This window comes from Prinia subflava, chromosome 9, assembly GCF_021018805.1.
Source record: "Prinia subflava isolate CZ2003 ecotype Zambia chromosome 9, Cam_Psub_1.2, whole genome shotgun sequence".
Classification (NCBI taxonomy): domain Eukaryota; kingdom Metazoa; phylum Chordata; class Aves; order Passeriformes; family Cisticolidae; genus Prinia; species Prinia subflava.
In genome coordinates, this window is record NC_086255.1 from 7914127 (window position 1) to 8056402 (window position 142276).

General features: G+C 44.5%; 4 protein-coding genes across 14 annotated transcripts; 1 reads left to right on the forward strand and 3 right to left on the reverse strand.

Annotated features, from left to right (window-relative positions):
- Window positions 1-3490: 3490 nt before the first annotated feature.
- Window positions 3491-30982, reverse strand: VWA2 (von Willebrand factor A domain containing 2). 8 transcript variants are annotated; one of them, XM_063405256.1, is made up of 16 exons: window positions 30694-30982; window positions 29205-29303; window positions 26135-26211; window positions 25994-26052; window positions 25352-25426; window positions 23302-23435; window positions 21852-21961; window positions 13320-13514; window positions 12376-12506; window positions 11582-11714; window positions 10826-10881; window positions 9791-9898; window positions 8429-9007; window positions 7555-8106; window positions 4517-4639; window positions 3491-3827 (listed from the first exon to the last, which is right to left on the reverse strand). In XM_063405256.1, exons 2-16 carry the CDS (start codon window positions 29220-29222, stop codon window positions 3694-3696), a joined length of 2484 nt encoding a protein of 827 aa, XP_063261326.1. In that variant the 5' UTR covers window positions 29223-29303; window positions 30694-30982; the 3' UTR covers window positions 3491-3693. The 8 variants fall into 8 exon arrangements, with proteins under 8 accessions (XP_063261326.1, XP_063261325.1, XP_063261330.1 ...); XM_063405255.1 differs by having other exon boundaries at window positions 8429-9010; window positions 30694-30981; XM_063405260.1 differs by lacking the exon at window positions 25352-25426 and having other exon boundaries at window positions 8429-9010.
- A 1254-nt stretch (window positions 30983-32236) lies between these two features.
- On the reverse strand, window positions 32237-47589 carry TDRD1 (tudor domain containing 1). Its single transcript, XM_063406451.1, has 23 exons — window positions 47444-47589; window positions 46839-46936; window positions 46227-46346; window positions 45026-45090; window positions 44682-44829; window positions 44163-44268; window positions 43804-43843; window positions 42839-42887; window positions 41290-41370; window positions 40791-40967; window positions 40184-40291; window positions 39531-39701; window positions 39016-39264; window positions 38537-38659; window positions 37568-37678; window positions 37221-37391; window positions 36095-36340; window positions 35456-35572; window positions 35149-35259; window positions 34725-34892; window positions 34175-34396; window positions 33957-34003; window positions 32237-33358 (listed from the first exon to the last, which is right to left on the reverse strand). The coding sequence occupies exons 3-23, from the start codon at window positions 46294-46296 to the stop codon at window positions 33266-33268; spliced, it is 2673 nt and encodes an 890-aa protein (XP_063262521.1). The 5' UTR covers window positions 46297-46346; window positions 46839-46936; window positions 47444-47589; the 3' UTR covers window positions 32237-33265.
- A 6499-nt stretch (window positions 47590-54088) lies between these two features.
- On the forward strand, window positions 54089-88749 carry CCDC186 (coiled-coil domain containing 186). 2 transcript variants are annotated; one of them, XM_063405265.1, is made up of 16 exons: window positions 54089-54231; window positions 66996-67683; window positions 69990-70116; window positions 72098-72226; window positions 73146-73358; window positions 74215-74334; window positions 74890-74994; window positions 75325-75423; window positions 76174-76260; window positions 76969-77111; window positions 79519-79774; window positions 80360-80549; window positions 81591-81671; window positions 82714-82924; window positions 83960-84179; window positions 84870-88749. In XM_063405265.1, exons 2-16 carry the CDS (start codon window positions 67034-67036, stop codon window positions 84951-84953), a joined length of 2715 nt encoding a protein of 904 aa, XP_063261335.1. In that variant the 5' UTR covers window positions 54089-54231; window positions 66996-67033; the 3' UTR covers window positions 84954-88749. The 2 variants fall into 2 exon arrangements, with proteins under 2 accessions (XP_063261335.1, XP_063261334.1); XM_063405264.1 differs by lacking the exon at window positions 54089-54231 and adding an exon at window positions 66556-66574.
- Window positions 88750-98704: 9955 nt separating this feature from the next.
- ADRB1 (adrenoceptor beta 1) lies at window positions 98705-118530 on the reverse strand. 3 transcript variants are annotated; one of them, XM_063405268.1, is made up of 6 exons: window positions 117033-118530; window positions 110001-114083; window positions 107025-107079; window positions 104938-105178; window positions 100735-104120; window positions 98708-99616 (listed from the first exon to the last, which is right to left on the reverse strand). In XM_063405268.1, the coding sequence occupies exons 1-2, from the start codon at window positions 118401-118403 to the stop codon at window positions 114072-114074; spliced, it is 1383 nt and encodes a 460-aa protein (XP_063261338.1). In that variant the 5' UTR covers window positions 118404-118530; the 3' UTR covers window positions 98708-99616; window positions 100735-104120; window positions 104938-105178; window positions 107025-107079; window positions 110001-114071. The 3 variants fall into 3 exon arrangements, with proteins under 3 accessions (XP_063261336.1, XP_063261338.1, XP_063261339.1); XM_063405266.1 differs by having other exon boundaries at window positions 98705-104120; XM_063405269.1 differs by lacking the exons at window positions 98708-99616; window positions 100735-104120 and having other exon boundaries at window positions 104288-105178.
- Window positions 118531-142276: the final 23746 nt, after the last annotated feature.

Sequence of the window (142276 nt, forward strand, 5' to 3'; positions counted from 1 at the left end):
ACACCAGAACAGACATATCTGTGAAATATCTCCTGGTGGCTCCACTCCCACAGAAAGCTTGGGCAGACACTGTAGCTACAGCACAAATTTCTGGGCAAGGTCCCATGCCCTGGCCTCTCCTAGCTCACCCCTTGACACAAACCTGGCAGTGAGCTCCTGAGTGTCCTGTCAGCCTCTGAACCCAGAATCCCCAAATAACTCGATTTGGGGGGCTGCTTTTGTGCCCTGAATGGACAGCAGCAGCAGCTGCTTTTGTCCTTCCACAGTATCACTGCCCCATTGCCTGCAGCTGCTTTAGAACACCCCAGTATCAGCTACAGTTGATAAAGTTACTGTTTTGTTTGTCACTCCATAGCAATCCTCCCCTGTGCACACTGCAGCCAGGCCAGCATGGGGCCTGAAGTGTCCCAAGCAGAATTCCATATTCATCTGGAGGGAAATTTCCCGCTACAAACCATTTTCCTTAGTGAGTTTCTCACTTAGGTACCTCCACATTTCCTGCTTTGGATACACAGAATAGCTCCACAAAAGCTCCTGGGTGTTCCTGACGAGCACACCAAGGTTGCTGGTGGGCATGTTGATTTTCCAGTAATACAGAAGTGACAAAATTTAAAGGAAAAAAAAAAAATACCTCGTATCAGTAGAGAAGTTGGCCTGATTGTTTATGTAAGATGTCTTGGGTATGAATCACATTAATTTACTTCTGCTGCAGAGTGAGGTTGCAGGGGGTTTGTAGCTGAAGAAGCCAGCTGGCTTTACAGGGAGCATCAGCAGAGCTCTGGCAGGCTGGCCTTGGCTTTTGGTATGCAGGGAGAACGGCACAGTGGGATCAACCCCTGCTGCAGCCTTTACAGCACAGGTGCCATCCAACACTTACTTACCACAAACAGGCATGGTTTTGCTTGCTGAGGGAATGTAAGACTAAAGGGAGTGAAAATCGTGGCACTTAATTAAACCCCATTTTTTAAAGGAGAAACAGGCTCTCTCCTGGAGTCAGCACATGGCCCAGGAGCAGCCAAAGCTCCCCCAGCAGTTCTCCAGACTGAGAGTAATTCACAGCTCCATTAGTCACAGCAGCCCAGACACTAATGACAGCCTGGCACAGGCAGCATCCTCTGAGCTCCTCTGATGCCAGACAGGATTAGTGCTGGCTTTGCAGGGACCCCACCTCCCCAGTGCCTGTGCCAGCCTCAAATATTGACACAGCCTTAAGGGAATGAGCTCCCATCAGGTAAAGTCTCATTAAATATTTCTGACTGAATCAAGGCAAGGCTTTGAGAGTGAATTTAATAAGGGATCATGTCAGAGACCCAAGCCACTTACCTCCTTTACTCTGTTTTAATTAAAATTTACAAGAGAAAGGGCCTAGAAATCAGTCAGGAGCTTCAAATGAAATGTTTAAAAAGAAAAAAATCTCCAAAAGCTGTTCAGCAGTGTCCTGTTTGTCTGTGGGATCAGCAGGTCTCTCCAAGACCATCCCATATATCCTAATTATCAGGCTGGCTTTCCTCATCTCCCATGCCCCATGACCTTCTTACCTTGCAAAGTGCTTTGTCTCATGCAAAAAGAGAGCTGCCAGGTGCTGCTGCTGCTGCCAGAGAATGTCTGAGCATCTATCCAAGGCTTCAGGAATCACCTGCTTTCAGGAGGAAGGTCAGGAGGAAGGTCACAGTAGCAGCACATGTAGATCCCTGGGGCACTCTGGGCACTGAGACCTCAGCCAGGTGTACTCAGAGCCCAAAAACTGGGTTTAGAAACCAGCTTTCCTGAACTACTTGGTGAGTTTTCAATCTCTCACATCCTCTCTACTTCACAAACTGATGCACAGAGGTAGATAAATCCTGTCCAGCATTAAAATGTTGTCTCCAGCACGAGATTTTGCAGTCTGTGCTTCCTGTATCACACAGAGAGGTTTGTGTAGTGCTTACAGCCAGCAGGATGGTAAAATGCAGGGTTTCCCCAGCTCAGGACCCAGGCAAGCCCCCTTTGTACCTCCTACAGCCCATGCACGCTAAAAACATATTAAATACCTGTGCATTAAACTAAAGAACTCACAAACAGGTTACACCACATCACATTAGCCCAAGATAAAGTGCTCAGCAGCAGCACTGTACATCCTGCAAACAGCCCAGGAAAAGGCTTTAAGCATTGTAGAAGGGCAGGAAGGCATGTCCCAGCTTCAGAGCTGTGTCCCAGACAGTGTAAACACCCTGTAAATACCCAATGAAAATACCCTGCAGTTCGAGAGGGCAGGCTGATCCCACAGAGGACAAACGCCTGTGAGAGTGAGCTAATGATGCTGTCAGGCAAATGATGACAGAGAAACCCCCAGGGAGCTGCAAACCCACCAGGGCAGCAGGGTGAGAAGAGGGCTCCCTCACACAAACGAGGATGCACAAAGAGGTCAGGGAGACTTTTGAGAGCAGTCTGGCTGGAATCCAGGCAGCTCCACAGGCACTTCTGCCCCGTACCATGAGCCACGTCTTTGGTGTGAGTCTGATCAAGCCCGTTCTCCCCACATGGAGAGAAGACTGACAGCTTAACAGCAGAGGCAATGCTGAGCTACAGCCATGCCTAAGTAACATTAATAGATTCATTTCCCTTTGTATCCCAAATGTCAGCCCTTCAACTAAGCCTCTATTCTGCTGTGCCTTAGGACACAGACAATCTACCAAAGTGACAGTGAAAGGAAAGCAGACTTTCCTCTTTCTCCCAGCCTGGCTTCTCCCACAAGGCATGACAGTGCTTCTCCTGTCTCAGTGCCAGCTTTCATCCCTGAGAGTGCTTTCAGACCATTCTTCTTTTGACAACAAACCTGCTGAGCAATTTGTGTCTCTCTTTGTCCATCTAATGTTACTATTCAAACACGGGGCCAGGGCATCTGGGTGAAGGGATTTTTCTTCTGCTGGGAACAATAGACACTATTCTCATGAGCACTGGCAGTCACAGTTAGTATCTCTGCCTTGGCTCTCTGCAGACCTGGCTGTGCTCTCCTGAGGTGACAGACACCATGGGAAAGTCAGCAGGCAACAAGTAACACATGGTTCCCAACACTGGGAGCCATGGGCTTTGGGGGAGCAGTTCTGTAAATTTGACAGGTTTGTGTGCAAATTGACCCAGAGATGAGGTGAGGCTGATGCTCCAAAGGACGCAGGCATGAGGCCAAACTGTCTTTGGAGACATGAACCATCACAGTCCAATCAATTCAGAGAAGAAAACAGCATGAACACCACATGAAACAGAATAAAGACTGGTAATCAGTTCCCCTTCCTCTTCCTCTGTCTTCCTGCATGTACTGAGCCTTTCACTGCAGCCCCTGGCTACCAGGGCATCATCTCTGTTATATCCTTTCAGCAGGAGCTCCAGAATTGCCCATATTTCTACGTATTTTTAGACTAACTCACAGATCTCTCAAAATCTGCTAAAAAAACCCCCAAGACAATCACAACCTAAAGATATGGATGAGGAAATGCAAAATGCCAGAAAGAAATACTTCAACACAAGTATTTACTTCAGTTATAAAAGGAAGAGAGTACTGGGAAGCCCAGTTTGTGCAGTGCAGGAATTGGGTATGGCCTTAACACAGTCCCTGTGCTGGAGCAACTCCTTCACTGCCAAGGGCAGTGCTGATGGTGCCTGTGAGTGGCAGAAGGTGTTCCTGGATGGAGAACTGGAGCACTTGGCACAGCTCTGTCAGTGCCTCTGATCCATTTGCCTTTTGCTGTGCTGGAGGGCTCTGGAGAAGGGCTGCAAGCCCCTCGGACTCCACTGCACGTGGGAACGTGGAGGAAGGGCTGGAGATCTTGGAGAATCACCCCGGACAACTCCTGTGGCAGAAGAGAGGCACAGATGTGGGATGAAGGCTTCCAAGGAATAAGGTCACACTCAGTCCACAACAACCAAACAAGCATTCCCTTAGCCTTAGCTGACAGATGTTAGAGGCCACAGAAGTCAGAATTCCTGGGTTCAGTTAAAAGTCAAAATATTGGGCAAGGGAAAAATCTGCTTAAATTGAGAACTTCAAGTTATGGGCACAGAGCCACCTCTAGGCAGCCAGACTCCCCACCTCCTGGCCATTGCTCCCCTGCTGAAGAGAAGGAAGGCAGTGGGGAGGTTTTACACCATTGAAAGGAATAGTGAGGGGGTCTGCCCCAACAGAAACAGCTCCCTTCCATGAAAAGAGTCAAATCTTTCCACCTGGGGAACTTAGGAAAGATTGCTGCTTCTAGCAGGGCAGAGGAAAAGGGGAACAGAACAGAGTGGAAGATTACCAAAATTATTAGACCTTCTTGGTCCCCCCTCAGAGTCAACTCAGTGAAGGTATAAAAATGCACAGCTTCTTGAGAGAAGCCCTTGCACCCCTCAGCAGCCCAAACCTCTCCACTTCCCATAAGACAGAGACCACATCAGCACCAAGATCTGGCCACCAAAGAGCTGTCCAAGAGTTCCAGCCACTTCTCTGCCTCAGGGGGAGGTGGAGATGTGGGATCAGCTTGCAGGGGCTGCTGATCCTTACTGGTCTCACAGTGGGGTCCTTCCCAGCCGTGGCACTGGCAGCGGTAGCTCCCCGGCCCGAGGATGCACACGCCCTGGTTCATGCAGGGGCTGGGCTTGCACAGGTTCACAGGGGTTCTTGCTTCTGCAACACACACAAGCAGGAGAGCAGGCTCAAGCACACCTGCATTATCCCTAGCTAAGACCCACATCCATCAGGAATACTGCAGAAATTGTCATCAAGGGCTAATGGGACTGGAAAAACAAACACAGAAGAGGTGGCAAGCCACAACCCTGTCTTGACACTTTAACCTAGAGAACAGAATGGCTTTTCTAGGTGTCCTAGTCTGGAGGAGAATATTCCTAGTAAAGCTTAAAAGAGTAACTTAATGTTAGACTGTGTATCACAGAAAAGCAAAACAGCATCCACAGAATTGTGAGCATCCCCAAACTCCCCACATCCAGACACGGGCACCACAGAGCAAGACACAATGCCCTGCTCTAACAAATTCACAATCCCAAATGCCACTGAAGTCCAAACCTCACTTTGCCCCAGAGAGGACAAAAGTTTCCACTAGAAAGGAATAAGGAGAAGCTGCCAGCTGGGAAGCGAGGATGGCATGAATGGAAAACAACACAGGGAAAATTTCTGGGCTTCCTTTCCAGGGGTTTGAGAGAAGCCTGCAAGCACAGCCTAAGTTATTAGCCCTGTTGTTATGAAGTATGTGACAGCTTTCCCAGCCCTCTCAACACAACAGAGCCCAGCTGTCAGCAGGGCTGGCAGTGTTCCACGCTGCCTTGCTGCCAATGCATTGGGTTAAGTAGCAGCATCCCAGAGGAATTTACTTCCAGTCTGCTGGCAACACCACCTCGGTGTTGGTGAGGGTGTGAAATTCCTCTGCTCAACAACTACATGGTGTAGAGCTGCTTGCATTAGTCTTTGCTCCAGGGTAGAAAACTCACAGAGAAAATAGAAAAAGGGGAAGAAGAAAGAATACAAATACTATGCCCTATCTGTCAGGGAGCTTTCTACAGTTTAACAGACATTGTGCTCATTCTCCCTCTGCACATCAACTCTCAACCTACACCTAACACTGGCAAAATTATAACTGGGTTTTTGTTTGGTTTTTTTTTTAATAGTCCTAGACCTGAGACATATCAGTCTTTAGCTGCAGTTGATTTTATGGGGAACCAAGTTGGGTTCAAAAACATCTTTGTCATCATGGGATTTCTGAAATGGGGTCCTGGCTGATAGTGTATTCCCTAGATAGAAATGGACACTTCCACTTTCATTGGGCTGGAAGAGCTATTGGCAATGAAAGCTGGATCTCCTGGACACACCACTCATTTTCCAGGTGCTGCTGTTCCCCAGGGAGCTGTTCCATGGTGCTCTGCTCTACAGGTCATGTGTCCACCTCATCCCTTCAGGGATGCTCCACAACATAAGATTCTTGCACTTTGATGATCCAAATAACTTGTATTTCCATTAATCTGATTCATATATATTTCATGCTTGGGAACTTTTCTCCTAAACTCTGGGTCCTTTTTTTCTGCACTCTTTTCAGATGAGCCTCAGAACTAATACCATATTCCAGGTATACAGAGGCAGGGTCTGTCTCTCAAATACTTTTATAATGAATCATAATTTTTTTAAGTCCTTTCATACACAATGATCCAGTTATTAAGCCTTGGACTTGGGAGTAGAAGACTGAGGGAAGGGCTTATCTTTACATCGCCCTTGGTCCCAGCCTATCGAGTACAAACTGTGATTTACCTGCACATGAAATGAAAGCAGCAATTCAGGCTCAGGAAATGATATGTTATTACCCTGACTCACTGAACCTTGCTGTTTCTTCCCCTCCACCCCTGGCGTTTTAGCTAATTTCAAGGTACAGCACATTGTTTTTGCAATAACACAGCTGAAAGTACCACTGCAACAGAAACACACTGAAAAGCTCTGGGTAGAAACCACCTGCAGAGCCTGCCAGGAGAGCAGCTCCTCACCCCAGAGAGATGAGGCTGTAGCTCTTTCTAAGCCTGAAGGAGACACGGGCGTGTCCAGAGATGAAAAGGACCTCAGTGCTGAAGCTCAAACGTGCTTCTTTTGATCTTATAAACATGTTGAAACGTAACAAAAGCAAACAGGTAGATGTTAAACTTGGGCTATTTTGAATGAGAAAACAAGGCATGGTATTTTAACTAGGAGTACTTTCATCACCACTGTCTGGAAACTCAGGCTGCTGTCCTTTCTGAAAAGCTGATTTCTAGACAATATGCAAGTGTTTTAAACTAAATATTAAAGCCATTTCTCAGCCGAGGACTGTTGCTCATGATTTTGAAGAAACTTCACCACTTTTTTCAACCTCCAAACATGAGTATTTACACAAATATTTGAAAATTCTTCCCTTCCTCTTTGAAGAAGAGGATTTAGTCCTACAAATAAGATTAATCACAATTTGTCTGAAGGCCTAGTTTAACAATCTGAATGCTTCAAAATGGACAGCTTCTGATTTTAAGATTAAATACAGTGCAACACAAAATCTTGAAAGCCTACATGATAATTTCAGCAGTGGGATATTAAGGATGAACAGGAGTGATGAGGTTGCAGACTCACCACTTTACAAACATGTGGTGACAAACCTGAGAACAAGAGAGCAGAGACCTTGCTCAGGGACCAGCACCAAAAAGGGCCCATTAAGCCCCTCACCCAAGCAACACTGAAGGGGTACAGTTACACACAGCAAATTCTACAGATTTAAAGCAATATCAGAAAATGAGCAAGCTTCTTTTTCTTTCAGAAAAAGTAAAACTAGATCTAGCAGGGCTGGAAAGGGCCAGTCAGGCTATGCCCACTCTCACCCACTGGACTGAATCTTAGGAAAGTTGGTTACTGACTCCTCCAGGACTGCTCTGGGCAGCCAGCAGATCTCTGTGTCATAGTTTCCCCATCCATAAAATACAAAAGATAGTATCCAGTTCAGTCAGCAAAACATCCAAAAACCTACAATAGCAGCAGCTGGTGGCACTGACACAGGGAGTGATGACTGGAGGCTCTCCTACCTTCACAGATCCTTTCGATGATAAGGCCTTGATAATACTGCAGGTCCTCATAAGAGGAGATGTGCACCAGGTAGGTGGGAGACCCAGCCACTCTCAGCAGAGTGTCCCTCTCCGTGTCCCCAATGATGACCACGAACACCAAGATGCCATTGTGCCTCAGCTGCTGGGCTGGGGCAGCTGCATCCTGCATGCCAGCCCCGTTGGTGAGCAGCACCAGCACCTTGTTGACACCAGGCCTTGCTCCCTTCTGCACAGTCATGACATCGCTGTAGACGTGCAGCAAGGCACTGCCAGCAGAGGCTGAGTCCCCAAGGAAAGGCGCCTGGTCGATGGCCTGGAGAACAGCAGAGCTGCTTGTGTGGGTGTCCAAGGCAAACACGGTGTGAGCTCTGCTGCCATAGATCACCAGGGCAATCTGGGTGACATCCCGGTTGATGACAAAGTGCAAACAGCTGCTCCTGACAAAGTGCCTCAGATGCAGAAAGTTCTCCAGGCCAACTCCAGAGGAGGCATCCACAGCAAATGCCAAATCAAGAGACTGGGCCTGGCAGCCTGTGGAGAGGAGCACAAACATGGTATCCCTCAGAATACAAATCTACTCCTTTCTGACTGAAAAACAGCAGTGACAGGGAATGGTGGGCAAAATTCAACTCTGCTGATCACCAGTTGTGAAGGATGATCTATGTCTCTTTCACACCCATAGGTAGAGACTCATCACAAAAACCACTCATGGGAGGTTAGTCCCTGGATCTGTGATTGATAAACAAAATCAAGGACATTCGTCCTTCTGTCCTTCCCTTCTCCCTGCTGGAATTCAGGACTCCTCTGCATGGTTTGGCCAACCTGCCCCACAATGCCCATACCACAGTCTTACCTTCAGGACTGCCCACACTGCAGATTTTTCTCTGCAGTTCTGGCATCCTGTTGAACAGGTCCTGAGGGTCCGAGTACGCAATGGTCTGCTGTGGATTTCCAGTCACCATGGTCAGCTCTGCTCTCATGAAGCTGCTGCCTATGCCAATCAAGAGGAGATTTTGGTCCTTCACATACTTAGCGGCTTCTGCCACCGAATCCTGGGACTTGGAGTCAGTGAGCAGGACAACCACACGTGGGAGATCATCCTGCACGTCTGCAAAGACTGGGGTACTCCTAAAACCGTGCTGTGCGATGTACTGCAGGGCTCTGCCTGTCAGGGTTCTTCCTCCACTGAAATTCAAGGCGTCAATGCTCTTCATGAGACTGAACACATCCTTGTGTTGGCCCACTTCAATGGCTATCACGACACTGTCGTCGTACTGGGCCACCCCCACACTCAGGGGCGAGTCCTGGCCTACCATGGCCTGCAGGAATCTCTTGAGGAAGGCCTTGAAGCGCAGGAACCCTTCCAGAGTGACCCCTGCTGAGCTGTCCAGCAGGAAAAGGAGATCCACGCTGCACTCGAGGCTCAGCTTTGCTGCTGGAGAGGGAGAAGGCAATTACAACCCCAGCAGGGGCCTGCTGAAAGCCTTGTGGAAAGGGGACATTGTGTTCAGTAACACAAACATTCTGCCATTCATATCATGAGCTGGAGGACAAAGGAGCCAGGAGCAGGCTTTGTTTTGGTTGGATACCATATAAGCCTTTAGAGACAAGAAGTATCTATTGAAATTCATGAACTTTTGGATGGCAGACTTCAAATCAGAAATTACAACTCCACTCTCTTAGTGCTGTAGGCAAAACACTGTGAATGACACAACCACACACTGGAGAAAGGAGAGAGTCCAAGCACCAGACCCTCATCTATGACACCCTGAGACACTTTGAAGTCAGAACTTGGTTCTGGGGATAGTAAATACAAGGTGTTTTCTAATGATCAGGAAGTTTTGATTTTTTACATTGAAACCCAAACCCAGGAGCTCCTGCTGCAGCCATGTGTGCAGAGAGGGAACCAACAGACACATCCATGTCTCTTGGGGTGACTCTGTTCTCCTGATCCCATGGCATCTGCATTTAGACACAAAGGCAACCATGCCAGAGTGAGACTGTCAATACTGGTGCTCTTCACACCCACACAGCAGGGCCCAGTCACAGGGCCTGTCACAGTTGTGATCATCATCAGAGTAATCTCAGCCTGCCTTCTGGAGAAAAACCCAAAGCCTGTGGCCCTACCCCAGCTGTCCCCAGGGTGGCACAAAGGGCAGCACAAAGGCAGGACTCAGCCCAGAGGGGAGGAGACAGAGCACAGGTTCACACCTACCACAGTGGGCATCTCCTCCGTACCCCAGCAGGCAGAGGCAGTGGTATCTGTCCAGTCCCTCTGGGACACAGGTGCCACCATTCTGGCATGGCTGGGAGTCACACGGGTCTAAACAGGACAGGGAGGAGAAAAACAGGGAGTCAGCAGGGAGCCTGCCCCTCCCCATCCTCTGCCAGCAGGAGCATCATCATTAGTGGAAAAAGGGTCACAGCTCTGCCCTCTTGCCACAGAGTTTGACCTAACACAGGGCCATGTGTACCCTCACCTCCCTGGCAATTTCCATTTGGGACGGCTCTCCAGCGGGCTGTGACAAGAAAGCAAACCAGACTCTGACTTCATTTGATTTGGAACAATGCCAGTGACACCATATTTGTATAAACAGGGAATTGCTAAAGGTCCTGCAGCCCTGACAGACTTTCAGGAGCAATGAAGGAGTCAGGGTCTGTCCTGTTGCTTGGACAGTGTTGTACAGATAAAATAAAGCCGAACTTGCTTTAAATAAACAATATTTAAATATTTAAATAAATATTTTAAATAAATAAATAAATAAACAAATAAATAAATAAACAAATAAAACCTGAACTTGCAAGAAGGACTGAAGGTCTACAACTATTTCAACAGCCATAGACATAGGCTGGTGATCAGCACGTGCCAGGCTCCCTGCTCATGCTGCTTATGGTACCAGGTGTATGACTGGAGGCATCACTGCATGCTCCCCTGGCTGGAGAACAGTGACTCCCTGCAGGCACTGGGAACCAGTGCAAGACTCTGCCCCCAGGACAGGATAAGGGTTCATGGAGCTTCATGGAGCTCACCTGGCTCCTCACGTGGAGGAGAAATTACTGGGAGACATTTTAATCCAAAAGAACTCTAGTCATAGATACCCATGAGAAACAAAAAATGGATTAAATATCTACTGATCACAGTCTCTCACTCAGAACAAATGAGAAGTGAAAGCAAGCCTCTGTCTTTTTGATTTTTAGTTATTACCTTTTCTGCTTCATAAATTAAAGTTTTGGAAAAGCAAAATCCCACCTGAACACACAGTTCGGAAGCATCTGGATGGGTGTTTGATCAAGACTCGCTTCCATCTGAAACGGGAAGAATGAGACCTGTCATGAATTTAAATATTAACAAGGTGCCTTCAAGGTGGACCTTACTGTGTTTTCAATGGAACAAATTTTCCTTTGAAAACACAGGTTTACAAAACAAGTATTTACAAATAATCACAGAATCACTGGGTTGGAAGAAACCTTCAAGATCATAGAGTCGAACCCATGCCCTAACACCTCAACTAAAACATGTAACTGAGTGGCACATCCAGTCTTTTTTCAAACACATCCAGGGATAGTAACTCAGGTTACTACTACTATCCCCAGGTAGACCATTCCAATACTTTATCACCCTTTTAATAAAAAACTCTTTCCTAATATCCAACCTGTCTTTCCCCTGGTGCAGCTTGAGACTGTGTCCTCTAGTTGACCAGTCTAAATGAGATGGCAAAAGGAAAAGCGTGATTTCATCAAACCTGCCCTTCTGTTTTTGAATTCAACTGTAATTTTTACATTTTAAGATTATGGATATATTTTTAAGACTCAAAAAATGATTTTGTTTGCTTGCTTCTCAGCCAATGATCAGAGCAGAAACTCTTCCTAGGACTAGAGACCGTTTGCATCAGTCTTCTGAGGGATCTTCATCTCAGTAAAGAGTCAAGGTCAGATAAAAACCTCATTACTGTATGTGTTATCTCTCAGCCCCACTCATATTTAGAGATGTGGGTGCCCAGCTCACCTGATGAAAGGGCACAGTGAAGCCTGCACTGCATTGGGCTGCTTTGAGCCTTTCCAACACACATAGTTGCCAGCCAGCTCTTTCACAGTCTCCAGGGTCCTGCGTTCACAAGGGTGGGACTCAACTTTGCAGCCTGTAGCAAAGCAAAAGGCAAACTAGCATCAATTGTCTGAAAATACAAAGGCTGTAAGAGCAGACAACCGTTCTCAACTACCTGACAACAGACTGGGCAGAGGTTTCAAGAGCCTCTGTGAGACCCCAGAGGAGAAATTTCCTGTTGAAAAGATCACCAGCCTACCCCACTTTCTGGAGATCTCAATATTCAGCCTCCTTTGTTTTGCTATAAGCCTCACACTGCTGAGGTCATGGTTCAATGAAAGCTTTTCGGCCCTTTGGTGCCTTTATCATTCATGTGTTTGATTTTCTGCTACCTCTGGACCACTCTAGTTCTATCCTTTCCAATTCCTGCAAGCCCCAGGTGCCTCCCCTTAACACACAGCCAAGTCCATTAGAAAATTTAACACAACTGCGTTTATCCCTCTATCCCCTGTCACACGAGCAAAAGCCAATAATCCCATTTTCAGAGGTGAACCAGGATGCAGAAAGATTTAGGATTCTGCAGCTTGAAGGTATTTGGAGAGCACGCCATCCAATTTGGGCACCAGAAGCAGGTTACCTCGAAGTGCAACACCTGCCAATTCCCCTGTTTGCTTCCTGACACTGCCTTATCCTCCTCACTCAGTGCCGTGCCCAAGCTAAAAGCGTGGGCATGGAGATGGGGCCAGCAGGGTCACCTGGAGCAGTGGCAGTGCAGACAGGGTCACCCAGGGTGCTGTACAGGCCGTTGGCAGCATCCTCAGCATCTCCAGCAAAGAGCAGGTGCCGCTCTGGGGGCTCGCTGGCCAGCACGTGCAGCTCCTCCCACCTGCCGAGCAAGGCACTGGTCAGCTGCTCATGGTCCCCCAAAAGAATTAAGAGTCAAAACCAACCCCGTGCAACAAACAGAGTGTTGATGCAAAACCATGACACTCTTCAGTTTTCAAAATCTTGGTGTGTTTAGTCTCAGCCAGCAGCACAGCTCTGCTAAGTGGAAAAGTTTCCTTCATCAACTCTGGTGCTCCTTCTACATCAGCCACCAAGTCAATGTTTCCCCCATGCCTGCACTACCCTGCAAATTCCTTTTGGTCATGGTTTAAGTATGGTATTTCCCAATTTAGTGCTCTCACTGAAACCAGGTTCACACTTGCTCCAGTTCTCACCTCCAGCTGGAAACAAAAAAGGCAAAGATCATGGACTGAGATAAGAACAATTTACTGAGAACAGAAATGAGATGAGAAATCAAGCAGCAACAGCAACAATAAAAATATTAACAATAAAAGATATAAGACAAAGTCAATTTACTTGGAAAGTTCATCTCAATACTGACTGTTTTTTCCACCATACTTTCTCCCCTCCTTGGAAGGAAGGAAGGAAGGAAGGAATGCCCTTCCTCTCTGAAACAAGAGAGTCCCATTCCCCCATCCCTGGCAATGATAAAATGGTATGGATTATCTCCTAGATACACCCACAGCTACACCCCTTCAGGTACAGAAAAAAAAATATCAACCCTCCCCTGGCAAAACCTAGGACATCTTTTCTCTTTCCAAAACTCATATCTCACCTGAGATGACCTCTCACTCACCAGGACTGGCCATTTGGCTAGCTGCTTATCTGCTGCCCACTCTGGAGAGTTTCCTACCTTGGAAACTTGATTCCCACTGCAAAAACGGTGATGTGTCTCTCCTTCACCTGCATTGCAGGCATGGCAGTGCTGCCCTGGGACTTTCCATCTGAAATGATGATCAGGACTTCAGGGACACTTGAGTTTCTGCCACCAGGGAAACCCTTGTGGAGGATGTACTTCAGAGCCTGACCTGTCTCTGTGCTTCCACCTCTAGAAAGCAGGGAGACATAATCAAAAAAGAAGAAATAAAAATTCCTCCCCTGCTACTGAATTTACCATTTGGGTTTCAAATTTTTACCCTCTGGTAATGGGAAAGGTAGCCTACTACTGTGTGTTGCCACACAACATATCCATGGGGATGTCTAATCCTGTAATTTTTCTTATTTTCCTACCCACTGGTCCCATCTATTCACCCTTATGTCCCTTCTCTCCAACTCAGAGGGGTCTCCAAGAGACTTCTAACATGTAGCAGAGTGTTTCTGCAATTGGTGCAGTAACCAGAACTCTTGGATATTTGAATTTTATTTCCATCTTTGACAAATGTCTACAGCTTCTGTTTTTCCATCTGAAAACTGTAATTTTCAGCTGTTGAAGGGGTGCCAAGTGTGGCCCTTTGTGACACGGGGGCTCTGTGTTGGGGCCCTGGGTGATGCGTGCCCAGGGGCCCCTGTGACGTGGCAGAGCCTTGCCCTGCCCTGCCAGGGTATCCAAGGAGCACAGAGCCCTGGGGAGCTCAGTCCTGTGAGGGCTGCCCTCTCAGGGGGAAGCAGCTCCTGGGATTCCTGTGCACCAGAGAACGTCGGACATGGAGGGGGACCAGGTGAACCCCAACTCCCAGCCCCCCTAGCCCCTCACCCTGGCTGGCAGGGACAGGCCAGGCCCTCAGCAGGCAGCGGATGGGGGCACTCAGGGCTGGCTCAGACCTGCCCCTGTGGGGACACTGAGGAGGAGGGGCCTTTGCCCTCATGGACAAAGTCTGGGAATACAACGCAGATCAAGAGCTTTCCCAATGGGGAGGTATTACCAGCCAAGAGCTTTGCCTTTGGGAAGAAGTGACAATCCAAGAGTTTTACCAACGACAAGAAGAGGTGATGATCCAGGAGGTTTCCCTGTGGGGAGTGGTGAGACACCGAGAGCTGCATCAGAGGGAGGTAAGTGTGAGAGTGCAGTGGGGGGATGGCACACAGCAAGAGCTGTACCACTGGGAAGAAAGTGCGACAGTCAAGGAGTCATACCAATCACACAAAGAGGATGAGGCACACCAAGAGCTGTCCCAGTGGGAAGAAGATCTGACACACCAAGAGCTGTCCCAGTGGGAAAGGGAGGCATTCCAGGAACTGTCTCCTTTGGAAGAAAAAGTGAAAGGCCAACTGCACATGTTCCAGCAGGAAGGAGAAAAGAGAGAACCAGAGTTGTCCCAAGTGGACAAGGAGCTATTGGAAGTAAAAGACTACAAGGTCCAGGAGCTGCCCCAATGGAGTGGAAGGAGTGACCAAAAGCTGCCCCAGCGGGAAAGAAGTGTCAGCAGCCAGGGGCTGTCCCACTGTGCAGAAGGTATCAGTCACAAGGACAAATCCTTGCACACTGAGAAGGATGAGGATGCCCAGACTTGTGCCCAAGAGGGGCCTGGCTCCCCAGGCAGTGTGGGCACCAGGGTGGCAGGAGAGGCAGCCCGTGAGCTGCCCAGCACCTCTCCTGCCCTGGGGAGTCCCAAGGAGGGAGAGCTGGCAGCCGCTGCTGCTGCAGAGAGATCTGCCGAGGAGCAGGGGCTCCCCGAGCCTCTGCCTGCTGAGGTGGAAAAGGCACCAGGTCCATCTGCCCTCAGCGAGGAGGTGCCATCGGCAGCCACAGAGAGCCCTGCTCCACGCAGCCCACCAGGCTGCAGCCAGGCTCTGTTGGACTTAGCAGGGCACATCAGCTGTGAGATCGTGTGTGAGGCTGTGCTTGTGATCCAGAGATCTGGCCAGCAGCCAGAGGAACAGGGGGACCTGGAGCAAAGGACAGCTGCTGAACTAGAAGCAGCAGCTGCAGGAGGAAGAAGGGAAGAGAGCCCGATCTCAGTCCTGCACATCCCCTTCTGTCCCCCCAGCCCCTCGTCCAGCCCACTGGGGGCCCAAGTCCCCAGTGAGGAGCAGGAGGAGGCAGAGAAGGGATCAGTCCTGGAAGAGCAAGAGACTGAGGAGGTGGCAGCGGCTGGGGAGTTTGCGCATTCCCAGTGTGAAGATGAGGAACACAAAGAGATGTCCCAGAGAGAAATCAACAAATACCAGGAAGGATCCTATGGGGAAGCCTCAACTGAGAAGGAGCAGTCCCAAGAGGAAGCTGGTAGGCATCAGGAAGGATCCCAAGGGAAAGCCAGCTCTGAGAAGGAGCTGTCCCTAGAAGAAGTTGGCAGGTTCCAGGAAGGATCCCAAGGAGAAGCCTACAGTGAGCAAGAGGCATCCCCAGCAGAAATCAGTAACTACAAGGAAGGGTCTGAAGGCAAAACCAGCGTTGAGCAGGGGCAGTCCATAGAAGAAGTCGGTAGGTTCCATGAAGGATCCCAAGGGGAAGCCAGCATTGAGCAGGAGCTGTCCTTGGAAAAAGCTGGAAGCCACCATGAGCTCTCCAGCTGGGATGAATGCATGCTGGAAGCGCTGTCCCAAGCTGATGTCAGCAGCCACCAAGAAGTTTCGGACTGGGAAGAAGGCCTGGAGCAAGGCCTTTCCAAAGGACAAGTTGGCAGGTCCCACAATCTCTCTGACTGGGAAGAACAAAGCAAGCATGAGCTGCCCCACAGAGATGTCGATAGTTACCAAGGAGAGTCTGATTGGGAAAATGAGAGTGACCAAGACCTTTCTCAGTACATCTGGGAAGAGAATATTACTCCCTCACTCTTGCTGCGGGAGGAGGACGACTGGGACGAAGGCAGTGTCCTTGAGTTCTGTGAAGAAGTTGTGCCTGTCTCTCTTGAGGATTGGGTTGAGTGTGGGGCACCTCAGCCGTGGCCCCGAGGACATGTGGACACTCCATTCCCCAGAGGACAGGCAACTTCTCCCACCTTTGAGGAGCAGGTGACAGTGACAGGGACACAAAGCCCAGAGCCTGCCCCGTGCAGCTTCCCCATCCCCTCAGCTCCTCAGGCCCTCAGCCAGCAGCACGACCCCTGCCAGGAGCGTCCCTCCCTCCTGAGGCAGGAACTGCTGGCACAGCAGAGGCTATCCTGCTGGTCCTGCCTGGCACCACGGCCCCTGTCCCAAGAAGAAATCAACCAATACCAGGAAGAGTCCAAAGGGGAAGCCAGCATTGAGCAGGAGCTGTCCCTAGATGAAGTTGGTAGGTTCCATGAAGGATCCCAAGGGGAAGCCAGTATCGAGCAGGAGCTGTCCTTGACAAAATACAGAAAAAGCCACCATGAGCTCTCCAGCTGGGATGAATGCATGCTGGAAGAGCTGTCCCATGCCGATGTCAGTAGCTACCAAGAAGTTTCGGACTGGGAAGAAGGGACAGAGCAAGGCCTTTCCAAAGGACAAGTTGGCAGCTCCCACAGTCTCTCTGACTGGGAAGAACAAGGAAAGCATGAGCTGCCTCACAGAGATGTTGATAGTTACCAAGAAGAGTCTGATTGGGAAAATGAGAGTGACCAAGAACTTGCTCAGCATGGTGGGGAACACAGCATAACTGCCTCACTCTTGCTGATGGAGGAGGACGACTGGAACAAAGGCAGTGTCCTTGAGTTCTGTGAAGAAGTTGTGCCTGTCCCTCATGAGGATTGGGTTGAGTGTGGGGCACCTGAGCCATTGCCCCGAGGGTCACTCTGTGCCTCGCCTCGGCATGTGGACACCCCATTCCCCAGAGGACACGCAGCTTCTCCCTCCTTTGAGAAGCAGGTGACAGTGGCAGGGACACAGAGCCTGGAGCCTGCCCCGTGCAGCTTCCCCATCCCCTCAGCTCCCCAGGCAGGAGCCCAGGCCCTCAGCCAGCAGCATGACCCCTGCCAGGAGCGTCCCTCCCTCCTGCGGCGGGCGCTGCGGGCTCTGCAGAGGCTGCTCTGCTGGCCCTGCCTGGCACCACAGCCCGAGGATTAGTTCCTGCTGCCAGCACCAGCCCAGGCCCTGCAGATGGTGGCTGCCACATAGCCTGCCCCAGGTCTGGGGCAGCCACACAGGATGCCTTTGCCTGGACATGGCCCTGAAGCCCAAGCCATTCCCAGCTGCTGTGGAGCAGCCTAACCTGGTCCCCCAAAAGCAAATATTACCCATGTGGCTAGCCCCAAATCTGCACCCGTGGGGGACACTTGGTGCCAGGTGACTCAGTGGTGAAGGCCAGAGACTCATCAGGGTGGGAAGAGACCTTGAAAGTCATCAAGTACTTAGCATCACCCTGGCACCACCTTCATCACCTCAAAACCTTGTTCCCTGGTGCCACATCCAGCCAGCGCTTGAATACTTCCAAAGATAGAGACTCCACCACCTCCCTAAGGAACTTCTTGCAATGCCTGACCACTCTGTCAGGGAAAAACTGTTTCAAGTATTTCATCAGAACCTCCTCTGGCTGGATCCAAGGACATTTCCTCTCATCCTGAAAGGATTACATGCTGATCCTTTGGGATTTTATCTATGAGGAACGGGCACAGACAGGAGGTGTTACTCTCAGGACTCCACTACACACTGCATGACTTTGCCAAACACAATTTGTCCAAAGCAGTGGGAAGCTGGGTTTTAGAAACAGTAGCAGTAGTAAAACCAACCAACCAACCAACCAACCAACAAGCTAACACAAAAAACAACAACAACAAAAAAAACACAAAGAGAAAAATAATAGGATAGGACTAATACGAAGAAGATTAAGAAGATAAAGAAATAGTAGAAGTAAATAAGAAAAGAATTAAGCATAAGAATAAGAACAAGAAAAAAAGAGTAAGAATAAAAATAAGAATGAGAATAAGAACAAGAAAAAAAGAATAAGAACAAGAATAGGTACAATAAAAAGATTGAGAATAAGAAAAAGGGAATAAGAATGAGAAAAATAATACAAATGGGAAAAGGAATAAGAATGAGAAAAAGAAAAAAAAGAGTAAGAATGAGAATAGTAAAAGGAATAAGAGAATAAGAAAAGGAGTAGGAAACGGAGTAGGAAACGGAGTAGGAAACGGAGTAAGGACAAGAATAAGTTGATGAAGAAGAAAACGTAGAAGTGAAGAAGAAGGAGGAGGAGGAGAAGGAGGAGATGATAAAGATGACGACGACGAAAACGACAACAAAGAAGAAGATGACAATGAAGAAGAAAAAGAAGATGATGAAGATGAAGAAGGATGAGAAGGAGAAGGAGGAGGAGACAACGAAGATGATGACAATGAAGAGAACGAAGAAGACAACAATGAAGAAGAAGATGAAGACAAAGAAGAAGACAATGAAGGTGACGAAAAAGAAGATGACAAAGAAGGAGGAGGAGAAGAATAGGGATAATAATAAGATGATGAAGATGAAATAGTAGTAGTAGCAAATTATTTTTATTATTATAACAGTAATATCAAGTTTAAATACACATCCACACGTCCTCTAGCATCACAGAATGGTTTAATTTGGGAAGGACCTCAAAGATCATCTAGTTCCAACAGATTCTCTACTGCTCTCTTTCTCTCTATGAGACCTCTTTCCTATTCCTAGCTCTCTCCTTCCTTTCATTTCTTGTAAATAAAATCCATGTTAAATAAAATCTGTATGTTGTCCTCATATGGTCTCACTCTTGCCTTTATTCAGGCAGAGGCATCTCTCCCTAAAACACATTCTCTGCCCAGCCTGTCTTCAAAGCAGAGGTTCTCCAGCCCTCTGAGGATCTCAGCTGCTCTCCTCTGAACTCATTCTAACAGGCCCACATCCTTCTCATGCTGGGGCCCCCAGACACAGATGCAGTGCTCCAGGTGGGGTCTCAAACAAAGGACTGAGAGCCACTATCACCTGCCTTGACCTGCTGCTCCTCCCTCCTTTCCACGCAGCCCAGCCCACGGGTGGCTTTCTGGACTGGCAGCACAGACTGCCAGCTCATGCTGAGCTTCTCCTCAGCCCCTGCCCGGCCCAGTTTCTCCCCACACGTGCCAAACATGCCACAGACCTGGTGATAATACAGCCACTTGAGCAGAGTGAACACTTCCAGCTGTCTTCTAATTTGTCCCAGGAGCTGTGTTATAAATTATTTCCTGTAATTGCCCTTTAGGACTGCTTTTATTGCTGTCCAGAGCAATCCAGGGGAACCAAAACACAAGTGTCACTCCTTCCTTGGGGGATTCACAGTCTTTGTCTGTATTGTCACAAACACACCTCATTTGCTTTCTGATCACCTATCCTTTGCCTTAGCACCTGATTCCTGATTTGTTTGTTCTAGAAAAGCATTTTGTCATGCCCAAGTGTGGAATCCTCCCGTTTCTAAGAGGCTGAAATCTGATCTTACTCTCCTTGTGTTAATCCCTCCTTTGACCCAAACCCTAAAACTCTGCCCCTATAAAACCCCACGACTCGGCCCCTGTCTCTCTCTCAGTCTTCTTCTTTGCCTTATTCTCCCTCCCTGGTCCTGAGGGAATTAAAATGGCTCCTCAAGCTTAACATACAGAGGCCTGTCTTGTCTGTTTCCCTGCTCGCCCCTGGACACAATGATCACTGTTGACACATGATACAACACCCAAGTTCACCATTTTTCCATCTCCCCTCTGGTTTTCACAGAAACTTTTTTCACTCTGTACTTGCCAGGCCTCTTTGCTTTGAACTTCTTCCTCCTCTGGACTCCATCATTTCCAAGCATACTCAGTGACCATGTGTTCACAGCAAGTCCAGATTTGCTTTTTTCTTACCAGATGTCTGTGAGATGTTTCAGTGAAAAGTGCTTTGGACAAGGAAAAATACACTGTACATAGTCAGTGTGGTGACTAAATCTTGATGAACCCAGTACACTGTGCCCGTCTGAGCCCTGAGGATTGGAAAAAGTTAATAAAGAGCTCATTAAATTCAATTGCTTATTAATTTGCATTTGGAGCTTCACTGGGTTTTGGCACAGTGAAAGTGTGTTTGAGGCATTACTTCAATAAAGATTTTCTGAAGTACTAAAGGATCTGGACTTTACCTGATGTCTTTCTTCAGGGACAGCACTAAGAAGGTTTCTCTCCTGGAACCAGCTGCTGACTCATATGAAAGAAACTCATATGAAATTTAGCTTGAGATTACCACAGAGCGTGGCTGGAACTGGCCAGTGAGTTCCAAAGCTATTTGGACAGTATTCACAGAGAGAGACTGGCAGTCTCCAAATAAATCACAAAAGCTTCACTTTAGTCTTGTTCTGCCTCCTTCCAAGTGCTGTCAGCTCCAGGCTGAAGTCAGGAAATGCCTCACTGGCCAAAGGTTCATCAGAAGCACATCAAGGAACCTCTCAACCAGGATGCCAAACACCCTTTTTTTTTCAGAAGCCAACTGGAATCCATCCATAACTATTTTATCAACTTCAAAATGTCATTTAAACTAGATGAAATAGCCAGGCAAGAAGTCATTATTTCTGTTTGATCTGTCAGCATCCCTCTGTTGTCATCAAGGAAATGCAGTGCCAGACAGCAAAAGCTGCATCATTTTCTCTGCTCTCACAGACTTTCAACAACAACCAGAGAGGGGGAATGTATCTTGTTCTCTGTAAGCTTTTCGTGTAAGAGTACACAAGAGGTTTTCTTGATTTGTTAAACTCATCAAAAGAAATACAACAAAATCCAGCCAACTGGATTGAAAAACTTGCTTGAAAAATGCAAAACTGATCACATTTGCTTGCAATATGTACAACATCCTGAGAGCAGCAGATATCCATGGGAAATGTTGATCTAACCCTTAGCCCTCATGCAGATCAGCTAAAAGAGTGGACATTCACAGACCTTACCAATAACTCATCTATCACCAAAACAAGTGTTATTTTGAGGTGATTGTAGTAGATGCAAATGTATTTCTCCGAGGTGGAAAGTTTGGATTTGAGAGGGTCCAAGGACAGCTCTTCTTTGGACTTCTGGCTCCATTTCCTGGGGTCATGGGAAGACATCCAAGTCTTAACACTCAGGAGGAAAAAAGGTTTCCATCTGAAAACCTGATCCCCTTGAACTCAGCAAGCACACATAGATATTTACAGACCAGCATTTTGTCATGAACTCACAGGACAAAGGAAATTGTAACCACCAAAAAATGAAGCAGCACACTGTGCTGCCCTAGCACGGCCATGAGGGAACAACATGCTTGCTTTTCCATGGAGGATGTAACCCACTGCCTGGCTCAAATAGACAGAAAGACCTGGAAAACTCTATTTACCATGTTATAACAGGACACTGAAAACTTTGTCCCCTGTCAGCTTTCACTAAGACAGACCAGGTTTCACACTTTTAGTGGATTGTGCATCATGGGCCACAGTGTTCATTCACCTCCCTCTCTGGAGACATCACACCGTTGTAAGCACAGCAGAAGCAGAGATTTTTAAACCTCAAGAACCCTCTCAATCTAGAGATTATTCATAGCCCAGAAAAAGAAAAGAGCTGTAAAATGAGCTGACCTGAACACAGTCCTCTTGATTCTGTCTTTCACTTCTTGTTTGGTTAGATAAGAATCCAGTGAGAATTCAAGGTGGGGAGTTGAGCTAAACTGTATCATTCCCACACGGACCTAAAAGAAAAGGTTAGGAAAGGTTAGAAAAGGTGTCTGTGCAAGGTTTACTCTTTTCATCGATTTACAAACTTGAGAAGACTAAATTGCATAGAGGCAAAATGTGTTTTTGCTGTTGAGCCACAGGCACTCTAAACAAACTTAAAAATAGAGCAGAAACTCCAGTATTATCTCTACAGACTATAAACAAGACAAAAAAAGCTTATCTAGAAACAATGGGAGGCTCTGCTGCAGTTAGAGGCAGCTCAGGGCCTCTATTTATCCCCTCAGAGCAGTTTGCAGCCTCGGGGGCAGTAAGTTTATAAATAACACCCTCTACACCAACACATTAATACACTGTGCAGGCAATCTTTCCCTCACTGAGAGCAGCTCCCGCTGGCACTGAGCACAGCAGGCAACATAAACCAATACTTTTTCTAATAGTTCCTCTAAAACCATTTTCTCTAGTTGAAAACACAAATAGTCGACTAAGTGGTCTGTACTGGGCAATACAGACCACTTAGTCTATCTGAAATACTTCACTGAGGTCTTACAAGAAGTATTATGGAAGGTGATAATTTCAAAGGTGAAAAGACAACTAATTTTCAGTCCAGTCTATGTGAGGATTAAGACTAGCTGAAAGATGGTATTCAAAAATGAAACAAAACACACCACCAAATCTGCAAATATTAAATATTTGCTGACACAACCCTCCCAAAGACCTGACATTTATTTGGAAAGGCTTTGGCATGGAATCAAGTCCAGCAATGGTCCCAGCCTGCCCCAAGGCCCTCAGCTGAGGCAGTGTTGTGGGACTGATGCACACCTGGAACTGCAGCCAGTCTGGCTTGAAATCCCCTCAGAAGAGCCCCAGGATTCAGGCCCAGAGGTGCCTCAAGACTGACTCCAGGTCTTGGGAGCAAGACCTGAGACTACAGCAGCACAGCACCCATCTCCTTCTGGAGGAAGCAGAGCAAGCAGACTATGTCATTTACATCCATACAGAAAGGTGGTTAACTTCCCAGAGATTAATTCTGCAGCTTTCCAAGGAAAAGCAAGAGAAAGATCCAACTAATCTATGAGCTTCCAAACCAAAATAAAATCAGTAAAAAACCCCCAAATCATAATCTTTAACCTGAAGGATTATGTCTTTTCTCAAGTTCAAAAGGAGCTGCTTAAAATCTGAAGAATCAAGAAGCATCCTCCAATCCCACTGCTCCACAAAGTGCATCTTTCTGAATACTCTGCCCCCATGGCACCTGGTAGTTTGAATTTTGCAGTTTCACTCAGCACATTACCACTGGCCTTTAGACACACTGCCAAGCTGTTTGAAAATTAGAGGAGATATTCCTGACACTCACCCTGTCTGGATGGATGTCCAAGGCATCACAGAGCTTGCCTGCAAAGTGCTTGGACCTTTCAAAGCCTCCTTTGCCAATGCTGTAGGAGCCATCCAGGAGGAAAAGGACATCTAATGAGGCAGAGCACTGCATCACTAGGAGAAAATATATATACACTGTGAAACTGTGCTTTGTTAGCCCCACTCTCTGGAAGCAGGCAGCCAAGAACTGAAAATCCAGATAAATTGCAGAGGATGCACTGGGGCAGGCCAGTGTTCACAGCCCAAAGCCCACAGGCACCCCTGCTCTGGCCTGCAGCAGCTGCAGCTCAGCTCTCAGTCTGCCAGACTCACCTCGGACTCAGAGCCCCAGCCTGGTGTCAGTGCCAGCACAGAACAGTCAATGCAGTGGAGCATCACCAAACACAGGCAGAGATGCTCAGAGAGGACACAGAGGGAGGGGGGCAGCAGGGAAAGGGGGCCCTGCCCAGTGGGACCTGCAGGATCCCCCAGCCCAAGGCACACACGTAAATCCAGGAGGCATTTGCAAAGTCTACCAAGTCCCACAGAGCCCAGTGTGTTTCATCTGCAGCACATTTTCAAAACGGGCTTTTATTTTCCTAAACACAAATTTGCTGAACAGCTCCCAGACGCTGACAGAAACACTTTTCATGAAAATCTGCCTTTATCTCCTCTTCAGAGATGTCTTTGTACCACCCCTGCCTGCATAAAGATGGCTGCTCCCAAGTACGAGTTTCTGAGATGTTTTTGCTGCTGTGGAAACCCACAATTCCACTGACATTAATAAATAAATGGCAGATTGCAGAATATGAAGAGTCATTTTCAAAGATTTAAATGGAAATTTTAAAGTCACCTCTGCAGCATTTGCCAGAATGACCTTCAAGGGAAAAAGAATCCAGAAGTTCAATAGAGATCAAGCACACCGACCCCCTTAAGAGCAGTTTTGGCCAGTGATGTTACTCTACCCCCATTATCATAATCTTTTTATTATCCCCACTTTTTCCAAATCATTCCTGCTAGCCAACACCTGAATTTATAATTAGGGCTTTCTAGTACCAGATTACAGGGATTGAAAGCTGTGAGGCATTCCCTTCTGGGTCACTGTTCTCCCAGTGGGGCACTTAGCCTTGCCCTGGGGCGCTGTGTTGAGGACAAGCTGCAGCACAGCCTCCCTGCCAGCACTGCCCTGGCTTGTCAGCCTTGTCCTCGGAGCTGGGCTCAGCCTGGAGCTGCAACAGGGCTGTTATCTCTGCCTAAGCAAGCACAGAGAAAACTGCAGAGCCCCCAGACTGGGCTCAGCATGGGCAAACACCCCTCAGGTGTGTCTGCAGCTGAGGGGTGCCATGCAGCTCCTCTGCAGGGACTCCAAGCAGGATGTCTGTGGCCCACCAAGGGACTCTTGGGGACGTGCAGCAGGGACAAGCACCCAGACACCATCCTCGGGATGGAAAGTCTGAGCTGGACACGTGGTGCTACAGGATAGAACTAGAGGGCATGCCTGGCATTGGAATAAATGCAATCTATCCCTTGACAGACAGTCAAAAATATGGCCATCAGGAGAGAATTCACAACCCAGATCAGCAGTAACTGATTGCAAGTCCAACAAGGGAGCTGCAGGTGAGCCCATCTCCCCTGCTGCCAGCAACCTGACCGTGCTGGCTCTACAGCCTGAAAAAACACCCACGTGGGAGGTCTGATTAAGGCTGTAATTAAACACAGCTCTTTAAACCAGGATTGCTTGGAGCAGGCTCTGAAGGAACTGACAGAAACACCATCCAGTTGGCAAATAGCCAATCTCAGAAAAACAGAGTAGATCATGTCCCAGGAGAGCTGACACCAACGAGGAAGGAAGCCAGGCTAGGGTAGAGGCAGCCACAGTTCTGTGACTGCCAGAGCATTGCTGGGGACTTTATAAACTGAAGAAGGGCTAATAAATGTAAATAACTACAGGAACACAAAACTTAAAAAACTCCAAAACAAACCACACCAAAACAACCAAAGACAGTGTGAATTCAGAAGCAGAAAAGACTTGCTTTATAAAATAAACTTACACTGGCCAGCAGCTGAGATCTTGCCAATCATCTCCTGGCCAACGTGGATTTGTTGCATACCTAACACCAGCAAAGCTGTGGGTTCAAACAGGTAATCATCCATGAACAAGACATACAGGATTTAACCTACAACTGCAAAAATGCTGGTTTGCTGTATAGGTTTCACAGTTGCAAAAAATAATTTGGTGATGCAGCAGTGTATCTATGTCAGGAAATTCCTTCTAGCAGGGACACAGAGATCATGAAAAATGACATGACTCCAGCACACAGGACACTGTCTCTGCTCATTGCATGCAGGGACACAGTGCAGGAATGAGAGCTAAGCCAGTCTTAGGCTTCTGAGATTACAGCCATGAACACTGGATAGATTTATGTACTTTTAATATCATAACATCAGCTTTTCCCACATCAGCTAGACGCTTTACATACAGATCAGTCACATGTTCAAATTCTCAGAAAAGCTGTTTCTCCACCTATTATTTTTTCCCCTTTTGTGTGAAACTGTGTTTCAGAAGTTTATCCCTAAACCTGCTGGAGAGGCACTGGCTTGGCTCTCATTCCTGGGAGTGAGGAACTCCAGCTGGAGATAGGGAAGCACCGGAGACAAAAACCACAGATGAAAAATGGCAGCTTGAAACATACCTTGGGAAAGCAGGAAAATGCAGATGGACTCAAATGACAAGAGGTTCATGGTGACAAATCTGGAAGGAAAAAAGAAAAACAACAAAAAGAAACAAAAGAGGAGAGGAATAGAAATCCAACTCCTAACGCCACTTTCTTTACCTGCAGCTGATCATTTTCTTCCCAGGTGTCTTGAGTAATGAGTTCATTTTGTCTGAGGGGCAGAAGTAACTCCTGCCCTGGAGAGAAGGGTGGGGAACAGATAGAGAAAAACCGTGAAAATGAGGGAATGATAGAAAAGGAAATCTCTCAGCATACTCCTCTCCTTTCCCATCACATCCGGAGATAGCAGCCCTGGTGGGGAGGGAGGGACAGCCAGAGCTGCTTCCCCTCCTCTCCATCACGGGTCTCCAACAACACTCTACCCCAGGCTCTTTCATGCTCTATGTTTTACAAGAATTGGCTTTCTGGGGAGATGTTTTTATACATAACTGTCCAGCAAACTCAATTTTCTGCTCATTTTTCCTTTGAAATCAGTGAGGCTGACATCACATCATAGGTAGATTTCACTGACACTTTCAAGCGTGCCCAGATTTAGACCAAATGTATCTGTTAGAGCTCTTGGCTTTCTATTTCAAACATGTATATTTATTTTTTTCTCCAGATTAAAAGCACTCACTAGACCAGATTCCTGATGAGTCTCTACCCCTGTCATTGCAAAAGCAGATTTTCTTCACGTAGTTAAAGACAAGTAAGTGTATTTCTTGATATCCAACTCTATTCATTGTTTTTCCAGAAAAGAGGAGGAGGATTTTTCTCAGGAAAGACTTGTCTATGCAACAAATGATATACCCCTCACATCAGACAAGGCAAAATGCCTAAAGCAAGCTGTGCTCAGTTACCTGCATGGTAAATCATGGGTACAAAATGAAGAAGGGATTAAGAAATCCCCTCTGGGATCACCCCATGAGGGATTACAGACACAATGACACTGTCTTGCAGTGCCAGGTGCATTAAGCATCACACCCCCTCCAGACTGCCCCCACCAAATGAACAGACCCCAGGCGTGGCTCAGTAAAGGGACATAACACAAAACATGACTTCATTTGGGAAGCCCCAGTGTGTGTCCCTCAGGAGCTTCAAGCCCTGCAAATGCCACAGAGGAAAGGTCATTGTTGTGCCATGCCTCAAGGACACTCTTCCTAGCAGCTATTTCCAGAGTGCACATCACCCACAGCTGGGCAGGCCTCTGCTCGCAGTCAGACGTGACAGGTGCTGAGGGATTTCACCTTGTTTTCATACAAAACATCAACAGGTCAAGAGGTTTCTACAACTTGCTTTTATCTTGTGTTTAAATCAACTAATCTGCAGGATGAATTCTTTGTCTTTTAGCCCAGCCAGACTCTCAGCAATAGGAATTGAAAGCTTCATCATCACCTGCTGCTCATCAGCATTAGCCCAGGATTAGCAGCAGCAACCTTAGCAGCTTTGCTGGGGGGTAGGGTGGTGAGTGAAGGATATTTTCATTTTGTCTTCTCAGCCATTAAGATAGGGAATTTTAATTATGTCTATCTCAACAATGAGTCAAAAATATGTTTTTTAAACCACACTAAGTCAAAACTCCTATTTTTGTACCCAGATTCTCACTTGGACACATGACTGTGATGGCAACTTAAAGTAAGAGTTGTAACTATGTGTACTGTGTTTGGAGGAGTGAGAGATGGGAGAGAGAGGCAAAGGGGGAAAAGCTCGTCTTGCCAAGTACCTTCCCTACATGTCTTTCAACATTGCAAAATATCACTCATTTTAATAGGAGAGAAAGCAGGAAAGATTACACTGCATATTTGTTAAAACATATCCTTAACAAGCCAAGCAACCTCCTGTCACTGCTGAGGAATGGCCCCAGCTTGCTGAGGGGAGCTCACTGCTACGTGCCCCTTTGATGTTGAGATGTAGGGAGGGAAAGAGGAGACCAATCCTCCTGTCTCCTTTTTCAGTCTCTCTCAGCTTGTTTCCCATAAGTAAATTTTACTTTTTCCTTCTTGCCAAGGTTTGGAGGCAGTGGGCAACTCCTGTTAGGAGCCCCACGCATCCCCTCTGCCCAGCCACAGGCATTGCTTGGGGGCAACTCACAGAGGGATCTGAAACTGGAGGGGAGAGAAGGAAGACAGCACGGAAATGTTTAACTTCTCCTTAAGACAAACATCACAAATTTCAGTCTAAAAGTTTTGACAATGTTTTTGTCCAAGGGATAAACAGGATTAAACGTCCAGAAGATGCTGTGCAAAACTGGTTTGTTTATTCTCCCCCACACAGTTCTGCAGTGAGGGAGTTTTGGGAGGCTCTTTTCCCCCGTGCAATAAAGGCTTCTGTACATAAAGAGACCTTGATCTTGCAGCACTGCTCACATGGGGTAATGTCAAAATCAACATGCTGCAGATCAGATCCAGTAGGACCTGTGATTTACAGAATAAAAGACACTTTTCTGACCTGAGAGTTTTTGCTACACTTACAGTGTAGTTTGTTCTGACAGAAGTTCTTATGCTACTGACTTTGCCTGTGGCTAGAGCAGCAGGAGTGTCTCCGTGAATGTGTCACTTTTTAAATCTTTGGCCACATAGAAAGCCACCCAATGGAGCCAGAGCCTGCCTCAGCATCACAAGCACTGGATGCTTGCTGCTGTGGGCAGCCAGTGTGGATGCTGGGGAGAAAAGTTTTATGAAATAGCTGAGAAAAGGGGAACAGGGATCTGCAGGAATTTGGTGTCTTAGGATAAACAATAGCATAAGAAAATAAACAAGCAAACAATATAATTGTATTGAGGTTCTAAAAGCATACATGAACTCTGTCACACAGCCTGCTGAGAACTCATTCAAGGCTATGGGTTCTGGAGCAATTACTGCAATTGGTTTTGTCACCCCTCACCTGAGCTGTGCAAATCTGGGCAGGGAATCTCCAGCTGGGTGTCTGGCCTGACCTGCTCTGCTTTGAACGAGCCACAAACATCCACACCTGAGGTGGATCTACCTACGGCAGGGACAGGTGTGAATGGTTCCCAAAGAACGGAGTGGGAGAGCAGTCAGCTTCAGTGATTCCCTACAGCACAGGCTGAAGGATGAGAGGAAAAATCCCTTTTTAACGTCTCTGGCATTCAATGTAGCTCTCACAATATGATACGTGCTGAGATCTCCTCATACCTACCCCCTATTACAAAACTAACCCCAGTGCTCACCTTATCTTCCTGCTGCATCTCTGTGAGCCCCAAAGGAGAAGCCACAGCCTGGGAATCCTCTCCATGGTGTCACTCCAACAAACAGGTACAAGCTGTTACCTGCATGCATTTTCAGGACAGTGGTCTGTGCACCCTTCCTGAAGGAGACTTCATAAAGGCCCTACTTTGGAAAGCAGGGATCTTCCCCAGTAGGTGGGGAGAAAGTTGTTTTGGGATGTTTTTTTAAGAGCTGTTATAGGGTCAAGAGAGATCTACTTTCAAAGCCATTCCACCTACTTATTCCTCTTAGAATCTTCCTGGAAGACCCAGACAACTTTAAGAGCACACACTGAAGATGACATGGTTCACAGCCCAACACATGGAAGATGAGAAGTGGGTCAGAACACACACTGCCTGTCCAGTGCAGCCCTTGCTGAATAAAGTGGGAAAATCTGATTGTGTGGGCAATTTATCTCACAGTGATGCCTCATCTTTAACATGCAAAATAAACAAAAATGCTACTCCCCTTTCTTTCATGAAGTATCTGGACACATTACAAGTATAATCCCAGGCCTTTCAGTTCTTCCTTGATTATCAAGTCTTGATCAAGTTGTTATTCTGTCTTTTGCACAAAGATTTCTATTACAGACATGAGACACAACCTGTTGGAAAGCCTGCCCTAGCAGGCTCAGCACTTTCCCCTGGCCGCACCCGAAAAGTGCTAGAAACAAAGTAATTATAGCACTGGAGCACGGGCTGAGTCTGCTTTCCTGGGGTGTATTTTTATTATTGTTATTTATTTATTTATTTTTATTTTTAATTTTAATTTTACTAACGCAGCTCGGCACTATTTATTTATTGAAGTGAAGAGATTCACGCCGTGTTCCGGCCAAGCTGCGGCAATCCCCGCACTCATCTCAGGATTCCCTGCGGGGAGACCAGAGGCACAGCGGGGCTCCTCCGGACCCGCTCCAGCCTTTGGGTGCCCCCTGCCCCCTCCTCCCTGTCTCGGGATGCACAGGGGCTCCGAGCCGGCTGCCGCATCCCCGGCGGGACCGTCCGCCCCTCGGGGAACCAGCCCCAGCCTCCCCGGGCAGGCTCTGCCGGGCTCCGTCCCCGCCCCGGGAAGGCTCTGCCGGGCTCCGTCCCCGCCCCGGGAAGGCTCTGCCGGGCTCCGTCCCCGCCTCGGGAAGGCTCTGCCGGGCTCCGTCCCCTCCCCGGGAAGGCTCTGCCGGGCTCCGTCCCCGCCTCGGGAAGGCTCTGCCGGGCTCCGTCCCCGCCCCGGGAAGGCTCTGCCGGGCTCCGTCCCCTCCCCGGGCTGTTCCCCGCCGGGCTGGGGAGGCAGCAGCCGGAGGAGCCGGGCGGGGGCTGCCCTCGAAGCTCGCTGCACACCCGGCTCTTCTGAGCCAGCGAACTCCAAGCACCTCTGAGCCCCTACGCTCGCAGCCGGAGGTTTAAGATGTTCTCAACTAAAAAGGGTGCGAAAAAAGCTCTCCGAGCCTCACTTTACCTTTTCTCGGCGGGCTCTGCGCGGTGCACCTGCGGGGGTTACGAGCAGCCTTCTCCCCGCTCGGATTTACACCGTGTTCGGCTGGGACAGCCTCCCCTGCACACCCACTGCAGCCTGAACCTGAAACTACCAACCGCGGGCTGGGGAAACAACCCCGGGAACACCCACACGGCCGCAGGCTACACTGAGGAGGAACATTGGTGTATCCACTCCTCCAAGACTCCGTACAGCCAAAAATGCCAGCAGCCTGGAGCACAGCCAGCACGCCTGGCAGCAGCACCGGGCAGCAGAGCCTCACGCTCACTGCCTCACAGCAGCCCCGAAACAGCTTCATACAGGATTCAGGGCTTTTTTACAATGCTTCTTCCTAATGCTTGTTTTTCCACAGAAAACTATTCTTGACCTGTGAGTAGACGTATCATATTCACACCGACTACACGTGGAGGAATGATTGATGGAAGGGGCCTGTTTTAAAAATTGTATTTGGTTGTTATGCTATATTATTATTATTATTATTATTATTATTATTATTATTATTATTCTGTGCCAGTACTAGTAGGTACAGAGAACTGAGCTCTTTTAGTCACAGAAGAGCTTGCACACGTCTTCCCACACAAAACCTGAACACAGATCAATAATTTCTGAATTGTACAGGCAAAACACACCTTTGTGTTTACCTCACAGTACGTAGTTAGGAATGGAACACACCAAGTCCTAAACAATAAATAATTTCAGTCAAATCCAGTAAACAAAGTATACTCAAGTTACTCCAACAGTGCTTCATAAATTAAAATTATCCTGTAAGGATAAAAAATGCCTTGTTGTTTTGCAGTGCTAGGTAATTTTTATTAATTTCATACTACTTCTCTTTCAAAAGTGCTGTTATTCTAGACTTCCAGTTCACTTTCTTCTTGTTCAGAAGGGAACAAAGAAATTTTACTTGCAATAGCATGCATTCTACTGCCTAAGTCTAGATAAATATGATCCATAGGTGACGGTTCATCACTTCAAGAAAAGATTTCAAGTAGAGATTAAAACTGGCAGAGAGAGAACAATGTCAGAGAAACTCAAGAGTACATGAGGAACTCCACTGGCTTTCCACACTTTTTGCTTGATTTCCTACATCAGTGCTCCCAGGAGTTTATCTGGAAAGAAGGGGTGAACTAAGTACCTGAACCACATGAAGTCTTTTACTTCTCCAGTTACTGCCACGTGCCCTTGTGAAACACCAACCACTGCTTTCCAGTTTTGTTTTTTTACCCAAGTAGAACAAGCAAAGATTCTCTTTTCCTTCGTCCTGCTTATGAAATGCTTTTGGCTACTACAATCAAACTCATCTGAAATGCAGTAAGTGCTAGGAGAAGGAGGATGTGGACCAGTGAACAAGACGTGTGGGAATACTGAAACACCAGTGAGGTGCTCTGCATGGGGGCAGATGCTTGTGCAAGTCACTCTGGTCCCAGGGATTCAAAGGACAAAGTCACAATCTCATTTTAGAATGAGGGGCAAGAACAGAACTCCAGAAACTGAAGTGCAAGCATTCATCTAATTATTATTTACTGCAAAAATATGGATGCAACAAAGAGGCAGGGAAAAAATCTGAGGCAATTTGAGTGTAACAAAACATCAAGTCAAAGGAAAATATTTTGCAACAATTTTAATCTCAAGATTCTTCCAACCTGCAAAAGCCCAAACTTGAAGTATGTGTTTTAAGTTGACAAAAAGGCTGACCCTGCAGTTTCAATCAGCAAACGTCTACTGTGTTCCACAAACAATAATCTGACATTCCTGAATTAGTCAGAAATGACAACTAGGTATTCAACTGAAGAAATACTGAAAATCTCTTAATAATTTGATTCAGTATTTTTGTCATAGCCCAGAATGGGTCTTTTTTATTATGATGTGAAAACTTGATGGGGTAAAAATCCTGATGATGTAGCTACACACAAAACAGCTTCAATACAATTCAAAATGACATTCACAGATGCATATTGTATACAGCATTGATGCCTTAAGTGTAAAGAATTGTGCATATTGAAGTATTTACTGATTTTAGAGAGAACTCCCTGTATGCAGTCCAAGACAACACTCAACCTTTAATGATACTGAAATCAAATTCACGAAGAACAAATCTCAGTCTAACTCCAGACCAGAAATTAGGTTGAAAGATAAGTAATCAATAAAAGATACAGTTTTGCAAGTAATATAAATGGTACCAAAGTTAAGTGAGCCTTACAAAAATTTCAAATGCAAGTCTGCAAAACAGACTCGCAGTGTAAAGGCCATTCCAGAAACTTCTGTGCATTCAACAAGAAAATACAAGCAAAAAGTTTAGTAGCACATGGTGGCATAAAACAAGAACAGAACAGAAATTCTAGCTGGCAGCTTTGCAATGCTCTAAGTCACATACTTGTGTCACAGTAACGATCCAAGCACACAGGATAAATGCAGGTACTTAACCAGCACAGTTTCTACAAAGTGACCCTCATTTTTTAATGATGCTCTTGATCTTCTAAAAAAGGAACTGCAGCAACTTGGTGGACATGCAAATGAAATGGTGCACGTCAGCGACTTAGCTCTCCAACAGATTTTTCATATCAGCGAATCCATCTGGATTCCCAAACTTGTTTAAAAGGAAGAGTAGAACTTGTTTATGCTTTTCAAGCTGTGGAAAAAGCAGAAAGAGTTAGAAGTATACAATTCTGGGGGTTTTTTAATTGCTGATTTCAGATCAGGGTAGATCTTAATACAACAAACTCAGCTAAGCACCATATTAATTCAATAAATATATTTAGTTCCTTTCTGTTGTAAAATCTTCTGGAGAGGGAAAAGGCCAACAGAATTGTAACTGACTTCTTGTCCATGTATGTATCCCTCCCCTCCTTTTTTTTTCCTGAAGCAGCTTCCTCAAACCAAATTGATTAAATACTCAAATTCAGATTGAGATCAGCCTCTTAAATTAGACAACAGAATAAAGTACTACTCCTGAGACTTCAGTCTCTAAAAATGAAGTAAGAGCTGTTTGTGGGGCAAAGTACAGACTAATGAAGTCTGTGTGCTCTAAACACCCTCCTCCCTCAGCTTCAGGGTGCTCTGATTACTACTGTATATAAAAAACCTGAGAAAAAGTGTCAGGATACATTTCACGAAACTTCCACATTTCAGTAGCTATTATTCCTCCTACTCCCATTTTCTTCCTACATAGGGTTTCTTTTTAATTCTGGAAACATAAAAAAGAAAGTATTGCTTGGAGTGAATCTTACTTGTACTTTTAATTCCGTGCAGCAACAGTTGGTCTCACCTCCATTACCTACAAAAACCACAGTGAATGAGCAAAATACACATGTACATTCCTTCCCAAATTTAAGAGCTGACACGTGGCATTGTCCAGGATTTTCAGAAGGAAAATCATTTAGCCACCCCCTGTGCTTACAAGCTCTTCAGAATAAGTAAACTGAAGTGACTAAGCTAAAGTATGTACCTTGATGTTCAGGATGGGAGTTTTCAGCACTGCAGGACGTGACCAAACCCTCGTTTAGCAGTTTGTCAGCTACATTCACATAACCATTGTCAAAATGTTTCTCCACTGTTACTAAGTTAACATTTCCATTAATCCCTTTCACTGTGATTGTGACGTTTTGCTTCAATAATAGTTTTTTCAACTTGTCAAGCACTAATGGAGACCACTCAGCTTTCTCTATTCCTGCAAAAAAAAGGCAAATCAAGTTTGTTATATAAATAATTCCCTTAAGCTATAACTTGAATTGTACATACATGTTTTGGAAAATATGATGCTAAGTTTTCCTAATATAAATAGCTTAAATTCTATAGATAATGAACTAAAAATAGGTTTTCTAAGCCAGCTTTTACCATGTTTACAATATATTATTTCAGAAGATCATCATGTTGTTTACCAGCATTAAGTAATGAACACTACCATGAGAACCAGTACAAATCTATAATGCTCAAGAAAACTAGTCAGGGGGTTCTGGGGTGTCATTTTTTTGCTTATTTTGGGGAGGCTTTTTTACCTGCAAGCGAACATGTGATTGTCTGAAAAGGCAGCTTTAAATAGGAATCTGTGATTGGCAGCACCTTTGAAAGGGGTAAAGTTTCTGTGTTGCCATAGTCGCCATACAGTACTTTCACTGCAGACTGGGAAGCTTCCAGAACAACAGCTCTGTACCAATTGCCATTGCCTGAAAAGATTGGGACAAGAATGGTCACAGGTGAAGAATCATCTTATAAACACAGTTTATTCCAAGAGCAAGAAACTGTAGAGTTTTCCAGGAATTTTTAAATAATGAGGTGGATATATAAAAGGCCAATTGACAAGAAGCACAATCAAAAAATCCATAAGCAGTTTCAAGTTGGTGTTTTTCCTTTGTCTAAAGCAAAAACGAAAGCTGTGTTTTACACTGGCCAAGGAAATGGAAGGACAAACGACTGTCTCACCTGAAAACTGAGCACAACAGGCTTCACCCAGTTTTGGTTGGAAGGGCTGTTTGTTACAAGATCTGCAATAGTCTTCCAGTGAAATCAGCTCCTTAAGGAGATTCTTTTGACCTACAGAAAAAACCCACATTCACTAACCACATCTGGGTACAATGAAAAGCACACTTAATCCCCCCCTGCTCCCACCTTTGACATTTTTTATGTTTTCCTACTGTCCAAGATACATTTCTACACACATTCATTGTATTAACCAGCTTGCAACAGTGACTTCTTACTGGTATTAGGACCAATGAACACTTTTTCTTACCTTTATTTGGAACTGGAATAGCATAGAACAAGTCTGGGCTTACAACTTCTGTCACCCAGACAGACATGGTTTCATCTACAGCCAGTTCAATTGACTTCCAGTGCCCAAGTGAGGTCACTAACAGAAACAGTAAGAAAATACAGTGTTATCACTGTCCACCAAGCAGACATATATTTTAAGGAACTGCTATTTTATTAGATATTTATAATCTTTTTTTTTAATTTCAGACACAACTACACGTCTTCCCTTCAGGAAGACAAATCTAAACCAAGATAAATGATGCTTACTTTGCTGTTCATAAACTGTTGGCATATAAAAGTAGCTAAAGCAAAAAAACACTCAGAAAAAAGAAGATCTTGAAAAGCAAACATGAGAAAAGTTTCAGTCAAAGGAAACTTCTAATCCTCTGATTCCCACAGAGTCAAACAACATTCACTTAAGACAAACACAGCTTATTTTTACCTTCCTCTTTTTGTCTGTAATGCCACCTGCAGGGCAGCTGGTGTTCAACTGTAAAAACTGACAATATAACCAAAACTATGCATTGATATGAACTGTAGTTAAACAAGAAAATAACAGTTAAAGGCTGGAATCCTGAAAATTCTTGTTAAATCTAGAAGTTAACATTCCTTTAATTACCTTTTTGGTCAACAGACTTGTCTGGAAACTTATTTTTATCCTGTAGAACTTCTTTTACAACCAGTTTTTCTGAAGTTAGTATCTCATTGATAATTTTTGGACAATCTGTGGAATTGTCAGTGAGCACTACACCTGCCCCATCTTCAGAAAGTGAAATTACTGTGGCTTGAAGCTCCAAGCCTGAAGTGTACATATGAAATCTTTTTGTAGCTTCTGGATTCCATTTGCTATTTTCAGGCTTTATACCTAGGAAGTAAAATAACTGTTAAAATATCTCCATTCATTAATATTAAATTTTCACAATATTATAATTTCCTTTAAAAAAATTTTCTTTAGAGCATACCCTGAAATACTGAGGCTACTTTCACTATCCTAGGGCAACACATTGTCCTTCATCCTGTTAACTGCTCTCCCTCTTCCTTCTTTTTTCTAAATGCCTACATTTCCTCAGGACTCCCAAGTTTCATCTTCTAAATTTTATGATTCAACCAAGTAAATCCTTTGCCTTAGCACAAACAACACTACTAAGACTGTTTTTGAATCAGTATAATCAGGTCTTTTTATCAAAGGACCAGACAAAACCTAAGCGATTTAAGGGTGAGTGGGTGGGGGAACAGCAAAGACAGTTGAATGAAATGAGATTTTGAGCTTTTTCCTGTTTCCACATTTTCCATTTTTAAACCAAGCAGACTACATCAGGAAGAAAGAAAAATTCTGCAGAATTTTGAATGGTGTGGAAAAAGAATTTGCAGAGCATTGAGACACAAATGAAAGAGAACTAAAAGGCCAGCTTTCTTCATTAAAACAGATTAGCTCCCTTGCCTGCAAAAATTTTGAGAAATAAAGTTGCACAAAAGCACATTTACTCCTAGCAAGGAAACAACCAAAAACCAGTAAGCACTACAGATGAAGCAGAACTAAACAAGCTCCCTTTAACCAGTGAAGCAGTAAGCAGAGTCCATGCAGATCACTCCAGAGAACTGGCAGGAGCTCAGAGAAAGCAAACAAACCAAAAACTACAGAATTATAGAGTTCTGCACAGTATTCCCTGTCATCACCTCCCTCCCCCAAAGCAGCAAGTCCCTAAATGCAAGAGGTCTTGTAAGAGAAAATCCCTAAGATTCACCTGAGAGCCAGCATTTAATGGCTTGAAATGGAAGTTTTAGGAAAGAGGATGAGATCTGTCGGATTTTATCCAGTGGTACGTCCTCCACATTTCCATAGTCCACAAAGCTCACTCGAACTCTTCCATCTGAAGTGACATTTTGCACCACACCACGGTACCAGTTACCATCCTCTAATTTTAAAGAAGATTGAAAAAAGTAATAATTACTTCACACATTTGCTAAGTCTGCCAGCTTTCATTTATTAGTAAATAAATATAATTCTTCGCTGTCCTCTGCCAATGTAAACTATCAGCTAAGTTTTTATGTTCACCCTACAAAAACAAAACCACTTTAGTCTGTTACTTGCCAGAGTAGAAAGCACAGCAAGGGTCTCCATTCGCAGGCTCAAAAACATCTGGTGGTGTCTTCTGACAGTATTGAGACAATGATTTGTTAAGTAAGTTTAGAGCAAGTAATTCTGAAAATTAGAAAGAAAAAATCAAAAGATGAGAGCAATGAAATGAGCTGACTTAAACTTTATCAATGCTGTTCACTCTACAGTTCACTTGTAAACTTTCAAATGCATTCCTTGACTATGCAAGTCAAGGAACAAACATCCCTCACTTTTTAAGAGCTGCCCCGTATTTTTTGTTTGAATGCCTTTAGCTCCCTCTTCAGCCACTGAATTTTGTCACTTTCTTTTTCTAGTACTTAAAAAGCCAGTGGCAATCAGAAGTCTTCATACAGACTTCTGGTAGAGAAACAAGATTACTTTTTAACTAATCCAATAGGAAGTCACATCTCAATGGCTGCATTTTCATTATTGCATCTCTAAGTTTTTATAAATCTCAAGAGCGTACTAGAAGAGAGTTCCAGTAAATATTGTCTTGGCACAGGGAACGTCTCTTATTTGCTTTTATTAACAGAATCAGTAAATCATGAAAGGTGGTAAAGATCTTCAAGATCATTTAATCCAACCATCAACCCAGCACCACCATAATCACCCCTAAGTACCACATCCAGATGCCTCTCACACACTTCCAGAGACAAGGACTCTCCCACCCTCCTGGACAACTTATTCCAATGCCTGGCCACTCTTCCAGGGGAAAAAAAAATAAGATATCCTTTGGCTAGGTTATGGTAACTCTTTCACTTTCCTCTACTGCTTATCTTCAACATTTTCAGATTACCATAATCCAATTTCTTTGTCACTGCACTTGTACTCTTAGATAAAACCTCAGAAATAAGCCTTCATGCTGTAAGCTGACTTTACATAGCAGTTCATTAGAACTATAATAAACGACAAATCAGAAAGAATTAAGCTGAATAAACTTACCATGGCTGTTTGAAATCTGACAGTAGAATTCTCCAGGATTGTACACTGTACATACTATGACACTGAGTGTTTGGTTAAGAGTTAATTCAATCCACTTGCACATCCTTTTGTTCATTGTGTCCTCTAAAGAGGACAGAAAAAAGCACAGAATGAAAAGAAATTTATGTAACTTTTACAGGGAAAAAAGCCATCCCGAATACTCCTTCATATCCTCAATTTTTTTGTTATAAACTGTCCAACAGGGTAAGTACCAACTTCCAAAAGCAGGCAATGACAACTTCGTTAAGGGTGCACACCTGGACACACACATACAGACACAATTTCTTTATGGCTAAATTGCCATGGCTAAACTTTGGGCTTGTGAAGGCTAGGCTTGATGAGCCAGACTGAAAAGCTCTCACCAGGTAAGAGCTTGCATTGTCTGTAGCCACTCTAGCAGGTTAAACAATGCCAGTGCAGCAAGATGTGTTCATACTCACCCCTGGCTTGCTCAGCATCACTCTCTCTGGCTGCTGGCAAGGCCATGCTCAGTTTCTCAGCTGCACAGCCCTCCTCGATGAGCAGGCTCGATATATTTACTGCTGGAGTACCTGATGCATCTGCAAGCTCCACCACAGATCTAGAAATCTCTTTATCCACTACTTTTACTGTCAACACTTTGTCTTTCACCAGTTCTTTCATGTAAGAAATACCTTCTGAGGTCCATGTTCCTAATGGTGGCTTTACACCTAAAAAGTCACATAGTATGGAAAGGTTCTGAGGTCAGTGCAACCCTCAGCAATGTGTGGACAGGTACAACAACTGCAAGTACATTCTGAAATATTTGTCACACTTTGTAGATATGCCATGACAGTTAAGAATTCTGGAAATAATACCTACCATTACCTCCATCCCTCCCCATGTTTCAAAGTGAGCTACTACAGGTGTAATAACTATGTAATACCACTTGTTTTCCCCAAATCTAGTTTGAAACTGCTTATCATCTACTTCATACCTGCCAGGCTGCATCGTATGGCTTGAGCTGGCAAGTCCACTAAGCTTGGAATTATAGGACGAAGGCTGGCCAGTGGAAGAGAGTCAGAATTACCATAATCCATATAGTTCACTAAAACAGTGTCTTCAGAAGCATAAGCGTTAACAGCAGCACGATACCAAAGGTTGTCTTCTAGAAAGGAAGATACAGATGTAATGTCTGAAAACAGAATTATTTTTTGACAGACCAATATAAAAATACATCCATCTCAGTACAGATCAGGTGTTGGCTAAGCAGCATTTTAAGAAACAGTATATCAGAGCAGCATCATTACATATAATCCCATTTCTTCTGTGCTTCTTTTGGGGACTGAAATGTCAAAGATATACTTATTTCCAACTCTGGGGAAACAGTACTTAGCAACATTAAAAAACCCAAATTTTCCATGATCTCTCAAAAAGCTATTCTAAATAATCTGAATACAGTATTAAGAATTTGCTCAATGAAGAGACATTTTACAGATATCAGTTTTAAATCACTACCAAGCATTATCCACAGCTAAAAACCAGATATAAATAAACTCCATATGAAACATTTCTAAACATAATTACAAAATGCATCACTTTGGTAATAAATTTAAGTGACATAACTTATTATTTCCATTCCATTTTTACCTGTGAACTGGGCACAGCACACACTGCCAGCAGCAGGACGGAAAGATGGACTAGCAGGAAGTTTGTCACAGTATTCATTAAGAGATGCTTCAAGCTCAGCAAGTTGACCTGATGTTAAAATACACAGGTTTTGGAACATAGTCTGTCTTGCAATTATTACAAAATAATTAAGCTCAAAGCCTGGAGTACATCTTGTAGTCTAATGGAGATTATTTCAAATGTTTAACATGGATCAGACTAGGGCTCTTCAATCATTAACATCCAAGAAAGTCCTCCTGTGTGTCTGAGGAATCACAGCAGCGAACAGACAGCGAAAACCAGTGGTGGATATTTTTCAGTAAAGTGACAAAGTTAAAGTCAGTGCAAATTGAAAGCAAGCTAGTGGAGGCATGCCAAGAAGAAACCAAGGAAGACAGCTCTTCCAGCAAGAGGCAGATGATGAGGCAGGCCACTTCTTCCCAAAGGACACAATTCACTACTGATTACCCAGAATTAAAAGGCTGCACATGGACGCAGATGAAAAATTCACCTTCCTCCAGCCACTCTCCACCAAAGAGAAAAATGCCATACTAGGGATTCTACATCCCACTTCCAACCCATCACTTACGGGCATTTTGCATCTGCTGACAAAAAAAGGTGTCTGGATCTTGAATGTGGGAAACCACACCAGAAAATTCATCTCCAATACTCAAAGAGATAAACTTGGCAACTGAATTAGCACAGTGTGGAGAGTCTTCAACCTCAAGTAATTCTTTTTCACTTTCCTTTGAATGGCTTTCTGACACTGCACATAAAAAAGAAAAAAAGGTTGCCAATCAAAAACTAGCTGACTTTGAAAATATAAACATACTGAAATAGTTTATTCTTTTTATTGATGCTTTGGATTTTAATGACTCCTGTCATATTATGAAATTAATGCTCAAATAATAACCACTATAGAAATGTTTTATACTATTAACATATATGAGCTAATGTCAGTAGTGACCTGTAAGAAGCTCCATTAGCCAACGTCTTTAAGTCTGAAGTGATGCTAGTGAACAGCTAGAATATCATGCAACACAGGAGGACTTAAAATTCCCCAAGTTTAGTTTGATTTGCTTGCTTACCTCCTGGAGAGTCTCCTTTGGCACAACATCCTGAAGTTAAATAAGACTTCATTTCTAAGGGAACTTTATTTAGGCAGTCTTCTAAAATATAGATGCAAGAATAAATGATTTATCATACAAAATAGCCATCAGCTACTTTCACTTCAGAACCATCCCCTGAGCCAGATCTATATCCCTATCACAAGGTGAGCATGCTCTACTTATTTATTCAGCACTTAATGTTTAAAATGCAAAACAAAGGTTATTTCAGAGTAGCTCAACTACTTGAGTTCTCTGAGCACATTCACAGCTTCAAGACTGTCTGACTTCATAAAATGAGCAAATCAACATTTACCTGCAGTCCCTAAAGAGTGTGAGCTGAAAAACTGATTACAGCTTTTCAGACACAAGGATTCATAACTTACCTCATTATTTACAACACTGAGTATGTGATGATTTAGTCAGGATGTCTGTGTAAAGCTAGGTTTCTCAGCTATTACCTACTCCATATCTGATGCCTGAAGCAGCAGTCCAAACTTTCAGTATCAGTATTTTCAAATGAAAACCTCAATAGAGGTGTTTCAGTTGCTTATAAAGTCTGGAGTGAACACATGGAACATTTCAAGAATGCAGTGATATTTATGTGATCCAAAAGGTTGGCAGGTTACATATCCCTTTGCCACCAGCGTGCTGTGAAGCAACTAAATGTGAAATATGCCCAGCACAATCCTTAATCAACCGAATTTACATGGGACTAAAGTGAACCATCCTTTGATAGTCTGTATAGTATTACATGGAGATAAGCTTCCTGCACATGAGCAAGTTTAGCAAGCTAAGAGGATCAACCACCACATCCCTGAACGTTTCTGTGGGCTGCAGATCAGTGAGATGAACATGGTCTTGGCACTTCATTCTTCCTGCTCTGCAGCCAGAGGAAAATCTAAACAATAAATCTTCCACATGACAAAAAGTACACCTTGCATGTGTTGATCTGCTTTGACAACCAAACCCAGCTGCAAATCTGAATTCTGACTCCTCAAAGGTCTGCTGCTGGGCTTGTCTCTCACTGAAGCTTGCTAAGTTAGAAATATAAACATGCTTTATAAAATTCTCCAACTGGATACAGCAATATCCAATGATTGTTCTTGCTTTGGGATACTCAGTGAACATGTATGAAATACAACAAAAGCTGCTAAAATCCTATGTGGAACTAGAAATTGACACTGTAATTTTTAAAGAGTTAAAAATGTATGAAAAAGAAACAAAATGGTACCAAATTTTCATGCATCTATTAAAACAGAAAATAAACAAGAAAATCCAGAACACATTGAAGTTAATACAATTCCATTGGAAAAGTAACCTTACAAAAATTTAAGGTTATTGAGATTAGCAGAGTATTTCAAGTGAAATAAAGTAGAATTGAAAAAAAAAGTCAGCAGAGTGGTTGGGAGAGTGACAAGAGGGAGGAGGGCAAAAGAAAAAACACTCATCTTTTACAGGTTGGGGAAGGGTGTGAACATAAAAGCCTTAATTGTGGTGGGGTTTGTCACCCACACAACCAAGCACTTACGAGAATCTGGAAGAACAACATCTACAGCAAAACTCAACCTCACTTCCTCCTGTAACATATCAACACCAGTTAGTGAACAGTGCTTTCCCATGAGCTGAGGAAAAAAAGCTGGCAGTGCCTTCATTCCATCCTTCTCCTTTTGGAACATAATGGGAAAAGAAACACTTAATGGTATAAAGTGTTTCTTTTGGTATAAAGGGCCCCAGTCACAAGTACACACACAACAGGAACTAACAGGATGAGCTGACAGAAGTCTCATGACATGAAGCCTCCTTTCTAAATTCCTTGAAAAAGTTAAAACAGATGAATAAGCTACTTCAAGAAGTACATGACAAAGAAGTTCTACAAGCTGATTTGAGGTATGCAAACTTATTCACCTTCAGAGATCCCAAGAAAACACAAAGACAGAAAAATCAACTCCTGCAGAAGAGTTCATAGGAAGACTGGAAGAAATGTTTGGCTCAAAGTAAGATCAAGAGAGATATTACAAGGAGAACTGTGTCATCTACTTCCTTCTACAGCAAAGGAACAACAGCTTATCTGCACCTGTTACTGTACAATACTACACTAAATGTATTTCTCTAATAAAGTTCCAAGGCTCTAAGAGTCAGCTCATGATTTTTGCACAGAAACAAGACACCAGAAGTTTTCTGAAGTGGACACACTACATCTGTTCCCTTCCCACAGTATTTCTCTTGAAATGATTTAGCAATATCATACATGTCGTGATTTTTAACTTTTTCCCAAAAGTTTTTTGTTCTTTTTTTAATCAGGGTTGACTGATAAAGCTTTTAAGAGCTCTAGAAGTAACAATTTTCTGCATGCTCCCCCCAGTAACTTTTCATTTGAAGCACTGATCTTTCTAAAAGGAGAAGCTTGTTCCTTTCCCATACAGTTAAATGAAGCACACTGCCACTCACTCACAGCAGATCCATTCAAGACATAGTCAAAATCGTATTCCATACCTTAAGATAAACTCCTGTCTTGGTTTTGCTATCACTTAAACTGTAATCAAAGAAAAATATGTCAATTTGAAGAACCAAAGACTGACAAGTAGCATTAATGATACAATCTACTTGCAAACAGATAAAAAGCTGTGTTCGTAGTCTGTGATTTTTGCCAACCCTTATTCCTCATCCACTAAAATGCAGAATTATAAATATGGCAATATGTAATAATGACAAGCATAAGATAATGCAGTACTAGCCTAAGAATAAGCAACATATTTTACTGTAACAGTGCCTTCCCATGGTCATTTATGTTGTAGTGGGAAGGACGTCGTCTTTCTGTGAAGATTATTTGGCAGAACTTCCAGCAAACTTACTTCTGTTTAATGGGATCACAAACTACTCTGTGTGCTGGCCAATCTTTCTTCTGACAATGTGCAGAGCAGTAGTATGTTTGCAGACACTGTGAACATCTGAGCTTTCCTAAAACAAACAAAAAAGACCAGAAGTCTGAGCAAAACACATACTGCAAGGAACAACTACTGTTTAAATAACTGCTTTACAAAACAGCTCCCCTGCAATTCTAAGCAAATAAAAATAGGTATGTGTATTCACATACAGCTATCAGACATTGCTGCCCGAATGTCCCAAATTCCTTCTACTTTTTTAAAGGAAAAAACCCCATCACTTTTGATAAAGAAACGCTGTCTTCTGCTTGTCAGTTCTGTTGAACTCCAACTATGTTCCAAACAGTTTGTATTTTTGTCTGAGTGTTAAAAATATACATCCATTTAAAGATGTATATATTTTTATGTATGTATAAAGATTCTATTTCTGAGCAAACCTGATCTGGTTTCACTGAAAATGTCACAGACTACAGGACAGCAGGCACTTACCAAACAAACCACAACGATGGCAAGTGCCCCCTTTAGGGGGTGGGACTAACAAACTCAAGAAACTCTTATCACAGCAAATAGAAAAGGCACTCTTAGAGGAACATTGCAATTTCTTTGGCTTCCCATTAATCCAATTAGACTGTGATACCTGTGGAAGAAAAACCTGAAGTCATTCTTACTGGAAAACAGCTGTCCACTATAGTAGAAATAGTCTAATATACAAAAATATGACAACAAAAGGAGACAAAACTTTAAAGTTCTAGAAAGAGAAATACACATTGATAATTCCTGCTATCTAGAAATGCTCAGAATACTTGGGGCAACTATAAAGTGAAATAACTCACAGTATTTTCTTTATCAGCTGCAGCTATGCAGTTCTCTCTACCAGTTTTGTCTTCCAGAGAACTTCCTAGAAGCAGAAGTATTTGCAAAGGGATCTGATTAACAACACTAACACATGCCTATGTCATGGAATATTTGCAGGAAGAAACAAGGTCCTTGGCTACTCCTACTGTTCTGCCAGCCCATTTGAGCAAATGGAGGTGCTTGGACCATGACACACTCTGAAAATCACTTGTTTTCATTCTGATACCACATTTGTTCAATAATGCAATCAATGGTATTATTAAAACAACAGTTGCACTTTCTGTGCTTATTACTGAGTACTGAGAAACAAAACACTCTGAAACAAGAGATTCTGATTTTCCAGTGAGTGCCTTATAAACCTTGTGGTCCTTCCTGTGACTTTTTCTTTACCAAACAACCCTTAGAAGACATTCAGCTAAGCCTGCATTTCAATATAGTAGGAACTCTGTTTTTATAAGTCGGCAGCTCATCCAGCTACAAAGAATTTGTTTCTGTTCTAGGTACATATGCCATTTAATCTTGTTCCAGTCTGGCAGGCCTGTCCAAGGTCTCCACTGAGACAACATAAAGCTTACATGGCCTTTTTTTCCCACCTGGAAGCAAGTTAACCTTGTAAACTCTGCCAGAACTAAAATTCTTGCCTAACTTAAAATCAAATTTCACGAAGTCTCCAGACCCAAGGTATTTTTACATAATGCCAGTTCAGATCTCCCAGAATGAAGCCTTTCCCTCTCCCCAGCTTGGAGTAAGAGAACACAGATCAGACAGTGCTGAGGCACTCAAGAGGCAAGAGACATTGCTGCAGGAACTCCAACTCCCACACGTCAGTCCAAAGCCCCTACCACTTCAATTATACTGGTGAGATTTTTAGTTTCTGAGGCATTTCAGCAGGCACAAGTTTGGATAATTACGAGTTGCATTTACAAGCCATACTCATACTATTGATGTACATCAATAATAAAGCATATACACAATCACAGAAGAATAAAGTCAAGATACCTCTGTCAAGCTTAGAGCAAAGTCTCTCTTTTTGCACTTGTGCTGCTGTTAAAACTTTCTGTACTGTTTCTACATTTGCAAAAATACCCTCTACTGTTTGCTTACAAAATATTGGATTTTGTTTAGGTATTTCAGAAACTCAGCCTCAAAACTAAAGACTTTTTAACAGTAAGTTGGTACCTGTGACCGTGTTGCTTAAATCTACATCTGCAAGTTCTTCATGTTGAAGATTAAGAGGTTCTGCCATCATGTAAAGGTTGCCATTAAGAGTATGCCCAAAGGTGGCTGTGGGCCAGGTAACTGCAAAAGCATGGATTTAAAGATTAATTCAGGTAGGCACACAAAGTATTTTCGGGTCATATTCTGAAGATATATTTAAGCATTCATTTTGGAAGGCTAATTCTTTACCATCTATTTCTTTTGTTTGCACAGCAAAACACTTCCTGCATTAAAGAACTCAACACTGAATACTGCAGATTAAATGATGAAAATTCTTTTAGGAGAGGATCACATTGACAAATAGGAGTGGCCACCAAGACCTGCAGGTGAAGCTCAGTGTCTGGAGGAGACACCTCACTGATCTTTTCTTTAAAAAGTTTGTAGTAATAAAAAGCACAGGCTGCACTCCTGGGTTCCTCACGCCCGGGAGCCTGAGGGGAACCACTGCCCGAACAGCGGCTGCCCGAGGGGAAGCAATGCCCTGGGCTCTGCCCAAACACATTCAGCACCTGCTTTCCAGATGCTAAGACACAATATAATTGTTTTAAATTAAAAGTATAGAAGAAAACAAACCAAAATGAAGCTGCTAATAAAGCAGAGTAGTCTTCGAAGTGACACTGCAAACCAACTCCACCAGAAACGCGCTTTCAACAACGGCAATTAAACAGGTGCTATTAAAATTAAGTAATTTTAAGTAACTCAGAATAAAATTCAGACAGCCCCGCCCCACGCAGCCAACCCCGCCACCTCCGGCCCTCTGTCCCCTCAGAGCAGCGCTCACCCCTGGGCCGCCCCCGGCTCCTTTCCCGGGGAAAGGGAAGCGAACACCCCCTGCCCGTCTCTCCCCTGAGATCAGCGCTCAACGCGGGCCGCCCCCAGCCCCTCTCTCCCCTGAGATCGGCCCTCACCCCGGGCCGCCCCCCGCCCCTCTCTCCCCTGAGATCGGCCCTCACCCCGGGCCGCCCCCCGCCCCTCTCTCCCCTGAGATCGGCCCTCACCCCGGGCCGCCCCCCGCCCCTCTCTCCCCTGAGATCGGCCCTCACCCCGGGCCGCCCCCCGCCCCTCTCTCCCCTGAGATCGGCCCTCACCCCGGGCCGCCCCCCGCCCCTCTCTCCCCTGAGATCGGCCCTCACCCCGGGCCGCCCCCTGCCCCTCTCTCCCCTGAGATCGGCCCTCACCCCGGCCGCCTCCCCGCCGCCCGCGCTGCCCACGCGGTAAGCGGGGCCGGCCGCTCACTCGAGGGCCGTCGGCGGGAACAGGGCGAGCAGCGCCCCCGCAGGCCCGGCACGCCCGCAGCCGGTCCCGGCGGGTCCGTGCCGCTCGTTCCGCCCCGCCCAGGCGGGACCCCGGTCCCCAGGGGCGGAGCGGGGCATGTGCTGCCCGGCCGCTCGCAGCCCGCGGTGTGGCCAGCGCAGCCGGGGAGGCGCGGCCGGAGGAGCCTTGTGCTAGTCCAGATTCCTTCAAGCTCCATTCACCCTGGCCTTGGACACTTCCAGGGATGGGGCATCCACAACTTCTCTCAGCAACCTGTGCGAGCTCCTCGCTACCCTCACAGCAAAGGATTTCTTCCCAATATCTAATCTAAACCCGTCCTCTCTCAATTTGAAGCCATTCCCCCATGTCCGATCACTACATGCCCCTGTAAAAAGTCCCTCTTCTGCTGTCTTGTATCTTTAGGTACTGGAAGGGGCTCTGAGGTCTCCCCGGAGACTTTCCCAGGATAAACAGCCCCAGCTCCCAGCCTGACCTCACAGCAGAGGTGCTCCAGGCCTCTGAGCATCTTTGTGGACATCATTACCCATGGCTGAACAAGTAACCCAAATTTATTTCATACAAATTCAGAAAATGGCTGTAAAAGCTATGCAAAAAGCTGAAATTTGATACATAAAATGGATGCATCTGTATTTTAAAGTATTTGAATTTTGCCCTGCAGCTGAGAACATCTATCACTTTATCTCCCATTTCCAACCTATTCTCATTTTCCTTTGTCCTTGTTCTCTTCGATGCAAGGTGGTTTCCTGTTTTCTTCAACTTTTGTTTCCCACCTCCATGTCTCTGTCTTCCTGGGAAAATACACTTCATCCTCAAGACTACTGCAGTTTTATGCTGCTACTCAGACATGATCTCAGGTGTTCCCAGTGCTGTGCAATTAAGCTTTCACCAAAAACTAAATTAATCTGATCTATTTTAGTGCCTACACTGTTGTACTTATTATTAAAGTGTATAAAATCAGTGATGGATTTTATTGTTACATGTTCTGTACAGCAGGGAATAATTATCTCTGTTCACAGAGAAGAAGCTGAAGCATAGCTATTTTGCCTTAAGTCATTTGGCATCTGGCTGTGACAGCACTTCAGTCTAAATCATCTGTATTTAAGTCTAGGATCCTGTCTGCCAAACTAAGCATTCTCAAAGGTGAACAACACGCCTGAGGACTGCTGAGTTTTCTCTCAGTGGTTTAGAGTCCACCTACTAAAGTCAGAGGAAAGACTCCTCCTGGCTCACATGAACCTCCAGCCCCCAGCTCTAGACTGAGCAGAAGCTGAGTGGATCAGAGATTGCTCTTACAATAAGAAGGAAAATTAGGTGGAATTTGGTGGGATGTGATGGGATTTCAAGAAATCCATGTGCCAAAGAGCTCAGCATTGCATATCAGAGTAGGCACAGTTGTATGTGGGAGATTGCGGGGAGACAGGGCGAACATGATCATACAGCCTTCACCATCCTGCCCCTTGTTCCTCTGTCCCTAAGATTAGCCCAGTAACCCTCATGCCTAGGAAGAACTAATACCAGTAAGGCACTAAGAAATACTTCTCTGTCATTCAAACCTCTCTCAAAAGAAATTAGGCTTTCTTTCCAGCTTAAAATATCTAGACAAGATGACCCAGCACTCAGTCCAGCTGAATTTTAAAATTGTCCAATGCTGGGGAATCCACCACTTCCCTGGGGAGATTAGTCCGATGGCTGATATTTCTTATTGTGAAACATTTTATTCCTGTGTCTAATTGGACAGAAGTGATTTGAATCCATTACTCTTTGCCTTTCCCATGGGAGTCCATGTAAAAAAAACGAATTTCCATCTTCTTTGTAGCCACCCTTTAAATATTGAAATGTGGTGATAAAGCCTCCCCTGAGCCTTCTCTTCTGACAGCCGAGCAAGCCCATTTCTCTCAGCTGTTCTTTCTGTGTCAAGCTTCTCAAACCTTGATGTTCTTTGTGGCTCTTCTCTGGTCCCTCTCCAGCCTGTCCAAGTGTAGTAGGGACAAAAAGTGAACACAGCATTTCAGGTGTAGCCTGGCAAGCACTGAGTGGGACAAATACTTCTTTATCTGTGCTGGTGATGTCCTCGTTGATGCAGCCCAGCATCCTGTTGGCTTTCCTTGCTGCAGCAGCATCCTGTTCACTCACGGGGAGCTGCCTGTCCACCAGGAACCCCAGGTCTGTTTACACAAAGCTGCTCTCAGATGGGTAGATGCCAGCCTGTGCTGCATTTTGGGATTACGTTTTTCCAAGTGCAAGACATTACATGTGACCTTGTTGAACCTAATAAGGTTCTTGTTAGCTGACTCTTCCAGCCTATCCAGGTCTCCCTGCAGGGTAGCTGAGTGTCAGAGGTAACTGAGGAGAGTTCTCTTAGCATGGAGGCTGATCAGGAGCAACATCCCAGGAGCTGCACCAGGCTGGTGTGACTTGCCTGCAATTGTTAGGAAGAGCTTGGGCTTACTTATGTGTAGGTTCTGTAATAACTGTACCAGTGTGTGACTAGCTCTAGGATCTAAATGCCTAGGAACCAGCTGAGACACCACCATGAGCTACATGCTGAAAAAAACCAGTCCAAGCACCATGAAATGAAAATAATTTTTTCTAATTGTAACTTACTCAGAGCACTTGACTGATCATAGTCACACTTGGGATCTATACACTTTACCATGTATAGATCAGACGTGATGATGGTGGCAAGCAGCTTCAGCAGAGATGCTGTCCTTACCTGACACATGGAGGGAAGATGGGGCTTTGTGAATGGGGCTCCCTGAAGACCTGTGGCAAACTGTGCTTGCTCAGAATAAAATAGTTACACAATGAAAGCGATTCCCAATGAAGAAAAGAATAACTCTTTATAATTTTGTAATTTTGCCACTATGTGAAATGCAGGAATTAATTCAGCCCGCAGTAATTACATTACAACAGACCAGTCCTCTGACAAATACAGAAGATGGGATTTGGGCAAGCTGGACTCTGCTGCCAGCTCCTCCTTGGCAGTGCCAGACACAGCCCTTTGATACCAGTGGTCTCAGAGGAATGTGGGGTATTGCTCAGCATATCTGCTGTTTGAGCCACCTCATTGTTCTCCTTTGCAGTGTAGTTGCTAACACATCTTTACCTGAAGGAGAAAACGTAGGTTTGTAAGCCCTTTCAGTGGGCAAAACTGTAGAAATACTCTGGATAATTAACAAATGTCATTTGGAAACTGAGCAATTAGATGAGCACTTCCTTTCCTTTTTCTTACATAACAAAGCAGGAGTCAAAAGCCAGAATTACAACCTTTTGAATATGTGGGCCAAATTTTGCTTCTGCCTCTGCAATGCAGAGCTTGTCTGCAGCAAAGTCTGTTGTGTAGGACTGTCTGTCTTTCAGATGGTAAGTTCTCTCACTCAGGAATTGTTTCCTCAGCATTTGTACATGCCAAACAAGAGCTATGGCTGGCTAATTAAGAGGTACAGTAATTCATTCTGATTTAACAAGCATGCAAGTGGTTTGGGGAAGGACTCTCTCTGTGACCTGTCATTAACACTCCCTAAGTATCTGTGGCTGCCTCCTAGGGATAAGATATTCTTCAGATGAAAATTTAGCTTAAGCACAGGTATTATAAGAGTCAGAACTGTCAGCATCTGTTCTGGGACTAGAGCTGTGGGGAGTCCAGCTAAGTACAAAAAAATCCTTGTCTTCTGCCTTTAAGGAAGAACTCCACTATCCAGGCTCTATTTTCTTAACCTGATTTTAATCCTTCTCTAAAAAACTGTCCAGAATAAAAGGCAAAAATCAGATGAAATTCTGCCAGGTCTGTTGGAAGACACTAAACCACATACAGGTAACATCAGTGGGACTGCAGACAAAGTGTACAACAAGGTAAAAGCATAAATCTTAAAAAGACCGGGGCCAGAGTATACTGATGTCTCTGCAGTTAATAACTAGTAGACCAAAGAAGAAGAATTTGGGCACTGAAGTGACTGTGTTACAGAGCAGCAGTGTGAACTTTGCAGCTCAGCTGCAGAACAGCAGCAGTAGTGGCAAAGAACCCGTTCTGAAAGCAAAGCTTAGACTTGTGCTGCATGGCAATTAGCAACTGAGTGTTGCATGGCACTAGTTTCTGAAAAGACACAATATTTACTTATCTCTGTTCCTCACCTGATTTTTTATGTATTTTTAGCACAATGGAATGCACAGTATAATTTGATCAAAGCAAGGGCTAGACACTTGCCTTTCAAGTGTTATTTGGAGGTTAAAGATGAGGGCACAAGTGTTCTCTGCAACCTACTTCCATTTGTACTTTCAACTTAATGTTTTTAAAGACATGTGCCTTCATATGACTGACTCCTTTGCTGCTTTAGAGGTGATGGCTAGGACATTGCTTAGTTACCTGAAGCAGTATTATCTTTCCCATAATGATGGACACTGAAAGATTTATAGTTACAATGGCATCTGAAAGGTTTACAAATTGATTTTCTTCAAGATCCTGCTGTTGTTTTTAAGGTTCAGTTAAAACATTTTGTCCTGGTTTTGCCTGGGATAGAGTTAATTTTCTTCCTAGTACTGGTACAGAGCTGTGCTTTGAATTTAGGATGGGAACAGTGTTGATAACACACTAATGTTTTTAGTTGTTTCTAAATAGTGTTTACACTATTGTCAAGGACATTTCAGCTTCTCATACCTTGCCAGAAAGATGCTGAGGTGGGTGGCGAAATGCAACTGGGACAGCTGATCCCAGCTGGCCAAAGATTATTCCGTAGCAAATGGCATCACCCACAGTAATGAACTGAGGAAAAGCTGATCAGGGGCCACTGTTTGGGAACTGTCTGGGCATCAGTCCGTATGCATCGAAAAACTGCATTGTACATCACTGGGTTTGTATGTATTATCATGATTATTTTATTTTCTGTCACATTAAACTGTCTTTATCTCGATCCACAAGTTTGAGTCTTCCAGTTTTCTCTCCTGCCCTGCTGGAGAGGGAAGTGAACAGCTTTGTGGGGCCCAGTTGCTGCCTGGGGTTAAACAACAGGGTTCAAGGAGCATTTTCTAGGACCCCCAAATTTCCAGTTGTGGGTCTGAAATTCCAAATACCTAGAAAGAACATGGAGAAAAAGAACTTGCTGTGAAATAACTCTCTCAATTAATGTTTGTAAGTGAAGTTATGCAGCATATTCTACTTTGAAGGTCATCCACGATACAAGCTGAAGAAATCATCACTGGGTAGGTGATGATTTCATACATGTAGATATGCGTATGCTTTTATACGTATATAAAAATAAATTAGCCAAAATAAAGCAACAATCTGATCTAACATCAAAGTTAGCCTTGCTATGAGTAGGGGATTGGACTAAATAATTTATTGAGGTCCCTTCCAACCTGAATTATTCAATAATTCTAACTTGCTTTTCTATTTTTTGTTGTTATTTAGCTGAGCTGTTATAGCAAATAGAACTGCTTTCACTTAACAGCTTGTCTGCTAAAGTATTTTTTCAATTAATCTTTTATTAAATAAAATGACATTTATGCCATGCTTTGGATTCCAAAAACCTTTGTGTTCTGCTGAAAAACTGCTGATCCCAGCACTGAAATGTAGTCCAGATTTTTGATGGCCTGCAAAATTTCCAGGTTTTTTTTTTTTTTTTTTTTTTTTTTTTTTTTTTTTTTTTTTTAATCCAATCAGAATAAGGAATGAAGTCCCAGCAGGTGCTAAGTGAAGTTCTTTATTAACATTGCTGGACTGACTCTTGCATGGCATGTGAGTGGAGAGGGTTTTGACATAATGTGCAGGGGTTGGCTATAGAGAATGAGATGCTGTTTACTTAAGGGAGAAGAGTCTATTTGTCATTAGTTGTGCACTAGATCTTGCAAAAAGAGGAGGCATCTTTGTAACCACGTCTCTGAAAACTGCTGGGGTGAAGAATCCCTCCTGTAAGGCAGATGCTCAGGGCTGTGTTTTAGATAATGCCATGGAATGTCTGACACGAAATCCCTTGTTAATATATGTTTAAATAAGAAGAGAAAAAAATCGATCCAGTTTTTAGACACATGCTTGAAATTATCTTGTGTATAATCACAGAATCAATTAGGTTGGAAAACACCTCTAAGATCACCGAATCCAACCTACGAGCCAACACCACCTGGTTGAAGCAGAGCAGGGCACTGAGGGCCACGTCCAGGCTTCCTTAGAACACCCCCAGGGACGGGGACTCCACCACTCCCTGGGCCGTCTGTTCCAGTGTCTAAGTCACCCTTTCTGTGAAGAAATTCTTCCTAATGCCCACCCTAAATGTCCTGTGGCGCAGAGTGCACTAATACCACAGCGTTATGTCCTATATGCAGCCGCTCGCAGCTTTTAGCGCCGTCAGCGGATCGCGGGCTTTCGGCGGCGCGGGTGCGAACGCGGCAGGGCGAGAGAAGGCGGCGAGATGGGTCCCGCGTCACCTGCTGGTCCCGGTGGCTCCCCCGGCCCGTCCCGAGGCGCAGGGACGCCAGGCTCCGGAGGAACGGCGAGCCCCGCGGGGCCGGGCCGGCGCCGCCGCCCGGGGCTGCTCCGATCCCGCTCCCGATCCCGCCCCCGCCGCGCCCCGCCCGCCGCCGCCATCTTTGTTGATGTGTCAGCGCGCCGGGCCGGGCCGGGCGGCCGGCGGGGAGCGGGTCCGCGCTGTGCCCGCCATGGCCGCGCTGCCGCCGCTCCTGCCGCCCGAGTAGCGACCGGGTGAGGGCCCGCGCCGCAGCAGGGGCGGGTACGGCGGGCGGGTGGGTGCTCGGAGCCGGCGCCGGCGTCCCCCAGCCGGACGGGCACTGCCGGGCTCCTGGAGGGGCCGGCGCGGGGCGGCCGAGGGCGCCGGCGCTCGACGGGACGGGACGGGACGGGACGGGACGGGACGGGCGCTGCCCGGCGGGAGCGGCCGCAGCGCCGCTGGATCCCCTTCAGTGTCAGCGGGCGATCCACCCGGGGGGACGCCGCGGCGGGGGCGGGGGAAGGACGGGAGGGGGGCAGAATTCCCCCGGGTGGCGAGGGAATCTCCCTGTGCAGGTGGGGGCACTGGGCTGGCAGAGGTCGCGCCAGGGCCGTGGGCGAGGGGCAGGAGGAAGGAGCGAGGTGGCAGCGAGGTCCTGCCATAGCAACACCTTCCCGGCCAGGACCTCCGAGCGGGGAGCGCAGGCTCCTGTGTTGGCTCGCAGTCTCTTTGTTTCTGTACAGCTTTCTTCTCCGCGGTATTAATTAGGTTGCGCTGTTTCGTTGGCTTTGCGTGTTGATTTTGCTGTATAGGTAAATAATTGGATAACAAAGCCCAGCAACTGTTCTGAAGGTTATTTTTTAGAGCCGGCTGCGGTGTTGCGGTACGGTACGTGTCCTTGTTGTTGCAGATAGTATTTTTTAAAGCTGCTTGCCCTTCTAGGTGTGAAAGAAGGACTTCAGCAAAATGATTATGATGTAGGCATGTAGATTTTGGCTCTTGTCCCGGAAAATAGTCTGCACAGGTGAGTCTGATACATGTGTACTTCCAGCGAGACTCTCTGCAGACCAAAAGAGGATTTCTTAGGGAATTGAAATCTTTGTGTAAGATGAGAAGTATGGCATTCCGGCTTTAGTGCTGGTTTGCTTTATCTTCTTGTAGAACTGCTTTTCAGAAGTTAAAATGTTGCAAGCAGAATACACTAAAAATCCATGTATGGTCACTGTCCCAATATGTTTTGTTGTATGAAGAAATAGTTGAAACTGTGAGCCAGAGCTGTATTTCTTTATGGGCAAGGAAATGTAATCACTGTCTGCTGTGAATGCTTATGTTGCCATTGACTTTAGGGAGGAGATGGTTAAGCTCTGGAGAGATGAGAAACTGAAAGTATGAGGATGTTTCAGGAGGCTGTTAAATGACATGTGAAATGTCATTCATTTTATATAAAAAAACCCTAGTTCTATATTGTCTTTGAGCTCTTCTTTTTCTGTAAATCTTCAGTTATCTGTTCTTGCTTTAACAGGTTTTAAAACAGTATTTTTCTGTCATTTTATAAGCCTCGATTTGAAGTTGATGACATGTTTGTTGGCATTGTGAGGTTCACTGTTTCAAACTGTTGAGAAAAGGACTGAAGAACCAAATACAGAGAATTGTTAATTTGGTCCTAATTAGCAGCTCTGTTGCTTAATACTGCCTGAAGCTAATATTGAATTTCCTGATGCTGGCTTTTAAAAAAGCTATGAAAAATAGGAAGGCATTGTTTTTCTGGATTTAATAGTGTCATTAGGCATGTTAAATTAGTAGATGTGGGCTCCAGGAAGCAATATCCTGTACTTAGTTCTGGGCTGACTTGTTCTGAACTTACTTTCCAATTGCCAAAGACATTATTGGGTAGCCTCATGGATAATGCTTACCTTCAAGTCATAGTCCAAGACCCTACTGCCTCAAATTGAGGGTGAAAAAAAAATCTCATCAGAAATAAATCAGTGTCAGAGTAGAGGGGAAAATCATGACCCTAATTTCAAGAAGTACATGGAATACTGATACTGTAATAATATTGTCTCTAATACTACCTGTTAGATTAATTAACAGAAGTCAGTCTTCTGTCAAGCCCACAGTTGACTTTTTCACATCCTTGAAGGATCAAAGTGGTTTTTTATTTGTTTTCAGGGATACCACAGAAACTCTAGGAAAGTCAGGTTTGAAACCAGAACTCTACTATCCCCCCAAATGGTGTTTTTCAGTTTGTAGTGACCATACAGACAGTAATTTAAAGCCTTTTGCGTGTGCTGGAAACAGCATTTGAAAAGAGCCATTGAAAGCAAACGTGCTGCAATCTCCAGTGCCAGATATGCCAAGATCCATATCTTACCAATGCCATGACACTACAGGTTTGTAAGAAGGTCTGCCAGAGCTCTGCCTTCTGTAGTGTGAACAAGAGTTATGGCTCTGTTACAGGTGTAGAAGACCTGTCATAGAATGTGTGCTTTGTCCAGGTTGTGTACTCAGTCATAAATTTGGTTCCTTCCACTCCCTTAAGACATTCTTCTTTACACAGGTGATGTTATCAGTGTCAGAAGGTGAATGCAGACAGGGTTCTGGTGAGGACAGAGCTGCTCCTGGCCTTGTAAGCAGAGCTAAAGGCAGGGTGCTAAAACCTGCAAGGTGACAGCAGTGCTATTGCTGGCATTGCATTCTTTGGATGCTGAAGTAGAGACTCATTTTATTGACGTGGAAGAGTAAGAGTTGTTCTGTGCTGAAGACACACAGAAGATTGCAAGTCTGGGTGTAAACCGTGGACAATCCAAGCCTCGTGTCTTCACAGAAACAGGATGCTCTTGCTAAAGTGTTGTTTTCCCCTGACACGTGAGCTTCCAGTGTGGGGGCTCCTATGACAAAAAATAACACTCTCAAGGTGTACCCCTTGACTTGTGATGGGAGCAAATCCCGCCTCACTTGTTAAACCTTAACTGATGAACTTTATTTTGGAGTTGTGCTGTTGACTCCAGACACGGAGTTAATATGACCATAATATTAACCATGGGCACGAGTTAGATAGAACACTTGGTGCTGCCTTGGAGGAATTGTATATTTCTGTTCATCACTAGTACTTGAGCTTCCCTGTTTTGCAGTGTTACCTGGTGATGTAATGCTTAGTCTGAGAAAGTAATTTGTGACAGAGTTCTTGTGAAAGATACTGTGCAAATCACAGGTAAGCTGGGTATTAAGTGGAAACAATAGGAAAGTGTGTTTTGCTGATCACTGTGTTGACTAGTAGACAGTAGCAATGGAAAAAGTAGCCTTAGGGAAAAGAAACCAAAAACTTTGCCCACCAAGTGAAGTATAAAGGTGTGATTAGTCTGTCCAGATTAGTTTAGGTAAAAGTATTATTAGGATTACAGTGAGCTAAAACAAACTGTAAAATTTCTCTTTGATTTTGTTTTTAGTATTGTCATGTAAAATTCTTACCAAGAGTTCTAATGCAATGACAGGTTGGCACTGACTTGGAAAAGCAATTTAGTTTGCTTAAGTAATGATTATTGTGTAATAAAGATGTGAAAAGTTCTTGAAGAGAGGCATTTTGGGTTTTGCAATGAACAACACAACTGCAAGAATCTAGAAATATTTTCATACCCCAAAATTATTCGTTAGCAATCTTGTTGGGTTGTTTATGTGGTAACACATAGATTGTCTAACAGGTTCATCTCTTACCTGAGTGTGATAGGTTGGAAATTGAATTAAAATGGCAACCGATTCTAACAGTTGTCTGGCTGTGAATGGTTACTTTAATATCTCTGGCTTAGGATAATGTCTTCAAAGATAATAGAAAGTACTTTATTTTTCTGTTGTGATTCATCTAATACTGTGCTTTTTAATGGAATATTTTATAGCATGATAGCTAAAGGAGATGAACAGACCCTTGTGGAACAAACTGTTCAGGCAAGTTTTGTTCGTTCTAATAAATTCTGGGGCATTTGTAGAGCTTTTTTGCATTGGGTTGCTTCATGTATGTGTGGCTTGTCAAGAAAACTCTACAAATCATTATTATTCTCCTCAATATTCTTCAACCAATAAATCCTAATTAAGTCTTTGAAATACAAAGTCCATCTCCGGTGTTATACTGGATTATACTGCATCTCACATTAACTCTTGAATTTGCAATTGAACTGGCTAAAGCACTTGTACTCTGCCTTTTAGTTGCTCAGGAACCCGTGAGAGGGAAATTGCTCTGTAACTGAGCTGTTCAAATGATGCTCATGTGCAGCTTTTACTTTTAGTGGGGTCTTCTGATGAGCATCAGAGCTTTATCATGAAAGTCTTTTGGCTGTTGACATTTCAGTCACTTCATTTCATATATGGCATGAGTGAAAATGTAAGGCAGTAAAAAAAAAATCTCTTTAGCAGAGCCTTTAGTCTGTACTGAGTGATTGGGAAAAGAACCAACCTATTATTGCACTATAAATGATAAATGTGCTTTTGGTAAAGTTATGTATTTATCTTTGCTTCATGAGCTTCAGTAGCTGCTTATATGAAGAGAAGTGCTTCCAGAATTGGATTCTGCTTGAGTGTAATGAACCATGATAAAAATCAATCTGTGGATTGGAATTTAATATTATATATTCTTTAGTGTGAATGAATAGGAGGCAGAGTAGTTTAAATGGTGGAGTATATATTGATTCTGAGTTGGGATATGCACTAGCCTTCTTTTTAAAATCATAATTATTGTTGAATAACAACTTCCAAGGGTTAAATGTAAAACTGCTGTCTCAGGACAGATTTAAGACAGATTTATAAAGATGGCTGATCTTTATAAGAATTTTTGAAAATCATGTCAGAAAAAAGATACAAAACTGTGTTTCAAAACAGCTGTTTTGAAACACAGCTCAGTTTTAGTGAGTAAAGGACAGTCCTTGCTTGCGTGTGAAGTAAATGTTAGATTCAATTCCAGCAGAAAGAGCTGAAGTCTCAGCTCACCTCCAAGTTGTTGCTAAGATGAGGAACTATTTGTGCTCAGTGCTTTTACAGGTCAAGACACAGAACACTGCAAGACATGGTGTATGTTTGATTTGTAGCTGAGTGCAGTCCACAGGTGTGTCTGGGCAGGTTGCTGAGAGCTTTAAGTCTGGTTGGAGGGATGGAGTAATGGGAGAGTGACTTACAATGTGACTTGAGGTGTGTGAATCTTCAAAATAGCTGTAAAATGTATGTAACTTCCTCTTGCAGATTCACACGATGGCATTTTAATTTCCTATTGAGTAATACAGAAAAAAAAAAGTCGATTTTTTTTGCTGTTAAAATTTTGAGGATAATGCTTTTCATTGTAAAAAAAAAAAAAAAAAAAAAAAAAAAAAAAAAAAAAAAAAAAAAATCTGTCTTCCAGACCTCCCAGTTTTAGATTTAGCTGGTAGTTTGGAGTTTTTTAGTAGCCTTTTACTGTGTGTATCTTGGCTTTTTAACGTTTAATATTTTACTGTTGGATAATCTTTGAAAGATTGTACAGCTAAGTTAAAAGTCTTTCTTTTTTCAGGTATAACACATATCAATGAACAGGCCTCGTGATTGGAGGGCTGTTAGAAAGCCAGAGTAATAATAGTGAGCAGTTCCTGGTATCTCTTTAGACCAGCTACAGTTTCAGGTGCTTTGGTGCTCTACTTTGGTTTTTGAAGTATTGCAGGTGAACAAACAGGGCAGTCATTGTTGAAAGCATTACATTTCTACCTGCTTTAGCTGGGGTGTAGAATTTTCTGTTCATCTAGTACTGGACTATGCAGAGAGAAACCCCACAACTTTCTATATATGTAGGCAATATATATATATATATATATATATACATGTCTGCTTTCCTAAATTCAGTTTTGCCAAAACTGAGTGATTCACAGATGTCTGCATCCAGCACCTTCAGTATTAAAATGCAGCTATTTTTAATCTTCTTGCTCCACAACATTGGGATGAGCTAGCAAACAAAAATCTCTCTTAACCCATAAACAGATATTTTTGGTTGAGTTGGAGAGAAGGACGTTTGTAAAATCAGTTTGAGTGTGTTACAGAGAGCAGAGCCTGGGACAGCTGGGTATTTGAGCTATGTGTTTCTGCCCAGTCTTTTGGTTTGGTGCTAGGGAAAAAAAGTCATTATTTGCTCTCACTAGGGAGTCTGAGAATGTGAAGAGTAAACCCTTTTCTAGCTGTCTCTGTAAGAAACTCTCTAAAGGACAAACATCCCTTCTCCTGGTTGCTGACACCGGACTTCAGGTTGCTAGACCTGAACTTCAGAGTTCAGAAACCAGAACCAATATGGAAAGATAGTGAGTGTTACAGAGCATTTGAAGAGACTACTGTTTAAGGATGTTTGCTTGGCTTTTTATAATGAATATCCAGTGGAGCTTCTCTTCAGAATGTGCCATCTTGGAAAGCAAAGTAACAGCAGCAATTTTGTGAGTTATCATCCAGTTCTTGACAAAGAGCCAGGAAGTACAGATCACAAATTAGAGCATGCAGAAGATTGCTCTGAAGGAATTTCAAGGCCTTTTTTCTGGATAGGTTTTTCCTGTAAATATGTGGACTTGGTTTAGAGGTGTGCAATCATTCCCTAGCAAGTTTACAGCACACACTGCAGTGACAAAGCAACTCTGAGTCCTGAGGTGACATCAGTATAAGAGCAGTAGGGACTTCTGGGAACTTGGGCTGCTTGTCTTGGTGTCACCAGTTTTTTCTGTCACTGAGCTTCTCTCCAGGCCGTGTCATGGTACTCAGGACACTGCTGAGTGTTGGAGTCATCTGCCTGTGACTGATGGAGCAGTGCATCACTCCTTTCCTTGTTCTCCACCTGCTCTCTGAAATGCATCACAACTCTAAGGCAGCTTTGAGTAGTTTTGAGACTTTAGTCTATTACTAAAGGAAATTTGAGTATTCTGCTGTGACCGATATGAAAAGGAAAGAGGAAAACTCTCTTGTACTTCTATTTAAAAATGAGCTTGTTTCATATCCTGTAAAACCAGTCCGGATGCTTTTTGACATATCCAGAGATCATGTATGATCTGATGTGAGAACTGCATTTTCACGATTTTGTGGATTGCATGTGTACATTTTTGTAGAGTAGATGATTCCCTCTTCATCAGTGACTGTGCTGCAAGGCCTCTCTCAGGAGCACAGCCAGGAGTGGAAAACATCTGCCCAAAGATGATGCAAAACCCCTTCTTGTTGAAAGGAGCTAAAATAATTGACTGCTACTGGCCATTATATTATGTAATATGTAGTTGAATGTGTCTGGTGTCCAGTAAACTGCATTTACTGTATTAAGTTCTTATTACTCCCCTTTCAGAAGGTTTTGTGCCTCAGAGTCACTTAGCTCAATGCTCTTCACTTCCATTTCAAGCCTGGGTTGAACAAGGTTTTGTATATGCACACACCCGTGAAGCATTATTCCTTTCTGCCCTTTTTTGCCCCTCTCTCTGCAGTATATTTAGGCATTGAGATGTAAATATATATTTTTTTTCTCTTAAAGCTGTAATTTTTGTTTCTCAGGACCTTGACCTTAAGTTTGCTTACAGAACTGCCCCAGGCACACACTTCTGTCATTCTTTAATCTGTTTGTTGTAAAGAGCCCCATTGTGGTAGTTACTAGGTGACAAGGCACACTTTCTTTTTTCCCTTGTTAGTGAAGTCTTCTAGACAGCCACACCTCAGTGAAAGTTTCCTATAGTTATAATTTAATGTGTTTCTTTAGCTGTCATCTAACATGTATTTTGACATTGGCTGAAACAAAGTAATTTCCTCCATCTCGAATATTTACAACATAAATGTTGAGAGTTTGGGTCAAATTCTATCTATTTTATGAAATTAAATGCTAGCATTAGTAGTGCATCTGCTTAGGAAAGGCCTTTGTAGTCAGGGATTTAAAAGAGTCACGTTTGCATTCCACAGAAGATTGGAAAGACAGGCAGTTTGAAATGGCATAATATTGAATTAAAACATACCAGAGCCGTGGCATGTGCCTGTATTCATTGTATGGCAGGCTAGAGCTGGGAATGGTGGTGTTCCTAATTAGAATTAGCAGTACTGCCATGGTGGGAAGGGTTTTCAACCAGTGCAGTGGATGAACAGCCAAGGGATGAGGGTGCCAACAGCTTCCTTTAAAAAGTTAGGAGTATTCGTGCAGAGGAAAGAGAAGGACTGAGTGTTACAGAAACTGCTTTTCTCTGTGCCACTGGATGGACTCTGAAGTGAGAATTTGCTGTTACAGCATAAGCTTCTGTGGTCTGCTGCTGAAGGTAGCTACAGGATTTTTTTTTATTCCTTTTGTTGGCATGTTACAGGAGTGAGTATTGAGATTTTTGATGTTCTCCCAGGATAATCAATACTTACACTGTGTCAGATACTTCCTTGAAGAGCTTAAATAACTCATTGTTGTATTTGTTCTTATTTTTATCATTTGCTTAGCAGTTAATAGAAGATGTTTCTGGTGTGTAACAGAAAGTGAATTAATAAATTGCTATTTCCTGAGTCTTTGCGTTCCCTGCCATACCTGGGAGACATTTGTATTCAAAAGCTGGCGTGCTGTTCATGCATTCCAGTGGCAGGCTGTCTGCTCCCTTCCTCTGATTCCTGTCAGTTGTGCTATTAGCAATTTAGCAGATAAGCACATCTTAGTTTAAGTAGTGTGGTAAATGATTGTTACCAGTACCAGCCTTCAGTGTTGTGTGTCCTTAACTACTTACTCATTTTAGATGTTATACTGGAACTTGGAGATTATATGTGCTGATGCAGATTTAAGCTTAGTTTTGTGAATAATGATGAAAAGTATGTATGCTCTTTGCATTTTTGAAGAACATCTCTGATGAGAAGAAACAGTATCTGTTTAAAACAAAGGCAGTAGTGGTTTTGAGGGGTACATTTGCGTGTATTCTTGTGTACAGGGAGATGTTTTGTAAACGTGGCTGAGCTGTGCTCCTGTTCCTCATTCCTGCTACTCTCATCACCAGGATCTGAATTGATGTATCTCCACTTGGATGCCTTTGTGTCACTGCACTGGGGGAAAACACAGGCAGCTGCCTCCTCTGCTGTGGAACAGGAGCATGGGGAGGGTGTGCTCGAGTGTCAGACTAATTCTGAGCTGTAACCAGGGGAGGACGACTGGTCAGACCAGTTGCATGAGTCCTGTCACAGCTGCAGAAAGTGTCACAAGGCAGTGACAGAGCTTTTCACACGCTGCCCTAGATGGATGGCACTCACTCATGGCATGTGGGCAAGCAGGCTTGGGCTGGGCCACTCTCACAGTGCTGCTTTGAGAAGTTCCCGTGGCACTGGCAGCAGAAGGGACTGACACTTTGGGGTGGGACAAACATCACACTTTTGTCCTATTGTCAATGTGATCATCAGGCTGAAGGAAGGAACAGAGCAGGTGCTTGAAGGTAGAAGCTTTGCAAAGCAGTGCAAGAACCCAGCACTTTGCTGTCACTCAGCACACTGTGTGCTTGGTTCATGTTCAAGCATATCATTACATAAGCCTGTTCACTTGCTTCAGTCAAGATTTGTCTTTTTTGATGGTTTTTGATGCCTTCTGAAGATATCATAAGAGGCACTAAACTATTTTGTTTCCTTAATGGAGTATACATAACCTTAGTATACATCTCTGATTTTGAAAAAGTAATTTGTAGGGATGAGTAGGGTAATACAAGATGGATACTAAACCTGGAAAGGCGTGGAGCTCCTATCAGGTGGTGTCCAAATATTACGTGGAGCTTGATGGATTTGTATGTTTGATGTGAGATAGTCAAATATTAGCATGTTTCATCCCAACTGCTAGACTGGCAACATTGATTCTTTCATCACAAAAAAAATGAGCCTTTTCTTTTGTGACATCACTGCAGTTTTCTGTCTCTGGCATTATATAGGAAGTCTCTGTTACATTCATTTGCGTGAGGTAGGCAGAACAAACTTTGAATATTCAAGAGACATTTGAATATCAGTATGAATTTGCATTGACAGCTGCTCCACATGAGTTCTTTGTCTGCACGTTTCTGGTGTGAAAATAAACTGTGATCCTGTGATCAGTTAATTTCTGTTTAAGAGTTAGTAATTAGAACGTAAAAGCTAATATTACTCAGTGACAGTAGGGGGAAAAATCTATGTACGTCATGAACAGGTGCAGATGGATTTGGGCAGATAAGGCTAAATCCAGTGCTCTGGAATCATAAAGACTGTAAACTTACTGTGGTAAATTATATTTTAGGTGCCACTGAAAATTAAAGTACAACTGCAGGGAACACTGAATCATCATAATTTACTTTTCACGCTTTAACTGATTTGTATAATCATTACTCAAATTCCTCATGTGTTTGATATAAAACCCACCCTTTATTTATGATTAATAAGAACTAAGTTGTTATGGATATGGAGTCAGTGGCTTTTTTTCCCCCTCTGTGACTGAGTTGTGCAAATAATTGCATTTCTGCTTCCATGTAGATTAGTCTTTGTAATACTAATTTACAATGTGGTTTACAGAAGGAAGTAACACAATAAAAAGAAAACTTAGTGACCTTCCTTATGTACTCTCTTTAACAGGGCTGTATTTTTCACTTGTTGCTTCCATATGGAGATAAATTCCCTCCAGTTTGCTGACTGGACTGGAAATTTTACGTGTAACAACCAACATGGAAGTTCATGTGTCTGATTTTACCACTCCCTTTGTTGAGGTAAAGGTGAACTGCAGCAGCTGGGCAGTCACAAGCAGGTTTGAGGCCGTAGCACATCAATCAAACAACTGCACATTTTGGGAGGTTCTGTAACACTTCAGAAGGTACTTTTAAAAAGGCTTAAAATGAGGTAAAAAAACCCCTCTGATCATTCCAGAGAAAGCATCATCAAGAACTTGGACTGGAGTAACTACTGGAGAAAAAACCAGTTCCTCAGCTTCATGCTAATACCGTATCTTTCACAGCTCAATGTGTAGATTATAAACTGCTTTTGACAAGAGAACAGATACTAGAAGGTGAATTTTTCTTCCATCTTAACTACATCGTTTGCAAATCATCTTACGGTTATTGATTGTTTAAAGTGCACTAGTCTGAAAGCATTGATTTTTAACAGCATTTTAATTAAGTGGGAACCAATGTGTTCTGCTACTATCAAACTGAATAGTTTTTCTTGCAGTTATGTTCACTTTTACCTTCACATTGAGACTGTCAGTTGGGTTTATTTTGTTTGAGAATTTCATTACTAGCAGAAGTTATCAAAGGGTAGATGGGTTCCAAAAGAGCATTTGTTTGCACTGCACAAACCAAGCTGTGGGATTTGCTGGTCCCAGTGTTGACCTAAACATAAATCTTTTGAAGCAAAGGGTAATCAGGGATTTTATTAATACCACAGAAGATCTGTTGTGGAATGGGGAACCCTGTCACATTGTGTAGACTCTATCCTTCCCCATCTCTGTGCTCATTTGTACCTCTCCCTTACCACTTGTGTTCTGGGTCCTACTGATTGTACTGGGTTAGAGGCTGTGTAGCACTGAGGATTTTTTTTTTTTGCTTGGAAACCAAAACAGGAAAAGGTGTCTGCTTGTTACTTAAAAAAATGTGGGATTCTCATTTGCTGATTTGTGACTCTCATCCAGTTGTGATATGTTCCCTTCTGTACTCTCAGCTGAATGCTCAGTTTTCCGTGTGCTTCCCTCTTGGTGATTAAATGCCAGCTGCAGATTTCAGATACTTGTGGGATGGTGTTTCCTGGTAGAAAGAGCTGCTTTTTGTGCCTAACAGTGAAGGGTGACAGTGGTAGCAATTGGTGACAGGCCTAATGGGACTCATAAACCTCTGTTTTAACGATGTGAGCCTCAGTAGGAAGTGTTGGTTAATAAGGCAGCACTCTTGGGGAGTGAAGGCAAACAGCATGAAAAGGGTTTTCTTTCAGGCTGAGGCAAAGAGAGGAGCATGGAGCAAGTACCTGAGTGGCTCAGATGGTGTGGCTGTGTAAGGGAGAGCTGAACAAGTCAGAAAGCAAGGATGGAAACAAGTTTGATGTGTTTTCCTTTGAGATGGCTCTTGGATTAGCAGAGTTGAATTTATAAATGAAAAGTTTGCCTTGTTTATAAATTAGCCTAAAGTATCCACTGTAGTAGGATAGGGTTGTGTATAAAAGTTAGGACTGCTGGAATGAATTTCTCCTAATGGAAATAAGGGCTTCCTGTGCTTGCTAAAAATGCCAGTAAGTCTTTTCAGATACAGAACCATCTGGGCTTCCTGAAAAAGAAGATACAGTATTATACCCAGGCTCTTCCATAGTCATTCTGACTATTTGGATCACAGTAGGATGTCCTTCTAGTGCTTCTAGAGAGCTTCTACTGAGCTTTTCAAGTTCTTGCTCTGCAAGCTACTGTTTGAGAGAGCAGATCTGCCACAGACCATCTGTGCTCTTCCACGGGGGATTTTGGTTGCTTGAAAACAGATGGGAAAAGAGAATCTCACCCCCATCCTCCCCCAGTCCCTTCCCTTAGTTTCCTGGGTACAGATGCATTTTGCTGTATGGATGCTCAGTGAGGACATGACAGTAAAGAAATTGGATATTCTGGCTGGACCAGGGAATCACCCTATGTTGTAGAAATGAGTAAGTCAAGACATACTGTTGCTCTCAAATCATGCATAGGGAAGTGAAAGATGTAAGACCCTGGGTGCTTAACTTTTTGGGGTGATTTTTTGTCATGAAGTATTTTTTAGAAGTGATTACTTGGAATTTTTGTGGGTTTAAATGGTAGAATTATTAATTTGAGAAAGTTCTGCTTTTTTATTGTCTTGGCATTTACTGTCTCTCTGCTTCCTCTTCACTATCCCTGATTTGTCATCTTCTTGTAGAAAGACTTGTATTGAAGCATTTACATAAAACTTGGACTGAAAGATCAACAAACTCTATATAACATATCTACATATTTTTGCACTTTGAATTTTACTTTCTAGTAGCCTTTATTTCCCCTATCTCAATCTCTTTTGCTATTATATATAACATGTTGTAATATAAATTCTCCATCTAGATTTCCAAAGGAAGATTGTGGAGGAATATTTACCAGAAATGCAGAGCACACTGGAGCCAGTCATTGTGCCAGATGATGCCTCTTTGAAGTCCCCAGATAATGAGAAGGCTGATAAAACCCCTGGAATGGAGGAGTGCCCAAGCATCAGTTGCACTGGAGGTGATGGTGGTGTCTTGGAAAGGGAATTGAGTTCGCTGCCCTCGGATCAGGATGCAGCAGCTGTTGGCAGCAGCAGCAGCAATGGGGCTCCAGCAGAAGGACAGCAGCAGTGTGGAGGGACAGACCCCTCTGCCTGCTGTGAAAAAAAGGCAGAAGGCTCCACAAAACCAGAACATCTCCCTAGCGAAGAACTTGAACGACATGATCCAAAAACTAACCAGACAGAACAGTCATTAATGGAAATATTACAGGATCTAAGGGAGGAATCTGACTTTGTGAAAAAATCAAGTGATAAAATCTATTCAGAAAGCCCTTACGACACAGACTGTACAAAGAAGCTTATTTCCACAATACATCAGACTTCCTCACAGGAGGATTTGCTAAAGGAAATAGAGTCTGAACTCTTATCCACAGATTTCTCAAAGGAACCAAAGCTCCCCAATGGTGTGCAGAAGGGTGAACATGCCTTGGCTGTGTTTGAAAAATGTGTACAAGATAAATACCTGCAGCAAGAACAAACTATTACAAAGTGAGTATTTGAGTATGTGCATCATAGTTGGAGGTGTGTGCTGAACAATTGTGGCTGCATGTTGTGTGCACCTGCTTACAACATTTTGGTATGAAGCAAGTTGTCTCAAGTTGGTATGAGGATAGTTAATGAGCTCTTTAAAATTGTTCTTTAAGCGAAGAATCATTTTTACTTGTGGTGTGTACTTGTAAATAAAAGTGTGTGCTTAGATGTCTGAATTCTTGCAGGATTTGGCAGGAACTGAATAGCCAACTGTGTCATTGAATAGCTTGCCAATGTCTAGAATTACTTAAATACTGCAGCAGTAATGGTGATTTAAAAATAGTCCAGGATTCATTCAGTCCATATGTGTCTGTGGAGAAATGAATCTTTGAAAGTACTAACTCCCACAATGGGCATTTTATTTGTGTTTAAAATTGCTTGTTTCTTTTTCAAGTAGTATTTGATCTCCTGTTATCATCCAGCAAAGTTGTTAATCAGATGAGAGTGTTATTTGAGTTGGAAGTGTCATACATCGATTGACTACACTTTGCACATTTTATAGAAGGATTTCTGAAATGCCTGGCTTAGAAATGTTGCTATGATGAACTGGGCTTAATAGTTCTACTATTAATACTTAATAGTATTCAACATGATTATTTCTGTTCATCAAAAGCCAGTTCATTGCTTGATTTCATGATTCTTTACCTGTGTTTAATACTTCGTTGCCTCTTCAGAAATGCTTTTTTGCTAACAAAATGTAGCCTCTAACTTAATATTTATTCCTTTTTGCAGAGCTGGAAATGAGTGTCCTACTTTTCATATAAAGTTCTCCAATACCATGATCTAGGAGGACATCAAAAGAAGGGAAACCAGATAGAGGGAAAGTGTCCCAGTAGGGAAAGTATTCTCTTGCACTTCACCAGTTAACTTCTGACAGGAACCATCCATGTGAGGAAAGTCAGCTGATGGCAGGAAAGCTGGAGAGTGCACAGTTAGACATTCAGAAGTTACAGAGGAGGAGTGGCAATCTGAAGTGTGGGTGTGTAGAGAGGGGTAATTCCAGGAGATCATAACATAAGGAGTTTTACTTATTCATGGTAAACTCAGAGGCAGGCCAGTGTTTTCAGCCATGGATCAATTACTTCCTTAGAGACAAGTGTTTTTATTTCTGTGTGTGTTATATATACATACAGAAGGCTTTATGTAAAAACATGTCTCTTCTTTTTGGCCAGCTGCAACCATGTGACACTTGGGAACTCACCTCAAGAGTGTGAAGCTGCTGTGGAACATTTTGTGTTTGGTCCAAAGAGCACTCTGGGTTGTGTTTGTTTTGTCCCTTACTTTATGATCAGCAGAATTTCTTGTAACACCATTCTGGAAATAGCCCAGTTGTCTCCAGTGATCTCAATAAATATGTGAGCAGCTGTGGTGTGAATTAAGAATTTGTAATACTGGAATAATCATTAATAGATTAAAAAGCAGCTCACAAGTGCTAAGCTCTCTGTAACTGATGGTTTTGAATTCTTTATAATTTAGGAGACTAGTTTGTTCAGAGATTTTTTTTTTTCAACAAAGAGGCAGGAATAAAGGGATATTTAAGTATCTTTTGCAGGTAAATGCATGACTCACAAATTCATGCAATTAGTGGCCTAAAATACTCACCATGTAATAATATCTGCAAACATGTAAATATATTTGAGACTGTTTATTCAGCAAGTTCTGATAATGTAACTTCTGAGTTTTATGCTAGAATGTCAAACAAGGTCTGATTTCGCTTCAAACAGCTGAACTGGAACTATTGCTAATAATTGAACTTCATAAAGAGCACAGGCATGGATACTTCTTACCTACTTAGGACTTATAAAATCGAGATTCTTTCTTACCAGGTTGTGAACTTCCATGGGTACTCTGAGAAATCCATGAAATTAATAAAATCTCAGTGTTTTCAGACAAATGACTGGTGAGACTGTCTGGAAGTTACTGTCTTACATTACTTTAAAATTACTAACATCTACAGTTTTGTAGTTTCATAGGGTTACCAAATGTCCCATGTCATTATGGACCACAACAACCCTAAAATGCTGGAAACAAGCAGTTTCCTCACCAGGAGGTTGCTGCTTGATGTTTTGGAGTTAAGTTCCACATGCACATTGTTCTTTTTTTTCCTTGTTGGGCTTTCATGGATTTTTTTTTTTGGTTTCTGGCTTCCAATAGAACTTGCTGGTTGAAGAGTAAACCCCATTTACCTCAAGATTGAAAATAAGCAACCAAAAAACCCCAGTACTGATGTACCTTGTTTTTAATTTTTGTTTGTTTGTTTACAGATTGATTAAAGAAAATAAAAAGCATCAGGAACTGATTTTGGAAATTTGCTCAGAAAAGGACAACTTAAAAGATGAATTGAAAAAACGATCAGAAACAGAAAAGCAGCACCTCAGCATTATTAAACAGGTACAGATAACAAACCAGAAGTGCTGGTTAGTAGTTCACCTGTGTATAATTCACAGTTGCCACTGTTGAGCAGGACATCACCCCTGGTAGCACAGTGAAGGTGGGGATGCCCAGGCTTATTATCTTAAGCTTTCTGAGAGGATAAATCTGCTCTTGTATTCCAAGAAATTGTCTAAAAGCCTTCAGTGAATTTGGATAAACCGATTTTCTGGATTCACATCCCTTAAGCGTTCTGTATCTGGAAGTCTCTGCTGTGGTAGTGGCAGGTACTAAATACAGGCCTTTGCTTAGAGGCTTGTTAGAGCCACAGCAGGCAAAGGAGAACCGTGGTGTGGGCTGGCTTTAGTGTGGGAGGAAAAGGTTTCACACCAGGTGTCACTGCTGGTCTGTTATCAGCTCTCTGCTGATGTCCCTGCAGCTGGCTGGCCAGCTTTATAAACTGATTACAGGTTATGTCTTGGAAATCTTACAAGAGAAACATGTGAAATACCAATTCCTGTTTGTCCAAGTGCTGCTGACTGTCCTGGTTGTCAGGTTTTGTTGTCTGCATCACGCACAAATCTGTTCTCAGAGCAGGGTGTCAGGCTTGAAGTGTTCTAGAGGAATATATTCCTGTAATATATTCATATATTCATGGTTGATTTCAGAGAATATTTGAAAATCCATGACGTGATTGAAAATTGAATTGAAAAGTGTTATTTTTAGGCTACAAATTGGAATTGCTTGTGCCTGAATAAACCAGTATGAGCAGCTGCCTCTTTTTTTCTTGTCTGTATTTCCATGGTAGCTCTGTCATGAGTCATATATGATTTCATGAAGCTCTATCGTGCAGCAATTGCTTTATTCCATTCTGAAAAGAAGTACTTCTGAGGGTGTTTGTCATACTACATGCCTACAAGTGATTTCAGAAGATGTTCTTCTGGACTGTAATAGTTTTATATGGCTGTTGATAGCACTTGGAGCTGTAAGAGACATTGCAGTGAAACCCTTGCATTCTTTCATTTGTGATGGCAGTGTTTTATTGCTGGAATTTCTGTATTAGTGCTTTATGGTAACTTTGATGTAAATGAAAGCTTGGCTGTACTCACAGCTCTAAACAAACTGTACCTGCCTGCTTGTACATGTGAAGCTTTTTCTCTGGCAAGTGATGCATTTGCAGAGCTGAACAGAGTGTGGTCAAGTCATGATGTGGTAGCAGAAGCAAATTAGGCAGTTCTTGGCTCTTACACAGCAGCTGGGGATTGCACAGAATTTACAGCACCAATGCTGAGATCCTGCCCCTTCTCCCCCAGCCCCCTAACCTGGGTGAGCTGGCACAAGAGGAGGGTCATGAGGCACAATCTGAACAACGTTTGGGCAGTGTCACAGCCTCTGCAGCCACCACGCTGCTCCTGCTGGACTTGCCTGGCTTGGCAGGGAGCACGCTCTGGGAAGTGTTCCAGTTAGCACTGGGAATTGTTCTTCAGCTGGATCAGGTCTCTGACTCAGTTCACTAGGTGGCTAAAAAGAGTTCCAGCATGATGACTAAGCTCATCTTTATTTGCTGAGTGATTTTTCAATGAATTAATTCTCAGTCTAATTTAGTGTGGATGCATGGCTGCTTTGCTGGCGTGGTGAAGGATATGGCACAGGGGTAGGAACAAAAGGGTGGAAGGTGAAGCACCCTCAGATAGCAGCCAGCTCTGCTCTGGCAGCTCAGCACTTGCTGTCAATCTGGTTTTTTGTGTAGTAAATTACTGTGCCTTGTGTTTTACGTGATTTGAAGCATCTTCACTCTCACTGAAGATGAAAATTGACATCTTTCATGCTTTTACTGGTCATGCAAAGCTAGATGTTGATATGGGTGGTTGCAACTTGACAAGTGTAAAATACAGGTAAATATCTGTTGAAACATCTAATTTTGTGTGAAATATGCCTGCCTGTATAAAACCCGATCAAAGAGTTATTTTTCCTATAATTATATCATGATGTTGCATTTTAGCTGGAAGCAAGAATAGAAGAGCTTAATAAAGAAGTGAAAGCTAGCAAAGACAGACTGGTAACTCAAGATGCAGCAGCCAAAAATACCATTCAGCAGTTGCACAAAGAGATGGCCTTTCGAATGGAACAGGTAATATGGAAAAACTTAAAGTATTGAACATCTACATTATTGAGCAAACTTGGTTCTTGTAGGAAGCATATTGGATCGCTACGTAAGACAGAATTTTCCAAAATTGGAACTCCTGGTGTGCAGTTATATAGGCATTTTTGATAACTCAAAATTCACTGTCAGCAGTGAATTTCCAAATAGCTGTTAACACTTCAGTGTGCCTGATAACTCTTTTAAAAAAATCCCTATTTTTTATGTACTAAATTCAGCCCTCAAGGAAATCTCATTTTCTTTACCTGTAAGCTGAACTTGATTCAAAAGGAGCCAAAAGCTGGCAATAGCTTTTTACAGACAGACTGTCAGAAAATTAATATTTTTCTCAATTCCAGCACAAAGCTGTTATTTTGTCTTCATGTATTACTGAAATCTGGGATTTTCTTTTTCCTTTTTAGTATCATATTATGCCAGGTATTTTCTCTGTTGCATGTATTCTAAAGCTTGATGTCTGATTTTACTTTTTCTTTTCTAATTTGAAGCAGAACTTCTTAGTGCTGGGATGGGGGGAATCTTTAAAAGTAAGCCACTGAAAGGGAGCCAGCTGAAAAATAAGCCACTGAATAATAATTGTGCAGTTGGCATGTGGATGAAGGAAGACAGAGTACCAGGACGGAGTATTTGCAAAATAATTTTGTTCCTGAACTTTATACTTTTTCCTTCTAAACAATAAATTACTGATGTATTGATAACTCATTTAAGATGTTCAGCTGTGAAGATGCAGCTGCTTAGATACATAATTAGTGCTTAAGAGGGAATGAATGTTAGTCTTTGTCAAACTGGAGCTTTTGAGTCCTGCCTTGTTGTGCTACTCTACTGCAATACTAAAAATATCCAGTTAACTATGAAATACGATATTTGATCCATTGTTTTGATATTTTTCAAGGCAAACAAGAAATGTGAGGAAGCTCGCCACGAGAAGGAGACGATGGTGATGAAATATGTGCGAGGGGAGAAGGAGGCGCTTGACCTCCGAAAGGAAAAGGAGGTCCTTGAGAGGAGACTGAGAGATGCCAACAAAGAAATAGAAAAGCTTACAAATAAAATCAAACAACTTTCTCAGGAAAAAGGAAGATTGCACCAGCTCTATGAAACTAAGGTACTCTAAGTACTGCTGTGTGACTTGATTAAAAGCTCTCTCACAACAACATCATCACTTGTTTGCTGTCGTACTTGGTAAAAGAAGCCTATTCTTTAGATTTTGCTGCACAGCTGTGGAAATGCCTTTCTTCCAAGGGAAGGGAAAAAGTTACTCAGTTCTCATTGCAATCTTTTTGAAGTTCTTTTTAATATTTCCCTGAATACTAGTTTGTGAAACATCAGGGGTTTTTTGTTTTTTTTTTTACAAAATTGTGAAGACAGCTTGTTGCAGGTGTCTAGATTCTGAAGCAATGTCTAACTTCAGGTTTTTTTTAAAAGGCTGCAAAGGCATTAAATTATTGCAGTGGTTTTTTGTTGTTTCTCTGTTTTCACTCTGTATTTCCTCTTTTGTATTACTAAAAATTGATAATAAAGCAATAGAAATTTTCATCCAAAATTTTGCCACTCATTTTGAGAAAGCAGTAAGAGATTGAGTAAACTATCCAAGTCTCTTTGTATTGTCCTTCACAGCTGTGCTTTACAATTCTATTTCATGTGGAAGATCCAAAAAGTAATAAATTTCTAGAAACTATGCTTCTGAAACAAAAATCACCTCTGTGGTGCTTTGTCTTTTCACAGATATATGAAATTACCATATACTATCAGTAATGCAACCTTACCTTGCTATTCAAACCACAACACTAATGGGGATTTTTTGTCAGTGCATTAAAGCCTTATTGGGCATTCTGAAATGTGTGCATGATTTTACAAAACCCAGACATTAAGGAAAAAAACAACTTGATAACTGGACAGGAGTTTTGTTGTAGAGACACTGAATCATTTAATTCTATAAAAAATCTATGAAATCTTCTCAGGATGGTGAAGCCACTCGACTCAACAGAGAAATTGAAAAATTGAAAGAAGAAATCAATTCTCATATTATCAAAGTTAAATGGGCTCAGAACAAATTGAAAACAGAAATGGATTCACACAAGGTGAGTGAAGTGGTGCTGATATCATTACATGAAAATACAGTTAATGTAGTTGTTATAGCATTTACTTTTCATATACTATTTCTAATGTGTTTCTGTTTAATTTGAATAGTTGCAGCAGAAGTCAGAATAGTGCTCTCAAATAGTGATGCTGAAATGGAAATGTTGGAAGGATGTGAAGGGAGGATGTACTGGGGGATTCTCTTTAATTTGGCCATCAAACTTTAATTTGTTGTTGAGTTTGTTTTGGGGGGTTATTTGTTTCAAATAACTGTTTTCTTAGTTCTTAAGTGATAGAATTAAATCTGCTGTTTGAAAATGTGCATGGCACATAAGGAAGAGATCCTTTTGTTGTGCCTTCAGTGTTGGGTCAAATGGAATTACATAAATTTACAGTTCAATGGAAGCAAGGGGAAATATAGTGTTGGACTCTTTGTTTTGTTAATTCTTGTTAAGACTGAAAAGCAAGTTTTATTGGGAAAAATGTGCTTTTCAGATGAAGTTAAGTAAGTGGGTTTTACTAGGTTTAACCCATTCTTTTAATTACTGTTTTTGTAGGACACCAAAGATCGCCTCAAAGATGCAATGACAAAATTAACTGAAGCAAAAGAAGAAGGAGATCAGATAAGGAAAAACTGTCAAGAAATGATAAAATCCTATCAAGTAGGCACATTTTCTCAAGAGGTCAAATTATTGTTTAGTGCCTGAGTTGTCTTTTTCACTTCTATCTTAAGCTGTAGCAGGGAAGAATTATCCTCTGCAAGCTCCAAAGCTGAGATGAATAGTGACTGGTTTTTTACTTTAGTGCAAAGTTGTTAAATAAAAGGGAAAATACTTATCTTGATTGACATGCAGCATGGGGATCTTTCTTGGCATGGTCAGGATTATCAGAGGTGCACTTACAGGAAAGACTCAGTGGTGTGAAAAGCTGTCTGTACACTCATAGAATAGAAAGGAAACATAAAACTACTTACATTTCTTCAATCCCTTTAGGAGACAGAAGAAATCAAATCAAATGAATTGGATGCAAAATTCCAAATAACTAGAGGAGAACTAGAGAAACAAATTCAGGAGAAGTCTGATCACCTGGAGGTAAATATGTTGGTGTATGGAGTCCACTTTGTGGTTAAAAATTCTGTGAGATTATAATTTTACAGTTATGTGAGATTCTTTGGGTTTTGTGGTCTAATACTAAATCCCAGGTGTCTGCCCTCCAGCATTGTTTTTTTGGAAGATGTTTTCAGGTACTACCTTGGATTCACTTTTTAAAAACAAAGTTAGGGCGAAAATATGATATAGTGAAGGTGAAATAACTTCTCTTTCATTTATAAGCATGAATGTTGCTGTAACTAAAAGCACAAATTCAGTTGAATCAGGCCAGTATTCTGATTCAGTTGAATCAGGTCAGTTTCTCTGACCAGTATTTTGCCAAGTTATATGGGAAGGAGAGACAAGGACCAGCCTATATTCTTTGCAGAGATTTACTAGCCCCAAATTTAAATTCTCTGATGATACTGTATCTGCTCATAGCTCATCTGTGCCCTCTTCAGAGGTGACCAGGTGCCAGTTTGCTTGGAGCTTTCCTAGGACCTGTTGTGCTCTAGATTTGTGTACCTAAAACCAGAGTGTGCAGTCTTGCTTTTCTCCTCAGTTCTCCTGAGAATAAAGAAGCCTTGAGGTTTTGCTTTCCTTTTTGAAGACGTAAACCAAGCCTTTGGGGTACCTGTTCTGCCTCAGGCCCTCTCAGCTGTTGTGGTGGCCTGTATTAGCCTAGATTTTTTTTTTTTTTGAGGTGCCACTGTACATTTCGTTTTCTCAATGAGCTTTCTACCCTCTAAAAAGGTGCATCATGCAAAAATAAAAGAACTGGAAGACTTGAAGAGAACATTTAAGGAAGGCATGGATGAGCTTCGAACACTGAGAACAAAGGTAAAGTGTGTTGATTGGAGTGGGGCTGAATGCACAGTGCTGGGGTTTTGGAACAAGAGTACATTCCATTCCTAATTGTGCTTTTACTTCTTTGGGAATAAACAGTGTGGTTAGAGATTGGCTGGCATGAGACTAGAAAGGATACCTAATTGTTTAATGTTTTCCTTCATGGTGTGCGCCTCATTTAGCTGAAAAGTTGAAACATTTTAAATTTGTAATCCTGCAAATATTTTCAATTTTCTAAATTTTGTATAAGTAGAATACTTTTATGATTCTCCTACCTGTGGAATGAGTTTTGGGCTCTGGTAAAGAGGTTATGCTGTCCATAATTTGTGGACATTCTATAGAATAGCATGCCAGTCCCTCTGCAGAGCAGCTCAATAGCACTGGAAAAAGGGAGGAAGATATAGTAGGGAGTTGCCTTAGTAACTGGGGAAACATCATATCTGTGGACCCTGATCCATTAGGCTGATAAGTTTGAGCCTTTGGACAAAACTAGTGCTAAGCACACTTGTTGAAATTCTTGTTTGTTTTTCTGACTCTTTATTTGATCTGAAATACTTTGGGATATTGCTCTAAGTTGCTTGGAACCACCAAAAAATTAACACATGTGCTTTGTACAATAGTCTAGACATATGGTCAGAATAATTTAACTCTGAAGTTTGTGAAACTAAATAGTTTCTGGTTTTATTTTTTTTCCCCATTTAGGTAAAGTGTCTAGAGGATGAGCGCTTAAGAACAGAAGATGAGTTATCCAAGTATAAAGAAATAATAAATAGACAGAAAAGTGAAATTCAGAATTTGCTGGACAGAGTCAAAACTGTAGATCAGCTGCAGGATCAACATCAGAGGTACAGCTGTGCACTTTGAGTAATGATTTAAAAGATTATCTGAGATGTAGAAGAGTTTGTTTTATTGAATTTATTGATGCTTTAAATGTATTGTAATTTGAAGAATGCCTGTCCTGATTTAAATCAGTGTTTTTAATATTGAAGATAACCTTGGTGGCCTCTTACAAAACAAGGGGATTGAGACTAATAAATCTAATTTAGTGTCCCTCATTATTAGAATAACAAATGCCTGATTTCCAGCATAGTCTACAGGAGATTGTCTTCTAGGTGTCTGCTCAGTGATTGTTTTATTGAAAAATGGAGGGGAGCAATTAAACTGGAAAGATAAATTGCTTTAAAATGGTAATGGATGAATGGAAGTACATAATGAAAAGAATTTTACTTACTTGACAGATGCTGTATTCAGACAGTATGGAGCACTTTTCTTTCTAATGGACTGGAATTCATTCTGCAGTGTCAAAGTTTGCTCATTTAAGAATATGAGGGGAAATAGTCTCAGGGGAGGGTGGGGCCCATGCCCCATTCTGGAGTGTCTGAGCATGGTCCCGTGTGTGTGTGGTACATTTGGACTGGGATCTACAAATGCTGGTCACTCTGCTCGTTCAGTGGTGATGCATAACTGGAGATAGACAAATGTCAGATAGGCAGAACCACCCATGTGTCTGTCTCATCCTGGTAAACAGGTCTTATTTGTCACTCAAAAGTATTTCTGTAATTACAGGCCTTCTTCAGGGTTTAGCAAATCAATCACTTTCCATTTGCTCTGTGCTGGACACCTGTATTGGTGTGGTCAACCTTTCCAGGGAAACTGCTAGAAACTACTGGAGCCTACACCTGGATCAGTAACAGTCACTTTTCACTTGGAATCTTGCCAAATGAATTAAAGTGACTGTGATCAAAGTGTGAAACTACAAATGTGTCTTTCCACTTATCTTTTCCTGTCAGTAATTGAGACATGCTTAAATATGTCTCTCATTCCTATTCAATTTTGATTTTTTTTCAGTATCCTTCCCATACATTTATTATCCCTGCATCAAATTTCATACTGTCTTTTATTTCAATTTCAAGGCAGACATCCTGAAATGTGTAAAGGCTATATTATAAAGTGAACGTTCAGCTATCTTTCTTCACTAGAGGAATATGATTTTAGGTTGAATGCTGGGAGGAACTTCATGGCTGATCTGGATATTGATCACCTCCAGTGTTCCTTAGTCTCCTTAATTTGCAAATTTTTAAGGATAAGCTGGACATCTCTTTTAGAATGGTCTAAACCTTTAATTTTGTCTGATCCAGCCCTGACTGCTAGGCAGAGATTTCTGTAATGAAACAACATATTTGAAAATGTAAAATACAAGCATAGCCTTCTGGCACAGGTTTTTAAATGGGAGCTGCAGGAGAGACACTCTGCAGCAAAAATTACTGGGTCTTGGCTCTTCTTGGAGAAACAAATCATTACAGGACTGTTGGTTTAAAGTGAATTGATCCTTCTTATAATTACCCTGTCAGGAAATTAGATGTGTGCACTTACTTTGTGTAATTTTAATTTTATTTTTAAATTTGAATATACATACTTTCTGCAAGAAAAGTGAGTATTTTTCTGCTGATGTTAGAAAGTAAAGTTTTAGAAGAGGTGTATAAAATCCTATAAGTCAAGAATTAATGAACTAATATTGCAAGAGCAAATAAGAGGGATGTTTTTAGTCTGTAACATTTTTAACAGCTATTAAATTTTGGAATTAATTTCAAATACTTTCTGTATAATGTTGATGATAACTGAAGATGCAGCATTTTTCACTCAGATGGATTGGATGTGAAATATCAAAAGTCTCCTAATGGTAGTCTTTCAGTAGAAATAAAAACTTGTTTTGTAGAGGGGAAGGACTTATTTGTAGGAGGAGGAGTAGTGGAGTAAGGCCCTTTGATTCAGAGCTACAGGGCTTGGATAATGATGTGTCAGAAATCACCATACTGCTGTCCTAGAGAAATCCAAACTGGAGTATTTCCCTGGTTTTTAAAGATAAGGCCTCTTACAGATTTGCCTCTTACCCCACCTTTGTTGGATTTGCAAACACTCCTCTTACCTACCAGGTCTGGTTTTGAGGGTTTGGTTTGTACCCTGACCTGAAGGTGATATGGAGAAGTTGGATATGGAGAGGGGACTTTCCTTGAGGAGCTGATGCCTGAGTCCTCTGTGGGATGCAGGAATCTGTCATTTAACACTGCAATGGGTCGTGAAACAAAGTGAAAACTCCCTTGACATTTAAAATGATCCAGTGACTAACAGATACCCCAGGGTCATTAATTGTTCCCCTGCCTTATTTAGACTTGACCTGAATGGTTTGATGGCCATAAAGCTTCATGTCTTTAAGCTCAGGTTATCTCTAATGAGATACAATTGTTTTGACAGAGATGAACAAGAAATCAATGCTTTAAAGGAAGAAATAGATGGTTTGAATTCTCTGGTTGCTGATCTTCAGAAGGACATTGAAGGTAGTCGGAAAAGAGAATCTGAGCTTTTGATATTCACTGAGAAATTAACCAGTAAGAATGCACAGCTTCAGTCTGAAAACAATTCCTTACAGAGCCAGGTGGATAAGCTTTCTTACAGTGAAAGAGAGCTGCAGAGTCAGCTGGAGTGTGTTCAACAGACTAAAGATGATCTGGTGAGTACAGTGGGCAGCTTGTTTTTGCTCTCGTAAGATGTCTGATGCAGATAAAGATGTAGCATATGAATAGCACCTTGTATCTTCACTTACCTGACTGCAATTTCTCCTTGAATTTGCCATTGGTAGCAGTGGGATATGAACACCTTATATTCCCAAGCTGAAAGAAATCCTGAGGCCCACTGCACTGGAATGAGGAGGTGTCACTGTGTTGCTCTTTCTTGTTTTTGGGGAGCAGAGAGTTGTTCCCTGTGCAGCTGTAATTGAAACAGACAAAAGGTTCTAATTTGCCTGTGAAATTTATTACTGTAAACTGTTCCTGAGGTCCTGTTTGTACTGTGAGATAAATGTCATTTTTAATAAACTTAGTGTGTCATGGAAGGTAATGAGACTTTGTACTGTATCATGGAGAAGTTCTGGAGGTAGTTGAGGAATCTTACTGTTCATGTGAAGTACGAGTGTTCAGCCTAAATAATAAATGTAAAGTGTGAATGATTCCCAGGTGAAAAGTGCATTTAGGGATGTTGAGCTATGGCTAGGCTAGAATTCTTTTGTGTTTGACTGAAAATCAAATCCCAATTTCAGGCCATCAGGTTACAGAAGGAGGAGGATCAGCGGAGGTCAGAGGTTGAGACGCTGCAGGCTCAGCTGGCCTCAGAGCAGGAGGAGGTGTCAGCACTGAAGACCCGTGTGGATGAACTCAAGGATGACCTGGCTACCCAGAAGCGCAAGCACGCAGCAAACCTGAAAGACCTCACAAAACAACTTCAGCTAGGTGCAGATTCTTTTCTTATGAGTCAGCCCCATCTATGACCCCTCAGTGTCTGCTAGAGACCCAGGTCCTGTCTGTGAGTGCACAGTGCTTGAGTTTCACCCTCCAAGCTCTCCTGTCCCTAAAGACAATGAGAGTGAGCAAGTTAGACCTTGTGGAAACTGAAGTTACAGGCCTTCGTGTTGATTTTCAGTCTAAAATAAAACTTTTGAAGTGGGCTTAGACATAAAATGAAATATTTATTTCAAAAGAGCTTAGTCTTTGTTATGATGTATCTGACTAGTGAAATGTCACTGTAGGTATATATATAGATCCTGGTCTGTGTGGGAGTATATTCAAAGGTTGCCAGAAGTTTCCTAGTTGCTGACTGTATCAGGAATTGCTGGTGACTGTTATTTTTTTTAGTACATTAAACAGAACATTTCAGTTTTTAAAGCTGGATATGGAGACACTGTTGACTAATTTTGTGTACAAATAGAAGTCATCAAATATCCAACAATGCATATGCTCTGAATGCAAATAGATTGGAAGATAATGTGTTTGAAATAAGAGATCCTGTTGGCACTATGCAAGACAAATTCCATGTCCCTTTTTGTGCATTTAAGAACAGCTGTGTGCTTTCCCTCTCGATCCCCAGTGAGTGAGTGGTGCTTCTGGCGCAGGTACTGCTGTAGTGATACAGTTATGAGATGTAAAGGAGTTGCCAGCATTGATAGTAGTTTACATGGCAGACCTAATCAAAAGTAAGATCAAATTGAAGTCTTACTGGTCCCAGTTAATCCTATAAATGACATTACCCCTTCAACTGGCAGCTACAGCAATGTGTAGAGATCATGGTGGGTGTTACATCCAGGCACTCCATGGCTGGGGCCAGAGAGAGATAGGAAACTGTTTGGATTTTATTTTCAGTTGCTGCCATTGTCTTTTAATTGTCACGTCATATTAAATTAGTGCAGATGATTAAAGGTTCTGTATGTTGGGTAACACTGTCATTTTTAGTTCTTACTCTGCTGTTGGTAATCACCATTTTGTTCATACTTTTAGCACGGAGGAAATTGGATCAGATGGAAAATGGTAATTATGACAAAGAAGTCAGCAGCATGGGGAGCCGTTCCAGCTCGTCAGGTAATGGAGCACATAGCAGGGCTGCCAAACAGCCCTTCAGTCTTAACAAGGGTGCCACAGTGTTCTTGCCATTTATGTGGTTTGTGCATATGCAGTGTGTAGGCAGCCTCCCATTAAAACTGACAAAATAGCCTCTGAGCACCAAAATGCACTTGACTGACTGCCAGTTGTAGGTGCCTATTATGCAATTAAAGTGTAATGTTTATGATGTTTATGTATTTTGGTTCTTTTTAAATACCTGCCTTTTTTATTTGGTTGCTTTGATATTTGGAAGAAACTCAAGAGGACTCCAGTTTATAGAGGACCCTTTTACATGCTGCCTGAGGCAAAATAAAAATGAGCAGTGGCTTCCAACACTGTTTAATTTGCCCTATTGACAGTTGCAACTGTGTAAATGAGAAATCAATTAGCATCATTAGGGACATCAATGGGTTTATGTAATATTCATTACTTTCTATCCAGCTAGAGCTAGAGCAGTGATCTTTAGTACTGAAAACAGCATGTTTCCTTCCTCAATATCTTTGGGTTTTAAGTTGGCTTAGTTCTGTCCAGATGTCCTATAATCTCACTGTGAGAGAGAGACAAATGCTCAGAAAGAACAGCAGAAAGTAAATAAAAGACTGCAAGCCCTGAGTGATCAGTGCTGCAGGGTATTGGTGTGTAGGGCTTTTGTGAGTCTGTACAGTTTACATAGTATTGTAAATTTAGTTTACTCCAGAGCACACATTTAAAATCAGCTCAGTCTTGTGCAAAGTAAATGAACATGAAGGTGTTTAAGTGAGAATAAGCATTCCTGAAGGGAGCACACTTACAGAAGTCAGTGCACCCCCAGGAGGGGACTGCACTGCTGTCCCAGCGTGTTGCATATAAACACTGTAAGGATCCTCTAGAGAAAACCCCACTAAACACAAAGGGAAGCTGGCATCCTGGGGAAAGTATCTTCAGCTCCTGACAGGTAGTGAGTGCATGCACTCCTCTGCTGGGGGCACTTCACCTAATGTGAGATCTGAGGGAGTTTTTACAGAACCTGATGTGTTGGCAGGGTCCCTGAACGCGCGGAGCAGCACCGAGGATCGCTCTCCTGAGAACACTGGCTCTGCAGTGGCTGTGGACAGCTTCCCAGAGGTGGACAAGGCTGTACTGGTTGAAAGAATACTGAGGCTGCAGAAGGCACACGCTCGAAAAAATGAGAAGATGGAGTTCATGGAGGATCACATTAAACAGCTGGTGGAGGAAATCAGGAAAAAAACCAAGTATGTTCTGTGTTCTGTTCATGCAGGTTTTCAGTGTTGGGCTGATGCACCAGACAAGTATTCTGGATTTTATGTAAGAAAAGCAAATGTGTAAATGAAAATGTTTAAAACAGTAAAAATATTGCAGTGACAGTAGATCTTGAAGATGGAATTAGTTTTTGAGGTCTTTTCCTATCAGTTATAGTAATTGCCAAGTTTTACTTGTAATTACCAAAGTATTACTATTTTTTTCAGAAGGAATAAACTTGCACAAGTGGGTTTCTGGTCTCAAAATGGTCAGCAGGTGGCTGATTTGAGGTGGACTGCAGCCACTGACTAACAGAAGAGTCTATTTCTTTCATGTGCTTAAAAGGGTGGTGATGTGGTTTTTTTGGAAGGAGAATCTGCATTATTCCAGATGGTACTCTGGTATACACATCAAACAAATGATGTATCTGAGCCAAAGATGGTCAGTGGTTAATGTGTGAGACAAAGTTCCACTTAAATGAAAATCTCATCTTACAAGATAATGTCTGGAATTTCAGTGAGGAGGGTAAGGAGTGCTGGCAGAAAGCTGCTTCTGGAAGGTGCAGTTGCCTGTTAAGAACAGCCCTTGCTTAATGAGTCCATGCCTTTATGCCCAGCTGGTGCCATTTCACAGAACATGATCACAGCTTGGGAAAACGCATGAGAAGTGTCTTTGTAATTTTTTTCTCATGTGTAGAAAGCTTTAGATTCCATGTCTGGAGTCTTTCAGCCAAGAAGTCTTTTTACAATAAAAACCTTTCTTGTCCCAGTGGCTTTTCAGAATACTTTTTTAAAAAGTAAACCCTGCACGTTGTAGTCTCTTGGCTTACCAGCATTTCCTATATCACTATTGGTATCCCAGGTTTTTGTCTGATATAAATTGCAGGAGTAAACTTTTACTGCTTTTTTGGTAATACAGTACTGCTTGAAAATACAATTACTCCTGTCAGGAATCAGAAGTTACTTCAGCATCTGGCTCTTCTCTGCCTTGTAATGCTATGATGTCTTTTTATTTTTTTATCCCCCCAGAATTATTCAGAGCTATATTTTGCGGGAAGAAGCTGGAACACTCTCATCAGAGGCCTCTGACTTCAACAAAGTACACTTGAGCAGGCGTGGTGGGATTATGGCCTCTCTGTATACATCTCACCCTGCAGACAGTGGGCTCACCTTGGAACTCTCCTTAGAGATAAACAGGAAGCTTCAGGCTGTGTTAGAAGATACATTACTGAAGAATATTACATTGAAAGTGAGTAGCTGTGCCAGTTCTTCTGCACATTCTTGTGGTTCTCAAATGCTCCCTTCACTCTGTGCTGTTAAGGCTTTTCAGAAGTCAGCTGATTGTGATTTGGTGCCCCTGACAGCATTGAGGTTAACCAGGGAGTTATGATGCCATGTACCTCCAGTTTAGGACCCTCAGAGAATGCTGCACTAATGGGCTGCTGCTTGCAATAAGTTCTGCAGTGCCTGTGCCTTCAGCAGGGCAGGGTCTCTGTGTGCTCTCCTCTGGGCATGTGGAGCCAGGAGTGCAGCTCTGCCTGCCTGGTGCTCTTGAGGTGCTGGGGCAGCACATCTGCTGCCAGGAGAGGTGGCAGGCTGGAAAATGGTGTGCAGGCTGCCAGCTGAGCAGCAGGGTTCTGCACAAGCTGGAGATCTCTTCCTGTCATCATCATTCCCTTTGAATGTAGGGGAACTAGAATTTTCCTTCTAGGCATCCTGTAGAATACTGGTAACTGCAAAAAAGGACTTGCCGAGAGCTTTGACTTTTTTATTGAAATGAGTTTGATTTTTTTCTGACTCTTAATAATTTGCATTTGTTCTGGATACTTGAAAGTATCAACCTGCTGACATAAACAGTAATTTTGACTTATTAGTACATTTTGTGCTGATGGACTCATTTCCCTGTATGACTTACCTTATCATTTTTCCCCCCATAAAGGAAAACCTGCAAACTCTAGGAACAGAAATAGAACGGCTTATTAAACACAAGCATGAACTGGAACAGAGAATAAAGCAGACATAACTAAAACTTCTGGGGACTAACCAACGTGAAGATGCAGAAAAGGCAGGTGCTACAGACCCCTGTGTTTTACATTCTGCCTGCCAGCACAAGCATCTGGGTTTTTGCAAAGGAAGCCTTTGGCCACACACTCTCACTCGTGTGAGAGATCAGCAGGGTTTGGCATCCGTATGCTTCTGTCTACCCAGAGCCTGAGGCACTGCTGAAATTCACTGCACACTACATTTATCTGAAACTTCTGTTTGAAATGCAGATGCTTTGCAGTGCAGACTGTGTGGAGTGAGTTGCCATGAGATTTTAGTTTCTGCACTGTGTAATTAATCATTCTCTTAATGACAGAGCTTGAAAAAAAATAAAGCCAATTATGTCTTAGTTGCTGTTGAACATATCCAGTGTTACTGAGCTTTAAGGGCTTTCAGATGTTTATTTCCTTTATTGCATATTATTTCTGATCTTTGGGTTGATTAAGCATTTTTGACATATGCATGGAATAATGCTTTGTTACAAAATTTTGGGTTTTAAGTGGTGGCCATGATATTGCATACTATTTGCTTTAGATTAACATTCAGCTGGTCAATTCCTTTATTCCAGAGGAGTGAAACAACAGTAAAACTAAGGAATTAGAAAGTGTTTTGATTCAGTTCTTGACTTTGTGTAGTTGAAACCAATGTCAGTTCAGCAAATCTTGTAAACCCTTGATCCTTAGACATGTGGATCAGAAGTCTGATATAAGATAATTGGTTAATAAAGTTCTCTAGGCTTCTGCATAACTAGCAGCATTTAAGCAGTTTAAACTGCCCATTATAAATCTGTGTAAGTACATGGAGACATGGTGATTGCATTTGTTTTCAAAGACAAATGGAAGCTAATGAAATTTTCTCATTAGCTGTGGCTAGACCAACTAGTGACAATAACGGTAAGAAATAAGAAATAGATTTAAATGGGATTCTTATCTATTGTTGGACTGTGAAAGTGGCACAGAAGTCTGTGCAACTCCTTGATTTTACTGCTGTGAAGAATTAGTTGGTCAAAATAACTGAAAACTGTTACTTAGTCCTTCAGTAGCTGAGAGGATGGTGAAGGAAGAGTATCAAGGTGACAAGATTTGGTTTAGTCACAACATCATGTTCACATTTTAATTCCAGGGTAAGTAATATACAGGATCTGAAATATTTTTATTGCAGCAGTAAATGTGTAGTTTCTGTATCTATCACCTTTTGACCAAAATCAATTGATCAGATCACCATGTAAATACATACTTCAGGTTTTTATTAAATACTTGAACTTGCTATTGCCATGAGAAAAAGAGTCAATGTACATGTCCAATAGCAATGCTTCAGCTACTTTAATCAAAAAGGGTGGTGTGGGGAGAATCTGTCTTAGTGCAGGTATTGTTTGCATCATACACAAAACAAGGGACCTGAATTTGGCAGCACAGAGGAGGGTACTTGATCAGACGTCTGGGTGTCGTAGGGGTGTGAACTCCATTTTCAGATGCCACTGAGTTGTCCGAGCTTTGTAATAAAACAAATGGAGCAAAAGAGCCTAATTTGGTTTGAATAGTTTGGTTCAAGAGAGTGGGACTTCCTTGTTAGTCTAAAGATTGGCATCTCTGAAAGTCCTTGTGGGATCAAGACCTGGTTTGTGGTCCAGAGAGCTTCAAAAGTCTGGGATGACAGGTCCCTTCAGTGTCACAGGATGAAGTATTCCTTTGGAAGGGGAGAATGGGAGCAAATAGTTTAAAACCTGAGCAAGCATTGTATAGAAACTGCAAGCCTTTAATCTGGGTGGGTTTTTATACATCTATTTTTCTAATTCCTGAGAGCAATGGTTATCTGAAATGTTAGGAAGTTTGGGCCAGTCCAGTCATGGGACTACTTCTGCTTTACTGTTGTTTAAGTGATGTGAAGAGGAAAATACCTGGCTCTGCTGAAACAGATTTGTCACAGCTTCCAGGAAGCAAACAGATAGTTGCTCATGACTGAGCTTAGATCATCTGCTGAAAGAAAGTACTTTAGAACAACTTGCATGCTAAAACATAGCTTAGCTCTTGTATGTTTGTGCTTTCATGCTTTAACATACCAAATCTCTGGATGTTTTCAGGCATTCAGCTCAATGACTCCAGTATTTTAGATACCATGTTAATATTGTAATCTTTTAATGTATCCAGGTGTACAGTGTGAATGAAGGAGGGGTGTGGTGCAGATGGAATCAGTGCAATGGCTTTGTGGAAATTATTATTTCTTTTTTGGCATGGTTTTTTCTCCTTTTAAGTTGAGAAACCTAGTTAGCTATCCTCCTGCCCTGCTGGAAATGCTGCTTGCTCTTTGTAGCACTAATAACTTCTCAGATTTTTTTTTTTCCTTGGTTATGGAGACACTCAAAGCAGCCAAAATACCACGTTGTTTATTGTGCACAGTGTTTTCATGGACCAAAGCTGTCATCCACTGGTGTTATTTTAAACATATCTGTTAGAGATGGAAAAGTCTGGCTTGCACATTGGCGAGTGACTCTGCAGTCACCCTGGGCTGTGATGAGTACCTGATGGGGTCAGCCAGCAACTTGGCACAAGGATGTTCCTCCTTTTTGAGGGGCAGTGATGTATCAGCCACAAAATGTTGCTGGCCCTGTTTCCATGGGGTGGCTTGTCAGGAGTGTGATGCTGCTGTACTGAGAACACTTTCTGTGGAAGGGGTTTCTGTGGGGTGGTTCACACAGGTGAGCACCAGCTGGAGCAGGGTGGGTGCAAGGCTTGTGTAGTGATCTCATCCCACTTATCCTTGTTTCTGAAATTGTATTATGAACCTGAAACTGAAAACTGTCCTCAGATAAACTGAATTTTAGAGACAAACTGGTAAATTGATAAACTAATCATGAAGGCAGCCTGGAGCATGTAGCTGTCACTGAAATTCAGTGTCCATTAGATGTGTAGTTGCCACAGGCTGCTTTTGAAAATTCCAAGCTTGTGGCTGGTTGTGTCTTACAAGCTTAAACATCTGTTTCTTAAATACTCAGGGTGCTCTTCTAATTCAAACATCGCACAGACAGATGTTGTTAGAGGCCCTACAAGAAAGCTGCCTATGCTTTTCCACCCTCTGTAAAATCCAGCACTGTCATTGTCAGAAGCCAGACCCTCTGACGTGAAGAATACCATTTTATTCTATAGAAATCACTGGCTTGCTGCCATACAGACTTGTGCAATATTTTTAATTATAGTGTCCAGAAAACTGGAGATTGATTTCTTCCTTGAACACTTTCTCATTATCTTCACTTGTTGCTGGCAACACCTATAGTCTGTCTCTTAAAATATTTTTAATTGCAATGTCTTGGTTCATAACTAAAAAAGAAAAAATTAAAAACTGTATTGATGCTTCCAGTGCATCAAGTGTAAAGCTGAGTATCCACATGCTGCAGAGACCTGAATCTAGGGAGGGGTCCAGAGGGCAAGGGCTGTCCCAGGGGACCCTCACCCTTCCTGTGCCACTCACTGATGGTGAACACCAGCAGTAGGTGGCACAGGAATCAGGTGCACCCTGGCTCACCTGTCCAGGGACAGGTGCCTGTGTTGCAGAGGGAGCTGGGTGGTATTTAGAGCTTTTCCAAGATGGATGGCTGTTTCCTCCCCGTTTTTGTGTTCTAACTGAAACTGTTGATTCTTCCAATCTATGTGTGTAAGTCCCATACACAGAACGTTGATTTAATTTTGTAGATACCTGTTTCTGTATAAAGTTTTCGAAGGTATTGCTATACCATATGTATATACTGTACTTTGAAATAATAAACATACAAATGTATGAAAGCCTGGTTTGGGTCTGATTTGTCCCACTGTTTGCTGCAGCCTGGCTCCAGTTGTGCTCTCAGAGTGGGGTGGCAGCAGGGTCTGTGCTGGGTGCTCATCCCTGGGAGCTCGTGGTGCCTTTTAAAAAAATCCTCTGGGCTAGAAGCATCTGGGCTGCCTGCAGGCTGTTCTTGCCACCAGCAGGACCCTTCTCGTTGCCCTGGCGTGGCTCTGGCTGCTGGCAGGGGAGGCAGCAGCGCTGCAGGGTTCTGCCCTCCTATTTGTGCCTGTTTGCCTATTGCAGCCGGCAGACAGGAGGTGGCAGTGCCTCTTCTTCTCTGGGAGGAACAGCACAGGGGGAAAACCTCTCCCACTCCGTTCATCCCTTGAGAATGGCCGTGCCCAGGCCATAGCTGTGCTGCAGTTCAGGACTGCACTCCCTGCAAGTGCCCTCGGTGCTTTTCCAGAACGTGAATTTTTGGAATCCCACAATCGCGGCAGCAGGAACTGGTTCCTTGCAGCTCCATGTTTGCTCATCTGATTTATTTATTCTCTTGCAGAGGTCTAACAGAGTTTGTTTTTTAGCCATGATAGTATTTTTTTAATAAAAATAGTGATTGTGTCTGGTTGCTGGCAGTGCTTACATTAAAAACCTGGGAATGGGATTGATATGGGTTGTCCTGCCCTTGCAGGGAGCCAGAAAAAGGCAAAAACAATACCATGAAGGTGATAATTCATGGGGTTTGTTCTAATATCTCCCAGGGTACCTTAAATGAGAGAAGCAGGTATCCTATCTTTTGCTGAAATTCAATGGCAAACAACCTCAAGCTTCCCAGGACCAGGCCCAACCCAGTGATTTTTCTGCTTACAGTTACCTGCATGACCCTATGCTGAAATTGTTTCACAGCTCAGTTTTATAGAACAGTTTTTCTTCCAGCTTTTTCCACTGGCAGCAGGTACAGTTGTTGGTGACAGATTGACCAAAAATCAAGGTTTATTTGTGCGTCGTGAGTATTTAACACTGCTGCTTGGAAACAGCCTGAAGCTAAGCTTCCTCAAATACTCATTTTGGCTTTGGTGCTATTTGCAAGTCACCTTCCCACCCCTGTTTTTGGGTGTGTGTCTGAGCCTGACCCAGCTGAGCTCTGTGTGCAGAGGAAGGGTTCTCATGGCACACGTTAAGTGCCTGATGCTGAAGTAAGCCAGGCTGATACTGCAGCCAGTGGGTGATAAATATCTAACCAAATGCTAGCAGTTCTCTTCTCTGGCTGATTGTGAATGAGGAAATCATCACTGCTATTTTTCTCTCTCTCTCTGCTTTATTTTAAGGGGATTTTTAATAGCAAGCTCTGCTGGAGGTGTTGTCGTTGCAGTTGTTTTTAGGCTATTTTGCATCAAACCACAGTGAGTTTGTGCCAGATTTTGCGGGATTTTTACATGCATAAATGTAACTGTTGCAGTAGCAGAGCGCTGCTGAACAAGTTGTTCTCATCTAACACATATAAATATGCTGTTAGATGTGTTTGTTGCTGTTCTGCTCCAGTGGATGCCCCATAGTCAGGAAATCCTCTGGCCCTTGGGTTTCACTGGGCTCTTGACCATGTGCAGCTGCCCACGGATCTCAGCAGGGCTGCTCAAATGCCTCAAGTGAAGCACCTTGCTCAAACAGGCTGGGCCCTGTGAATGTCTAAGAGCTTCCTAAGAAGTTTCTATTTTAAAATAATCCCGTGTGTGTGGAATAAGGAAAAGCAGCGAAGTCTGTGAGCTCTGCCCAAAGTGCACTGGTGTTTGACACGAGGTGGGTGAGCACAGCCCAGCAGGCGCTGCTGCTCGCTCTGGGGTGGTTGGGGTGTCCTTAAACACTGCCCTGGGCCATCCAACCTGCGGTTCTTTGGGAACTGCTGCTGCCTTTGGAGATGGGTTGAAGCAGGGTGCAAATGCAAGGCAGTTTATTCAAGCTGTGATCTGCAGCCAGACAGAAGGGTTTGTGAGGCTGCACTGTGAAAGGAAGTGGTTAAAAGGTCTCTGAAAATGATAGATCTTGAATTATTTGAACTCTAGTCAGTGCCTGACACAGGAGAGAGGAAGAAGGTGAGAATTGCTTACATCAACACTGTGGGTAAAAGCAGCAGATGCCTGCAAAAACAGACCTTGTGCTGGCCAGCCTAGACCTGTGTTGTGGTCCTGCAAACTCTCTGAAAACCTTTCAAGTCAAAGAGGTGGAAAAAACCAAACCTGGACTCAGAGTTCTGACCTGTTCGTGCTGTAAGTGGCTTGTACTAATCAACTGCCTTGGCTTCACCTTAGTAATTAGATTATCAGAGCAATATTGATTAGATGGACTCTTGAAAATATTTAAATGCTTCACCCCTCAGGAGAAGGGATCTTCATCCATAAGGTAAAATGAGAAATCAGAACAAGCTTCTGTCAGCTTCTCATGGGCTTAACATGTGGAGTGACACAGGCTGTGACAACCAAACCTGTGATACCCTTTCCCTGGTCCCTTCCCCTTGCTGTGTGTCTGCTTTGACCCAGGGCTCACTCAAACCCATGGGGGTGGCTGGCTCAGGGAACAGGACAGTCCCACAGTGAGGCCTCTGCCTGTCCACCTGCCCCTGAAGCTGTCCAAGCAGCTCCTGGTGCACTGCAGGTAATGGCTCAGCCTTTTGAGGCAAACAAGGATCTCTCTTTTCCCTGGCAATGCTGCTCTGGGACCTGCAGGGTGTCTGAGGTGCTGTCACAGCTCCCACGTCCTCTGTGCTGTGCAGCCAGAGTGCCTTGAGCAGGGCAGGACAGCTGGCAGTGAGACCCATCCCTAGCTCTGGGTAAAACCTCCCCAGAATCCACAGCTCCTTGTTTTGCTTGGCTTTAATCAGACATTTCTGGGATCTAGAAAGATCCAGCCGGTGCCAAGCAGGTGTTTTCCATCAGCAAGGATTGGCAGAGGAAAGCCTCTCCTTCATAAACCAACCTTCTAAAGAGAGCAGCCATCAATCCAGGTACCTGTGACCTTGGACACTGTGCTCGGGAGCCCTTGTGGGCTTTCTTGGGCTGTCCAACTCCAACACCAAATGCATCAAGAAGGTCTCCTGCCAGCAGGGAATGACTACCATGCAGGCACTTCAAAAATACAGGCACATCTCTAAACCAGGACGTGGCCAAACACAGGTTGGATTGAGTCACCTTTGCTCCTCGGGCAGGTGAAGCCCTTGGAGAGGAGACCTGGCAGATTTGGCAGTGGGCCTGAAGCACAGAGCTCACAGATTGCTTTGTTTTGTTTACCTGAATTATGTCAAACTATTTCCCTCTCTCAGAATTTCCTTGCAGTTTTCCAAGGTTGCTTGTTGATGCTGAAAGATCAGTCAACTATTTCAAAGTGATTTGACCTTGCTTGGGCTGGTGACAGAGCCCAGAGCTCACGGGTAGCTGTCACCTTGTAATGCCAGAGCCGCTGTGGCGTGTCTGCCATTGCAGACACAACTGCAAGCAGTGCCAGGGCACAGGGGCAGGTGAGCTCCCTCCCACTGCACTCATGAGAGCGTGATTTAGCTTTGGTGGCAGCTGAAACAATAGAAATGTCCCCAAAGGCCAGGACTTGCAATCCAAGGGATTCCCTAGAGAGCAATAAATGGAGGCACTTACGTTTCATTAATTGTGTATCAGAGCAAACACTGGAAAAACACCAACCAGCCATAGCAGGGAGTTTACCACTGACTGCTGGGGGGAGACCTCTGCCAAGAAAGCAGCCTTGGATCAGAGAGCAAGGAAGTGAAGTCCTTCCAGAGGATGATTCAGAGCAGGCTCAGGGGCTCCTGTGCTGATGCCCCGTCACCACTGTGCTGAATGAGGCATGGAGGAATAGCTCCTGTCTGGCCACCATCCTCTGTGTGGATGCCTTGGGACCAGTGAGGAGCCTTCCTCAGACACAGCTGCCAGGGGGGGTCAGTTGGGGTTCTGATCCCTCATATTGTAGAATCACAGGGTCATTTGGTTGGAAAGGGCCTTAAAAGCCATCTGTTTCCAAGGTCACTGCCATGGGGACACCTTCCACGAGACCAGGTTGCTCCAAGCCTCATCCAGCCTGGCCTTGAACACGTCCATAGATGGGTTATCCACAACTTCTCTGTTCAAGTGTCAGTGCCTCACCAACCTCAGAGTAAAGAATTTCCCCCTAATATCTAACAAAACCTGCCCTCTTTCAGTTTGAAGTCATTCCCCCTTGTCCTATCCCTACAAACATTTATAAAAAGTCCCTTTCTCTCTTGTAGCCCCTTTAGGTAGCGGAAAGTGCTCCAACTTCTCCCTGGACCCCTCTCTTCTCCAAGCTGAACAATCCCAACTTTCTCCACCAGTTTCCATAGCAGGGGTGCTTCACCCCTCTGAGTACCTTTGTTGTTCTCCTCTGAACTTTCTCCAACAGGTCCTTGTCCTTCTTCTGCCGGTCCCCCAGAGGTGGGTACAGCATTCCAGGTGGGGTCTCAACAGAGTGGGGCAGAGGGGGAGCATCTGGCCTGCTGGCCATGCTCTTTTAGATGCAGCCCAAACATGATTGTCTTTCTGGGCTACCAGCACACGCTGCCAGCTCATGCCGAGCTTCTCATCCACCAGCACCCCCAAGTCCTTCTCCTTGGGGATGCTGCTTGTCCCCAAAAAAGGCCTAAAAACAACATAGAGGGCAGAGGAAGGAAACTGGCTGGCTGGTTAAAGACTGAGGGATGGGGAGAAAGAGAAATATTTCTTTTAGAAAGGCCATCCTGGCACAAGAGCAAACCCTAGTTGCTTTTGGAGTGTCATGGCTTTCCTTCTCCTCTGCAGAACGAGCTCAGGGTGCTGCGTGCCCAGATCTGGAGCGCAGCTGACAGCATGATCTTAACTTCTCTTTGTTCAACCCTGGGGCATCCAAACATGCACTTCTGAGTGGCCATATGTGAAAGAGAAACAGGAAGGTCTCTCTTTGGAAATGTGGCACAGAAATGGCTTGCACAATCGTATTTACTTTGGAGGTTCCTTCTGAGAAGTGTCTGCCTGTTCTGGTCTGTGTGTCAGCTCACAGCCCCATCAATTTTCCCTTCTCTCTTTCCTCTCCATGCTTTTGGGAGTTCACTGCCTCTGTGGGAGCCAGGGACACCAGCCCCTGCCAGACCTCACTCAGCTTTGTGATTCCTGACATTGTGTTTCATCCAAAGAGCAGGACACAGGGGTGCAGGGATCATCCCTGGGCAGAGAGCACAGAAGTGCATGGACAGGGGGAGAGGAAAGGAAGATGCAGATTGTAACTTCTGATGGCTTTAGAGGAGAAAGAGGGTGTTTTGGGGGGAGCTGATTGCATTGTCTTTCTTTTACAAACAGCACAGGCGAGAAATATAATTGGGTAATATATAAGAAAAATATATAAGAAAACACAGTTCTTAACAAAACACGTATGGTTTGACTGTCAGCTCATACAAGGAAATCCAAAATGTTTTATAACAGTACTGGGAAGAAAAAACGTGAGGATTTGCATGAGTCCATCAAATGCCCTGCACTACTGTTTTAGGAATCCTGTGTTTCTGGAGATCCTTGAAAACAGAATTATCAGGAATAAAGAATAGCTTTGCTAAACAGCTCAGGAAAAAAATACAATCCCAAACTCATTCTGTTGTGAAGATGTACATCCAGAAAAGGACAACCAGAATGTAAGCACCAAAAAGTACCTAGATATCCTTACAAGTTCCTCTGAAATCCTTTGCACAGCTGCTGACAAAGGTCTGAAAATGACCGATGCCAAGCATATGCATCTATCATGATGGGTAACACCACTGCATTATCATTTCCTGATGATCCTGTTTTCCTGTCCTTATCCCTTTGTTGTCTCACGTGAAGGTTAGAGCAGAAGCATTTGACAACCAGGGCTGTTGGGTTTTGTCTATGCAGAACAAATTTTTCCTGATCCTTGCAGGTATTTTCTAGGCACTGCTGTCATAATGAAAACTTTAAAATTTTCATGTATTACAGTAACAGCTTCAATCCAGGTACTGATACATGAAAAAGAAAGGAGCAGAGGAGCGTGTTGGCCATTGTGAATGGGCAAGGGAAGGATTGCAGAGCCAGTTTGGTTTGGTCCTTTGCAGTTTGGTGTTGCAGGGGCGAGCGCAAGGTGCGCCGGCGGGGAAGCGGCGTGTGCGGCTATCGAGTGTCCGTGTCTGCAGAGATGCCCTGGCTGCAGCGCCAAGAAAATCAAACCTGCAGCCAAGAAAAACACCATTAAAGCAGTGCAATGACATAAGCCGAGCGCCGCTCGTGGAATCCAAATTACGCAGAACAATCAAGAAGGAAAACACCGACGACATTCGCTTGTGTAACAGGGGTGTCGACCTCCCGGCTGGCAGGCAAGAAGGGCTCAACTGCAGGCACAAGTGAAACCAGTGCTAAGAAGAGGGACTTGAGCTTACTGAAAGCATCAGCCAGGCCTGTCCCTTCAGGGCAATACTGCAGTAACCACGAAGACTTTGGGTTTGTACGTTTTAAACTGGTTAGTTTATAATCCACAGCATTTAAAAGCCTCACTTTTAAATGGGACATTGTCCTCATCAGGACAAACCTGCCTGATGAGGAGGGTAAGAAAGGCAAGAAAGCTGCAGCTCAGCACCAGGACACTGCCTCTTGCTCAAACAAAAAGCTGGATAAGGAAATGCTTAGCATTTCTTGAAAAAATAATAAAAAAATACACTTTACCAAAGGATCTTTGAGATCTGTGTCAGGAGGGATTGTACCTGTAAGAGAAGTACTGGTGGTTGCCCTGGTAGGACACAGGTGTGGGGTATGTCCTCTAAATTTCTGCTCTATGTCTTTTACAGGCTCTGAAAATGTTGTAATGCCAGCACTGTGTATACTGGCAATGCAGTCAGGTTATAGAATAGCCGTGAGAAAATGCAAATGTAGATCCACACAAAAATAAAAACATTCTGGCTCAAACCCAACAATAAATTATGCTAAAAAGCAGTGAATAAAATTTTCTTGAGCAGGGAGTAAAAGGCATTTTATTCACTTGTCACCCCTTATTAATGGGATGTGCTTCTAGGCTATCTACTGATGAGTAGCACTTACTGTTCATGCTTCACAGCTTCATCTGTATTTCAGACTTTAACATAAGCAACATAATCCAACCCCTGATAAGTGGGAGAGAGGAAATAGATGCACAACACAAGGTGATCCCATCAAAATCTCAGTTCCTCTTAATGCACAGAGAACTTACAGTGTTGCCCAAATGCAGACATCCTACTCAAGAAGCACCCCCTCAAATTGGGAAGGAGAGGTCTTCTGGTGCCTTTAAACACAACCTTCGGTTACCACAGCTCCTGGTGACTGCTGGCCTCACCCTGAGGCAGTGGGATTCAGCTGCAGGCTCCTTTGAGGCCATCTGTGGTGGACCCTGGGCTGGACTCACAGCACTGCCCTCAGCCCACACCCAAACATCAGCCCAACAGGGAGGCTCTTGCAAAGAGCTTTCAGTGCAGCCCCCACAGGCTCAAACCCACACACAAACCACTTCCCACCCTGCCTCCCTCTTCCCCCTAAAATGTCTCTTTGCTGGCAGCTTTAGGGCTTTGGGCTATGAGTGACAAAGAAGTAGCACCCAGAGTCACCAAGCTACAGAAAGTCCCCAAGAACAAAAGATTAAATTAAATGTCCTGGCTTTGAGCAGCCTTGGCCGTTAGCTTCAGGAAGTCTTCATCAGTTGTGTGGAGGAGGAAGCACCTGGAAATCACAGAATTAATTTGATCTGAAGAGATTGCTTTCTGGAAAAAAACACGTGTCACTCCCCATTTCTCAGGATTGCAGGGGCAGGGATGGGACACGCCACGGGTGGTGTGTGAGTATGCTGGATGCCAGTCTGGTGACATCAGCTCAACCACGGTTTCCTCAACCCAAAGGCCCAGGTCAGCTGGGCACCAGGCTGGGCTGTGCCCTGCCTGGGTGAGGGGACATGGAGCAGGGAGCCACCACCTCCCACAGCCCTGCCTTGAGAGGAGGGCAAGATCAGGAATAACCAGAAAAAAGAGAAAGTCTGGAAGGGAAGGTCTGAGCTTCTCCATGGGTGGGGATCCCAGTGAAAGCCAAGTCCCATGGGAGATGGAAATCTTCTCCCCACAGCCCCACAGTCCACACGTGAGCTCAGCAGTTTGTGCTGCCCTTGACATAACAGGGAGCAGGGCAAGCCTTGCTGCTCAGTGCTGCTCACTGCACAGAAAGAGCAAAGCCACAAGGTGACAGCTGCAGTGACAGCAGAGACCAGCCAGGATGGAGCAGGGGTGTGCAGTGCCCTGGGTGTTGTGCAGAGACGTTTGGAGATGGCAGCAGACCCTGCTGTGTCCCTCTCATGTCACAACTGCTCTTAAAAACATTGAGTTTCAAGACCATTTATCCCAAACTCCACTCTCCATGCTGAAGGTGCTGAACCTGGCCCCTTTTAATAAAGGGGATGTATCCCACCCCTTTTGCTGAATTTGCTTGAGTCCTTGCAGCCAGAATGTCCACCTGGTGTCACAGCTCACATTTAGGATGTTTGCAGAGGCAAGTGCAGTGCAGCAGACGCTGCCTTGGTGTCATCTCTGCACACTCTGCCCCAGCCATGCTCAAGTGCAAAGCCAGGACAGGGCTTGAATTTTGTTCTCAATGCAGAGGATCCCAGGAACTGCAGATTTTGGGAAATCAGAGCCAAGAGATTTTTCTAAAGTGGGCTGAGGGCATGTATCTCACTCATGATTTCAGTGGTACTGAGAAGACAGGCTAGTTGCCAAGTACCAAACTAGGTCAGGGAAGGAGGTTTGATTTCCCATTGCAATGTGGGAAAACATTGCAGACCACAAAGCCTTGCTTTTTGTGGGGTTGAATGCAGAAATGTTCCTCCCAACCCTCATTTTGGCACCATGGTGTGCCCAAGCAGTGCCATACTCCTGCAGAGAACAGCTCAATGCTGCTCCTGCAATGGAGTTAAACAGCCTTCAGCACAAAGCTAAACATCATGAGTGTGGTTAGCACCCTTGTGCTCCTATAAATAGGCTGTGCATTAATTCACACAGTCAGGGTGACAGGCTCCTAACATCATTTGGGTTGTGGCCTGTCAGGCATTTGTAACTCAGTTGGACCTCCTGGCTCTCCCTTTCCCTGTGTGAGGGGCTGCCAGTGAGAAAAGCCTCTTGTTGCAAGTCTGAGGTGGGTCAGATAAAGGAAATGTGATGAAAATTCCACAGTTTATCACAAGGACACTTTCACCTGGCAAACTCTCATTATTTGGAGCACCACCTTTGTGCTGGAATGAAGGGGAGGCAGAAGCAGTGCTTTTCATGTCAGGTGGAAAGGCATCCAGACCAGGGCTGAGACTGCCCTTTCTCCTCTCACCCAGGCTGTGTCCCAGAAGAGTTGAGCACGTTGCACCCACCTAGCACGAGGTGATGAGGGCTCAGAGAAGGGCAGTGCCAAGATGGGCAGGTGTCTTCTCCCATCTGGCACAGCTCAGAGCATGGTGCAGGATGCAAAGGGGGTTGGTGAGCACAGGGAGCCTCTCAAGCTGTTCTAACCTGAGGATCTGCCTCTCTCTCAGAGCAGGAGCATTTTGTAAAATGCAGCCACTACTCAAAGCGACCCCACAGGCATTTTCAGTTAAGTGGTCATAATTTTTGAAGCAGTTGGACAGTTATTGGAAGAAGTGTTTGATAAAAGCCTTCCCGCCCCCATCCCTCCCACACCTACATTTGGATTCCATGATTGCTTCCCTGTTTGAAATGATTCAGCAGTAGACTCCTAGATAATCTCCATCTGGTTAAAAATAGTTACTTGCCTCATATGGCTTTAGCATGGTACTGTCAACTCTAAAATGTTCCACCTTCCAAAAAAGTAGAGTGAAAAATGAAAGCGAACTTTCACACATCATTACTCTCTGCAGTGAGACCTGCAGAGCTCATTCCAAACCCATCAAAGGAGGAGGGGCGGGCAGGCAAGATGCTCCTGTTACTGCCTGGTGCCCTGTGGGTCCTTGCAAGGCTCTGCCCTCTGCACACAAGCAAGGAAGATGGTTCGCTCATTTCCCAGAACAAAACACCAGCCTGTTTTCAAGAAACATTTATTTGCTGGATTTCTGGAATGTAAGAAGAGTTTAGTCATCTCAGCTGGATGTCTCTTGATGTCAGCTGGGGGTCAGTCAGTCAGTTCCCTGCTCCAGCAGGGAGCCAGTACAGCCCAGTTAGCTGAGGAACATTCCCCAGTCACCCCACAACTGAGGGAGGAGACCAGGAGAGCCACAAGTCCTCTCAGCCATCTCACAGCTCCTCCTCTCTGCAAGCATGGGGATCAGTGAGGGGCTTGCACAGTGAGGCCAGCAGTGCTGAACTGCATCTGCTTTGGGGAAAAATGGGTAACTTGGTGGCAATAGTGGACAAATGGTGCAGGTGGATCGTTCACTTGGCTCTCTGGGTCACTGGGCTCTTGACTGTGTTTGCATTCAGCTGCTGGAGGGTGTGTGGTGGGATACTTCCCCCACAGGGAGGGGACACTGAGGCACTGCAGAGCCATAAATGGAAAGTGTGTCAGGTCCAGCATGACACAGGAGGGGACAGACAGCACCTCTGCAGTGCCCTCAGCCAACTCCTGGTGCTCCCATGCAGGGAGGGAAGCGTGGCACAGGGGGAAAGCCTGAGCTGCAGTCTGCCCCGTGGCCCCTGGACAGAGGTGGGACAGCAGCAGCAGCTGTAGTGTTCATCCTGGCTTCTCCCACTGCTGAGCAGTGAGCAGGCTTGATGTTATCCACCTGCTCCCAGTGCTGAAGAGACCCAGAGAAGCCAGGGGAGGTACAGAAGCATCCACTGCTTTTCACAGCACACTTCACAGCATCAGAAGCTGACTCTGGAGGCTGTATGACAAATTGCTTGTTAATACCCACATTAATTCATTTTTTCCTCAGAGTTACATTTGCTGTGCCTGCAGAACCATCCTCTGCTCGTTTCCTCAAGGTGATATGCTAACTCCTGCTCCCTGGAGTGTGGCAATCAGCTCTTGCTGGAATGCCATCAAGCCACGGATGTGACTGAGGGAATGGCAGGGGCTCTGCACTGCTGAGCACCACGGCCACATCCTGGCAGCTCCAGTGGGGTGGGACTTCACCCCAACTCAGAGCTCCCACAAAGGGAGCCAGGTGCTGCAGCCTGGCCATGGGGTGCTCTGAGCACTCATCTCTGGCCCAGACAGCTCTCTCAGGTCATGCTGCTGTGTCTGTGATTCCAAAAATGCCTGTCACTGCCACACCGCCTCATAATGGTCACTCCATCCCAAGCCTTTGCTCTGGGTCACTCTTGACAATACAAGGGATGAGTCTAGAAATTAATTACTCCTGCAGAAAGGGAGAGTTTTGAAGAAGAGCAGAAAGGGACCAAGCTTCCCCGTTTTGGATGCCTACTTGTGTACCAGACTGCAGCTGTGTTTATGGGAAGAGACATTTTCACATGCCAGTAATTTTTATGCACACCAGGCCTTGTGATTTTTTTTCTGTCCATTTACAATATTATGTGTTTTATATGATAAATTTGAAGCGCGGCTTTCGTGCATGAATGATACCGTTTCCATAATATTTTTCATATGCAGAGACATTTTGTTTTGATCTCATGGGGCATGAGTCAACTCCTATTTTGAAGCCACTGGAGTCCTTCCAGTGACTTTCCAGAGCCTGGCTAACTGGGAAGATGAAGCCTGATGCATTGTAGGTGCAAGCCAGCACGGCCTGTCGAGGCTCAGGGCAGCTTGGTAGAGCAGCTCCATCAAAAAAGGCTCAATCACGAAACCATGTCAATAGTATTCAGTGTGCTTGGTGCAAAACCAGACTCTCTGCCCCAGAAATGCTCCTGCTGCAGCATCACGAGCCCCTGGCAGCAGGGAGTGTTCAGCACTGCAAGATCCACGAAGTGCCCATCCAGAACAGGTGCCAAGTCCCTTAATCTCAAGGCTGCAGCAGTCAGGGTCAGACACAGAACTCACCTGAGTGGGACAAACATGATCCTGGATGGCCCAGGCCAGGCTCTGCACCCTCACAAAAGCAGCAGCCCTGTGACCTGACCTGGCTGCTCGAGCTGGGGCCACAGGCTGTCATCATCTCCCGTGGAGAGCCCCAGACATGCAGGGTTGTTTCCCATGAGGACTTTCCAGACTCCCTGTGCAAATGGGATATTGCACACAAATTCAGACATGTGCCCATCCAAAATACATGAATTTTACTCCCCCTTTCTGTGGGCTGCTGTGAAAGAGTCGTTTTTGGTAGGAGCAAGTTTCAATGGGGAAATAACAGGTTCCCCAATTCAGCAAATTTCTGGTGATTTGCCTCAGCTCAGAAAGATGACCCTGTTCTGTGGGGTCAGTAAGGAGCAGAAACAGACCCTGGAAGACATAAAATGAGCAAGAAACAGGTCGGGTGCCCAAAGCTACTGACTAAGCATCCTTTAAACACAAGGCCCACATACCCAGAGCTGTGTTAGTGACACAGGGCTGGCCAGAGGGGTCTGTGCCACGCACGGTGTTCCTGCCAGGCAGCAAGTGGCACTGTGGAGAGGTTCTGAGCAGCAGCCACCAGGGAGGGCCCAGCAGGTGGTACCCTCTGCCTGGCTGTGCTCTGGCCTGGCAGGGAGCTGGGGCTGCTCTGCAGGACACGGGGCTGGTGCTGTGTCCTTCCCTGCTGAGGAAACCCCACGTGGTTTGGAAATTAGGTGAAGTGTTTTGTGTTTACAAAACAACTCCTGAGAGTTTATAAAGGAGACTAGGGGTGTTTACACACAAGCTGGACAGACTCTAACACGGTTATGCTCTGTTGTGTCAACTCCTACACCTGCATGAGATATTTTAAAACATCTCCATGAAATGAGGGAGCCAAACCACTGGGCCAAATCAGTCCTACCTGTGCTCCCACTAGAGCCACTGAACATTTTGGCTAATGGAGCTGTGGGGTGCTGTGGAAGATCTGCTCCCCAAGGAGCCTTTGTTCCTATCTGAAGGCAAGGCTGGCCCAAAGCAGGGTGTGGAGCAGGTGCTGGAGCAGCCTGGGTGCAGAGCTGAAGGAGTGCTCCTCCAGAGAAGGGGAGACCTTGGGGAGAGCCCAAGTGCTGCAGCACTGCAGCCCACTACTGGCACAGGGAGGGCAGCAGCTCAGCCAACACCACCTCCATCCCTTCAGGCAGGCAAGAGGCTTGGCTAAAGAGGAATGAAGTTGAAGCACATTTTCTTGTTACCAGTTACCTATGTGCTTCTCACTGTGTGTTTCGGTTTCCTATGCCTGGGAGTGCCTGGACCCCTTCTCACCAACACAGGTTCTCTTTTTTTGCACCATCTGCAGAAGGTCCTGCCTGGCCTGTGTTTGCTTGTAGAGTGACACCAGGATTCAGTCCATAGAAGGTTGTTGACCTGGGAAGAGAGAGCTTCTAGAATTCGAGGGCAGGGCAATTTCTTGGAAGCTGCCTTATCAGCACAGCTACAAGCTGGAGCTTTAACAACCCCGCACGTCCCTGGCTCCTATGCCTGCAGTTCAGTGTCTATATGCTGCACAAATATGTTTATTTTGTAGCTTGCTATTTAAAACAGCTTTGGGCCCAGATTGTCACAAAACCACGAAGCCAAGATCAATTGCTTTGCTGATACTGGAATCAGGGGTCAGGGAAGTCCCAAAGCAAACCAGCAGTGGGGAGCAGGTGTCTGTGCACAGAGGCTGTGTGAAGGCTGATTCCAAGAACCTCACGTGCCCTTCCTTCACTGCTGGGGAAGGGAACAGCACGGGGGGGTCAGGGGGTGTTATCAGCAGAGCAAAAGGTGGTGGAATAGGAACAGAGAGGCTTTGGCTTTGCATGGCAAGGACAATAGCCCAGGCTGGTCTAAGAGCCTTGGAGCTGGGCTGAGAGGGGATGGATGAGTGCAGAACTCCAGGGACTTAAAACAAAACCTGACAATACATTAGAGTCTGCTGGAGGCATGAGCCTACACTTACACTGGCACAGAGCTGCTCTGAAGTTTCACAGAGTCAGGACAGGCTGTGTCAGTGTGAACCCCCAGGGTGTCAGTAGTGCCTCAAACCTTCCTGGCTAGAGAAAATCTGGCAGCCCAGGAAGAGCTGCCACTCCTCAGCTCCTCTGCCAGTGCCTTGGCCCAGCTAGGCTTTGGGACAATGCACAGCTGGGCAGTCTCCACCCCACATGTGTCCAGGATTCTGGGGAAAGCATCCTACTGGGAGAGCTGTAGAGAGCAGGAGCTTTGCATCTGGGCTTCAGCCCTCATCCCTGAGGGACAGTCTGAGTGAGAGCCTCAGGAGCAGCCAGCCAAGCCCAGCTGGCCTCCCACTGCCCTGAGCAGGACAGGCTGCTCTGCAGAGCCAGCACCTCCCCGGGGAGCAAACATCCACAAAACCTCACCTGCTGAATGGCTGCTGGGATAATCCTGTTTGCTCTCTCTTAGTGACTGAGGAGAACCACAACCAAAGAAAACAGCAGGATTATCCCCCAGCACCTGTTCCCACTGAAAGGATTAGCACAGCTGGCTGCATCAATGACGTCCTCTGGGTATCACCATGAAAGCAGCCTGAGTGACATGGCAACCCACCAGAAGAAGACCTCTCTCCCCTCCTGCATGCCCCTTTCCTGGGTATTTTCAGCTTCTGGAAGCTCCTCACAAAGGCCAGTCCATACAGATATGTGTCTTCATGTCTGCAGCACACAGACTTGCTCTCCAAATAGCTTCATCTCTTGTTTATCTGTCTAACAGGGAGGCAGCATGAGCAGTACAGGCTGTAACCTGCAGGGCTGAGAAGACAGACAGCAGCTTTAAAACCCTCAGAAAACAAGGTTTTTTACCTGCTCAACAGTCCTTGTGTTTTTGTTGTTCCAGCACAGTATCTGACCCACTCACCTCACAACATGGTAGGGCTCTGTTGTGCTGCATTTACATCTACAGTACAATGGCAGCTGATGTAAGAGCTATTTACTGCAGAATGAAAATGATTGATTGCAGAAAGAGACATCTTCCTCAAAGCTGTTCACATGGGGAAGCAGGAAAACTGGAGAGGGTCCAGAAAAATTTTGCAGGGACTCAGCATGCAACCCTCCTGTAGATGGAGGACTTGTGTTTAAAACTCACCTTCCAGACACAAAACCTGCCCTGTGTCCTCTTGGCTCTCCTGTGGGGTCACCTGAAGTACCAAGAGTTGCTCAATCACTGTGAAATTGCCACTGGGCTTTGCAGCAGTGCCTCGAGGGCTGGTTGTGCTGCAATTGCCCCAAGGCCTCTGTGACATGAGCTGACACCTCTTTCCATCCATCTTCTCAAGAAAATCCTTCCATCTCTTAGGCAGAGGCTTTGGAGAACAAATTATCACAGACACAATTTTTTCCCTATAATGGAATGTAACATTAAACTAAACACTGGAACATGGAGAATAACAAAGCAAAAAACACCCATGGAAATAATCCTTAGCGTCTAATGATTTTTGCAAAACACTGCTGAAATGAGGTTTTATAGAAAAAAAGAGTATTTATCATATCTGTCAACACTGGAAAACTATGGTTAAATTAAACTTTATTTTAAACTCTGACTATGATCCAGCAGTGATATGAATTTTATAAATAGCTTATCATACACCACAGTATAAAAAGTACATTTAGCCTCTTGTTATTGAGACAAATTCATTGTTTTATAAGAGATGGGAATTAGCTTTACCCTTCTGACCATCAAAACAGAGAAAAAAATTAAAACCACAGTCAGGAGAGCAAAAACAACCCACAAATCAGAGCCTCCTGTGAAAAGGACCATAGGAAAAATGGTCCCTGTTGGAAAAGGCCACCCCAATGGTGAAGCTTGTCTAAATCTGGGCTGAGTCCAGGCAGTACCAGGCAGCAGAGGTCTCTGATCCCCTCTGTGGTGCACAGGATTTCAACCTCTGACCTGCACAAAAGCTGTTCTCAAGCCCTGAGCCAGCCAGGTCCCCAGTTTAAATCAGTTACACTGAGGATGGGTGGCTCTTTCCAAATCCTTCACCCTGTTGTTTTTGGCCATGGCTTTGACAGGATGGCTGCAGACAACTCCTTGTGCCAGCTCAGCTTCAAAGCCAGGAAAGTCCTGTGGCCCTGGCACCAAGAACAAGGCACTGCAGAGACTCTCCAATGACACAGGGTATAAACTGGGCATTGTCCGACTCTGCAGCTGTTTTACCTGGCCAGGGATTTCCACAGGGCTGATGATGCTGATGCCTCTCCCGTGTTCTTGCCATGCTCCTGGTGCTCCCAGAGGTTCAGGTACCATGCTCAGCTGCAAGAGGGTAGCTGCAAGAGCCTGCCTGGGTTTTTCAGGTGCCCCTTGAGATCTCTAAGCAGCCCCTCTGCCAGAGGGGACCAGCAGCTTCCAGGTGGGAGAGGATCAGAAGTATTCTCCTTGGATATTTCAGTCTTGGAACCTCAGGTAGAGGAGACAGCATTCCTTTAGCCAAGCTTCATTAATTTCCCATTAAAAAAGACAAATGTTCTTCATTCCTTGGCCCAGGCAGAGTCAGTGTGCTCTGCTCTGGCTGTGGCTCTGGCCACATCCCAGACTCTGTATGCGTGTGTGGGTGATGCAGACGATGGGCTGTGACACAGCAGCACAAATGCAGCACAAATGCAGCACAAATGCAGCACCAATGCAGCCCATCAGGATGCTGGCTGGCTGCAGAGCATGCAGCAGCACAGGCCTGCAGCTGCTGCATGCAGTGCAGAGGCCATGGCTGAAGTGGCAGGGAGTCAGTGAGCACAGGGTGGCTGTGGAGGATGCTGTGGAGCAGCTCAGAGAGGGAAGATGGGAAACTGGTGGTGAGAGGCTCCAAGCAGCAGCAGCTGCAGCCAGGAGCCAAATTGTGACATGGGGAGATAAGGCTCTTGATGGATAGACCTCAGAAGGTTTGAAGGTTTTTGTTCTTGGGTAAGCAGTGAAATATTCACACAGATAAGCTTGAGAAATGCATCTGATCTGAAGCCCTTTGTGTCTTAAAAAGCAGGGCTGGAAATAGAACAAGAGAATTCCTCTGTGGCTTCTGTGGCTCCTGGGCTTTCCTTCCCCAGCACCAGGATGACCAGAATAACCCACACAAGCAAGCCAACAGTGAGGACAGCTCCAGCAGCCAGACTTTCCCTGAACCTCAGGCATTCAGCTGTGCCTGAGCACCAGCCTAGATGAGGGCTGAAGGCAGCACTGAGGATGGCCAGCAATTAACCTGCACTTCGAATTGCAGTGCTTGACTGGAGTGCTTTTGGAGGGTGCATCACTTCCTTGGAAATAAATTAGAGTCCTGTATTTTACTCCAGCAAGTTTCCTTGTACCATAAGTTGTTTAAACAGTTTGTCATTATGCATTTCCCATTCAGACAAAAAACAGACCACAAAGCCTGAGGCACCAAGGCTGGTAGGAAAACGGAAATCCTGCTCCAAGCGGGCAGAGAGCAGCTCCTGGCTCTGGGCAGTGCTGGCAGACCCAGCAAAGTTTGGGGCAGGAAGCAGCAGTTTCTGGCTCTGTAGAAACCTTCCAGGTTCACCTTTGAAATACGACTCCCCATTAGTTCTGCAGGGTTTGTGCTTGAGCATCCCTCAGCTCTGGCCTGCCTTAGGGAGGAACCAGATCCAAACCCCGAGGTCAGAGCAGCAGAGGGCTTCCAGCAAGGCAGAGAGTCCATTTAGGCTCCCATTGAGGGTCAGCTCATCTCTTCCCCTCTGTCCCTCCCTGGGCTTTTCAATTTGCCATTTATTACTTTGCTCTAATGAGTCTCCCCATCCACCCACCAGCTTTAACCTCTTCCCTGCCAAGCCATGTCTGGAGTTTACAGGAGAAAGTTGTTTATGTTAAATAGCTTTGTAATAGTTTCCTCCTCCGCCACCTCCCTTCCTTCCCCAATAAAAGCCCTACGGCATGTTTGGCAAAACCTGTAAACAAAGAGGAGGGTTTGGAGACCCAGCAAATATTTGGTGAACCCACTGGGGAAATAATGTCTCTTTTGAAGGACGTTACGGCCTGAATTCATAATAGTAGGAAACCAGTGTCCACCCTAGGTAAGGAATTGTCTACTTACAGCTACCAGGCATAAATACAGATGCCCATGCAGCCAAAAGTCATCACTAGGTGCAGGGGGTTAACCCTGTGTTTTCCTCCCCAGTCAAGATGATGCTGATGGCAGCACCAAAATCTATGTGTTTGCTAATCTCCAAATACTTGAAGTTGTGACAAGGGGGCAGGGAAAGGAGAACACAAAAAAGGCAAGAGTGTTTTGAACTCACCTAGGCTGATGAACAGAAGCACAAGGCAATGAAAATCCATTAGTCTGACTGCTCCCTGCAGAGGAAAACCAGGCACACAAAATCCAATTCATTATTCTCTTTCTTATTTAATGCTAAGTAAGTCATTGAACTTTACTACTTGATCTATCCATTTTCTTTAGTAGTAGGGCTGCAGGAAATCTTTCTCTTCTCAAAGGGGGTTTCAAGTTTCTCACTGATATCATGTAAAAAATACTTGGGAGTGTATGAGCAAAAAATAACTGCATTTCAAAGGGAGCTTGAGCCATGCAGATAATGATAATTTTTCTTCTCTGAAGCACAGAACAGAAGAGTGGAGGCCCCTGGGAGCTGGGAGCACCATTGTTCTTCTTCCAGGCCATTATCTGGAGACAGGCTCTGAGATAGACTCCGATGAGGCCATGGCAAGGATTATCTGCTCCGAGTGCTAATGGCATGCATTTGACAACATCAACCATTTAATTTATGAGGTGCCTTGTAACCTAAAGGCAAAGAAATTCATACATGCAAGAGCCCAAACACACCCGGTGCAATTAAAAATTGTCTGATCAAAGCCCAGCCTGCTCTACAGCCCCACTTACCTAATTACAGCTATGTAGAAAAGTTCCACCTTCCTAAAAGGCACTTCACCGAGTTTTGTACTGTGATGGCAGCGTTATATAACGAGAAATATATTAATGGAAACCATCCAGCACTGAAATCATTCCAGCCTTTTTATCATCACATTCCTTGCTCCCACATAAGTGAAGTGTGCAGGAATAAAAGCAGCTAAACATCATTCACCAGCAGACACACATGATGGGGATTGCTCACGAGTCCCTCACAGCTCAGTGGTGCCCATGAGTATTGGGATCCCTACACAGACTCTGGCAAACAGAGCTGCTCTTCCTGAGGAATTATTTTTCCACTGTCCCTGGCTTGTGAGCATGTCACCCTCCTGCATTTGAGGACAGTTTAGTGCTGTGACCCACATGAGTTGCTCTTTCAGCTCCCCTGGTCCCAATCCCTGTCTATCCCATGCTCCATGCTCTGGTCTTGGAAATAATCAGACTTAAATAATTTTTTTTCCTATTGCACCAGCATTTGTAAAAAACTAAATTTATTTTGACTTTTCACATACAGTGAGAAGCTTAATGGCTTAGTCACTAAGCCTCAGAATAGAATATTCAGAGCAGCTTCTGGAAGGGAGGGAAGGTTTGGGTGGCGAGTCCTCTTTTGTCAGCACCAGTCAAGCCAAACAATGGGCCAGAGAGGACTGGTCTTGGTCTCAGCTTCTGCAGCATCACCACTGGACGTGAGATTTGTCATGACAGTGATAGATCCAAATCAGGGCTGCTACCAAAACAGAGCTGATCCCTAACCCATCACTCTGCATCTTCCTGTGCCAATTGTCACCCATGTTCATGCAACCTGCTGGGTGAGCTGAAACAAGCCTTGTCTGGAAGGGCTGGTTCTCAGCCACAGGAGCCCACTGCCCCTGCAGCACCACTGGCAGCAGAGCCAGGCTGGGAGCAAACATGCAACGGGACTTGAGGGCTGGGGAGGAGAGGCTGAAAACCACAGACAGGCATCCACCCTGTTGCCAGACAGCTGGTAACTACCTGGCAGGGAAACAGGAACAAAACCTCTCCTGTGGATGTTCTCAAGGTGGTTTAAGCACTGCTACAGCACCTATTGTCACTGGCAATGACTGCAGCAGCTGCCTTGTGCTGCATATTAGATAAAAGCTCCAAAAAGCCCGAGTATTTGCCACAAGCTGTTTGTGAGCATCCCCACAGACGCTGCTGTGTCAGACGCAGCCTGGATGCACCGGTGGTGCAGCTGTCCGGGTCTGGCCATGGGAACCCGCCAGGGTACCAGCGATGCTTGGGTGTGTGAGCAACAGGTCCTGCACCGCCCCTCCTGCCTGCCGTGCTCGCAGCGAGGATGAGCTCTGCCTGCCAGGAGCTCTGCCTGCCAGGGATCTCTGCCTGCCAGGGATCTCTGCCTGCCAGGATCTCTGCCCGTCAGGGATCTCTGCCTGCCAGGGAGCTCTGCCTGCCGGGGATCTCTGCCTGCCAGGAGCTCTGCCTGCCAGGGATCTCTGCCTGCCAGGGATCTCTGCCTGCCAGGGATCTCTGCCTGCCGGGGATCTCTGCCTGCCAGGAGCTCTGCCCGTCAGGATCTCTGCCTGCCGGGGATCTCTGCCTGCCAGGGATCTCTGCCTGCCGGGGATCTCTGCCTGCCAGGGATCTCTGCCTGCCAGGATCTCTGCCTGCCAGGGAGCTCTGCCTGTCAGGGATCTCTGCCTGCCAGGGATCTCTGCCTGCCAGGATCTCTGCCTGCCAGGGAGCTCTGCCTGTCAGGGATCTCTGCCTGCCGGGGATCTCTGCCTGCCAGGATCTCTGCCTGTCAGGGATCTCTGCCTGCCAGGGATCTCTGCCTGCCGGGGATCTCTGCCTGCCAGGGATCTCTGCCTGCCAGGATCTCTGCCTGCCAGGGAGCTCTGCCTGTCAGGGATCTCTGCCTGCCGGGGATCTCTGCCTGCCAGGATCTCTGCCTGTCAGGGATCTCTGCCTGTCAGGGATCTCTGCCTGCCGGGGATCTCTGCCTGCCAGGAGCTCTGCCTGCCAGGATCTCTGCCTGCCAGGGATCTCTGCCTGCCAGGGATCTCTGCCTGCCAGGAGCTCTGCCTGTCAGGGATGTCTGCCTGCCAGGAGCTCTGCCTGCCAGGGATGTCTGCCTGCCAGCCAACACATCCCACGCTGCCCCTCGTGTCCTAAGCGAGCTAATCGAGATTTTATTTGACTGCTCCCAAGTGAGCATTTAGAGGAAGAACAGACAAACAAAACATCCCTGGTTGAAGGCGGGCTGTGAAACAATGGGAGCTCTGTGTGACATCTCCCGGTTTACCTGCTGCAGTCCAAGAGGAAGCGCTCCTCCCTCCCCTGTGCAATGAGTAAAAACCTAAAAACTCACCTTTGTGTCTCAGGACACCTCCGGGGTCCCTTCCTTTGTCTATCACCACAGGGTGTGCAGCAGCATCTGTAACCTCACCGGGCCGGTCAGTGCAGGGCTCCTCATCTGCACATGGAACCTTTAACCCTGGGCGCTGCTCTCCCTTCCCCGCTGGGAATTCCTGCCAGGGGCTTTTCTCAATTCCTTCTTCTTAACGAGAAGTCTCGAAATTTTGGCAGCAAATCACTGTTCAAATTTTACCACCTGGAAAAATCTTTTGTGATGAGCTATTGTGCTGTCCCTGCAATTGTTCCTTACGGTGGCAGGGTCCTCCTCTGAGGGAGGGCAGCTTGCAGATTTTCAGGGGCCTGCAGCACTCACCTGGCCCTACAAAATTGCTTGTTGGTAGCTGGAATATTTATACACCTAGCAGCTACTGAGATTTTGAGCTCTTTAGCGTCTCTGTTTGTCTCTTTGGTATATACACTTAGATCTGCCTTTCAAAGCATTGTGCTGATGAGCTTAAGACCAATTATCAAAATAATTTTAGTAGGAAGAAGCCAAATATCATGGCTTTGAGAGAGACCCTGGGTGAGGCTTGCAATGGTACATCACTGCTTTGAGACACACAGCAGTTGCTAATGGCTAAGGTACTGAACTAGTAGAAAATCCTCATTTAATCTCATTAAGGACAACAGGATTCGGTGCATTACACAGGATCAGATGGGAAGGGAACACCATTACATCTGAGATGCTCTGCTAATCATGGCAATGGCAAAAGTCTACAAATGGTAAGCTTCTGTTTTCTTCTTAATGTTGTGAACCTGGAGGTCAGGACTAATTTCGTATTTGTCTGGGAATTTTGCACTCTGGTGCAGCCAGTATTCACAGCTCTGAACATCAATCCTGAAAGGAATGGGTACAACCAAACCAAGACCCTGCCCAGCACCTGGTACAGTTCATGTCAAACAGCTGCCAGGGACAGACAAAAAACTTGTGCTGCTGGGTGCTAAGGCCAAGCAGGCAAACATTACCATGAAAAACCTGGAAGCTGAGTGGGGCAGGGAAGAAAGAAAAAAATAGCTTGTGAGGCAAATGTGAATACCAAGGAGCTGGTTTTGGTGAACCAGGAAGCTGACTGCTGGTTTGTGTAACAATCCCGAGCTCTGCTCCATCTGCAGCATGGCCCAGGTTCTGTGCTGGTTGGCAGGACAGAGGAGAGTCAGGGCAGGGCACGGCCCAGGTTCTGTGCTGGTTGGCAGGACAGAGGAGAGTCAGGGCAGGGCACGGCCCAGGTTCTGTGCTGGTTGGCAGGACAGAGGAGAGCCAGGGCAGGGCACAGCCCAGGTTCTGTGCTGGTTGGCAGGACAGAGGATGAGCCAGGGCAGGGCACGGCCGGCAGCCGGGCACACCCACACCCTGCTGCCCCTGCCCGCAGCGCTGCCACCCCCCGAGGCACGGGGCACCTCCATTTGGCACCACGGAAAAGGAGGGTGGCTCCAGGCTGGGGGATGGCTCCAGGTCCAAGGAAACTCAGCTGGAGCCTCTTGGAGAGGACGGGGAGTTGTTGAGGGGGTCCCATGTGTCCGTGGCTGGCCAGGGAGCTGCGTGGATTTACATCAGCTGAAAGCTGCTCAGGTGTGCTTTAGCCTGCTGCTGTTATCCACAAGGAATAAGAAAAACTTCTAGGAATGTTTTGGGCATATTTCAGCTGCCAGTCCTTTGGTGGCATGGTCCTATACGGAATATCTGACCTCTCACACTTCTCAACTTCTCAACCTGCATTTCCACAGTGCCTCTGCCTGGTGCATCCCTCTCCAAACCAATTATGTTTTACTAGTAAAAAGCAACATCTACAGCATGGCCAGAGATACCCCAGTTTTCCTTTTTGCATTGCCAATCATGTGTTTGCTCACCAGCATCACCTTTTTTATCCTTTTCCCATCTTGGTCACTTTTCCCAGCAGAGTTTGAAGTTACTGAATTGCAGGGATAAATCACCTGCTGTTACCATGGGCGGCTGCTCCTCGCGGATGGGCAGGCATACAAACATCTCAGAGAAAAAGCAGATCGACTTCTTCTGCAACATGATTGACACAAATATTGTGGACCTTACACTACGTGTGATTGTTTAGATAAAGAGAAAGAATCCTTACTTCCTCCTGGGGCGTTTGGGAATTTGGCAGGCTCTGAAAGCGAGTCAGTGGTGCATAGGCTAATGCTCCTTGGAGAGAGTGTGCTTAGTGCTATTGCAGGAGATCACATTAGTGCTCTTGACACAATCAAACAGAAAGTCCCAGCTGAACAATGAGTTTTTAGGATGAAAAGTGAACTGTTAGGAAGGTGTGTACCTCGCCGTGAATTTGCTTCATCTTGCTCGTTGATGTGGCAGTAACGGAACTATTTTTAGGTATAATCCTTCAAACAGAACATGACTTCTCCTTTCTGATTAGTACAAAAGCTGGCTGCTAGTCAAAGGATAATTATTTCCCAACACATCACCTAACACACACCAGCAAACAAAACACTCATTATTTGAACCATCCACCACTAACTGTTGTTTAGCAGTTAACATTTTCTCCACAGCTTTATATAGGATTAATTGCTGCAACTTCATTAGCAGAGGTCACTTGCTGTTGGTAACAATACTTTTCTGGAGATAGCCTCTCGTATGAGATTAGATTATCAGGTCAAATTCTGCTCCCAGTGGCATTGATGCCTGACCGCATTTGGCCTCACAAAAGTCTGCTCCTTTCAGTTCATAGCTGCCCAATTTCCAGCCCTGCAGCTGATATATTACATAAAGGAAGTAAGTGCACTCCACCAGACGGGAAATTACAATAAATTAGGAAAGTGTGCAGCACAAGGAAGGTTTGCAAAATAGCCACTTAAAGGTTATTAATAAAACCTCAGTCTCAGATAGGGTTTAGGAAAAAAAAAAGCTGATAAAGAAGTTGTGCTTATAGTCGAGGACATGTGGATATCCAAGAGAGAAAGCAGCCTCTGCATAAGAACCAGTGCATTCAGCAGCTCAAACACCCAGCTGACGCTGTCAAATGCACAGTTCAGATCCTAAGGCACCTTTTTTGCACATAGCTGCTTGGAGCTACAGACAGTGGATGCTGAGGGCTGCAGTCTCAGAGTGCAGCAGATTTGCAGGAGGGCTTCTGTGCAGCTCTCACTGGTGGGGATTCCTTCTGCAGAGCCTGCTGCTTGTCCAAAACAGCCTCACCTTCTCCGAGCACACGGAAAACTGAATCCAGCCCTTCAACCTGATCTATTCCCATTCAAACACGTGGAGAGAGGCAGCCTTCTTTTGAGAAGTGCTGAGCAAACACTGCACAGAGTGCGGCCGGCGCCTTGGAGAGTCAGGCGTCTTCCATGTGGAAGTCTCCAGGCATCCTCGCCAAATAATTCTGGTCCTGGCAGCTGCAGGACATTTTCTGTGAGCAGATTTCTGGTTTACCTGTGTCTCCCTTCCCTGCAGGCCTGTGGCTCTTGGCTGTTGCTTTGCTGCCCACGTACGTGTGCGGCCGCATGCCTACCACCTTTCCTTTCTGACTTGCAGCTCCAACTGCTAATCCACGTCTGGTTTTCGTCAGGAAAAAATATTCCTCCTGACTGTTTGACTCATTGCCTCCGGAGTATTTCAGCTGCCCCACAGCGCTTCCCAGAGTATCCCTCTTCTCTGCAGAGAACAGCCTGTTCTGAGTGTGATCCACAGCAGACTGCTGGCCAGCAGCCTCCCCTTCCCCGCACACGTGTGTGCCATATGTCCTGCTCTGTCCTCACTGTGCCACTGCCTCTTCCACGCCATGCAAGACGGGCTGGCAGCCCCTGTGCAGGCTGCCAGGGGGATTACTTCAGCTGTCCATGAAGGGACTCAACGTGTCAGCCTCCAGACTCTTCCAGCAGGTCGTCAACTGGCAAAAATTCAACCGCAGACGAATCCTGACTGCTCTGCTGACACAGCTGGCCCTTCTGAGGTCAGTGGGCTAAACTCATCCTACCTCAGGGCCATTACACTTGTCCAGGAGATGCATCACCCAGCATAGTTCTTCAGCAGGGTAAGTTCTGGCCATAAATTTCCCACCTAAGTTGGACCCTGTTGAGACAAAATTGTCACCACTTTTTAAAGTCTAAGGACAGGAGTGTTTGGGTAGTTACAACTGAGTGTGTGAACTGATTTATGAATGAAGATCCAAGTCCATTAGGCTGTCCTGCTCCACGCAGTAGGCACTGTGCTTCCTCAAGATCCAGCACCCTGCTGGGGATGAGGGCTGACAGCCACTTCAGTTCCCACCACGTGCTGGGATCCTGTCCTGCTCTACCCAGCAGGCAGGGACCTGCCCTGCCCTGGCTCTGTGATCCACAACATGCACAAGAAGAGCAGTGCTGTCTCCCCATCCCATCCCATCCCATCCCATCCCATCCCATCCCATCCCATCCCATCCCATCCCATCCCATCCCATCCCATCCCATCCCATCCCATCCCATCCCAGACAGGCACAGCCAACATCAGACATCACCATCCAGTGCAACCTTTTGGTCCTGTTGAGTTTGCTGTAATCAAAGATAAAACCAGATTTTTTTTTTAATCATTTGGTGGCAGAGCCCACTTCACTTAGTTCCTGATGTCACCTCAGTATTTTAAGGAGCCCATTTAACTGTTATCAAGGAAGACACCATTAACTGCAGCTCACATCAAACTCCAGTAACATCAATGGAAAAGTATAATTTACTTCTCCAGTCCCTTTATTTTGTATTTGCACAAAAAGAGCAACTTTTTTTCCACCCATGAAAATACAACATTAGAAATTGCAAAGGACAAATTCCTTAACTTTGAAAACAAAGAAAAATGAACAAGTGGTTTCCAAAACAAACTGCAAGCCACCACCCTGAAGAACTCGCTTTGGGATGTGCTGTTCCTGGGGGCTGATATTTAATTAAACTGAACTCCTGCGTTTAATAAAGCTAAAACTTACTTCACTTTTATTCTGCACTGTCTTTTTGTTTCTCTGTCTGCCATGTATCCATTTCAGTAATGAAAAACTTTATGAAACCAGGAGGATAGAGCACACCTTCATAAAGCAATAAAGGAAGACAATCTTTCGGAGCAGGGGCACAAAGCTGCAGCACTTTAACTGCTTACTTAGGGCAATGAAAAATACAACTTTCAGTTATCAGGAGCTGCTTGGGCAGGATCAGGCCTGCTGTCAGTGTGAGGTGGACTTACTTGTGGGGTGGCATGTAACACTTACTGAGATTTCTTTCTACTCAAGACCATTTTAAGCTTCCAAATTAAGCATTCTCTGTAATCTTAAATATTCGGGTCTCCTGACTCCCAGCCATGTACTCCTATGACAACAACAACAAAAGAAAAAAAAAAGGAAAAAAAAGAAAAAAAAAAGAAGACTATATTCCAGAAAGGAATAGCTCAAGAAAATGAGTATTCATTATCAGAGTGGAAACACCTTGTCTTTAGCCATTAATTTAGCCATTAATTTTGTCCCATTAATGAGGGAAGTCAGTGGACCTCAGTGCAACAGGAACACAACCATACTGGGTTTCAAACAGGTTTTTTACAACACTGTGTCAGGAAAAGCCATTAGATCAAGTTGTATTGGTAATCTGAGCCATCTTTGGAGAAAAACAAACGCTGTTCTTCCCATTATAGGTTGGTATTGTTTCAAAACCTATAGAGACAACACTTGCTTGTGCTGCAATGGTATTTATTGCACATAGACCAATTACTTACACAGTAGTAAATTGCACCAAAGTATAAATATGTTATAAAACACACACAGAGAGGAAAATGGAAATGACATACAAGTGCTAAAATAACAGCAGATTCACGTGGGCATTTAGAAATAAAAATAAAAATAATAAAGTCTCTTAAGATATTTTAATTTATAATATGGATATATTTACAGTACCTTCAAAAAATAATATTAAAAAAGTCACTCTCTCAATAAAACTATAGCAGATCAGACAAGCCAGAAATCAGGTTCAGGGTCGGTGTTACTCAAACCTCTGTTTCCTTTTCAATCTGCATGTGTGTATGTGTGTGCAAGTAACATCTTCAAATAACTTTACAAGTCTTAAACACTGTGCAAAAAAACGACTTTGTCGCCATTAAAAAAAGAAAAAAACATGTGCAGTAAATTTTGTTGCCAGGATTCTCCCCTCTCCCCTGGTTCATCTGTAATTAGAATGAACAAGCTGCAGAAGGTTCCTCACCCCCCCTCTCCCCGGCCCTTGTCATAAAACCCTATTAGTGGTATGTAAATACGCTGTTTAATATAAACACGGTCCGTTCATTCCCCTGTACAATATGCACAGTTTGAGGTAGAAGTTTCTCAGCCTGACTGCTATTGTCTGGCCGAAGGAGATAAGCACAGTAACTCACTGTTGGCTGATGCAGAGGGAATAAGCACAAGAGTGCGGGTTGGCATGTTTTACCCCCTTTCAAAACATCCCAGTGCTCCTCATTGCTCATTATCCTCTCTCTCGCTGCTCTGCAGACGAGGAGAGCACGGCTCCTCCGAGCTGAAAACTCATCTTGAAAACTCAGTCTGGCCGTGCCCGGAGCACCGGCAGCACCGACCCCGCGCCTCCCCAAACCCGGTGCCCTGGAGGGGATGAGCCCCGGGGCCGGGCGGGGGTGCCGAGCCCAGCCGCGGCCGAACTGGGCCGCCAAGGGCCAGCACCACCCGCTGGTTGGGCCACCAGCACGGTCCTGGGACAGCCACCCGAGCGCGGGTGTCTGCCAAAGACAAGGTGGCTGTCTCCGGGATGGGCTGTTTATTTCCTTTGTTCTCCGCTCAGTGGGTTTCCTGTTTTCTGTAGTTTCGGATGAGGTATGTCGTACACCAGTTCACCTGCTTCTATTCCTAAGTAAACACCCGCACTCCCCCTGCCAGGGCAGGGATCGTTCTGCTCGGCAATAGCGTTACCATCGGGCAGCAGCCGGGGATCTCCGCTCCTGCGCGTCTCCCCGCCTGCCTTTCCCCGCTGTCCCGGCTCCGACGCGGCCCCCACGCCCTCCCTATACCTTGGACTCCGAGTCGGAGGCTTTGCTGTGCCTCTCGTCCAGGCTGGACTCGCTGCCGGCCCGGGTGCCCCCGTTGCAGTCGGACCAGGTCCCGGCCAGGCTGCGCTCGGGGGAGCCCACGGTGCTGACGAAGCCGCCGGGCAGGCGGGCCAGCTCCCCGCCGCCGCCGTGCAGCCAGCGCTCGGCTTTGCGGCGGCAGCACAGCAGCCTCTTGAAGGCCTTGCGAAAGTCGGGGCTGCGGCAGTAGATGATGGGGTTGAACGCGGAGTTGGCGTAGCCCAGCCAGTTGAAGAAAACGAAGAGCCAGTCCGGCACCAGGTCCCTGTTGAAGACGTTGACGATGTTCACCAGGAAGAAGGGGAGCCAGCAGAGGGTGAACACCCCCATGATGATGCCCAAAGTCTTGAGGGCTTTCTGCTCCTTCACGGCCATGATGCGGGAGGTCTTTCGCTTGCTGGCTCGCCCGTTGCCGAGGATGGGCTGGTGGTGAGGGTGAGCGGGCAGGGGCGTCTGCGGCTGCTCCTGGCTGCCGTAGAATCGGCCCTCGCACCTATCGATCTTCCTCATCTGCTCCTTGGCCTCTCTGTACACCCGAAGGTACACAAAGATCATGATGAGAAGGGGGATGTAGAACGAAATGATGGACGAGGCGATGGCGTAAGCCCTGTTGGTGACGAAGTCGCAACAGCCCGGATCCTGGTAGCACTCCAGCGCCTGGGGGTCGTCGTCCCGCCACCAGTGCATCATGATGGGCAAGAAGGAGACCAGGGCAGAGATGGCCCAGACGGTGCAGATGATGCCCTTGGCCCGAGCCTTGGTCATGAGGCTCTGGTAGCGGAAAGGCGAGGTGATGGCCAGGTAGCGGTCGATGGCGATGACGCACAGGGTCTCGATGCTGGCCGTCACGCAGAGCACGTCCAGGGAGGTCCAGCACTCGCACAGGAAGGATCCCCAGAGCCAGGTGCCCCGCACCACCAGCGTAGCCCCGAAGGGCACCACCAGCAGCCCCATCACCAGGTCGGCGCAGGCCAGCGAGGTGATAAACAGGTTGGTGAGGGTCTGCAGCCGCTGCGTCCTCCCGATGGCCGCGATCACCATCACGTTGCCGGCCACGATGAGCAGCACCACCAGGGCCATCAGCAGGCTCATGCCCACAGCCCACTGCTGCGACAGCAGCTCGGCGGCGGGCAGCTGCCTGCTCCCGGGCGGCACGGCCGTCACCCCGGCCACGGAGCGGTTCTGGGGGCCGCAGTCCGGAGGCAGCCACCCATCGCCCATGGCTGTGCGGGGCGCTCCGGCCGCCGCTCCGCACCGCGCCGCGGGCAGGAAGGCGGCGCCGCCGCCGCTGCCACCGCCCGGGGGCTGCCGCATGGCCCCGCGCCGCGCCGCCGGACGGGCCCGCCCCGGTACCGCCCTGGCACCGCCCCGGTACCGCCCCGGCACCGCCCTGGCACCGCCCCGGCACCGCCCCAGCACCGCCCCGGTACTGCCCCAGCACCGCCCGCCGCCAATCGGCACCGAGGGGACGGGACTGAACCGCCCCGCCCGCGCACCGACGGCATCGCTGCCCCTTTCCCTGCCCCTATCCCTGTCCCCTCTCCCTGCCCCGTCCCTGTCCCTGCCCCTCTCCCTGCCGGTACCCCGCCCAGACCTCCCGGATCCCCGTCTTGGCTCGGCTGCGCTCTGCCTGCCCCGCGGCCGCCGGCACGGAGCCCGCTTCCCGCACGGCAGCGCGGGTATCCCGGGCAAGGGGTGTCAGTGCCCGGCAGCCGCAGGGCAGGCGGGGGACACGGCCAGGGTGGGCTCCTGCCGGCTTCTGGAGGAGAAGTTACTTCTCTTTACCCCTGGAAAAAGCAAAATGCCAGCACTGTCAGCATCATTCTCCACTGGAAAGTCACTGACATCCCCTCCGTTTGGATGTCCCCACCAGAGACAAGCGTCGCGCTCGCAAGCCCCCTGTCCCCAGTGCCTCCTCTCCCAGCCTGGGCAGCCCCAGTGCCCCCGTGTAAAACCCTTAAAGGGATGATGCTGCCAGCTCCGTGCAGGGACTGCGGCTGGCGCTTGTTCCCTGCATCTCCCCATTGCGAATCCTCTTTTCCCCATCTCCTCCAGCCCTGCCAGACCAAGCCACTGCAGGGTTGGGAGCCTCAGCTCCCTGTTCTGGCTTTTCCCTGCTGTATTGAACAGGTCTCTCTGGACTTTTAAAAATGCACGCAGTAGCTTTTACGCAGTCTGGTCAAACACACTAAATCTAGGGACTGCTCCAAGTATTAATGCTGTTAGTACCATTATTTGGTAATGAGCAGTAAAGTACGTGAAACATCAGGAGGCTGCAATGCCCAGATAATCAGCTGAGCAAATCCCTGCCCAGGTCCCTTCCCCTACTGTGAAACCTGATGCTAGGAACTTGTTTGGTTAGATTTCCATTTACCTGCATGCCTCTCTGTTCTGCTCTGAAGCTGTAAGACTATATTATACTGCATTTTACTCCTGTTTTAGACTTAAAATAATGTGGACCAACCAGCGAGTAAATGAGAACAATGTCTCCTCTCTCCTGCCTTTTAAATCATTGACATGTCTTTCCAGCAGCACCAAATATTCCCCACAGCACTCTGGGAGCAACTGGAAGGCACAGTTATTTTCTTCCCCCTATATATTTATTCTGCTAAGACTGCTCTGCTGTTCCAGCTGGCCCATAAAAATCCCTTCTAGGCTTAGACTTGATTTACAAGGTCACAACCTGGGAAAAAAATATTTATTTATTTACACACTGTTTATTTAACCCTGACTAAAGGCCACACACCAGCATGGACCTGCTACTTGGCGAACCATTCCCTCATGTTCCCATGGATTTTGCTTTGCTGCTTGTCATCTGCTGGACCAAAACATGACCCTCTTTAGTGGGAAGAGAAGGAGGCATGGCATCTTCAAGAACTGAGGAAGACCTCTTGCCAAATGAAAAGCAGAAAGGTTGTTTCTAGGAGTATTTGCCCAGGTCTGTAATCCTGATCTAAAAAAAAAAGTAATATTATGAAACCAGGTTAGTGGAGCTGTGGGATAGAAACAATTTTTTCTTTTCTACATTTAGCTGGAACACTTAAAGTAAGTACGAGGCCCATGGTGCATCAGTGCACCAAAACCGTCACAGATGAGATGCTTGGATGAATTTTGTGAATGTGTACAGTCCATTTCAGCGTAAAATCAGCCAGAAAAAATTCTGATAAAATCTTAAATATTTTTCCCAAGATGATACTGAAGCAGTGGTGGGGATAGCCGGCAGCTGTTTTCCTTGCTATTCCTGGAGCACTATCCATCTGTCATCTGTCCAGCTCCATTATTGCTGTAATGTCTTTATACAGTTAATAAATACCATAAACTAATAAAATGCCAGTTCTTTGCCTACCAAGCTGTCCTATCAGATCTCCAGCAGGAGGTCTCTTCCCACCATAAGAGAAGATAAGCTTAAAGGTTGGAGGAGTAAAGGAAATTATTAGCAAGTATGCAATAAAGCAGAAGACACGTAATGGTGTGTTGCTTCTCCGTGTCTTTGTTGGTTCCACACGCGTCAATCTGGAATGTCAGATCAGAGCTGGAGCCAGAACGTCTTTGGGAAACAATGCATCTCCAAAGGAAAAAATAAGCAAGTTTATGAATCCTGTACAGAACATCCCTCTGGCCCTTCAGCACAGAGCAGCCAAATATGCACTGTAGGCTTAACCCCTTTCAGAGCATTACCTTTTGAAAATCTCCTTTAACTCCAAATTTCCTTGGATTTTTATTTTTTTTTCATTTCAGACAGCTCTTCAACATGATTTAAATACTTCCTTTTGTTTGCATATTATTGAAGGATGTTATGTTAGGTCAGGAGAAGAGCTTACAGCACTGAAATGGTTTGTTTCTACTTGCTCTCCAAATCACAGTTTTTAATGAGAAACTAATTTATTTTTTCCTCTGGAAGTCTTAAAAAAATTAAAAAGAAAGCCCAAACTGTCAGTAATTATTAGGAGAGATCAGTCTTATATTGCATAGAGTATAACAGGTAGATCAGATGAGAATCAAAATGTATTGCATTTGAGGAACCCTGTTGGCATGAGCTGTGAAACCTCAGCATTTCAGGAACTGAAGTGGGCTACGTGTGGGTGTATTTTTAAACACAATCCTTTGAGATGCTTTGCACAGCTTCCAGCTTTGTGTGCCTCCCTCTATGCAAAACAGATTTGCAAGATGAGGGTCCTGTTGAATGGGTTCTGTCGCTACCAGCAGCACCAGGAATGGGGCAGGAGATTGGGAATGGTGCTGGACACTGGGACTAACCCCTTCCTGCACTGTAGCTGTAGCTAGGGCAGTGGATTTGCTGTTGCCAGCTTTGACTTGCTGCTGTAGGGCATCCTTGAATCTCCAGGGCTGCTCTGAGCTCTCATGATGCCCCTCATGGCCCAGAAGGATCTTGCCCAGTCTTGGTCCAGCCATGCCTTCATGAATCAAATTCAAGGACCACTATTATTGACATAACGCCCTCTAAAAAGATGAGCTGTTTGTTCTCTTAAGGCATTAATCAAAGTCCAGAGAAAAGCCTGAAAATCCTCCCATTGATTTCAGTGAGCCTCATGTTGTCATTCCTCCTCTGCAGAAAAAGAACTACCTAAAAGCAAATTAAAAATGCATTTGCTATCCATTTTTCTTCCTAAATCTCTTTGTAAACTTAGTATGTATCTGACAAATCATTTTGTGTTTGTTACCTGGACAGCTGACTAAAACCTGCAGGAAAGCAGGTGAGAAACAACTCTGAGAGTCCTCCTGTGAAGTGATCAGGCTTCACCCTCTCCCTGATGGCCCAGGAAGAAATCGTCACTTGGCTCTAGTCACACTGGACATTTGTTATTAGAGAAATAGAGACATGATGGAACACTGCCACAAGATCCATGTCTCTTATTTTTAAAATAAACATCTTGGCTTTGACTTGACGTTTATTTTCCATAAATGCCTCAGCTTCAATTTGGCATTTCAGCAGCAGCATGAGGCTGTTATCCTGTGACAACACACAATTCCATTGACATTATCTCTTGAGCACATGTGACAGTGCTCCAAATACTGTATGTAGTTGATTTTAGTTAAACAATATCAAAAAAATATAAAGCAAAGAACAGAAGTGGCCCTTCTTTCCAGGCCTATGCTGTGTGTGTGACTCTGTAATTCCATGGGGACTGCTGTGTACCAGTGTGAGCTACCTTAGGAAGCACACCCTGAGTTTGACTTTGGGGGTCCAAACCAGTGAATGCTTATTGATTTCTATTCACTCAGCTGTGGCTGATGTGATGGTTAGCATGTACAGGACTGAGCATATCAACATTTTGAAAAGCTCCAAACCAAGCTGAACACACATAAATAAATCCCGATGCTCACAGCAACCCATCCATTGTTTAGAGTATTTTTGTCATTAGGAGACCGTCTTACAATCATGCTAATTCATTAGTTCCCTACAGGTGATAAAAGAGATGCAATATGTCTTTCTGTTCCTCTCTTAAACACTGAGCAAAACAGTGCTGAAGAACAGCCAAGTCATGTATCTTGTCTCCTGAAATTTGTGTTTCATTGCTGCTAAAAAGTCAAAATCCAGAAAAAGGCTGAGTTTGACCAACACCATTCAGTTCTCCCAGAATCAACTTTATTTGCAATCTGGACTAATATTAATCTGGAGCAATAATAATGTGCTCATTAATCCAGATTACAGCTGACTTTAATTGCTCAAGTGGCCAGATCTTCCTATCTGCATCCCCCTATACTTTCTTGACATCCTGACTCCTCTACAGACACACTGGCACTGTGAGAAAAGGCTGCCTCTTTTTTAAGCATCAGCAATTCCTGTGAGAAGGGTGGCAAAACATTTTACAGCAGGCCAGAAAACCCTGCAGTGGCTGGAGCCTTTGTTTATACAGAGAGATTGTGGTCAGAGATGACAGCAGAGGAGTGATGACTGAGTCCTCTGAGATTTCATGTTAGTCTATTCCTGCTTCAATGCATACTGGCTGCAAGAAGTTGCTTTATTTCTGCATCCTGATGCTTACCCATCCATAGAATGACAGTAGTGTGCTTTGGGAACCTCCATCTCACATTTTACCTGGAAAAAACCTGGTGCTTTAAAACCACATCTTGAGGTGTGGGCTTGATGGAAAAGCACAGCAGCAGCATTTCGGGGTCCAGTAACATGCTGGGTGGTGAAATTTGGAATTCAGAGGCTATTCCTTTCTCTTTCACATCATGGATAACTAGAGCACATTAAAAAGTGCCTGGAATGTTCAAAAAGACTTATTCAGTGTTTTCAGATGTGTGGGAAATCTGTATCTGTGCTCTGGATGGCAAAAGTCTGACTGGAGCAGCACGGCTGAGGGGTCAGCTCCAGCTGGCTGTGAGGGTGGGTGCTGGCTGCCACTGATTTACAGGTCTGGTCAGCCCAGTGCTGTTGGCTGAGTGTCTCCAGATGTAGCTCTGAAGCCTTGGATTCTGCAGGAACATGGGTTAAGGCTCCCACTGCGAGAAAATACATTCTGGGTTTTTTTAAAGCAAGAAAAGTCAGTTGTGGTTCATGCTAACTTAGGGCAGTACCATGGGAAAGATCTGTGAAGAGCTGAGATTGTGTCACTACATGTAAAAAAGTTAAACAGTTGTTCTTTTTTCTGTAGCATTAAGAATGCCTTTAGAAGGTTTTGGGGGATTCTGAATTGCAAATTTCAGTTTTGAAACCTATCTTTTTGACAGTTTAAAATATTCAGTGACAGGCTTTTTCAGTGGCTGCTTTTATTTGTTGCAAATAAATACAGGATTAGCTAAAAGAGGAAGAAATAGTAGGATGCATCAGTGTTAGATGGGGGTCTTGCAGAGCCATGCAAAGCTGCTATCAACTAGCATAAGAAAACATAAATATTAATAATCTGCGAAAAATATATTGCAACAACTTTAGTTTAATTCTGTGCTATTCTTTTTTTTTCTAACCTGTTGCTGTGTATCTCTCTGATAAATGTCTTTGATACCTGCCTCTGGAAACTGCTGAAAAAGTTTAAACCTCCTTAACATCAACCTCAGATGTAGTCAATGCCTGTCACTGAGTGAAAACTGCTGAGCTTCAGTCATCACAGAATAAATGGTTGGCTTGCACCCACCTTGCATGTGGGTGAGCTCAGCCCTTGCCAGGTAATGCACTGCCCTGGCTGACTTGCAGACCTGCTGAGCCTCTGGCAAGTGGGGAGGGAAAAGTGCTGGAATCCTGTGGTACCTCCTTCTAAACACATTGCCAGTGTTTAAAACAATGCTGACAGTAACACATCTGTTGTTAATAACCTCTTCTTACTGGTTACAAGACACCTCTGCTGACCATATCTTGGTGGAACTGGTGCTGCTTCTTTGGATTAAGCTTTTTGTCAGCTCTGCATCTTTTGCTTTTCAGTGGTTGTGGACCAGGGCATGCACCTTTTTTATTTATTCAGTCTATAATAAAATCATCGTAAGATGGTGATAAATTGCCTCACTTTTCACCTGTTTGCTTATCAATTTGTAATTACAGATTAAACTATGATACAGCTCTGCAAGTAACATTTCTGATGGCAAATCCCTTTTAGGTGCCAGCTATTGAGAAATATCTCTTCAGTCTGCATTTGGAAACAGACACCTGGTATGGTAAGGTGAAGTGCTCAGCATTCCCCTGTTTTCTGGAGGTAAAGTAGATAAATATGTATTCCGTACTTTTGGAAATCTGGTCAGAATTTAAAGCTATATATCTATATCTTCCAGTAAAATAATTAAGGTCTTAAAATGTAGTTTTAACTAGGGGAAAAAAAAAAGTAAGCTGAAGTGACCCTTTACTCAGTGAGTCTGATTTTTGTCTCAATGTCTTTCCTTTCATCATGCCTTGTCCCAGAGTATTTTTTGAGCTAAGTGACTCTCCTGGATGTAAACCCCTGTGCTGTGTGGGCACTGGGGTCTGGCAGGGCTCTGGGCAGCAGTCCAGGTGTCACTCTGGGTCTGGCAGCCCCAGCCTGTCCCTGCACTGTCCCTGACACGCTGTGCCCGTGCTGCCAGGTCTCCCAAGGCTTCATCGTGGACAGTGAAGCCACAGCACTGGCAGCACTGGCACAGTGCAGGCTCTGATCCAGCAGGGCAGTGCTAGGGGAGATTTACATGGATTTGGGCAAGATTGGATAGGACTCAGCCCCTGGCAGGATGAGGCCATCAGTGAACTTCCCCCACACCCAACAAAGCCTTCCTGTCAGACTCCTCTCTAGTTTTGTTCAGTGTCTGATGGAGCAAAGTTATTAATGAGACTTATCTCAGTTTTTCTTGTAAGAGCCTAATTTTGAAATAAGTTTAACCAGACCTCCCTTTTCTCCATCCTCTTCAATCAGCAAGACATTTAGTAATGTACAAATACCTCAGGTATGGCTTCAAGCTAAGTTCATTTATGACCAAGTAACATAAAAGACTTGCACAAAATTCTTGATATGCCTGCTTTTTATATACAATGATTTTGAACAAAAAAAGAGATGAACCTTTGTTGTTGCTGGTATTTTAAGGTTTTCTCTATTAGCTGTTAGACTTAAGGCATATAACTCCCTCATATCAGAGTAGCAAAATCTTGCATCTGCCAACACATTTGTAATGCATTAGTAACAAAGCCATAATTGTATCTAATAAATACTCTCTTTGCTCTCTCTGGGCTTTTGTAAATCTGAATAGCTGTGAACCACTTTGCAGTCCTCATCTGAAAGGTCTCCTATAGACAGAATATTATGACTATTTTAAATATAAAAGCTGTTACTGAGGCACCCCTGTGTTCAAGCTGTTCTTGACAGTAACCACAGGCTGCTCAGTGCAGCCTTGCAATCTAAAACTGCTAAGCTTGTAGTTGGCTTAGCTATTGTCACTCAGCAAACACCTTGTTCCTTATGATTTATTTATCCTTCTGTTCTGCAGACTGTCCAGGAATGAGTTTGGGACTTTTTATGCATTAATTATTCATAATGATTCAAGGGGATTGTTTATGCACACACATTTCAGGCCACAGGCTCTCTCTGAACCCTTTGCCTCCCTGATGTCTCTGTGTATTTGCTGCTCCTCATGCATTGTCCACAGGAATCATGGATCACTTCAAACTATGACATGTGGCATTGCTTTTGTTCCCCAAAGGATGAGTCTCCAACCCATGAGAGGCACTTCTGGAAGGAACACAGGAGGGCTTCTGACGTGAGCATTAGGCCATCTCACTATTTCCCAGTTCTAGGCTCCTCTCATTCAACTCTTTCTGAAATCATGTATTTTTGGAGGCTGGGTTGGGCAGCTGGCATTGCTGTCAACTTCTTACTGCAGTTGCCACTTGCAGTTGTACTTCAGAGGGGTTGGTAGTTTGAGTGGTGGAAGAATGGCTGAATCTGGCCTGTGGTACAGGAATGCCCTCCTGCAGACTGAATCACATTCATTAGGTCAAAGTTAGGAAGGGAATCAAAGGGACTGACAGGAGAAATGACTTTGCCCAGAAGGAACATTGCAAGGTTGGATTGTAACTGGCAGCTTCAGCATCTCCATTGGTGTTCGGCCTGTGGGGTTGGGGACTCTAATTGCAATGAACTTGTCTTTTCCTCTTTATGCCCATTTCCTGCTCTTATTACTCTTGGCACCAGTTACCATACCATGAAAAGACATTCTTGTGGGAGCAGGACTAAGGGGGCAGGGCCCTTGTTTCTCTCAGTGAAAGGCCTGATAATCCTGACGTGCTGCAAGGCCTCTGGGGAGTGGTGGCTGTGCTTGCACAACCACCAGGAGCAGGAGTTACACACAAGACATAAAATAATCCCTCTGCTCTATTGAAAATGGAGTAGCAAATAAACACCTGGCATTAGCCTACCGGCAATGCCTGTGTCCAGGGTTAGGTGCCAACTTTTAGAAATATGTAAGCCTAGTGGCATGATCCCAAAAGCAAGCAATGAGAACAACCAGAGGCCTTGACACTGTAGCTGGAGTGGAAAGACTGAAAGAACTGTGTTTGTTTACTCCAGAGACATCACTAAGGGGATACAATGACAGTGTAAAATGTTCCTGCAAAGAGGAGAGGAAGAAACTGTTCTCTGCTGGATGGAGGAGAAGAAGGAATGGACATACATTAGAGCAAGAGCCATTTAGGCTGCAGTGGAGACAGCTGGGCTTGAGTCTGGGATGGCTGGGAAGTAACTTTATGCAATTAAGTGAGGTCTCAGGTTAGAAGCATCACTGAATTTTAAAGTTTAAACTTCTCTTTACATGTAGTAAAGAGAAATGTTAGTTCTGGCTGTGCTTCAATTCTCTTTGAAGAAGCTTTTTTCTTTACATTGTCTAATGAGAGAGCCCAGCTTCCTACATTAGCCAATTCATTTAAGTGCCTGAAGTTAAAGGGGATGAATCTGGGCCTCAGTGACTGGCCTTTAGCCTGTGGCTCATCCTCAGACCCTGTGGGTACTGTGTCACCATTGCCAGTTTCTGCTTTCATCACTGCCTTTCAACCTCTTTGATGCAGCAAATCTTTGCTTCACAAAAGCTTGAACAACCTTAACATTACACATATTTTCTGTTCTTTGGGAAAGTTAAGCATTTGTTTACTGTGCCAAACTGTTTAATTATTTTCCCTTTGAATATGTAAATTTGATTCTAAAGGCTTTATCAGCTAAACTATTTTCCTTCTATAATAATTGATAATGAGTAACATTTTGCCTACTGGGTCATATTCCAGTGTAAGTGCTAAAACGCTGATAAGGGAAAAGAGGTTTCAGTCTCTGTTTTCAAAGATTCTTTAGAAACACCATCAAGTAGTTAAAAAAAAAACTAGAAAAAGATGCCATAGCAACACCATAATAATAACCATAATAACCTGACTGTCCTACCAATTCAGAAGATGTACTAACAGAAGTTTACCTATAACCTCATTACTGTGAACTAAGGCACTGTTGAGGCATCATCTTGGTTATTTAACAGCAAACACTATTTTGTGGCAAAGATGCCTTCCCCAGAAAAATCATACTGGCCCAAATCTCTTGAGGTTTTACTTTTAGAAAAACATGCCTTTCTTAAATGCTCTGTTTTCTGGTTGTTTTTTGTTTGTTTGTTTGCTGGTTGATTTTTTCCTTGAGATTTTAGGGTGTGCTTGCTTTGCTTTTCCTGATGTAAGCCTCAAGAAAATAAAAGGTGAAGGTCTTCAATGAACTTTCTGGAGCTGAAACTGAAAAAAGCATGCAATTGATATTTCAAACAGGAACTAAAACACTTGCACTGGAAAAGCTTCTGCAGCATGACAGAAAGTCTGTTACATGGCATGTGTTATATCCATGCTTTCATGGTCCATTCATGGCAGGAATTAATGCTGATGGAATAACAGCAAACAATGATGATGATGATTCTAACCTGTCTTCTGAAGCCTTTCCTCCTGTTGTCTAATTGCAACCAGGGCTGACTGAGGACAAAAGATCTCCAGTAGAATAAGCTCCTATCAATGGTAATGAAAATATTTTGGTAAAGAAAGCCTACCAGTGCCTCACTCACAGAAAGGCAGCTGTAGAGCTTCTTTCACAGCAGATATCCAAGAACACACACAGCAGAAGTATATTTGAAATGAAGCTCCCCACAGATTTAATTTTCAGAGGAGAAATTGCTTAAACGATATGTGGTTGGAATTATGACACTTAGAGACTCAACTGCTCTATTGCCACCTACTCCTCATCCTCTAACCCCAAGTACTTAGAAACCCTTTGCTTCCTATTAACAAATTAAAACTAAAGAAAAGTTAAAACACCGCCTGGGAATTACATTTCTCAGTCCTGTGTTTGTTCTCTACAGCCAATCTTTACTTCATACTCACCGCAGTTATTGTTACAAATCAGGGCTGACTTTTTAATTTTGGTTGCCAGCTCAACCAGGTCTACTTGATCCCTTAGAATCAAACCCTGTTTTCCTTCCAGCCCTTTAAACAGTGAAGCTGCTGGGCTCAGCTAGACAGTAGCTGCTGCTCTCACACTGCTGTAAAGGCATGAACTGTATCAGAGCACAGCCTGCTCCTGCAGCTGCCTTGGCTCCAGAGGGGTGTTTGTGTCAGTGCACTAATCACACATGACTTGGACAAGAGGCAGGCAGGAGCAGATAAGGGGCTGTTTTTGCAGAGTCCGTTCTTTGTCCATGGCCCTGTTTTGGTGAATGAAATCATTGCAGTGCAGACAGCAGTGTGACTGAGCAGGAAGGGAGCCTGCTTGCCCCTTAGTTACAATCCCCACTTGGTTATTTGCTCCCAGCCTTGGACATTTAACCCTTATGTGGCTTCTTTTCTAAGCAGTAACATTTTGTGTAAGAACAGTGGTGTGTTGTCTGGAAATGGTGAACTTTAATACCTTTAAAAACAACATATACACTAAACAAGCAGATACTTAGGAAAGAGAAGCAAAAACTTCCCCATCATTTTCCTCATATGTGTGACAGAATAGGAAGAAATAATACTTTTTTTCTGTGCAAGATTCATCCCTCCAGTATGAGTGGGAAGCCAGTAACTTGGATATTTTTAGTCCCAATGCCATGAGCTGCTTATGGCAAGAGTAGTTCCAATACAAAATTATATGCTATCTCTCTTCCCTAGAGGCAACATAAATAAATCAGTATTTTCTTAGCTGGGTAGTTCCCACATTTGTTGGTTTGGTGAGTGAAATGGAGATGGTCTGTCTGTGAGGGCTGCTCACCATCAGGGACTTGATGTCCAGCAGGAGCCATTCCCAAGAATCCCAACTGGTGAACCATGGTTTGCCCTGTTGGGCTCGAAAGCAGGTGTGCCTTCAAGGGAGGACCTGGTTTTGAATTTTTAATTCATGTGCTCTTAATTTCACAGGAAGATGATTACAGGAAGGAAATGAGCTAAGGTGAGCTGTGAGAGGAAAGAAAATAAGCACTGTGAGAGAGATAACAAACCTGGCACGCTGCTGGAGAGGATTGCTGTGAACATGGATGGGGAAGAACTCCTCTGCAAGGGAGTGAATTTAGCACATAATGGGAGATGTCCTGAAGAATGGCTTTGGACAAGACACCAGAATATAGCTAGAGCAGCTGAAGAAGAAGGAGGAGTATAAAGAAAAACTTCCTGGTGGTGTGATCTTGTAGGCTGTGGAGCAGTCTTAGAGAAGCAGCAGAGATCCTGAACAGATCACAAAGCAGAACACAAATGGGATCAGTTGAGCCCAAGCAGAAAGGTGAGGACTATTCCTGCCTTTGGAATTCAACATAGCAAGGACAGTCTCCTTCAAGAGAGAGATGATACTGAGACTAGAAAAGACTAGAGATTTTATTTTGTGTAAACAAAAGACCCATGGATGGGCTGATCCACACAGTTCGCTAAATATGTCAGGCTGGACTCCATTATCCCTCATTGCTTGATATGTCTTCCCTGGAAGCTCAAAAATATGGCTCTTCATCAATTTAACAATGCTGGATAGAGTCTTAAAACCCTGCTCAAGAGCCACGTCCAGAAACTCAGGAAGCTGGCTGGATCTGAGCCACTGGGTTTTGACTTGAAAACAAAGTAAACCCTCCTATGAACTGAGATCAATTGCTATCAGTTTGTCTTTTGTCTGAAATGAACCATCATCTGCTTGCTTAGGATCAAAGGTAAATAATTCATGAGCACAAGAGAGAAGGAAAAAAGGATCCTTTGGCAAGAGAACTGTACATTTTGAGGCAGCCTGTTGTCAGGTCATGGCATGGCATTACTATGTCACTGATCTGAACAGTGACAGGGAAAAAAAGCTTTAAACGGGGGGAAAAGGATTTAAAAAATGAATGAGCTCAGATTCTTTTCACAGACAGCCTTGCAGTGAAGAGCACAGGGTCTTCAAGCTGTGACTGCTGGATTTGTACACTGTCCCTTCAACCCAGCCAGCCTGAGTGGATGGAGAGCACTGTGCTGTGGCTCACACTTAGCACGTGCAATTATCAGCACTTTTTATGTGTTCCCTTCTACATCTCTCAATTTCTCACTTCTTACATTCTCAAGGCATTAGACTGTACTGTATGTTTGACCCACAGGTTCTTCTTGCACCTTTCTTGGTTGGATGGGTTGAGTGTGGTGTTGCAGCCGTGCAGAAGAATCAGTTTGCAGGTGTTGGGTCAGGCTTACCCTGTACTGCTGTTCCTCAATACAGATAGGAAAGTTTGGATCATCTCGACAATAACAAATTATTTGACTCTAATTATGCTTCAAACTCTGTGCTGCCTTGGTCAACACAGTGAACTCTCTCAAGTGTTTATTGCTGTCCTGGTTACCTTTCCCTCACTGCACCAGCCATGCAAAGAAACCCCAATTTCTTATCACACTCATTGTCATGACAACATGGTTGTGTGCTGCTGCTTGTCATTTTATAGCTCTAAAGCTGAGGAAACAACACTGCAGTACTCCAGCCCTATGAGCCCCAGTACTTTATGTTCTTGCTCTGCCCTGAGCTCTTTCCTGAGCTCGTTTAAACTTCTGCTGTCTTCCCTTTCTCTGGGGAAAACAGGGGAAAGGGGCCAAACTGTTAAAGCAGGGGTGATGTCAGGATGGGCCAAAGGGGGAATGAAGGGAAAGCAAGAAGTGAGATTAAAACTGGAGGCAAACCTCTTCTGGTGTAACACTGATGTACAGGATAATTCTTCCCATCCTCTTCCCACTTTGGATTCACAAACATGACAACTTGTTTGGGTAAATCCATTGTCTTTCAGCCTTCCTTTTGCTGCAAGAGGCTACAATTTAATGGAAGGAAGGAATCCTGCTTTCTGAGTAACTTTTTTATTTCTTATTCTCAGATTCTCCATTGGTAACTGAGGAAGAAATTTTAGCCTACTTTAATTTGAATGTTTGAGACAGGGATTATGCTTCCATAGGCAGGGGCTGTCTTCTGATAATGGGATCCTGGCTAGCAGTGTGTTCTGGCTGGTGTTCTTCTAAGCACTAAAGACCCCATCTAAATTATGGAAAAATGCCAGTGATTATGTTGATAAATAGGACAATCCCAAAGGGTTTTAAATAGCACTTCACAGCTTTGACAAGCTGCCGCAAAATTTCCTTGCAAATGAGAAAGTTAACACCTGGCTGGGAAATTTATTAAAATTGCAAATGTTAATTTGCTTCTAGCTTGACTTGGATCACTCATAATCTGCAAGAAAATTGCACAGGGAGATTTGACCCAAAACACTGAATTATTTGAATATTTCCATTTCAAGAGCATCTGAGTTGGTGAAAATGTTACTGGAAATAATTATGTTCTTTAGAGTGTATTGATCAGAGCCTACCTTGATGGTACAGAATTCTTCAAAGTGGTCTGATGGATATCTCCAAGGACTTTACTTGTAATTATTGGATGGAAAGTTCCTGTTACACAAGCATACTTTATACCTGAGAGAACTAGTGCCTCTCCTGGCACCTGAAGTGCCAGAGCAAAAAGCACTTGAGGCCACCTTCCATGGCAAAATGAAGTTGTGCTTGACACATGATGATATGTAATTGGAAGTGGAGTTATCCCTGGGAAAAGAATATGCAGCCTTAACCTTCCTTCCAAACCACTCACGACCACAGGACTGTTTCCTGCATTACTAAACAGAACACAAAGATTTGGATTACTTTATGGCCACTGAAAGGGAACTGAAAAGTCTTTCAGACCCTGGCAAGGGAGACGGGACTCATGATAAAATCTGTATTTAAAATTAAGACAGATGGAGAGTTCTTCCTTTGGCCTGATCCAGTGAGGATATAAACCAGTCATGGCTCTGAGTTTCTTTAACTGCTTTGGTACCTCCACCCACAGCTGCTGGGTTTGGGAGGGTCCTGGGGTGCAGTACCTGTGGCTGTCCTTACCTCAGCTCTCCTAAATCCCAGCCACTGCAGCTCATCAGGGTGACAGAACAGAGTTAGACAGGTGGATTGTGTCTTGTGGTGAGTTTCTTTCTTCTTTTTTTTCTGTAATTTTGTATAAATGCAGCAGAGTTTGGCCCTGTACAACTATCTGGGTTGAATTTCCCCAGCCCACCACAAGTCCTGCCCCTTCAGGTACACAACCTGTTTATTCCGTACCCCAGGGACACACACACATCCCAGCAGATGTGCTGGGATCTCTCCAGCTCCATCCCTCTGCTGGGTGAGGCCATTTGTGGTCACAGATCCTCTCTCTTAGCAGTTGATGTTACTTCAGCACAAAGAACAAACTAAGTGGGTTAAGCTTGATTTTAATTAAACATTTCCTGCTTTCACAATGAAAGTGGAAAACACATGTGGGTGTCTCCTCACAGTGTGAAGGACAAAACAATGCTCTGTGGGAATGGTGTAGATGTTAAACCCTTTGGCACATCTTGTCCAGCTCACTTTCCTTTGGACTCAGGCTGGGAGGATGTACTTAAAATGTTTCCCTCCTGTGTGTGTCATAGAGTCCTACAGATGATGGGGAGAAAAGAAGATTCATGCAGGCTCTTTCAAACAGAAAGGATTCTTCACAAAAATGGTCTGTTTCCCCTAGTTCCTAGCCCTGGAAGGAATGATAGGATCTGGAATAGATTCAGTCTCAGAAAGAGGTGTGATGCTTGGATTTCAGAATGGCTGTAGGGAATCTATTGTTTCCTGTAACTCTGTGTGTTTTACAAGTTATGAAACTTCTACCTGGGCAAAACCACTCACTACTGCAAGATTTCTCTTTTACCCTGCTGCACTATCACCACATGTCAGTATCTGGGACTACATCCAAAGGTGCCTTTCTGAAATAAGAAACTGATTTAGAGGGAGATACTCAGGGATAGTCAATTAGCAACCACAGCCTGATTGACTGATTGACTAGATGGGCTGGAGATGTGGCTCCATGTGACACTTTGCAGGCTTGCAAATCTCATGGAAGTGGTAAGGAACTCTCACGTGGAAGTCTGTATTTTCTAAAAGATGTGGAGTTAGTGGTTGCATCTATTGCATTTTTGGCTTCAGTCCCATAACTAAGCCCAAACTCGTTGCTCATGTGAACTGGCAGTGCTCTGGCACTGGGCTGGAGTTGGCCCCAGGGCAGAGGGATTAACTGGTGGCACTGAAGGTCACTCAGGGATGTTTTCCTTGGAGTGCTGCCTTCCTCTTTCAGCTGAGCAGCCCTGTGGGCAATGAATTAAAATGAAGACACTCTGAGGAAGTACATAGAAAACACCCTGTTCTCCTGCACAACCCGTGATCCTGCACAACTTGTGTGGATGCAATTGGCTCTAACTCATTTTGGCTCTGAGAACTTGGGCCCAAATTCCAGCACAGAAAGCAGGAGAGGAGGCCTCCTCTGGCCCTTGCCCCTCCTCCTGGACAGAAGCAGCTTTGCCTTTGCTGTTCTCACCCATTCCCCACTTGTTTTGCAGAATTTCTTTTCATGCAGATTCTGTGGCATCCTCAAGAAATTTACTGCACTGCTTCCCTACAACTTCAGCGCAAAGGTTTTCCCTACTGTCTGGATTTCCCGTGTTGCAGTTGATGCCCTCAGCTCAGATGTTCCCAGCCCCATCTGGAGCAGTGTCACTCCACCAGTCCTAGGACCCAAAGTTTCCAGCCTGGGCAGCCCCACCTGCTGCTCACCTTTTTACAAAGGGACAACATGAAACTCAGCCTGTAATTCAGTTTTCCCCCTTTTCTGCAGTTAGTTTAATTATTTCTGCTCTGTAGTCCCTCCAGAATTATATTTTTTCTACACTTGGGTTGTTTTTTTTCCTATCTGCCAAGATATTTTGGCATTTTAACTGTGTTTGATTTGCAGCCCCTCTCAGTTTAGTGGCCTCTGCAACTTTAGTCTCTCTTGGTGGAATTGCAAGGTTTGAAATCATCTGTATAGCAAAGCCCTGAAACTGGAAGTGAATCTGACATCCAAATTGTACAGCTCTCCTAGGACCCAAGGGGTTTTGGCTGGACTTTGCTTTTTAATAGCTTGCATTAACATCAAGGGCTACAACTGTGGCCTGACACAAAGCTATTGTTAGAGATGTTTGCACTTTCCTAATTGAATATAAATGTTCTCAGAAAACAAAACTCCAGTGAAGCTTCATTAGAGCAGGCTAGTGAAGCTCAGGGGATGGAAAGAGTCACCAAAGGCTTTCAGGTATGAGCCCTTTTTCTTGCCTGCTTGTAGTTTTATTTCACTGCTCATTTTATGATCTTGGCACAGCTAAAAACCCCATTTGTGTGTGATCAGGAAGCAGTACTTACCACCTCATTGTTGGACTCTGCTGCAGGGCACAAAAGCATTTTTCTTTCTTCTGCATACAGATGGATATTCCTGAATAAGGTAGATTATAACCAAATATTAAGGAAATAACTTCCAAGAAGAATTTCTATTCTTCCTGGTACTGATCTTGGTTTTACTCTTTCTTTAATTTATAAAGGCTATTTACTATTACTCTGACAAGGTTTAGTGAGTTGTGCAGCCCTGCACTGTCAGGCAAGAAGAGTTATTGTGACAGCACAAGCTCTAACACCATCCATCCAGCCCATCAGTCACATTCCCAAAACACCCAATGAAAGAAAGCAGTATTCTATACACTTCCTCACTGTTTTTACTCAAAATAAGCAGAAAATAGATGAGACTGTGTGAGGCCAAGCAGACTGAGTCAATGCAGTCCTGGCTGCAAACTCCTTGCCATGGAGACAGACCCCTTGCAGTGGCAGATGATGGTGGCGTTATGAGGGCATCCATTCCTGTTAAAAATGTGCTGCACTTTCCCTCTTGTTCCCTGGGCTCCACTTTCCCTCTCAGGAAGGCAGGTCCCAGGGCAGGCACAAAGATCTGAATTCTCCTCTCAGGTTACCCTAATGCCCTGTGGGTCTTCTTGCCAAGTGGTTGAAGGACCTGACTTGGAAAAAAAAATTGTCACAGCTCTGTTGATATCTGTAAAGTCAGGATAAATTGTGCCAGCAGAAGATTTCTCAGGACTCTTAAGGGGAAATAAACTAGAGGCTTACTGGGAAAACAGTACTGATATTCACAGAAAGGGCTAATCTTGAATATGGCTGGCTAAAGGAACTGCTGGCTCTGGAGCGTAGCACAAGTTAAGAGCCTGTCAAGGAGAACAATCTGTCCTGGCTCCTCTTGCTCTGGTTATCTTGAGAGCTGTGGACTGGGGAGATGATGCTGACCCAGTCCCATCTGGCAGGGCTGTCCTGGCTGTGGTTTGGTGCTCTGGAGACAGCACTGAAGGGGTCAGCTCAGGAAACCCATTTGCCCTTTCAGATCAACTTATCTGCTCTCCCTTGAGCTGTCCTCTTTTCGGTAGAAGGCAGCAGCAAATAGAGGGAGGGAGGAGGCAGGAGATACGTGGTGTCTGAAGACACACAGCCCATGGTTCATCAATGGTCTGAGTGAGGCTGAGGAACTGAGGCTGTCAGGGGGCCTTGGGAGGAGAATGAGAGCAGAGGAACTCTGCAGTTTTCATTAGAGTAAGGCCCACTGAGGTCAGTGTAACACAAACACAGGCAGGGATAGCTATAGCTCCAAATTAAGATGGAAAAACAAAGGCTTAGTAAATGTCCTGAGATACCCCAAGTCTCATCAGAACTCAGAGGCAAGGCCAGGAAGAGAACTTTTCCAATGATTGATGGTTCTGTTTATTTTTAAAAATTATTAAAATCTCTCCAACTCCCTACCCCACAACTTTCTGGAATTTGATGTAAAGAAAACATTTCATTTCAGATTCAAGCATTGTAGGATGTCCTAAAACCTATTTTCTTGAACAAAAGGGAATGAAATTTCTAAATGAAGACCTATTTCCAGCTGGAAACCAAATGTTCTGGCTGGAGTTGCCAAGAGGAAAAAATTCAGCTTTCACCATTTATTGTGGTTTGTTATTCATGGACAGTTGAATACAACTGAGACAAATTCACAAAACGTTTACATTTGCTGGCAGGTCTCCTGATGCTCTGATGAGCCCCATCGTGAGGGGCTCCTTCAGTGGCCTGCCAGGACTTGCTTAATCTACTGTTTTCCAGTTGGCACCTGCCTTTCTAATGCTGTTACCTGTGTCCTGTATCACTTGACAAAGTAGCAGCAGTAGACAGGAGCCCCTGTGTAGCACCTTTCCAGACCTGGGGGCTCTGGAAATCCACAGGGCTGTCTGTTCTGGGTGTGTGTTCAGTAGGGCCTGTCCTGTGTGAATTTGGGCTGTGGTGTACAACCCATGGCAGCACCTGCCCCAGCTGTGCTGGGTGTCACTGCCTAAAACCTGCAGCACTGGAGTGCCTCAGTCAGAGGCTGCTGTTGTGGTTGAAGCTGATTTCTGGCCAGGTGGAACCTGCAACTCAAGAAGTCCCCAGTTTGCTTGAGTGTGTCACTCCAGGGGCATCTGCAAGCTGGGCTGCCCACAGGCTAATTTAGCTATGCCACTACTTATTCTGTGTTCAATGAATGTCTCCCAGGCATTCAAGAACCTTCAGCTTTGTAATCCAGGGAAGGGAGAGGTTAAAAACTCAATAGCCCATATCTTAATTAGCAATTTCATTATTAAATGATTTTTAAAAGAGAACATGAATCATTTTGTCACAAAAATATCCCTACAGTGCTAACAGAAACTAATTATTCTGGATATTTGAGTAGACGGAATGTTTAGCAACTCTTTGCAGGTGCAGGTAGCTTGACAGAATTTAAAATTACATAAAACTGTCTCCTCCTTTAGACAAATCCTAAAACTATTTATAGCTACTTATCTATTATGTTTAGCCCTTCCTGGCTGTTTATAGCATCTTGTAGGGCACCACTGGGAGTTACCATGGTGCTTGCAGGGAACAGAACACAAGGATATGGGTTCTGGCACTGCTTCCATTTTACAGCTCTCTCATGCACACACATGCACACGCACTTCCAGTGCCAGTGGCTTGCCAGTACAAAAGAACAAACTCCCTGGTGTGCCTAGAACATCACCCCTTCACATCAGCAGGGCATTTTAGTCTCTGTGATTTATGCCATGCTGCTGCAGGCTAGTGCTGGTAAGATATCTCCTGTAGATGGGAGTGAGAAACCCTGCATGACACACAGCAGTTGCAAGAGGATGTAACAAGAGTGCATTAAAGTTTATATCAAGCTTTCAACAGCTCCAAGGGTGTTCTGTACATGCTCCTGGGCATTTTTTGTGTCATAAAAAGCATCAGGAAATTGAATGAAGCAGAGACCTTTGTCTCTGCAGAGAGAGCGCAAAAGCTTGAAAAAGGGGGAAATGGGTTAAGTTGTATGTCCAACAACTGTTCAAGCTGCTCCCTGATCAAGAATAGGGGAAACACAGACTTATGAACATGGACATTTATTTTGTTAACATACTCTTTATTTTTTCCTTTTTTTATTTTCTTCTCTGTAATGCAGAAGGAACTTAAAACAGAGGAATTGAACCTGCTCTGGTGTCCACTGTTGTTTTCCGTCTCTGACCATTTTGGGCAATGATATAGATAAACAGAATTTGCTGGAGTCTGGGTTTAAGCTCCTGGCTCATGTCCCCAGGACTGTTGCCAACTTAATGAACTTTGCCATGAGTTGTGTTTGGAGTTTTCACCCTTGGTTTGACAAAACGTGAAAGGTATTAATGATCTGATGGCTTAGTGCTTTTCATCTATAACGTGAAGCTTCATAAACAAAGGTCCAGATGTTTTTTTATAGAACAGATCCTTAGCACACAAGTCAGCTTTCCTTGCCCAGGAACTGTGTGAAGATTGCTGCCATGTTCCTCTGATTCTGTTCCTTCTTGTGTCAGGCTGATTCACCTGTGCTGCCTTTGGACTGTCAGAGTTGGTTCATCTTACATTGCCCTTCAAAGGCAATAAAAGGCCAGAAACAATTCAGTCTATGAGCAAGCAGAGGCCATACAGTTCCCATAGCCTCCCACAGAACAGAAATTCTCATTTTACTCCTACACAGCTGGGTCATCCTTTCCCTGAAGAGACCCACACAAGGCTAGAGAGTTGTAGCAGGCAGAAACCACGGCTTTGCAGAGAAAAGTCTAATCCTTATTTTCTGGGCTAATTAAAAAAATACGCTGCTATTTATTTTAAAACTCATAGGGTTTGGTTAAGAAATTAGGCTCATTATTTCTGAGCTTTATGGAACAGGTTGTACATTTGGTTGACCCAATGTGTAAGCAATCTTGAGTTTGCATCTCTGAAATGTAGTTTGTTTGGGCACTCAGAGACTTGCTTTCATGGTGAATGCCATGGTCATTTGGCACTAGCTGGAAAAAATCTCAGTTAACATATTACCAAGAGGGTAAAATCCAGGTATGTTTCTCTTATAAGGGGAACATGTTGTTATTTTCATTGCCCAGTCAAGTAAAGAGCTGAAATTGCCCTAAACACTGGTCACAGCTACTTGGAAAAATTTTATTCCCAGTCACATTCATTGGAGAACATTGCTGTAATTCTTAATAATGAAATACTCTCAAAACTTCTCCTGAGACGTGTAACACAGGCAAATCCTACTCTTTGCAATTGTAGATAAACCTAGGAGCTAAAACCTACTAAGTATCTGGAAATTACCACCATAGAACCTTGTCCTGCCTTTTGAGTGCAAGGAAATGGGACCTGCAATGGTTGGTGCTCTCCTCAGGTAATTCAAATCAAAGAGCCTTGGCTCTTTGAAGTCTCAGGAAGGAATGGCTCTTCCTGGACATGGTGGCATTACAGTCATCCAGAGTTAGATTTTTTTCCTTTCTTTTAAGGTAAAGATGATTCAAAGATACCCTGATGTGTGAGAATAGTTCAGAGATGTAATGGCCTTCTGTGAAAGGTTGTGCTTGCATGTGAGGAAACTGAGGCTCCTAAAATCAGCAGAAGTTGGTGTGACACAGCTCCCATGCTCCTGGTAAGACTTCCAGCAGCTGCAGAGAGCTCTGGGGTGGGGCCATCCTCACAGAGCCCGTGGGCAATGATGCTGTGGGACACAGCTAGAAAGGGAACTGCTGGGAGTGCTCCATCAGAGATCATTGATTTCCTGGTGTATTTCCCAGCATATCTGAACTTCTGGACTCCCTTGTGTGGAGAAAAGGGGGGGGAAATACAGTTGGCACTTTCCATTTGTTTCACCAGCATTAAAAAAACATCCACATAATCTCAGAATAGCAGAAATGGTATCAGAGAGTTTATAAATAGAAAGAGATATCTGTTTTAGGCCCCATTACATTTAAGTGGATTCTTTTCCTTAAAGCAATTCACTCTCTACATTTTCTTCAGGTTAGCTCACAGAGTGGAGGTGTTTCCCCTGTGCAGCACACAGAGCAGAGGATGCTGAGAGCTCATTAGCCCTAAGTGCTGTGTAGCTCCACATCCATCAGCGTGCCAGGTGCTTTCAGCAGAACACAACTGCACTGTCAGTCAGGAAAAGGAGAGCTCACCAGAAACTAGCAAATATTTAGGAAGATGAAAAGATAAGATGTTCAGCTGGGGACTGGAATAAGACATAAATGCTGTCAGATATGAAGAAGCACAAGAGAGATTTGTAGAGAAAGGTTTGGAAGGTCCTTCCAATTACAAGTCTCCACAGAGCCCATAACAAAAGGGCCACAAGATCCAGCTGGGGACTGTCATTGTTATCATAACTCTTCCACCAAATACAAGATTCCTTGTCAATGAGTTATCTCACCTCCACTCACACTGTCCTTACATAAACAACATTTTATGCAAGCAGAAAATTGTGTTGCTTATTAATGATTATGTGGGTGGTGACATTTTTACCAGCACCAAACATCCAACTCAGAAATTCCTCTTTCACAACAGCTTTTTGCTGCTGGCATCTTGAAGTTTTTCCTCACATAACATTAAGCTTTTAATTTGATGAACAAATATTACCCAAGTTTATGTAACATCAGCAATGTCAAGTCTTTATAAAAGAACTTGAAAGAGTTTTAAAAGTAGGATTTGGCAGAGAAATAAGTTAGATACTCTTCAAGTCTACAAACATAGAAGTTCTAAGAATGCAGATATGTATTTTGCGTTCCTACAGCACTTTCCACCTAATGCTAAACTCTGCCTGACTCCCTTCTGTTAATGAAGATTTAATTCCTGGCACATATTTAGACCCATATAACAGTAATAAGAATAACTAATATCAGCCAGGTCTAGAGATATTAAGCAAGATTAACAAAGGATTAAGGCTGTTTCTATGCAGAAGGAGTAGAACCCATGATTCTTTAACTGTAAATCTAGATCCAAGCACTTACAAACTACCATGGATATTCTTTTGGTCTGTGTTTTCCATAGAAAGGAAGTAGATACCACACCTGCTGGGGGGTTAATGGCTGAGAATTAGCAGCCTTAGCTCACATTTTTCTTAAATGTGCAGTGGCAGTCATGCAAGATGCTCTTGGTGCATACAAAAAAAAAGTCTGTCCCAAATAGTTGTCTGTCTTAAAGCAGCTTACAGTGAGAAGGAGGAGGATGAACTGAATTCAGCTGTCACTCTTAGCAAAGTGTGGCTGAGGCTGAGCACCTTTGGTATTAAGGATCACAACAGCCATTAAGAAACAAGCAGTCACAACCCTTCCCCAAAAGACCGCTTCTGCTACTTTTTGGATTGCAGAGAAATGTAAAAATATCATCCACAGAGACAAAATATAGGGTTTCTAAAAATACATTTTGATTTTATGTCAAATTTCTTGATGTGCAGAAAGTGTGAGGGGAAAGGCAGCACATTTTGTGTGCCTGATGTCTGTATACTTACTGTGCAATTAGGGTATTTTTTTTTTTGTGATAGAACACAAGTCTACTTGGAAACATTTTTGCAATTTCTGTTGAATTTGTGAATTGTGCAGTAGAAACTGAGTTACAATAACCTGTAGATCTTTGAAAAGCTGCAAGTGTGTTTTTGCCATCCAGTTCTATTTATAAAAACACCCAGCAGCTGGTGAAAAATGAAGTCTGTGTCTCTCACACTGCCCCAGAAGTTGTGAACAGCAGCTAAATGCAATCCTGACAGGCCACGGAGATGCTGTGAGCCAGAAGCTGCATCTGTTCACTTCCACCCTGTGAAATAGATGAGTATGAAGGCAGGGAGTGGGAAATCTCTTCTGGTCCTTCCTTTGTGTCTGTTCCAAGGAAGTGATGGAGGAAAACTAATTTCCTTACACTAAAGAGGGCATTTTGAAGGTAGGAGTGTGACAGGACTGATTCCCTTCTTTCTGGCTGAGGATTTTGAGTCTTTGGAATGATGCTGCAGGAAGCTAAATTATTTCCACCCTTGCAACACTGA

Bases quoted from the DNA above. Each gene is read 5' to 3' on its own strand.
- ADRB1 (XM_063405266.1), bottom strand. From the start codon at position 118,403: ATGCGGCAGCCCCCGGGCGGTGGCAGCGGCGGCGGCGCCGCCTTCCTG.
- VWA2 (XM_063405255.1), bottom strand. The intron at 25,427-25,993 runs GTATGTTTCAAG...TTGAACCCACAG, and splicing joins CATTTTCCTGCTTTCCCAAG to CTTTGCTGGTGTTAGGTATG. The intron at 4,640-7,554 runs GTAGGAGAGCCT...TGTGTGTTGCAG, and splicing joins CATCGAAAGGATCTGTGAAG to AAGCAAGAACCCCTGTGAAC.
- CCDC186 (XM_063405264.1), top strand. The intron at 77,112-79,518 runs GTACAGCTGTGC...TTGTTTTGACAG, and splicing joins CTGCAGGATCAACATCAGAG to AGATGAACAAGAAATCAATG. The intron at 81,672-82,713 runs GTAATGGAGCAC...ATGTGTTGGCAG, and splicing joins GAGCCGTTCCAGCTCGTCAG to GGTCCCTGAACGCGCGGAGC.
- TDRD1 (XM_063406451.1), bottom strand. From the start codon at position 46,296: ATGATGGCAGAACCTCTTAATCTTCAACATGAAGAACTTGCAGATGTA. The intron at 45,091-46,226 runs GTACCAACTTAC...TTCTGCTTCTAG, and splicing joins TTTAAGCAACACGGTCACAG to GAAGTTCTCTGGAAGACAAA. The intron at 33,359-33,956 runs GTAAGATTCACT...CTTTTTCCACAG, and splicing joins GCACGGAATTAAAAGTACAA to CTTGAAAAGCATAAACAAGT.